This window comes from Natrix helvetica (genome assembly GCF_964273705.1).
Source record: "Natrix helvetica genome assembly, chromosome: 6".
Taxonomy (NCBI): domain Eukaryota; kingdom Metazoa; phylum Chordata; class Lepidosauria; order Squamata; family Natricidae; genus Natrix; species Natrix helvetica.
This window is the reverse complement of record NC_138553.1, coordinates 55291383-55435561: the sequence shown is the minus strand read 5'-3', so window position 1 is coordinate 55435561 and position 144179 is coordinate 55291383.

The following is a 144179-nucleotide window of genomic DNA, read 5'->3' as shown; positions in this document are numbered from 1 at the left end:
ATCTCCTCAGGGAAAGCTCAGATCAGCGAATGGAGTGGTTTTTTAGCTTCCCCGACTCAGGACACCACTAACATATGCATGTGGTTCGAAACTGAGCTCTGGGTCAAAAGTTACGTTTCTGGCTGAATTGGGCTCTTTTTCCAATTCTGATATAAGCTTTGGTGTATCTCCTCAGGGAAAGCTCAGATTAGCGAATGGAGTGGTTTTTTAGCTTCCCCGACTCAGGACACCACTAACATATGCATGTGGTTCGAAACTGAGCTCTGGGTCAAAAGTTACGTTTCTGGCTGAATTGGGATCTTTTGCCAATTCTCATATACACTTTTGTGTATCTCCTCAGGGAAAGCTCAGATCAGCGAATGGAGTTGTTTTTTAGCTTCCCCGACTCAGGACACCACTAACATATGCATGTGGTTCGAAACTGAATTCTGGGTCAAAAGTTACGTTTCTGGCTGAATTGGGCTCTTTTGCCAATTCTGATATAAGCTTTGGTCTAACTCCTCAGGGAAAGCTCAGATCAGCGAATGGAGTGGTTTTTTAGCTTCCCCGACTCAGGACACCACTAACATATCCATGTGGTTCGAAACTGAGCTCTGGGTCAAAAGTTACGTTTCTGGCTGAATTGGGCTCTTTTGCCAATTCTGATATAAGGTTTGGTGTATCTCCTCAGGGAAAGCTCAGATCAGCGAATGGAGTGGTTTTTTAGCTTCCCCGACTCAGGACACCACTAACATATGCATGTGGTTCGAAACAGAACTCTGGGTCAAAAGTTACGTTTCTGGCTGAATTGGGCTCTTTTGCCAATTCTGATATAAGCTTTGGTCTAACTCCTCAGGGAAAGCTCAGATGAGCGAATGGAGTGGTTTTTTAGCTTCCCCGACTCAGGACACCACTAACATATGCATGTGGTTCGAAACTGAGCTGTGGGTCAAAAGTTACGTTTCTGGCTGAATTGGGATCTTTTGCCAATTCTGATTTTATCTTTGGTATATCTCCTCAGGGAAAGCTCAGATCAGCGAATGGAGTGGTTTTTTAGCTTCCCCGACTCAGGACACCACTAATATATGCATGTGGTTTGAAACTGAGCTCTGGGTCAAAAGTTACGTTTCTGGCTGAATTGGGCTCTTTTTCCAATTCTGATATAAGCTTTGGTGTATCTCCTCAGGGAAAGCTGAGATGAGCGAATGGAGTGGTTTTTTAGCTTCCCCGACTTAGGACACCACTAACATATGCATGTGGTTCGAAACTGAGCTCTGGGTCAAAAGTTACGTTTCTGGCTGAATTGGGCTCTTTTGCCAATTCTGATATAAGCTTTGGTCTAACTCCTCAGGGAAAGCTCAGATCAGCGAATGGAGTGGTTTTTTAGCTTCCCCGACTCAGGACACCACTAACATATGCATGTGGTTCGAAACTGAGCTCTGGGTCAAAAGTTAGGTTTCTGGCTGAATTGGGATCTTTTGCCAATTCTGATATAAGCTTTGGTGTATCTCCTCAGGGAAAGCTCAGATCAGCGAATGGAGTTGTTTTTTAGCTTCCCCGACTCAGAACATCACTAACATATGCATGTGGTTCGAAACTGAGCTCTGGGTCAAAAGTTAGGTTTCTGGCTGACTTGGGATCTTTTGCCAATTCTGATATAAGCTTTGGTGTATCTCCTCAGGGAAAGCTCAGATCAGCGAATGGAGTTGTTTTTTAGCTTCCCCGACTCAGAACTTCACTAACATATGCATGTGGTTCGAAACTGAGCTCTGGGTCAAAAGTTACGTTTCTGGCTGAATTGGGCTCTTTTGCCAATTCTGATATAAGCTTTGGTCTAACTCCTCAGGGAAAGCTCAGATCAGCGAATGGAGTGGTTTTTTAGCTTCCCCGACTCAGGACACCACTAACATATGCATGTGGTTCGAAACTGAGCTCTGGGTCAAAAGTTACGTTTCTGGCTGAATTGGGATCTTTTGCCAATTCTGATTTTATCTTTGGTATATCTCCTTAGGGAAAGCTCAGATCAGCGAATGGAGTGGTTTTTTAGCTTCCCCGACTCAGGACACCACTTAGATATGCATGTGGTTCGAAACTGAGCTCTGGGTCAAAAGTTAGGTTTCTGGCTGAATTGGGATCTTTTGCCAATTCTGATATAAGCTTTGGTGTATCTCCTCAGGGAAAGCTCAGATCAGCGAATGGAGTTGTTTTTTAGCTTCCCCGACTCAGAACATCACTAACATATGCATGTGGTTCGAAACTGAGCTCTGGGTCAAAAGTTACGTTTCTGGCTGAATTGGGCTCTTTTGCCAATTCTGATATAAGCTTTGGTCTAACTCCTCAGGGAAAGCTCAGATCAGCGAATGGAGTGATTTTTTAGCTTCCCCGACTCAGGACACCACTAACATATGCATGTGGTTCGAAACTGAGCTCTGGGTCAAAAGTTACGTTTCTGGCTGAATTGGGATCTTTTGCCAATTCTGATTTTATCTTTGGTATATCTCCTTAGGGAAAGCTCAGATCAGCGAATGGAGTGGTTTTTTAGCTTCCCCGACTCAGGACACCACTAACATATGCATGTGGTTCGAAACTGAGCTCTGGGTCAAAAGTTACGTTTCTGGCTGAATTGGGCTCTTTTTCCAATTCTGATATAAGCTTTGGTGTATCTCCTCAGGGAAAGCTCAGATCAGCGAATGGAGTGGTTTTTTAGCTTCCCCGACTCAGGACACCACTAACATATGCATGTGGTTCGAAACTGAGCTCTGGGTCAAAAGTTACGTTTCTGGCTGAATTGGGCTCTTTTTCCAATTCTGATATAAGCTTTGGTGTATCTCCTCAGGGAAAGCTCAGATCAGCGAATGGAGTGGTTTTTTAGCTTCCCCGACTCAGGACACCACTAACATATGCATGTGGTTCGAAACTGAGCTTTGGATGAAAAGTTACGTTTCTGGCTGAATTGGGATCTTTTGCCAATTCTGATATTATCTTTGGTGTTTCTCCTGAGGGAAAGCTCAGAGCAACGAATGGAGTTGTTTTTTAGCTTCCCCGACTCAGGAAACCACTAACATATGCATGTGGTTCGAAACTGAGCTCTGGGTCAAAAGTTACGTTTCTGGCTGAATTGGGATCTTTTGCCAATTCTGATATAAGCTTTGGTCTAACTCCTCAGGGAAAGCTCAGATCAGCGAATGGAGTGGTTTTTTAGCTTCCCCGACTCAGGACACCACTAACATATCCATGTGGTTCGAAACTGAGCTCTGGGTCAAAAGTTACGTTTCTGGCTGAATTGGGCTCTTTTGCCAATTCTGATATAAGGTTTGGTGTATCTCCTCAGGGAAAGCTCAGATCAGCGAATGGAGTGGTTTTTTAGCTTCCCCGACTCAGGACACCACTAACATATGCATGTGGTTCGAAACAGAACTCTGGGTCAAAAGTTACGTTTCTGGCTGAATTGGGCTCTTTTGCCAATTCTGATATAAGCTTTGGTCTAACTCCTCAGGGAAAGCTCAGATGAGCGAATGGAGTGGTTTTTTAGCTTCCCCGACTCAGGACACCACTAACATATGTATGTGGTTCGAAACTGAGCTGTGGGTCAAAAGTTACGTTTCTGGCTGAATTGGGATCTTTTGCCAATTCTGATTTTATCTTTGGTATATCTCCTCAGGGAAAGCTCAGATCAGCGAATGGAGTGGTTTTTTAGCTTCCCCGACTCAGGACACCACTAATATATGCATGTGGTTTGAAACTGAGCTCTGGGTCAAAAGTTACGTTTCTGGCTGAATTGGGCTCTTTTTCCAATTCTGATATAAGCTTTGGTGTATCTCCTCAGGGAAAGCTGAGATGAGCGAATGGAGTGGTTTTTTAGCTTCCCCGACTTAGGACACCACTAACATATGCATGTGGTTCGAAACTGAGCTCTGGGTCAAAAGTTACGTTTCTGGCTGAATTGGGCTCTTTTGCCAATTCTGATATAAGCTTTGGTCTAACTCCTCAGGGAAAGCTCAGATCAGCGAATGGAGTGGTTTTTTAGCTTCCCCGACTCAGGACACCACTAACATATGCATGTGGTTCGAAACTGAGCTCTGGGTCAAAAGTTAGGTTTCTGGCTGAATTGGGATCTTTTGCCAATTCTGATATAAGCTTTGGTGTATCTCCTCAGGGAAAGCTCAGATCAGCGAATGGAGTTGTTTTTTAGCTTCCCCGACTCAGAACATCACTAACATATGCATGTGGTTCGAAACTGAGCTCTGGGTCAAAAGTTAGGTTTCTGGCTGAATTGGGATCTTTTGCCAATTCTGATATAAGCTTTGGTGTATCTCCTCAGGGAAAGCTCAGATCAGCGAATGGAGTTGTTTTTTAGCTTCCCCGACTCAGAACTTCACTAACATATGCATGTGGTTCGAAACTGAGCTCTGGGTCAAAAGTTACGTTTCTGGCTGAATTGGGCTCTTTTGCCAATTCTGATATAAGCTTTGGTCTAACTCCTCAGGGAAAGCTCAGATCAGCGAATGGAGTGGTTTTTTAGCTTCCCCGACTCAGGACTCCACTAACATATGCATGTGGTTCGAAACTGAGCTCTGGGTCAAAAGTTACGTTTCTGGCTGAATTGGGATCTTTTGCCAATTCTGATTTTATCTTTGGTATATCTCCTTAGGGAAAGCTCAGATCAGCGAATGGAGTGGTTTTTTAGCTTCCCCGACTCAGGACACCACTTAGATATGCATGTGGTTCGAAACTGAGCTCTGGGTCAAAAGTTACGTTTCTGGCTGAATTGGGCTCTTTTGCCAATTCTGATATAAGCTTTGGTCTAACTCCTCAGGGAAAGCTCAGATCAGCGAATGGAGTGGTTTTTTAGCTTCCCCGACTCAGGACACCACTAACATATGCATGTGGTTTGAAACTGAGCTCTGGGTCAAAAGTTACGTTTCTGGCTGAATTGGGCTCTTTTTCCAATTCTGATATAAGCTTTGGTGTATCTCCTGAGGGAAAGCTGAGATGAGCGAATGGAGTGGTTTTTTATCTTCCCCGACTTAGGACACCACTAACATATGCATGTGGTTCGAAACTGAGCTCTGGGTCAAAAGTTAGGTTTCTGGCTGAATTGGGATCTTTTGCCAATTCTGATATAAGCTTTGGTGTATCTCCTCAGGGAAAGCTCAGATCAGCGAATGGAGTTGTTTTTTAGCTTCCCCGACTCAGAACATCACTAACATATGCATGTGGTTCGAAACTGAGCTCTGGGTCAAAAGTTACGTTTCTGGCTGAATTGGGCTCTTTTGCCAATTCTGATATAAGCTTTGGTCTAACTCCTCAGGGAAAGCTCAGATCAGCGAATGGAGTGATTTTTTAGCTTCCCCGACTCAGGACACCACTAACATATGCATGTGGTTCGAAACTGAGCTCTGGGTCAAAAGTTACGTTTCTGGCTGAATTGGGATCTTTTGCCAATTCTGATTTTATCTTTGGTATATCTCCTTAGGGAAAGCTCAGATCAGCGAATGGAGTGGTTTTTTAGCTTCCCCGACTCAGGACACCACTAACATATGCATGTGGTTCGAAACTGAGCTCTGGGTCAAAAGTTACGTTTCTGGCTGAATTGGGCTCTTTTTCCAATTCTGATATAAGCTTTGGTGTATCTCCTCAGGGAAAGCTCAGATCAGCGAATGGAGTGGTTTTTTAGCTTCCCCGACTCAGGACACCACTAACATATGCATGTGGTTCGAAACTGAGCTCTGGGTCAAAAGTTACGTTTCTGGCTGAATTGGGCTCTTTTTCCAATTCTGATATAAGCTTTGGTGTATCTCCTCAGGGAAAGCTCAGATCAGCGAATGGAGTGGTTTTTTAGCTTCCCCGACTCAGGACACCACTAACATATGCATGTGGTTCGAAACTGAGCTTTGGATGAAAAGTTACGTTTCTGGCTGAATTGGGATCTTTTGCCAATTCTGATATTATCTTTGGTGTTTCTCCTGAGGGAAAGCTCAGAGCAACGAATGGAGTTGTTTTTTAGCTTCCCCGACTCAGGAAACCACTAACATATGCATGTGGTTCGAAACTGAGCTCTGGGTCAAAAGTTACGTTTCTGGCTGAATTGGGATCTTTTGCCAATTCTGATATTATCTTTGGTGTTTCTCCTGAGGGAAAGCTCAGATCAGCGAATGGAGTGGTTTTTTAGCTTCCCCGACTCAGGACACCACTAACATATGCATGTGGTTCGAAACTGAGCTCTGGGTCAAAAGTTACGTTTCTGGCTGAATTGGGCTCTTTTTCCAATTAGGATATAAGCTTTGGTGTATTTCCACAGGGAAAGCTCAGATTAGCGAATGGAGTGGTTTTTTAGCTTCCCCGACTCAGGACACCACTAACATATGCATGTGGTTCGAAACTGAGCTCTGGGTCAAAAGTTACGTTTCTGGCTGAATTGCGATCTTTTGCCAATTCTCATATAAGCTTTGGTGTATCTCCTCAGGGAAAGCTCAGATCAGCGAATGGAGTTGTTTTTTAGCTTCCCCGACTCAGGACACCACTAACATATGCATGTGGTTCGAAACTGAGCTCTGGGTCAAAAGTTACGTTTCTGGCTGAATTGGGCTCTTTTCCCAATTCTGATATAAGCTTTGGTCTAACTCCTCAGGGAAAGCTCAGATCAGCGAATGGAGTGGTTTTTTAGCTTCCCCGACTCAGGACACCACTAACATATCCATGTGGTTCGAAACTGAGCTCTGGGTCAAAAGTTACGTTTCTGGCTGAATTGGGCTCTTTTGCCAATTCTGATATAAGGTTTGGTGTATCTCCTCAGGGAAAGCTCAGATCAGCGAATGGAGTTGTTTTTTAGCTTCCCCGACTCAGGACACCACTAACATATGCATGTGGTTCGAAACTGAACTCTGGGTCAAAAGTTACGTTTCTGGCTGAATTGGGCTCTTTTTCCAATTCTGATATAAGCTTTGGTCTAACTCCTCAGGGAAAGCTCAGATCAGCGAATGGAGTGGTTTTTTAGCTTCCGCGACTCAGGAAACCACTAACATATGCATGTGGTTCGAAACTGAGCTCTGGGTCAAAAGTTACGTTTCTGGCTGAATTGGGATCTTTTGCCAATTCTGATATTATCTTTGGTGTTTCTCCTGAGGGAAAGCTCAGATCAACGAATGGAGTGGTTTTTTAGCTTCCCCGACTCAGGACACCACTAACATATGCATGTGGTTCGAAACTGAGCTCTGGGTCAAAAGTTACGTTTCTGGCTGAATTGGGCTCTTTTGCCAATTCTGATATAAGCTTTGGTCTAACTCCTCAGGGAAAGCTCAGATCAGCGAATGGAGTGGTTTTTTATCTTCCCCGACTCAGGACACCACTAACATATGCATGTGGTTCGAAACTGAGCTCTGGGTCAAAAGTTACGTTTCTGGCTGAATTGGGCTCTTTTTCCAATTCTGATATAAGCTTTGGTGTATTTCCTCAGGGAAAGCGCAGATTAGCGAATGGAGTGGTTTTTTAGCTTCCCCGACTCAGGACACCACTAACATATGCATGTGGTTCGAAACTGAGCTCTGGGTCAAAAGTTACGTTTCTGGCTGAATTGCGATCTTTTGCCAATTCTCATATAAGCTTTGGTGTATCTCCTCAGGGAAAGCTCAGATCAGCGAATGGAGTTGTTTTTTAGCTTCCCCGACTCAGGACACCACTAACATATGCATGTGGTTCGAAACTGAGCTCTGGGTCAAAAGTTACGTTTCTGGCTGAATTGGGCTCTTTTCCCAATTCTGATATAAGCTTTGGTCTAACTCCTCAGGGAAAGCTCAGATCAGCGAATGGAGTGGTTTTTTAGCTTCCCCGACTCAGGACACCACTAACATATCCATGTGGTTCGAAAGTGAGCTCTGGGTCAAAAGTTACGTTTCTGGCTGAATTGGGCTCTTTTGCCAATTCTGATATAAGGTTTGGTGTATCTCCTCAGGGAAAGCTCAGATCAGCGAATGGAGTTGTTTTTTAGCTTCCCTGACTCAGGACACCACTAACATATGCATGTGGTTCGAAACTGAACTCTGGGTCAAAAGTTACGTTTCTGGCTGAATTGGGCTCTTTTTCCAATTCTGATATAAGCTTTGGTCTAACTCCTCAGGGAAAGCTCAGATCAACGAATGGAGTGGTTTTTTAGCTTCCCCGACTCAGGACACCACTAACATATGCATGTGGTTCGAAACTCAGCTCTGGGTCAAAAGTTACGTTTCTGGCTGAATTGGGATCTTTTGCCAATTCTGATATTATCTTTGGTGTTTCTCCTGAGGGAAAGCTCAGATCAACGAATGGTGTTGTTTTTTAGCTTCCCCGACTCAGGACACCACTAACATATGCATGTGGTTCGAAACTGAGCTCTGGGTCAAAAGTTACGTTTCTGGCTGAATTGGGCTCTTTTTCCAATTCTGATATAAGCTTTGGTCTAACTCCTCAGGGAAAGCTCAGATCAGCGAATGGAGTGGTTTTTTAGCTTCCCCGACTCAGGACACCACTAACATATGCATGTGGTTCGAAACTGAGCTCTGGGTCAAAAGTTACGTTTCTGGCTGAATTGGGATCTTTTGCCAATTCTGATTTTATCTTTGGTATATCTCCTTAGGGAAAGCTCAGATCAGCGAATGGAGTGGTTTTTTAGCTTCCCCGACTCAGGACACCACTAACATATGCATGTGGTTCGAAACTGAGCTCTGGGTCAAAAGTTACGTTTCTGGCTGAATTGGGCTCTTTTTCCAATTCTGATATAAGCTTTGGTGTATCTCCTCAGGGAAAGCTCAGATCAGCGAATGGAGTGGTTTTTTAGCTTCCCCGACTCAGGACACCACTAACATATGCATGTGGTTCGAAACTGAGCTCTGGGTCAAAAGTTACGTTTCTGGCTGAATTTGGCTCTTTTGCCAATTCTGTTATAAGCTTTGGTCTAACTCCTCAGGGAAAGCTCAGATCAGCGAATGGTGTGGTTTTATAGCTTCCCCGACTCAGGACACCACTAACATATGCATGTGGTTCGAAACTGAGCTTTGGATGAAAAGTTACGTTTCTGGCTGAATTGGGATCTTTTGCCAATTCTGATATTATCTTTGGTGTTTCTCCTGAGGGAAAGCTCAGATCAACGAATGGAGTTGTTTTTTAGCTTCCGCGACTCAGGAAACCACTAACATATGCATGTGGTTGGAAACTGAGCTCTGGGTCAAAAGTTACGTTTCTGGCTGAATTGGGATCTTTTGCCAATTCTGATATTATCTTTGGTGTTTCTCCTGAGGGAAAGCTCAGATCAACGAATGGAGTGGTTTTTTAGCTTCCCCGACTCAGGACACCACTAACATATGCATGTGGTTCGAAACTGAGCTCTGGGTCAAAAGTTACGTTTCTGGCTGAATTGGGCTCTTTTGCCAATTCTGATATAAGCTTTGGTCTAACTCCTCAGGGAAAGCTCAGATCAGCGAATGGAGTGGTTTTTTATCTTCCCCGACTCAGGACACCACTAACATATGCATGTGGTTCGAAACTGAGCTCTGGGTCAAAAGTTACGTTTCTGGCTGAATTGGGCTCTTTTTCCAATTCTGATATAAGCTTTGGTGTATTTCCTCAGGGAAAGCTCAGATTAGCGAATGGAGTGGTTTTTTAGCTTCCCCGACTCAGGACACCACTAACATATGCATGTGGTTCGAAACTGAGCTCTGGGTCAAAAGTTACGTTTCTGGCTGAATTGCGATCTTTTGCCAATTCTCATATAAGCTTTGGTGTATCTCCTCAGGGAAAGCTCAGATCAGCGAATGGAGTTGTTTTTTAGCTTCCCCGACTCAGGACACCACTAACATATGCATGTGGTTCGAAACTGAGCTCTGGGTCAAAAGTTACGTTTCTGGCTGAATTGGGCTCTTTTCCCAATTCTGATATAAGCTTTGGTCTAACTCCTCAGGGAAAGCTCAGATCAGCGAATGGAGTGGTTTTTTAGCTTCCCCGACTCAGGACACCACTAACATATCCATGTGGTTCGAAAGTGAGCTCTGGGTCAAAAGTTACGTTTCTGGCTGAATTGGGCTCTTTTGCCAATTCTGATATAAGGTTTGGTGTATCTCCTCAGGGAAAGCTCAGATCAGCGAATGGAGTTGTTTTTTAGCTTCCCTGACTCAGGACACCACTAACATATGCATGTGGTTCGAAACTGAACTCTGGGTCAAAAGTTACGTTTCTGGCTGAATTGGGCTCTTTTTCCAATTCTGATATAAGCTTTGGTCTAACTCCTCAGGGAAAGCTCAGATCAACGAATGGAGTGGTTTTTTAGCTTCCCCGACTCAGGACACCACTAACATATGCATGTGGTTCGAAACTCAGCTCTGGGTCAAAAGTTACGTTTCTGGCTGAATTGGGATCTTTTGCCAATTCTGATATTATCTTTGGTGTTTCTCCTGAGGGAAAGCTCAGATCAACGAATGGTGTTGTTTTTTAGCTTCCCCGACTCAGGACACCACTAACATATGCATGTGGTTCGAAACTGAGCTCTGGGTCAAAAGTTACGTTTCTGGCTGAATTGGGCTCTTTTTCCAATTCTGATATAAGCTTTGGTCTAACTCCTCAGGGAAAGCTCAGATCAGCGAATGGAGTGGTTTTTTAGCTTCCCCGACTCAGGACACCACTAACATATGCATGTGGTTCGAAACTGAGCTCTGGGTCAAAAGTTACGTTTCTGGCTGAATTGGGATCTTTTGCCAATTCTGATTTTATCTTTGGTATATCTCCTTAGGGAAAGCTCAGATCAGCGAATGGAGTGGTTTTTTAGCTTCCCCGACTCAGGACACCACTAACATATGCATGTGGTTCGAAACTGAGCTCTGGGTCAAAAGTTACGTTTCTGGCTGAATTGGGCTCTTTTTCCAATTCTGATATAAGCTTTGGTGTATCTCCTCAGGGAAAGCTCAGATCAGCGAATGGAGTGGTTTTTTAGCTTCCCCGACTCAGGACACCACTAACATATGCATGTGGTTCGAAACTGAGCTCTGGGTCAAAAGTTACGTTTCTGGCTGAATTTGGCTCTTTTGCCAATTCTGTTATAAGCTTTGGTCTAACTCCTCAGGGAAAGCTCAGATCAGCGAATGGTGTGGTTTTATAGCTTCCCCGACTCAGGACACCACTAACATATGCATGTGGTTCGAAACTGAGCTTTGGATGAAAAGTTACGTTTCTGGCTGAATTGGGATCTTTTGCCAATTCTGATATTATCTTTGGTGTTTCTCCTGAGGGAAAGCTCAGATCAACGAATGGAGTTGTTTTTTAGCTTCCGCGACTCAGGAAACCACTAACATATGCATGTGGTTCGAAACTGAGCTCTGGGTCAAAAGTTACGTTTCTGGCTGAATTGGGATCTTTTGCCAATTCTGATATTATCTTTGGTGTTTCTCCTGAGGGAAAGCTCAGATCAACGAATGGAGTGGTTTTTTAGCTTCCCCGACTCAGGACACCACTAACATATGCATGTGGTTCGAAACTGAGCTCTGGGTCAAAAGTTACGTTTCTGGCTGAATTGGGCTCTTTTGCCAATTCTGATATAAGCTTTGGTCTAACTCCTCAGGGAAAGCTCAGATCAGCGAATGGAGTGGTTTTTTATCTTCCCCGACTCAGGACACCACTAACATATGCATGTGGTTCGAAACTGAGCTCTGGGTCAAAAGTTACGTTTCTGGCTGAATTGGGCTCTTTTTCCAATTCTGATATAAGCTTTGGTGTATTTCCTCAGGGAAAGCTCAGATTAGCGAATGGAGTGGTTTTTTAGCTTCCCCGACTCAGGACACCACTAACATATGCATGTGGTTCGAAACTGAGCTCTGGGTCAAAAGTTACGTTTCTGGCTGAATTGCGATCTTTTGCCAATTCTCATATAAGCTTTGGTGTATCTCCTCAGGGAAAGCTCAGATCAGCGAATGGAGTTGTTTTTTAGCTTCCCCGACTCAGGACACCACTAACATATGCATGTGGTTCGAAACTGAGCTCTGGGTCAAAAGTTACGTTTCTGGCTGAATTGGGCTCTTTTCCCAATTCTGATATAAGCTTTGGTCTAACTCCTCAGGGAAAGCTCAGATCAGCGAATGGAGTGGTTTTTTAGCTTCCCCGACTCAGGACACCACTAACATATCCATGTGGTTCGAAAGTGAGCTCTGGGTCAAAAGTTACGTTTCTGGCTGAATTGGGCTCTTTTGCCAATTCTGATATAAGGTTTGGTGTATCTCCTCAGGGAAAGCTCAGATCAGCGAATGGAGTTGTTTTTTAGCTTCCCTGACTCAGGACACCACTAACATATGCATGTGGTTCGAAACTGAACTCTGGGTCAAAAGTTACGTTTCTGGCTGAATTGGGCTCTTTTTCCAATTCTGATATAAGCTTTGGTCTAACTCCTCAGGGAAAGCTCAGATCAACGAATGGAGTGGTTTTTTAGCTTCCCCGACTCAGGACACCACTAACATATGCATGTGGTTCGAAACTCAGCTCTGGGTCAAAAGTTACGTTTCTGGCTGAATTGGGATCTTTTGCCAATTCTGATATTATCTTTGGTGTTTCTCCTGAGGGAAAGCTCAGATCAACGAATGGTGTTGTTTTTTAGCTTCCCCGACTCAGGACACCACTAACATATGCATGTGGTTCGAAACTGAGCTCTGGGTCAAAAGTTACGTTTCTGGCTGAATTGCGATCTTTTGCCAATTCTCATATAAGCTTTGGTGTATCTCCTCAGGGAAAGCTCAGATCAGCGAATGGAGTTGTTTTTTAGCTTCCCCGACTCAGGACACCACTAACATATGCATGTGGTTCGAAACTGAGCTCTGGGTCAAAAGTTACGTTTCTGGCTGAATTGGGCTCTTTTCCCAATTCTGATATAAGCTTTGGTCTAACTCCTCAGGGAAAGCTCAGATCAGCGAATGGAGTGGTTTTTTAGCTTCCCCGACTCAGGACACCACTAACATATGCATGTGGTTCGAAACTGAGCTCTGGGTCAAAAGTTACGTTTCTGGCTGAATTGGGATCTTTTGCCAATTCTGATTTTATCTTTGGTATATCTCCTTAGGGAAAGCTCAGATCAGCGAATGGAGTGGTTTTTTAGCTTCCCCGACTCAGGACACCACTAACATATGCATGTGGTTCGAAACTGAGCTCTGGGTCAAAAGTTACGTTTCTGGCTGAATTGGGCTCTTTTTCCAATTCTGATATAAGCTTTGGTGTATCTCCTCAGGGAAAGCTCAGATCAGCGAATGGAGTGGTTTTTTAGCTTCCCCGACTCAGGACACCACTAACATATGCATGTGGTTCGAAACTGAGCTCTGGGTCAAAAGTTACGTTTCTGGCTGAATTTGGCTCTTTTGCCAATTCTGTTATAAGCTTTGGTCTAACTCCTCAGGGAAAGCTCAGATCAGCGAATGGTGTGGTTTTATAGCTTCCCCGACTCAGGACACCACTAACATATGCATGTGGTTCGAAACTGAGCTTTGGATGAAAAGTTACGTTTCTGGCTGAATTGGGCTCTTTTGCCAATTCTGATATTATCTTTGGTGTTTCTCCTGAGGGAAAGCTCAGATCAACGAATGGAGTTGTTTTTTAGCTTCCGCGACTCAGGAAACCACTAACATATGCATGTGGTTCGAAACTGAGCTCTGGGTCAAAAGTTACGTTTCTGGCTGAATTGGGATCTTTTGCCAATTCTGATATTATCTTTGGTGTTTCTCCTGAGGGAAAGCTCAGATCAACGAATGGAGTGGTTTTTTAGCTTCCCCGACTCAGGACACCACTAACATATGCATGTGGTTCGAAACTGAGCTCTGGGTCAAAAGTTACGTTTCTGGCTGAATTGGGCTCTTTTGCCAATTCTGATATAAGCTTTGGTCTAACTCCTCAGGGAAAGCTCAGATCAGCGAATGGAGTGGTTTTTTATCTTCCCCGACTCAGGACACCACTAACATATGCATGTGGTTCGAAACTGAGCTCTGGGTCAAAAGTTACGTTTCTGGCTGAATTGGGCTCTTTTTCCAATTCTGATATAAGCTTTGGTGTATTTCCTCAGGGAAAGCTCAGATTAGCGAATGGAGTGGTTTTTTAGCTTCCCCGACTCAGGACACCACTAACATATGCATGTGGTTCGAAACTAAGCTCTGGGTCAAAAGTTACGTTTCTGGCTGAATTGCGATCTTTTGCCAATTCTCATATAAGCTTTGGTGTATCTCCTCAGGGAAAGCTCAGATCAGCGAATGGAGTTGTTTTTTAGCTTCCCCGACTCAGGACACCACTAACATATGCATGTGGTTCGAAACTGAGCTCTGGGTCAAAAGTTACGTTTCTGGCTGAATTGGGCTCTTTTCCCAATTCTGATATAAGCTTTGGTCTAACTCCTCAGGGAAAGCTCAGATCAGCGAATGGAGTGGTTTTTTAGCTTCCCCGACTCAGGACACCACTAACATATCCATGTGGTTCGAAAGTGAGCTCTGGGTCAAAAGTTACGTTTCTGGCTGAATTGGGCTCTTTTGCCAATTCTGATATAAGGTTTGGTGTATCTCCTCAGGGAAAGCTCAGATCAGCGAATGGAGTTGTTTTTTAGCTTCCCTGACTCAGGACACCACTAACATATGCATGTGGTTCGAAACTGAACTCTGGGTCAAAAGTTACGTTTCTGGCTGAATTGGGCTCTTTTTCCAATTCTGATATAAGCTTTGGTCTAACTCCTCAGGGAAAGCTCAGATCAACGAATGGAGTGGTTTTTTAGCTTCCCCGACTCAGGACACCACTAACATATGCATGTGGTTCGAAACTGAGCTCTGGGTCAAAAGTTACGTTTCTGGCTGAATTGGGATCTTTTGCCAATTCTGATATTATCTTTGGTGTTTCTCCTGAGGGAAAGCTCAGATCAACGAATGGTGTTGTTTTTTAGCTTCCCCGACTCAGGACACCACTAACATATGCATGTGGTTCGAAACTGAGCTCTGGGTCAAAAGTTACGTTTCTGGCTGAATTGGGCTCTTTTGCCAATTCTGATATAAGCTTTGGTCTAACTCCTCAGGGAAAGCTCAGATCAGCGAATGGAGTGGTTTTTTAGCTTCCCCGACTCAGGACACCACTAACATATGCATGTGGTTCGAAACTGAGCTCTGGGTCAAAAGTTACGTTTCTGGCTGAATTGGGCTCTTTTGCCAATTCTATTATAAGCTTTGGTCTAACTCCTCAGGGAAAGCTCAGATCAGCGAATGGAGTGGTTTTTTAGCTTCCCCGACTCAGGACACCACTAACATATGCATGTGGTTCGAAACTGAGCTCTGGGTCAAAAGTTACGTTTCTGGCTGAATTGGGATCTTTTGCAAATTCTGATATTATCTTTGGTGTTTCTCCTGAGGGAAAGCTCAGATCAACGAATGGAGTTGTTTTTTAGCTTCCCCGACTCAGGAAACCACTAACATATGCATGTGGTTCGAAACTGAGCTCTGGGTCAAAAGTTACGTTTCTGGCTGAATTGGGATCTTTTGCCAATTCTGATATTATCTTTGGTGTTTCTCCTGAGGGAAAGCTCAGATCAACGAATGGAGTGGTTTTTTAGCTTCCCCGACTCAGGACACCACTAACATATTTATGTGGTTTGAAACTGAGCTCTGGGTCAAAAGTTACGTTTCTGGCTGAATTGGGATCTTTTGCCAATTCTCATATAAGCTTTGGTGTATCTCATCAGGGAAAGCTCAGATCAGCGAATGGAGTGGTTTTTTAGCTTCCCCGACTCAGGACACCACTAACATATGCATGTGGTTCGAAACTGAGCTCTGGGTCAAAAGTTACGTTTCTGGCTGAATTGGGCTCTTTTTCCAATTCTGATATAAGCTTTGGTGTATCTCCTCAGGGAAAGCTCAGATTAGCGAATGGAGTGGTTTTTTAGCTTCCCCGACTCAGGACACCACTAACATATGCATGTGGTTCGAAACTGAGCTCTGGGTCAAAAGTTACGTTTCTGGCTGAATTGGGATCTTTTGCCAATTCTCATATACACTTTTGTGTATCTCCTCAGGGAAAGCTCAGATCAGCGAATGGAGTTGTTTTTTAGCTTCCCCGACTCAGGAAACCACTAACATATGCATGTGGTTCGAAACTGAGCTCTGGGTCAAAAGTTACGTTTCTGGCTGAATTGGGCTCTTTTGCCAATTCTGATATAAGCTTTGGTGTATTTCCTCAGGGAAAGCTCAGATTAGCGAATGGAGTGGTTTTTTAGCTTCCCCGACTCAGGACACCACTAACATATGCATGTGGTTCGAAACTGAGCTCTGGGTCAAAAGTTACGTTTCTGGCTGAATTGGGCTCTTTTGCCAATTCTGATATAAGCTTTGGTCTAACTCCTCAGGGAAAGCTCAGATCAGCGAATGGAGTGGTTTTTTAGCTTCCCCGACTCAGGACACCACTAACATATGCATGTGGTTCGAAACTGAGCTCTGGGTCAAAAGTTACGTTTCTGGCTGAATTGGGATCTTTTGCCAATTCTGATTTTATCTTTGGTATATCTCCTTAGGGAAAGCTCAGATCAGCGAATGGAGTGGTTTTTTAGCTTCCCCGACTCAGGACACCACTAACATATGCATGTGGTTCGAAACTCAGCTCTGGGTCAAAAGTTACGTTTCTGGCTGAATTGGGCTCTTTTTCCAATTCTGATATAAGCTTTGGTGTATCTCCTCAGGGAAAGCTCAGATCAGCGAATGGAGTGGTTTTTTAGCTTCCCCGACTCAGGACACCACTAACATATGCATGTGGTTCGAAACTGAGCTCTGGGTCAAAAGTTACGTTTCTGGCTGAATTTGGCTCTTTTGCCAATTCTGTTATAAGCTTTGGTCTAACTCCTCAGGGAAAGCTCAGATCAGCGAATGGTGTGGTTTTATAGCTTCCCCGACTCAGGACACCACTAACATATGCATGTGGTTCGAAACTGAGCTTTGGATGAAAAGTTACGTTTCTGGCTGAATTGGGATCTTTTGCCAATTCTGATATTATCTTTGGTGTTTCTCCTGAGGGAAAGCTCAGATCAAAGAATGGAGTTGTTTTTTAGCTTCCCCGACTCAGGAAACCACTAACATATGCATGTGGTTCGAAACTGAGCTCTGGGTCAAAAGTTACGTTTCTGGCTGAATTGGGATCTTTTGCCAATTCTGATATTATCTTTGGTGTTTCTCCTGAGGGAAAGCTCAGATCAACGAATGGAGTGGTTTTTTAGCTTCCCCGACTCAGGACACCACTAACATATGCATGTGGTTCGAAACTGAGCTCTGGGTCAAAAGTTACGTTTCTGGCTGAATTGGGCTCTTTTGCCAATTCTGATATAAGCTTTGGTCTAACTCCTCAGGGAAAGCTCAGATCAGCGAATGGAGTGGTTTTTTATCTTCCCCGACTCAGGACACCACTAACATATGCATGTGGTTCGAAACTGAGCTCTGGGTCAAAAGTTACGTTTCTGGCTGAATTGGGCTCTTTTTCCAATTCTGATATAAGCTTTGGTGTATTTCCTCAGGGAAAGCTCAGATTAGCGAATGGAGTGGTTTTTTAGCTTCCCCGACTCAGGACACCACTAACATATGCATGTGGTTCGAAACTGAGCTCTGGGTCAAAAGTTACGTTTCTGGCTGAATTGCGATCTTTTGCCAATTCTCATATAAGCTTTGGTGTATCTCCTCAGGGAAAGCTCAGATCAGCGAATGGAGTTGTTTTTTAGCTTCCCCGACTCAGGACACCACTAACATATGCATGTGGTTCGAAACTCAGCTCTGGGTCAAAAGTTACGTTTCTGGCTGAATTGGGCTCTTTTCCCAATTCTGATATAAGCTTTGGTCTAACTCCTCAGGGAAAGCTCAGATCAGCGAATGGAGTGGTTTTTTAGCTTCCCCGACTCAGGACACCACTAACATATGCATGTGGTTCGAAACTGAGCTCTGGGTCAAAAGTTACGTTTCTGGCTGAATTGGGATCTTTTGCCAATTCTGATTTTATCTTTGGTATATCTCCTTAGGGAAAGCTCAGATCAGCGAATGGAGTGGTTTTTTAGCTTCCCCGACTCAGGACACCACTAACATATGCATGTGGTTCGAAACTGAGCTCTGGGTCAAAAGTTACGTTTCTGGCTGAATTGGGCTCTTTTTCCAATTCTGATATAAGCTTTGGTGTATCTCCTCAGGGAAAGCTCAGATCAGCGAATGGAGTGGTTTTTTAGCTTCCCCGACTCAGGACACCACTAACATATGCATGTGGTTCGAAACTGAGCTCTGGGTCAAAAGTTACGTTTCTGGCTGAATTGGGATCTTTTGCCAATTCTGATATTATCTTTGGTGTTTCTCCTGAGGGAAAGCTCAGATCAACGAATGGAGTGGTTTTTTAGCTTCCCCGACTCAGGACACCACTAACATATGCATGTGGTTCGAAACTGAGCTCTGGGTCAAAAGTTACGTTTCTGGCTGAATTGGGCTCTTTTGCCAATTCTGATATAAGCTTTGGTCTAACTCCTCAGGGAAAGCTCAGATCAGCGAATGGAGTGGTTTTTTATCTTCCCCGACTCAGGACACCACTAACATATGCATGTGGTTCGAAACTCAGCTCTGGGTCAAAAGTTACGTTTCTGGCTGAATTGGGCTCTTTTTCCAATTCTGATATAAGCTTTGGTGTATTTCCTCAGGGAAAGCTCAGATTAGCGAATGGAGTGGTTTTTTAGCTTCCCCGACTCAGGACACCACTAACATATGCATGTGGTTCGAAACTGAGCTCTGGGTCAAAAGTTACGTTTCTGGCTGAATTGCGATCTTTTGCCAATTCTCATATAAGCTTTGGTGTATCTCCTCAGGGAAAGCTCAGATCAGCGAATGGAGTTGTTTTTTAGCTTCCCCGACTCAGGACACAACTAACATATGTATGTGGTTCGAAACTGAGCTCTGGGTCAAAAGTTACGTTTCTGGCTGAATTGGGCTCTTTTCCCAATTCTGATATAAGCTTTGGTCTAACTCCTCAGGGAAAGCTCAGATCAGCGAATGGAGTGGTTTTTTAGCTTCCCCGACTCAGGACACCACTAACATATCCATGTGGTTCGAAAGTGAGCTCTGGGTCAAAAGTTACGTTTCTGGCTGAATTGGGCTCTTTTGCCAATTCTGATATAAGGTTTGGTGTATCTCCTCAGGGAAAGCTCAGATCAGCGAATGGAGTTGTTTTTTAGCTTCCCTGACTCAGGACACCACTAACATATGCATGTGGTTCGAAACTGAACTCTGGGTCAAAAGTTACGTTTCTGGCTGAATTGGGCTCTTTTTCCAATTCTGATATAAGCTTTGGTCTAACTCCTCAGGGAAAGCTCAGATCAGCGAATGGAGTGGTTTTTTAGCTTCCCCGACTCAGGACACCACTAACATATGCATGTGGTTCGAAACTCAGCTCTGGGTCAAAAGTTACGTTTCTGGCTGAATTGGGATCTTTTGCCAATTCTGATATTATCTTTGGTGTTTCTCCTGAGGGAAAGCTCAGATCAGCGAATGGAGTGGTTTTTTAGCTTCCCCGACTCAGGACACCACTAACATATGCATGTGGTTCGAAACTGAGCTCTGGGTCAAAAGTTACGTTTCTGGCTGAATTGGGATCTTTTGCCAATTCTGATTTTATCTTTGGTATATCTCCTTAGGGAAAGCTCAGATCAGCGAATGGAGTGGTTTTTTAGCTTCCCCGACTCAGGACACCACTAACATATGCATGTGGTTCGAAACTCAGCTCTGGGTCAAAAGTTACGTTTCTGGCTGAATTGGGCTCTTTTTCCAATTCTGATATAAGCTTTGGTGTATCTCCTCAGGGAAAGCTCAGATCAGCGAATGGAGTGGTTTTTTAGCTTCCCCGACTCAGGACACCACTAACATATGCATGTGGTTCGAAACTGAGCTCTGGGTCAAAAGTTACGTTTCTGGCTGAATTTGGCTCTTTTGCCAATTCTGTTATAAGCTTTGGTCTAACTCCTCAGGGAAAGCTCAGATCAGCGAATGGTGTGGTTTTATAGCTTCCCCGACTCAGGACACCACTAACATATGCATGTGGTTCGAAACTGAGCTTTGGATGAAAAGTTACGTTTCTGGCTGAATTGGGATCTTTTGCCAATTCTGATATTATCTTTGGTGTTTCTCCTGAGGGAAAGCTCAGATCAAAGAATGGAGTGGTTTTTTAGCTTCCCCGACTCAGGACACCACTAACATATGCATGTGGTTCGAAACTGAGCTCTGGGTCAAAAGTTACGTTTCTGGCTGAATTGGGCTCTTTTGCCAATTCTGATATAAGCTTTGGTCTAACTCCTCAGGGAAAGCTCAGATCAGCGAATGGAGTGGTTTTTTATCTTCCCCGACTCAGGACACCACTAACATATGCATGTGGTTCGAAACTGAGCTCTGGGTCAAAAGTTACGTTTCTGGCTGAATTGGGCTCTTTTTCCAATTCTGATATAAGCTTTGGTGTATTTCCTCAGGGAAAGCTCAGATTAGCGAATGGAGTGGTTTTTTAGCTTCCCCGACTCAGGACACCACTAACATATGCATGTGGTTCGAAACTGAGCTCTGGGTCAAAAGTTACGTTTCTGGCTGAATTGCGATCTTTTGCCAATTCTCATATAAGCTTTGGTGTATCTCCTCAGGGAAAGCTCAGATCAGCGAATGGAGTTGTTTTTTAGCTTCCCCGACTCAGGACACCACTAACATATGCATGTGGTTCGAAACTGAGCTCTGGGTCAAAAGTTACGTTTCTGGCTGAATTGGGCTCTTTTCCCAATTCTGATATAAGCTTTGGTCTAACTCCTCAGGGAAAGCTCAGATCAGCGAATGGAGTGGTTTTTTAGCTTCCCCGACTCAGGACACCACTAACATATGCATGTGGTTCGAAACTGAGCTCTGGGTCAAAAGTTACGTTTCTGGCTGAATTGGGATCTTTTGCCAATTCTGATTTTATCTTTGGTATATCTCCTTAGGGAAAGCTCAGATCAGCGAATGGAGTGGTTTTTTAGCTTCCCCGACTCAGGACACCACTAACATATGCATGTGGTTCGAAACTGAGCTCTGGGTCAAAAGTTACGTTTCTGGCTGAATTGGGCTCTTTTTCCAATTCTGATATAAGCTTTGGTGTATCTCCTCAGGGAAAGCTCAGATCAGCGAATGGAGTGGTTTTTTAGCTTCCCCGACTCAGGACACCACTAACATATGCATGTGGTTCGAAACTGAGCTCTGGGTCAAAAGTTACGTTTCTGGCTGAATTTGGCTCTTTTGCCAATTCTGTTATAAGCTTTGGTCTAACTCCTCAGGGAAAGCTCAGATCAGCGAATGGTGTGGTTTTATAGCTTCCCCGACTCAGGACACCACTAACATATGCATGTGGTTCGAAACTGAGCTTTGGATGAAAAGTTACGTTTCTGGCTGAATTGGGATCTTTTGCCAATTCTGATATTATCTTTGGTGTTTCTCCTGAGGGAAAGCTCAGATCAACGAATGGATTTGTTTTTTAGCTTCTGCGACTCAGGAAACCACTAACATATGCATGTGGTTCGAAACTGAGCTCTGGGTCAAAAGTTACGTTTCTGGCTGAATTGGGATCTTTTGCCAATTCTGATATTATCTTTGGTGTTTCTCCTGAGGGAAAGCTCAGATCAACGAATGGAGTGGTTTTTTAGCTTCCCCGACTCAGGACACCACTAACATATGCATGTGGTTCGAAACTGAGCTCTGGGTCAAAAGTTACGTTTCTGGCTGAATTGGGCTCTTTTGCCAATTCTGATATAAGCTTTGGTCTAACTCCTCAGGGAAAGCTCAGATCAGCGAATGGAGTGGTTTTTTATCTTCCCCGACTCAGAACACCACTAACATATGCATGTGGTTCGAAACTCAGCTCTGGGTCAAAAGTTACGTTTCTGGCTGAATTGGGCTCTTTTTCCAATTCTGATATAAGCTTTGGTGTATTTCCTCAGGGAAAGCTCAGATTAGCGAATGGAGTGGTTTTTTAGCTTCCCCGACTCAGGACACCACTAACATATGCATGTGGTTCGAAACTGAGCTCTGGGTCAAAAGTTACGTTTCTGGCTGAATTGCGATCTTTTGCCAATTCTCATATAAGCTTTGGTGTATCTCCTCAGGGAAAGCTCAGATCAGCGAATGGAGTTGTTTTTTAGCTTCCCCGACTCAGGACACCACTAACATATGTATGTGGTTCGAAACTGAGCTCTGGGTCAAAAGTTACGTTTCTGGCTGAATTGGGCTCTTTTCCCAATTCTGATATAAGCTTTGGTCTAACTCCTCAGGGAAAGCTCAGATCAGCGAATGGAGTGGTTTTTTAGCTTCCCCGACTCAGGACACCACTAACATATCCATGTGGTTCGAAAGTGAGCTCTGGGTCAAAAGTTACGTTTCTGGCTGAATTGGGCTCTTTTGCCAATTCTGATATAAGGTTTGGTGTATCTCCTCAGGGAAAGCTCAGATCAGCGAATGGAGTTGTTTTTTAGCTTCCCTGACTCAGGACACCACTAACATATGCATGTGGTTCGAAACTGAACTCTGGGTCAAAAGTTACGTTTCTGGCTGAATTGGGCTCTTTTTCCAATTCTGATATAAGCTTTGGTCTAACTCCTCAGGGAAAGCTCAGATCAGCGAATGGAGTGGTTTTTTAGCTTCCCCGACTCAGGACACCACTAACATATGCATGTGGTTCGAAACTCAGCTCTGGGTCAAAAGTTACGTTTCTGGCTGAATTGGGATCTTTTGCCAATTCTGATATTATCTTTGGTGTTTCTCCTGAGGGAAAGCTCAGATCAACGAATGGTGTTGTTTTTTAGCTTCCCCGACTCAGGACACCACTAACATATGCATGTGGTTCGAAACTGAGCTCTGGGTCAAAAGTTACGTTTCTGGCTGAATTGGGCTCTTTTGCCAATTCTGATATAAGCTTTGGTCTAACTCCTCAGGGAAAGCTCAGATCAGCGAATGGAGTGGTTTTTTAGCTTCCCCGACTCAGGACACCAATAACATATGCATGTGGTTCGAAACTGAGCTCTGGGTCAAAAGTTACGTTTCTGGCTGAATTTGGCTCTTTTGCCAATTCTGTTATAAGCTTTGGTCTAACTCCTCAGGGAAAGCTCAGATCAGCGAATGGTGTGGTTTTATAGCTTCCCCGACTCAGGACACCACTAACATATGCATGTGGTTCGAAACTGAGCTTTGGATGAAAAGTTACGTTTCTGGCTGAATTGGGATCTTTTGCCAATTCTGATATTATCTTTGGTGTTTCTCCTGAGGGAAAGCTCAGATCAACGAATGGAGTTGTTTTTTAGCTTCCCCGACTCAGGAAACCACTAACATATGCATGTGGTTCGAAACTGAGCTCTGGGTCAAAAGTTACGTTTCTGGCTGAATTGGGATCTTTTGCCAATTCTGATATTATCTTTGGTGTTTCTCCTGAGGGAAAGCTCAGATCAACGAATGGAGTGGTTTTTTAGCTTCCCCGACTCAGGACACCACTAACATATGCATGTGGTTCGAAACTGAGCTCTGGGTCAAAAGTTACGTTTCTGGCTGAATTGGGCTCTTTTGCCAATTCTGATATAAGCTTTGGTCTAACTCCTCAGGGAAAGCTCAGATCAGCGAATGGAGTGGTTTTTTAGCTTCCCCGACTCAGGACACCACTAACATATGCATGTGGTTCGAAACTGAGCTCTGGGTCAAAAGTTACGTTTCTGGCTGAATTGGGATCTTTTGCCAATTCTGATTTTATCTTTGGTATATCTCCTTAGGGAAAGCTCAGATCAGCGAATGGAGTGGTTTTTTAGCTTCCCCGACTCAGGACACCACTAACATATGCATGTGGTTCGAAACTGAGCTCTGGGTCAAAAGTTACGTTTCTGGCTGAATTGGGCTCTTTTTCCAATTCTGATATAAGCTTTGGTGTATCTCCTCAGGGAAAGCTCAGATCAGCGAATGGAGTGGTTTTTTAGCTTCCCCGACTAAGGACACCACTAACATATGCATGTGGTTCGAAACTGAGCTCTGGGTCAAAAGTTACGTTTCTGGCTGAATTTGGCTCTTTTGCCAATTCTGTTATAAGCTTTGGTCTAACTCCTCAGGGAAAGCTCAGATCAGCGAATGGTGTGGTTTTATAGCTTCCCCGACTCAGGACACCACTAACATATGCATGTGGTTCGAAACTGAGCTTTGGATGAAAAGTTACGTTTCTGGCTGAATTGGGATCTTTTGCCAATTCTGATATTATCTTTGGTGTTTCTCCTGAGGGAAAGCTCAGATCAACGAATGGAGTTGTTTTTTAGCTTCCGCGACTCAGGAAACCACTAACATATGCATGTGGTTCGAAACTGAGCTCTGGGTCAAAAGTTACGTTTCTGGCTGAATTGGGATCTTTTGCCAATTCTGATATTATCTTTGGTGTTTCTCCTGAGGGAAAGCTCAGATCAACGAATGGAGTGGTTTTTTAGCTTCCCCGACTCAGGACACCACTAACATATGCATGTGGTTCGAAACTGAGCTCTGGGTCAAAAGTTACGTTTCTGGCTGAATTGGGCTCTTTTGCCAATTCTGATATAAGCTTTGGTCTAACTCCTCAGGGAAAGCTCAGATCAGCGAATGGAGTGGTTTTTTATCTTCCCCGACTCAGGACACCACTAACATATGCATGTGGTTCGAAACTGAGCTCTGGGTCAAAAGTTACGTTTCTGGCTGAATTGGGCTCTTTTCCCAATTCTGATATAAGCTTTGGTCTAACTCCTCAGGGAAAGCTCAGATCAGCGAATGGAGTGGTTTTTTAGCTTCCCCGACTCAGGACACCACTAACATATCCATGTGGTTCGAAAGTGAGCTCTGGGTCAAAAGTTACGTTTCTGGCTGAATTGGGCTCTTTTGCCAATTCTGATATAAGGTTTGGTGTATCTCCTCAGGGAAAGCTCAGATCAGCGAATGGAGTTGTTTTTTAGCTTCCCTGACTCAGGACACCACTAACATATGCATGTGGTTCGAAACTGAACTCTGGGTCAAAAGTTACGTTTCTGGCTGAATTGGGCTCTTTTGCCAATTCTGATATTATCTTTGGTGTTTCTCCTGAGGGAAAGCTCAGATCAACGAATGGAGTTGTTTTTTAGCTTCCCCGACTCAGGAAACCACTAACAAATGCATGTGGTTCGAAACTGAGCTCTGGGTCAAAAGTTACGTTTCTGGCTGAATTGGGATCTTTTGCCAATTCTGATATTATCTTTGGTGTTTCTCCTGAGGGAAAGCTCAGATCAACGAATGGAGTGGTTTTTTAGCTTCCCCGACTCAGGACACCACTAACATATGCATGTGGTTCGAAACTGAGCTCTGGGTCAAAAGTTACGTTTCTGGCTGAATTGGGCTCTTTTGCCAATTCTGATATAAGCTTTGGTCTAACTCCTCAGGGAAAGCTCAGATCAGCGAATGGAGTGGTTTTTTATCTTCCCCGACTCAGGACACCACTAACATATGCATGTGGTTCGAAACTGAGCTCTGGGTCAAAAGTTACGTTTCTGGCTGAATTGGGCTCTTTTTCCAATTCTGATATAAGCTTTGGTGTATTTCCTCAGGGAAAGCTCAGATTAGCGAATGGAGTGGTTTTTTAGCTTCCCCGACTCAGGACACCACTAACATATGCATGTGGTTCGAAACTGAGCTCTGGGTCAAAAGTTACGTTTCTGGCTGAATTGCGATCTTTTGCCAATTCTCATATAAGCTTTGGTGTATCTCCTCAGGGAAAGCTCAGATCAGCGAATGGAGTTGTTTTTTAGCTTCCCCGACTCAGGACACCACTAACATATGCATGTGGTTCGAAACTGAGCTCTGGGTCAAAAGTTACGTTTCTGGCTGAATTGGGCTCTTTTCCCAATTCTGATATAAGCTTTGGTCTAACTCCTCAGGGAAAGCTCAGATCAGCGAATGGAGTGGTTTTTTAGCTTCCCCGACTCAGGACACCACTAACATATGCATGTGGTTCGAAACTGAGCTCTGGGTCAAAAGTTACGTTTCTGGCTGAATTGGGATCTTTTGCCAATTCTGATTTTATCTTTGGTATATCTCCTCAGGGAAAGCTCAGATCAGCGAATGGAGTGGTTTTTTAGCTTCCCCGACTCAGGACACCACTAACATATGCATGTGGTTCGAAACTGAGCTCTGGGTCAAAAGTTACATTTCTGGCTGAATTTGGCTCTTTTGCCAATTCTGTTATAAGCTTTGGTCTAACTCCTCAGGGAAAGCTCAGATCAGCGAATGGTGTGGTTTTATAGCTTCCCCGACTCAGGACACCACTAACATATGCATGTGGTTCGAAACTGAGCTTTGGATGAAAAGTTACGTTTCTGGCTGAATTGGGATCTTTTGCCAATTCTGATATTATCTTTGGTGTTTCTCCTGTGGGAAAGCTCAGATCAACGAATGGAGTTGTTTTTTAGCTTCCGCGACTCAGGAAACCACTAACATATGCATGTGGTTCGAAACTGAGCTCTGGGTCAAAAGTTACGTTTCTGGCTGAATTGGGATCTTTTGCCAATTCTGATATTATCTTTGGTGTTTCTCCTGAGGGAAAGCTCAGATCAACGAATGGAGTGGTTTTTTAGCTTCCCCGACTCAGGACACCACTAACATATGCATGTGGTTCGAAACTGAGCTCTGGGTCAAAAGTTACGTTTCTGGCTGAATTGCGATCTTTTGCCAATTCTCATATAAGCTTTGGTGTATCTCCTCAGGGAAAGCTCAGATCAGCGAATGGAGTTGTTTTTTAGCTTCCCCGACTCAGGACACCACTAACATATGCATGTGGTTCGAAACTGAGCTCTGGGTCAAAAGTTACGTTTCTGGCTGAATTGGGCTCTTTTCCCAATTCTGATATAAGCTTTGGTCTAACTCCTCAGGGAAAGCTCAGATCAGCGAATGGAGTGGTTTTTTAGCTTCCCCGACTCAGGACACCACTAACATATGCATGTGGTTCGAAACTGAGCTCTGGGTCAAAAGTTACGTTTCTGGCTGAATTGGGATCTTTTGCCAATTCTGATTTTATCTTTGGTATATCTCCTCAGGGAAAGCTCAGATCAGCGAATGGAGTGGTTTTTTAGCTTCCCCGACTCAGGACACCACTAACATATGCATGTGGTTCGAAACTGAGCTCTGGGTCAAAAGTTACATTTCTGGCTGAATTTGGCTCTTTTGCCAATTCTGTTATAAGCTTTGGTCTAACTCCTCAGGGAAAGCTCAGATCAGCGAATGGTGTGGTTTTATAGCTTCCCCGACTCAGGACACCACTAACATATGCATGTGGTTCGAAACTGAGCTTTGGATGAAAAGTTACGTTTCTGGCTGAATTGGGATCTTTTGCCAATTCTGATATTATCTTTGGTGTTTCTCCTGTGGGAAAGCTCAGATCAACGAATGGAGTTGTTTTTTAGCTTCCGCGACTCAGGAAACCACTAACATATGCATGTGGTTCGAAACTGAGCTCTGGGTCAAAAGTTACGTTTCTGGCTGAATTGGGATCTTTTGCCAATTCTGATATTATCTTTGGTGTTTCTCCTGAGGGAAAGCTCAGATCAACGAATGGAGTGGTTTTTTAGCTTCCCCGACTCAGGACACCACTAACATATGCATGTGGTTCGAAACTGAGCTCTGGGTCAAAAGTTACGTTTCTGGCTGAATTGGGCTCTTTTGCCAATTCTGATATAAGCTTTGGTCTAACTCCTCAGGGAAAGCTCAGATCAGCGAATGGAGTGGTTTTTTATCTTCCCCGACTCAGGACACCACTAACATATGCATGTGGTTCGAAACTGAGCTCTGGGTCAAAAGTTACGTTTCTGGCTGAATTGGGCTCTTTTTCCAATTCTGATATAAGCTTTGGTGTATTTCCTCAGGGAAAGCTCAGATTAGCGAATGGAGTGGTTTTTTAGCTTCCCCGACTCAGGACACCACTAACATATGCATGTGGTTCGAAACTGAGCTCTGGGTCAAAAGTTACGTTTCTGGCTGAATTGCGATCTTTTGCCAATTCTCATATAAGCTTTGGTGTATCTCCTCAGGGAAAGCTCAGATCAGCGAATGGAGTTGTTTTTTAGCTTCCCCGACTCAGGACACCACTAACATATGCATGTGGTTCGAAAGTGAGCTCTGGGTCAAAAGTTACGTTTCTGGCTGAATTGGGCTCTTTTCCCAATTCTGATATAAGCTTTGGTCTAACTCCTCAGGGAAAGCTCAGATCAGCGAATGGAGTGGTTTTTTAGCTTCCCCGACTCAGGACACCACTAACATATCCATGTGGTTCGAAAGTGAGCTCTGGGTCAAAAGTTACGTTTCTGGCTGAATTGGGCTCTTTTGCCAATTCTGATATAAGGTTTGGTGTATCTCCTCAGGGAAAGCTCAGATCAGCGAATGGAGTTGTTTTTTAGCTTCCCTGACTCAGGACACCACTAACATATGCATGTGGTTCGAAACTGAACTCTGGGTCAAAAGTTACGTTTCTGGCTGAATTGGGCTCTTTTTCCAATTCTGATATAAGCTTTGGTCTAACTCCTCAGGGAAAGCTCAGATCAGCGAATGGAGTGGTTTTTTAGCTTCCCCGACTCAGGACACCACTAACATATGCATGTGGTTCGAAACTCAGCTCTGGGTCAAAAGTTACGTTTCTGGCTGAATTGGGATCTTTTGCCAATTCTGATATTATCTTTGGTGTTTCTCCTGAGGGAAAGCTCAGATCAACGAATGGTGTTGTTTTTTAGCTTCCCCGACTCAGGACACCACTAACATATGCATGTGGTTCGAAACTCAGCTCTGGGTCAAAAGTTACGTTTCTGGCTGAATTTGGCTCTTTTGCCAATTCTGATTTTATCTTTGGTATATCTCCTTAGGGAAAGCTCAGATCAGCGAATGGAGTGGTTTTTTAGCTTCCCCGACTCAGGACACCACTAACATATGCATGTGGTTCGAAACTGAGCTCTGGGTCAAAAGTTACGTTTCTGGCTGAATTTGGCTCTTTTGCCAATTCTGTTATAAGCTTTGGTCTAACTCCTCAGGGAAAGCTCAGATCAGCGAATGGTGTGGTTTTATAGCTTCCCCGACTCAGGACACCACTAACATATGCATGTGGTTCGAAACTGAGCTTTGGATGAAAAGTTACGTTTCTGGCTGAATTGGGATCTTTTGCCAATTCTGATATTATCTTTGGTGTTTCTCCTGAGGGAAAGCTCAGATCAACGAATGGAGTTGTTTTTTAGCTTCCCCGACTCAGGAAACCACTAACATATGCATGTGGTTCGAAACTGAGCTCTGGGTCAAAAGTTACGTTTCTGGCTGAATTGGGATCTTTTGCCAATTCTGATATTATCTTTGGTGTTTCTCCTGAGGGAAAGCTCAGATCAACGAATGGAGTGGTTTTTTAGCTTCCCCGACTCAGGACACCACTAACATATGCATGTGGTTCGAAACTGAGCTCTGGGTCAAAAGTTACGTTTCTGGCTGAATTGGGCTCTTTTGCCAATTCTGATATAAGCTTTGGTCTAACTCCTCAGGGAAAGCTCAGATCAGCGAATGGAGTGGTTTTTTAGCTTCCCCGACTCAGGACACCACTAACATATGCATGTGGTTCGAAACTGAGCTCTGGGTCAAAAGTTACGTTTCTGGCTGAATTGGGATCTTTTGCCAATTCTGATTTTATCTTTGGTATATCTCCTTAGGGAAAGCTCAGATCAGCGAATGGAGTGGTTTTTTAGCTTCCCCGACTCAGGACACCACTAACATATGCATGTGGTTCGAAACTGAGCTCTGGGTCAAAAGTTACGTTTCTGGCTGAATTGCGATCTTTTGCCAATTCTCCTATAAGCTTTGGTGTATCTCCTCAGGGAAAGCTCAGATCAGCGAATGGAGTTGTTTTTTAGCTTCCCCGACTCAGGACACCACTAACATATGCATGTGGTTCGAAACTGAGCTCTGGGTCAAAAGTTACGTTTCTGGCTGAATTGGGCTCTTTTCCCAATTCTGATATAAGCTTTGGTCTAACTCCTCAGGGAAAGCTCAGATCAGCGAATGGAGTGGTTTTTTAGCTTCCCCGACTCAGGACACCACTAACATATCCATGTGGTTCGAAAGTGAGCTCTGGGTCAAAAGTTACGTTTCTGGCTGAATTGGGCTCTTTTGCCAATTCTGATATAAGGTTTGGTGTATCTCCTCAGGGAAAGCTCAGATCAGCGAATGGAGTTGTTTTTTAGCTTCCCTGACTCAGGACACCACTAACATATGCATGTGGTTCGAAACTGAACTCTGGGTCAAAAGTTACGTTTCTGGCTGAATTGGGCTCTTTTGCCAATTCTGATATTATCTTTGGTGTTTCTCCTGAGGGAAAGCTCAGATCAACGAATGGAGTTGTTTTTTAGCTTCCCCGACTCAGGAAACCACTAACAAATGCATGTGGTTCGAAACTGAGCTCTGGGTCAAAAGTTACGTTTCTGGCTGAATTGGGATCTTTTGCCAATTCTGATATTATCTTTGGTGTTTCTCCTGAGGGAAAGCTCAGATCAACGAATGGAGTGGTTTTTTAGCTTCCCCGACTCAGGACACCACTAACATATGCATGTGGTTCGAAACTGAGCTCTGGGTCAAAAGTTACGTTTCTGGCTGAATTGGGCTCTTTTGCCAATTCTGATATAAGCTTTGGTCTAACTCCTCAGGGAAAGCTCAGATCAGCGAATGGAGTGGTTTTTTATCTTCCCCGACTCAGGACACCACTAACATATGCATGTGGTTCGAAACTGAGCTCTGGGTCAAAAGTTACGTTTCTGGCTGAATTGGGCTCTTTTTCCAATTCTGATATAAGCTTTGGTGTATTTCCTCAGGGAAAGCTCAGATTAGCGAATGGAGTGGTTTTTTAGCTTCCCCGACTCAGGACACCACTAACATATGCATGTGGTTCGAAACTGAGCTCTGGGTCAAAAGTTACGTTTCTGGCTGAATTGCGATCTTTTGCCAATTCTCATATAAGCTTTGGTGTATCTCCTCAGGGAAAGCTCAGATCAGCGAATGGAGTTGTTTTTTAGCTTCCCCGACTCAGGACACCACTAACATATGCATGTGGTTCGAAACTGAGCTCTGGGTCAAAAGTTACGTTTCTGGCTGAATTGGGCTCTTTTCCCAATTCTGATATAAGCTTTGGTCTAACTCCTCAGGGAAAGCTCAGATCAGCGAATGGAGTGGTTTTTTAGCTTCCCCGACTCAGGACACCACTAACATATGCATGTGGTTCGAAACTGAGCTCTGGGTCAAAAGTTACGTTTCTGGCTGAATTGGGATCTTTTGCCAATTCTGATTTTATCTTTGGTATATCTCCTTAGGGAAAGCTCAGATCAGCGAATGGAGTGGTTTTTTAGCTTCCCCGACTCAGGACACCACTAACATATGCATGTGGTTCGAAACTGAGCTCTGGGTCAAAAGTTACGTTTCTGGCTGAATTGGGCTCTTTTTCCAATTCTGATATAAGCTTTGGTGTATCTCCTCAGGGAAAGCTCAGATCAGCGAATGGAGTGGTTTTTTAGCTTCCCCGACTCAGGACACCACTAACATATGCATGTGGTTCGAAACTGAGCTCTGGGTCAAAAGTTACATTTCTGGCTGAATTTGGCTCTTTTGCCAATTCTGTTATAAGCTTTGGTCTAACTCCTCAGGGAAAGCTCAGATCAGCGAATGGTGTGGTTTTATAGCTTCCCCGACTCAGGACACCACTAACATATGCATGTGGTTCGAAACTGAGCTTTGGATGAAAAGTTACGTTTCTGGCTGAATTGGGATCTTTTGCCAATTCTGATATTATCTTTGGTGTTTCTCCTGAGGGAAAGCTCAGATCAACGAATGGAGTTGTTTTTTAGCTTCCGCGACTCAGGAAACCACTAACATATGCATGTGGTTCGAAACTGAGCTCTGGGTCAAAAGTTACGTTTCTGGCTGAATTGGGATCTTTTGCCAATTCTGATATTATCTTTGGTGTTTCTCCTGAGGGAAAGCTCAGATCAACGAATGGAGTGGTTTTTTAGCTTCCCCGACTCAGGACACCACTAACATATGCATGTGGTTCGAAACTGAGCTCTGGGTCAAAAGTTACGTTTCTGGCTGAATTGGGCTCTTTTGCCAATTCTGATATAAGCTTTGGTCTAACTCCTCAGGGAAAGCTCAGATCAGCGAATGGAGTGGTTTTTTATCTTCCCCGACTCAGGACACCACTAACATATGCATGTGGTTCGAAACTGAGCTCTGGGTCAAAAGTTACGTTTCTGGCTGAATTGGGCTCTTTTTCCAATTCTGATATAAGCTTTGGTGTATTTCCTCAGGGAAAGCTCAGATTAGCGAATGGAGTGGTTTTTTAGCTTCCCCGACTCAGGACACCACTAACATATGCATGTGGTTCGAAACTGAGCTCTGGGTCAAAAGTTACGTTTCTGGCTGAATTGCGATCTTTTGCCAATTCTCATATAAGCTTTGGTGTATCTCCTCAGGGAAAGCTCAGATCAGCGAATGGAGTTGTTTTTTAGCTTCCCCGACTCAGGACACCACTAACATATGCATGTGGTTCGAAACAGAACTCTGGGTCAAAAGTTACGTTTCTGGCTGAATTGGGCTCTTTTCCCAATTCTGATATAAGCTTTGGTCTAACTCCTCAGGGAAAGCTCAGATCAGCGAATGGAGTGGTTTTTTAGCTTCCCCGACTCAGGACACCACTAACATATGCATGTGGTTCGAAACTCAGCTCTGGGTCAAAAGTTACGTTTCTGGCTGAATTGGGATCTTTTGCCAATTCTGATATTATCTTTGGTGTTTCTCCTGAGGGAAAGCTCAGATCAACGAATGGAGTTGTTTTTTAGCTTCCCCGACTCAGGACACCACTAACATATGCATGTGGTTCGAAACTGAGCTCTAGGTCAAAAGTTACGTTTCTGGCTGAATTGGGCTCTTTTGCCAATTCTGATATAAGCTTTGGTCTAACTCCTCAGGGAAAGCTCAGATCAGCGAATGGAGTGGTTTTTTAGCTTCCCCGACTCAGGACACCACTAACATATGCATGTGGTTCGAAACTGAGCTCTGGGTCAAAAGTTACGTTTCTGGCTGAATTGGGCGCTTTTGCCAATTCTGATATAAGCTTTGGTCTAACTCCTCAGGGAAAGCTTAGATTAGCGAATGGAGTGGTTTTTTAGCTTCCCCGACTCAGGACACCACTAACATATGCATGTGGTTCGAAACTGAGCTCTGGGTCAAAAGTTACGTTTCTGGCTGAATTGCGATCTTTTGCCAATTCTCATATAAGCTTTGGTGTATCTCCTCAGGGAAAGCTCAGATCAGCGAATGGAGTTGTTTTTTAGCTTCCCCGACTCAGGACACCACTAACATATGCATGTGGTTCGAAACTGAGCTCTGGGTCAAAAGTTACGTTTCTGGCTGAATTGGGCTCTTTTCCCAATTCTGATATAAGCTTTGGTCTAACTCCTCAGGGAAAGCTCAGATCAGCGAATGGAGTGGTTTTTTAGCTTCCCCGACTCAGGACACCACTAACATATGCATGTGGTTCGAAACTGAGCTCTGGGTCAAAAGTTACGTTTCTGGCTGAATTGGGATCTTTTGCCAATTCTGATTTTATCTTTGGTATATCTCCTTAGGGAAAGCTCAGATCAGCGAATGGAGTGGTTTTTTAGCTTCCCCGACTCAGGACACCACTAACATATGCATGTGGTTCGAAACTGAGCTCTGGGTCAAAAGTTACGTTTCTGGCTGAATTGGGCTCTTTTTCCAATTCTGATATAAGCTTTGGTGTATCTCCTCAGGGAAAGCTCAGATCAGCGAATGGAGTGGTTTTTTAGCTTCCCCGACTCAGGACACCACTAACATATGCATGTGGTTCGAAACTGAGCTCTGGGTCAAAAGTTACATTTCTGGCTGAATTTGGCTCTTTTGCCAATTCTGTTATAAGCTTTGGTCTAACTCCTCAGGGAAAGCTCAGATCAGCGAATGGTGTGGTTTTATAGCTTCCCCGACTCAGGACACCACTAACATATGCATGTGGTTCGAAACTGAGCTTTGGATGAAAAGTTACGTTTCTGGCTGAATTGGGATCTTTTGCCAATTCTGATATTATCTTTGGTGTTTCTCCTGAGGGAAAGCTCAGATCAACGAATGGAGTTGTTTTTTAGCTTCCGCGACTCAGGAAACCACTAACATATGCATGTGGTTCGAAACTGAGCTCTGGGTCAAAAGTTACGTTTCTGGCTGAATTGGGATCTTTTGCCAATTCTGATATTATCTTTGGTGTTTCTCCTGAGGGAAAGCTCAGATCAACGAATGGAGTGGTTTTTTAGCTTCCCCGACTCAGGACACCACTAACATATGCATGTGGTTCGAAACTGAGCTCTGGGTCAAAAGTTACGTTTCTGGCTGAATTGGGCTCTTTTGCCAATTCTGATATAAGCTTTGGTCTAACTCCTCAGGGAAAGCTCAGATCAGCGAATGGAGTGGTTTTTTATCTTCCCCGACTCAGGACACCACTAACATATGCATGTGGTTCGAAACTGAGCTCTGGGTCAAAAGTTACGTTTCTGGCTGAATTGGGCTCTTTTTCCAATTCTGATATAAGCTTTGGTGTATTTCCTCAGGGAAAGCTCAGATTAGCGAATGGAGTGGTTTTTTAGCTTCCCCGACTCAGGACACCACTAACATATGCATGTGGTTCGAAACTGAGCTCTGGGTCAAAAGTTACGTTTCTGGCTGAATTGCGATCTTTTGCCAATTCTCATATAAGCTTTGGTGTATCTCCTCAGGGAAAGCTCAGATCAGCGAATGGAGTTGTTTTTTAGCTTCCCCGACTCAGGACACCACTAACATATGCATGTGGTTCGAAAGTGAGCTCTGGGTCAAAAGTTACGTTTCTGGCTGAATTGGGCTCTTTTCCCAATTCTGATATAAGCTTTGGTCTAACTCCTCAGGGAAAGCTCAGATCAGCGAATGGAGTGGTTTTTTAGCTTCCCCGACTCAGGACACCACTAACATATCCATGTGGTTCGAAAGTGAGCTCTGGGTCAAAAGTTAAGTTTCTGGCTGAATTGGGCTCTTTTGCCAATTCTGATATAAGGTTTGGTGTATCTCCTCAGGGAAAGCTCAGATCAGCGAATGGAGTTGTTTTTTAGCTTCCCTGACTCAGGACACCACTAACATATGCATGTGGTTCGAAACTGAACTCTGGGTCAAAAGTTACGTTTCTGGCTGAATTGGGCTCTTTTTCCAATTCTGATATAAGCTTTGGTCTAACTCCTCAGGGAAAGCTCAGATCAGCGAATGGAGTGGTTTTTTAGCTTCCCCGACTCAGGACACCACTAACATATGCATGTGGTTCGAAACTCAGCTCTGGGTCAAAAGTTACGTTTCTGGCTGAATTGGGATCTTTTGCCAATTCTGATATTATCTTTGGTGTTTCTCCTGAGGGAAAGCTCAGATCAACGAATGGTGTTGTTTTTTAGCTTCCCCGACTCAGGACACCACTAACATATGCATGTGGTTCGAAACTCAGCTCTGGGTCAAAAGTTACGTTTCTGGCTGAATTGGGCTCTTTTGCCAATTCTGATATAAGGTTTGGTGTATCTCCTCAGGGAAAGCTCAGATCAGCGAATGGAGTTGTTTTTTAGCTTCCCTGACTCAGGACACCACTAACATATGCATGTGGTTCGAAACTGAACTCTGGGTCAAAAGTTACGTTTCTGGCTGAATTGGGCTCTTTTTCCAATTCTGATATAAGCTTTGGTCTAACTCCTCAGGGAAAGCTCAGATCAGCGAATGGAGTGGTTTTTTAGCTTCCCCGACTCAGGACACCACTAACATATGCATGTGGTTCGAAACTCAGCTCTGGGTCAAAAGTTACGTTTCTGGCTGAATTGGGATCTTTTGCCAATTCTGATATTATCTTTGGTGTTTCTCCTGAGGGAAAGCTCAGATCAACGAATGGTGTTGTTTTTTAGCTTCCCCGACTCAGGACACCACTAACATATGCATGTGGTTCGAAACTGAGCTCTGGGTCAAAAGTTACGTTTCTGGCTGAATTGGGCTCTTTTGCCAATTCTGATATAAGCTTTGGTCTAACTCCTCAGGGAAAGCTCAGATCAGCGAATGGAGTGGTTTTTTAGCTTCCCCGACTCAGGACACCACTAACATATGCATGTGGTTCGAAACTGAGCTCTGGGTCAAAAGTTACGTTTCTGGCTGAATTGGGCTCTTTTGCCAATTCTATTATAAGCTTTGGTCTAACTCCTCAGGGAAAGCTCAGATCAGCGAATGGAGTGGTTTTTTAGCTTCCCCGACTCAGGACACCACTAACATATGCATGTGGTTCGAAACTGAGCTCTGGGTCAAAAGTTACGTTTCTGGCTGAATTGGGATCTTTTGCCAATTCTGATATTATCTTTGGTGTTTCTCCTGAGGGAAAGCTCAGATCAACGAATGGAGTTGTTTTTTAGCTTCCCCGACTCAGGAAACCACTAACATGTGCATGTGGTTCGAAACTGAGCTCTGGGTCAAAAGTTACATTTCTGGCTGAATTGGGATCTTTTGCCAATTCTGATATTATCTTTGGTGTTTCTCCTGAGGGAAAGCTCAGATCAACGAATGGAGTGGTTTTTTAGCTTCCCCGACTCAGGACACCACTAACATATGTATGTGGTTCGAAACTGAGCTCTGGGTCAAAAGTTACGTTTCTGGCTGAATTGGGATCTTTTGCCAATTCTCATATAAGCTTTGGTGTATCTCCTCAGGGAAAGCTCAGATCAGCGAATGGAGTGGTTTTTTAGCTTCCCCGACTCAGGACACCACTAACATATGCATGTGGTTCGAAACTGAGCTCTGGGTCAAAAGTTACGTTTCTGGCTGAATTGGGCTCTTTTTCCAATTCTGATATAAGCTTTGGTGTATCTCCTCAGGGAAAGCTCAGATTAGCGAATGGAGTGGTTTTTTAGCTTCCCCGACTCAGGACACCACTAACATATGCATGTGGTTCGAAACTGAGCTCTGGGTCAAAAGTTACGTTTCTGGCTGAATTGGGATCTTTTGCCAATTCTCATATACACTTTTGTGTATCTCCTCAGGGAAAGCTCAGATCAGCGAATGGAGTTGTTTTTTAGCTTCCCCGACTCAGGACACCACTAACATATGCATGTGGTTCGAAACTGAGCTCTGGGTCAAAAGTTACGTTTCTGGCTGAATTGGGCTCTTTTGCCAATTCTGATATAAGCTTTGGTGTATTTCCTCAGGGAAAGCTCAGATTAGCGAATGGAGTTGTTTTTTAGCTTCCCCGACTCAGGACACCACTAACATATGCATGTGGTTCGAAACTGAGCTCTGGGTCAAAAGTTACGTTTCTGGCTGAATTGCGATCTTTTGCCAATTCTCATATAAGCTTTGGTGTATCTCCTCAGGGAAAGCTCAGATCAGCGAATGGAGTTGTTTTTTAGCTTCCCCGACTCAGGACACCACTAACATATGAATGTGGTTCGAAACTGAGCTCTGGGTCAAAAGTTACGTTTCTGGCTGAATTGGGCTCTTTTCCCAATTCTGATATAAGCTTTGGTCTAACTCCTCAGGGAAAGCTCAGATCAGCGAATGGAGTGGTTTTTTAGCTTCCCCGACTCAGGACACCACTAACATATCCATGTGGTTCGAAAGTGAGCTCTGGGTCAAAAGTTACGTTTCTGGCTGAATTGGGCTCTTTTGCCAATTCTGATATAAGGTTTGGTGTATCTCCTCAGGGAAAGCTCAGATCAGCGAATGGAGTTGTTTTTTAGCTTCCCTGACTCAGGACACCACTAACATATGCATGTGGTTCGAAACTGAACTCTGGGTCAAAAGTTACGTTTCTGGCTGAATTGGGCTCTTTTTCCAATTCTGATATAAGCTTTGGTCTAACTCCTCAGGGAAAGCTCAGATCAGCGAATGGAGTGGTTTTTTAGCTTCCCCGACTCAGGACACCACTAACATATGCATGTGGTTCGAAACTGAGCTCTGGGTCAAAAGTTACGTTTCTGGCTGAATTGGGATCTTTTGCCAATTCTGATATTATCTTTGGTGTTTCTCCTGAGGGAAAGCTCAGATCAACGAATGGTGTTGTTTTTTAGCTTCCCCGACTCAGGACACCACTAACATATGCATGTGGTTCGAAACTGAGCTCTGGGTCAAAAGTTACGTTTCTGGCTGAATTGGGCTCTTTTGCCAATTCTGATATAAGCTTTGGTCTAACTCCTCAGGGAAAGCTCAGATCAGCGAATGGAGTGGTTTTTTAGCTTCCCCGACTCAGGACACCACTAACATATGCATGTGGTTCGAAACTGAGCTCTGGGTCAAAAGTTACGTTTCTGGCTGAATTGGGCTCTTTTGCCAATTCTATTATAAGCTTTGGTCTAACTCCTCAGGGAAAGCTCAGATCAGCGAATGGAGTTGTTTTTTAGCTTCCCCGACTCAGGACACCACTAACATATGCATGTGGTTCGAAACTGAGCTCTGGGTCAAAAGTTACGTTTCTGGCTGAATTGGGATCTTTTGCCAATTCTGATATTATCTTTGGTGTTTCTCCTGAGGGAAAGCTCAGATCAACGAATGGAGTTGTTTTTTAGCTTCCCCGACTCAGGAAACCACTAACATATGCATGTGGTTCGAAACTGAGCTCTGGGTCAAAAGTTACGTTTCTGGCTGAATTGGGATCTTTTGCCAATTCTGATATTATCTTTGGTGTTTCTCCGGAGGGAAAGCTCAGATCAACGAATGGAGTGGTTTTTTAGCTTCCCCGACTCAGGACACCACTAACATATGTATGTGGTTCGAAACTGAGCTCTGGGTCAAAAGTTACGTTTCTGGCTGAATTGGGATCTTTTGCCAATTCTCATATAAGCTTTGGTGTATCTCCTCAGGGAAAGCTCAGATCAGCGAATGGAGTGGTTTTTTAGCTTCCCCGACTCAGGACACCACTAACATATGCATGTGGTTCGAAACTGAGCTCTGGGTCAAAAGTTACGTTTCTGGCTGAATTGGGCTCTTTTTCCAATTCTGATATAAGCTTTGGTGTATCTCCTCAGGGAAAGCTCAGATTAGCGAATGGAGTGGTTTTTTAGCTTCCCCGACTCAGGACACCACTAACATATGCATGTGGTTCGAAACTGAGCTCTGGGTCAAAAGTTACGTTTCTGGCTGAATTGGGATCTTTTGCCAATTCTCATATACACTTTTGTGTATCTCCTCAGGGAAAGCTCAGATCAGCGAATGGAGTGGTTTTTTAGCTTCCCCGACTCAGGACACCACTAACATATGCATGTGGTTCGAAACTGAGCTCTGGGTCAAAAGTTACGTTTCTGGCTGAATTGGGCTCTTTTGCCAATTCTGATATAAGCTTTGGTCTAACTCCTCAGGGAAAGCTCAGATCAGCGAATGGAGTGGTTTTTTAGCTTCCCCGACTCAGGACACCACTAACATATGCATGTGGTTCGAAACTGAGCTCTGGGTCAAAAGTTACGTTTCTGGCTGAATTGGGCTCTTTTGCCAATTCTGATATAAGGTTTGGTGTATCTCCTCAGGGAAAGCTCAGATCAGCGAATGGAGTTGTTTTTTAGCTTCCCCGACTCAGGACACCACTAACATATGCATGTGGTTCGAAACAGAACTCTGGGTCAAAAGTTACGTTTCTGGCTGAATTGGGCTCTTTTGCCAATTCTGATATAAGCTTTGGTCTAACTCCTCAGGGAAAGCTCAGATCAGCGAATGGAGTGGTTTTTTAGCTTCCCCGACTCAGGACACCACTAACATATGCATGTGGTTCGAAACTCAGCTCTGGGTCAAAAGTTACGTTTCTGGCTGAATTGGGATCTTTTGCCAATTCTGATATTATCTTTGGTGTTTCTCCTGAGGGAAAGCTCAGATCAACGAATGGAGTTGTTTTTTAGCTTCCCCGACTCAGGACACCACTAACATATGCATGTGGTTCGAAACTGAGCTCTAGGTCAAAAGTTACGTTTCTGGCTGAATTGGGCTCTTTTGCCATTTCTGATATAAGCTTTGGTCTAACTCCTCAGGGAAAGCTCAGATCAGCGAATGGAGTGGTTTTTTAGCTTCCCCGACTCAGGACACCACTAACATATGCATGTGGTTCGAAACTGAGCTCTTGGTCAAAAGTTACGTTTCTGGCTGAATTGGGATCTTTTGCCAATTCTGATATTATCTTTGGTGTTTCTCCTGAGGGAAAGCTCAGATCAACGAATGGAGTTGTTTTTTAGCTTCCCCGACTCAGGAAACCACTAACATATGTATGTGGTTCGAAACTGAGCTCTGGGTCAAAAGTTACGTTTCTGGCTGAATTGGGATCTTTTGCCAATTCTCATATAAGCTTTGGTGTATCTCCTCAGGGAAAGCTCAGATCAGCGAATGGAGTGGTTTTTTAGCTTCCCCGACTCAGGACACCACTAACATATGCATGTGGTTCGAAACTGAGCTCTGGGTCAAAAGTTACGTTTCTGGCTGAATTGGGCTCTTTTTCTAATTCTGATATAAGCTTTGGTGTATCTCCTCAGGGAAAGCTCAGATTAGCGAATGGAGTGGTTTTTTAGCTTCCCCGACTCAGGACACCACTAACATATGCATGTGGTTCGAAACTGAGCTCTGGGTCAAAAGTTACGTTTCTGGCTGAATTGGGATCTTTTGCCAATTCTCATATACACTTTTGTGTATCTCCTCAGGGAAAGCTCAGATCAGCGAATGGAGTTGTTTTTTAGCTTCCCCGACTCAGGACACCACTAACATATGCATGTGGTTCGAAACTGAGCTCTGGGTCAAAAGTTACGTTTCTGGCTGAATTGGGCTCTTTTGCCAATTCTGATATAAGCTTTGGTCTAACTCCTCAGGGAAAGCTCAGATCAGCGAATGGAGTGGTTTTTTAGCTTCCCCGACTCAGGACACCACTAACATATGCATGTGGTTCGAAACTGAGCTCTGGGTCAAAAGTTACGTTTCTGGCTGAATTGGGCTCTTTTGCCAATTCTGATATAAGGTTTGGTGTATCTCCTCAGGGAAAGCTCAGATCAGCGAATGGAGTTGTTTTTTAGCTTCCCCGACTCAGGACACCACTAACATATGCATGTGGTTCGAAACAGAACTCTGGGTCAAAAGTTACGTTTCTGGCTGAATTGGGCTCTTTTGCCAATTCTGATATAAGCTTTGGTCTAACTCCTCAGGGAAAGCTCAGATCAGCGAATGGAGTGGTTTTTTAGCTTCCCCGACTCAGGACACCACTAATATATGCATGTGGTTCGAAACTCAGCTCTGGGTCAAAAGTTACGTTTCTGGCTGAATTGGGATCTTTTGCCAATTCTGATATTATCTTTGGTGTTTCTCCTGAGGGAAAGCTCAGATCAACGAATGGAGTTGTTTTTTAGCTTCCCCGACTCAGGAAACCACTAACATATGCATGTGGTTCGAAACTGAGCTCTGGGTCAAAAGTTACGTTTCTGGCTGAATTGGGATCTTTTGCCAATTCTGATATTATCTTTGGTGTTTCTCCTGAGGGAAAGCTCAGATCAACGAATGGAGTGGTTTTTTAGCTTCCCCGACTCAGGACACCACTAACATATGCATGTGGTTCGAAACTGAGCTCTGGGTCAAAAGTTACGTTTCTGGCTGAATTGGGATCTTTTGCCAATTCTCATATACACTTTTGTGTATCTCCTCAGGGAAAGCTCAGATCAGCGAATGGAGTGGTTTTTTAGCTTCCCCGACTCAGGACACCACTAACATATGCATGTGGTTCGAAACTGAGCTCTGGGTCAAAAGTTACGTTTCTGGCTGAATTGGGCTCTTTTGCCAATTCTGATATAAGCTTTGGTCTAACTCCTCAGGGAAAGCTCAGATCAGCGAATGGAGTGGTTTTTTAGCTTCCCCGACTCAGGACACCACTAACATATGCATGTGGTTCGAAACTGAGCTCTGGGTCAAAAGTTACGTTTCTGGCTGAATTGGGCTCTTTTGCCAATTCTGATATAAGGTTTGGTGTATCTCCTCAGGGAAAGCTCAGATCAGCGAATGGAGTTGTTTTTTAGCTTCCCCGACTCAGGACACCACTAACATATGCATGTGGTTCGAAACAGAACTCTGGGTCAAAAGTTACGTTTCTGGCTGAATTGGGCTCTTTTGCCAATTCTGATATAAGCTTTGGTCTAACTCCTCAGGGAAAGCTCAGATCAGCGAATGGAGTTGTTTTTTAGCTTCCCCGACTCAGGACACCACTAACATATGCATGTGGTTCGAAACTCAGCTCTGAGTCAAAAGTTACGTTTCTGGCTGAATTGGGATCTTTTGCCAATTCTGATATTATCTTTGGTGTTTCTCCTGAGGGAAAGCTCAGATCAACGAATGGAGTTGTTTTTTAGCTTCCCCGACTCAGGAAACCACTAACATATGCATGTGGTTCGAAACTGAGCTCTGGGTCAAAAGTTACGTTTCTGGCTGAATTGGGATCTTTTGCCAATTCTGATATTATCTTTGGTGTTTCTCCTGAGGGAAAGCTCAGATCAACGAATGGAGTGGTTTTTTAGCTTCCCCGACTCAGGACACCACTAACATATGTATGTGGTTCGAAACTGAGCTCTGGGTCAAAAGTTACGTTTCTGGCTGAATTGGGATCTTTTGCCAATTCTCATATAAGCTTTGGTGTATCTCCTCAGGGAAAGCTCAGATCAGCGAATGGAGTGGTTTTTTAGCTTCCCCGACTCAGGACACCACTAACATATGCATGTGGTTCGAAACTGAGCTCTGGGTCAAAAGTTACGTTTCTGGCTGAATTGGGCTCTTTTTCCAATTCTGATATAAGCTTTGGTGTATCTCCTCAGGGAAAGCTCAGATTAGCGAATGGAGTGGTTTTTTAGCTTCCCCGACTCAGGACACCACTAACATATGCATGTGGTTCGAAACTGAGCTCTGGGTCAAAAGTTACGTTTCTGGCTGAATTGGGATCTTTTGCCAATTCTCATATACACTTTTGTGTATCTCCTCAGGGAAAGCTCAGATCAGCAAATGGAGTTGTTTTTTAGCTTCCCCGACTCAGGACACCACTAACATATGCATGTGGTTCGAAACTGAGCTCTGGGTCAAAAGTTACGTTTCTGGCTGAATTGTGCTCTTTTGCCAATTCTGATATAAGCTTTGGTCTAACTCCTCAGGGAAAGCTCAGATCAGCGAATGGAGTGGTTTTTTAGCTTCCCCGACTCAGGACACCACTAACATATGCATGTGGTTCGAAACTGAGCTCTGGGTCAAAAGTTACGTTTCTGGCTGAATTGGGCTCTTTTGCCAATTCTGATATAAGGTTTGGTGTATCTCCTCAGGGAAAGCTCAGATCAGCGAATGGAGTTGTTTTTTAGCTTCCCCGACTCAGGACACCACTAACATATGCATGTGGTTCGAAACAGAACTCTGGGTCAAAAGTTACGTTTCTGGCTGAATTGGGCTCTTTTGCCAATTCTGATATAAGCTTTGGTCTAACTCCTCAGGGAAAGCTCAGATCAGCGAATGGAGTGGTTTTTTAGCTTCCCCGACTCAGGACACCACTAACATATGCATGTGGTTCGAAACTCAGCTCTGGGTCAAAAGTTACGTTTCTGGCTGAATTGGGATCTTTTGCCAATTCTGATATTATCTTTGGTGTTTCTCCTGAGGGAAAGCTCAGATCAACGAATGGAGTTGTTTTTTAGCTTCCCCGACTCAGGACACCACTAACATATGCATGTGGTTCGAAACTGAGCTCTAGGTCAAAAGTTACGTTTCTGGCTGAATTGGGCTCTTTTGCCAATTCTGATATAAGCTTTGGTCTAACTCCTCAGGGAAAGCTCAGATCAGCGAATGGAGTGGTTTTTTAGCTTCCCCGACTCAGGACACCACTAACATATGCATGTGGTTCGAAACTGAGCTCTGGGTCAAAAGTTACGTTTCTGGCTGAATTGGGCGCTTTTGCCAATTCTGATATAAGCTTTGGTCTAACTCCTCAGGGAAAGCTTAGATCAGCGAATGGAGTGGTTTTTTAGCTTCCCCGACTCAGAACATCACTAACATATGCATGTGGTTCGAAACTGAGCTCTGGGTCAAAAGTTACGTTTCTGGCTGAATTGGGCTCTTTTGCCAATTCTGATATAAGCTTTGGTCTAACTCCTCAGGGAAAGCTCAGATCAGCGAATGGAGTGGTTTTTTAGCTTCCCCGACTCAGGACACCACTAACATATGCATGTGGTTCGAAACTGAGCTCTGGGTCAAAAGTTACGTTTCTGGCTGAATTGGGATCTTTTGCCAATTCTGATTTTATCTTTGGTATATCTCCTCAGGGAAAGCTCAGATCAGCGAATGGAGTGGTTTTTTAGCTTCCCCGACTCAGGACACCACTAACATATGCATGTGGTTCGAAACTGAGCTCTGGGTCAAAAGTTACGTTTCTGGCTGAATTGGGCTCTTTTTCCAATTCTGATATAAGCTTTGGTGTATCTCCTCAGGGAAAGCTCAGATCAGCGAATGGAGTGGTTTTTTAGCTTCCCCGACTCAGGACACCACTAACATATGCATGTGGTTCGAAACTGAGCTCTGGGTCAAAAGTTACGTTTCTGGCTGAATTGGGATCTTTTGCCAATTCTGATATAAGCTTTTGTGTATCTCCTCAGGGAAAGCTCAGATCAGCGAATAGAGTGGTTTTTTAGCTTTCCCGACTCAGGACACCACTAACATATGCATGTGGTTCGAAACTGAGCTCTGGGTCAAAAGTTACGTTTCTGGCTGAATTGGGATCTTTTGCCAATTCTGATTTTATCTTTGGTATATCTCCTCAGGGAAAGCTCAGATCAGCGAATGGAGTGGTTTTTTAGCTTCCCCGACTCAGGACACCACTAACATATGCATGTGGTTCGAAACTGAGCTCTGGGTCAAAAGTTACGTTTCTGGCTGAATTGGGCTCTTTTTCCAATTCTGATATAAGCTTTGGTGTATCTCCTCAGGGAAGCTCAGATCAGCAAATGGAGTGGTTTTTTAGGTTCCCCGACTCAGGACACCACTAACATATGCATGTGGTTCGAAACTGAGCTCTGGGTCAAAAGTTACGTTTCTGGCTGAATTGGGCTCTTTTGCCAATTCTGATATAAGCTTTGGTCTAACTCCTCAGGGAAAGCTCAGATCAGCGAATGGAGTGGTTTTTTAGCTTCCCCGACTCAGGACACCACTAACATATGCATGTGGTTCGAAACTGAGCTCTGGGTCAAAAGTTAGGTTTCTGGCTGAATTGGCATCTTTTGCCAATTCTGATATAAGCTTTGGTGTATCTCCTCAGGGAAAGCTCAGATCAGCGAATGGAGTTGTTTTTTAGCTTCCCCGACTCAGGACACCACTAACATATGCATGTGGTTCGAAACTGAGCTCTGGGTCAAAAGTTACGTTTCTGGCTGAATTGGGATCTTTTGCCAATTCTGATATAAGCTTTGGTGTATCTCCTCAGGGAAAGCTCAGATCAGCGAATGGAGTGCTTTTTTTAGCTTCCCCGACTCAGGACACCACTAACATATGCATGTGGTTCGAAACTGAGCTCTGGGTCAAAAGTTACGTTTCTGGCTGAATTGGGCTCTTTTGCCAATTCTGATATAAGCTTTGGTCTAACTCCTCAGGGAAAGCTCAGATCAGCGAATGGAGTGGTTTTTTAGCTTCCCCGACTCAGGACACCACTAACATATGCATGTGGTTCGAAACTGAGCTGTGGGTCAAAAGTTACGTTTCTGGCTGAATTGGGATCTTTTGCCAATTCTGATTTTATCTTTGGTATATCTCCTCAGGGAAAGCTCAGATCAGCGAATGGAGTGGTTTTTTAGCTTCCCCGACTCAGGACACCACTAATATATGCATGTGGTTTGAAACTGAGCTCTGGGTCAAAAGTTACGTTTCTGGCTGAATTGGGCTCTTTTTCCAATTCTGATATAAGCTTTGGTGTATCTCCTCAGGGAAAGCTGAGATGAGCGAATGGAGTGGTTTTTTAGCTTCCCCGACTTAGGACACCACTAACATATGCATGTGGTTCGAAACTGAGCTCTGGGTCAAAAGTTACGTTTCTGGCTGAATTGGGCTCTTTTGCCAATTCTGATATAAGCTTTGGTCTAACTCCTCAGGGAAAGCTCAGATCAGCGAATGGAGTGGTTTTTTAGCTTCCCCGACTCAGGACACCACTAACATATGCATGTGGTTCGAAACTGAGCTCTGGGTCAAAAGTTACGTTTCTGGCTGAATTGGGATCTTTTGCCAATTCTGATTTTATCTTTGGTATATCTCCTCAGGGAAAGCTCAGATCAGCGAATGGAGTGGTTTTTTAGCTTCCCCGACTCAGGACACCACTAACATATGCATGTGGTTCGAAACTGAGCTCTGGGTCAAAAGTTACGTTTCTGGCTGAATTGGGCTCTTTTTCCAATTCTGATATAAGCTTTGGTGTATCTCCTCAGGGAAAGCTCAGATCAGCGAATGGAGTGGTTTTTTAGCTTCCCCGACTCAGGACACCACTAACATATGCATGTGGTTCGAAACTGAGCTCTGGGTCAAAAGTTACGTTTCTGGCTGAATTGGGATCTTTTGCCAATTCTGATATAAGCTTTGGTGTATCTCCTCAGGGAAAGCTCAGATCAGCGAATGGAGTGGTTTTTTAGCTTTCCCGACTCAGGACACCACTAACATATGCATGTGGTTCGAAACTGAGCTCTGGGTCAAAAGTTACGTTTCTGGCTGAATTGGGATCTTTTGCCAATTCTGATTTTATCTTTGGTATATCTCCTCAGGGAAAGCTCAGATCAGCGAATGGAGTGGTTTTTTAGCTTCCCCGACTCAGGACACCACTAACATATGCATGTGGTTCGAAACTGAGCTCTGGGTCAAAAGTTACGTTTCTGGCTGAATTGGGCTCTTTTTCCAATTCTGATATAAGCTTTGGTGTATCTCCTCAGGGAAGCTCAGATCAGCAAATGGAGTGGTTTTTTAGGTTCCCCGACTCAGGACACCACTAACATATGCATGTGGTTCGAAACTGAGCTCTGGGTCAAAAGTTACGTTTCTGGCTGAATTGGGCTCTTTTGCCAATTCTGATATAAGCTTTGGTCTAACTCCTCAGGGAAAGCTCAGATCAGCGAATGGAGTGGTTTTTTAGCTTCCCCGACTCAGGACACCACTAACATATGCATGTGGTTCGAAACTGAGCTCTGGGTCAAAAGTTAGGTTTCTGGCTGAATTGGCATCTTTTGCCAATTCTGATATAAGCTTTGGTGTATCTCCTCAGGGAAAGCTCAGATCAGCGAATGGAGTTGTTTTTTAGCTTCCCCGACTCAGGACACCACTAACATATGCATGTGGTTCGAAACTGAGCTCTGGGTCAAAAGTTACGTTTCTGGCTGAATTGGGATCTTTTGCCAATTCTGATATAAGCTTTGGTGTATCTCCTCAGGGAAAGCTCAGATCAGCGAATGGAGTGCTTTTTTTAGCTTCCCCGACTCAGGACACCACTAACATATGCATGTGGTTCGAAACTGAGCTCTGGGTCAAAAGTTACGTTTCTGGCTGAATTGGGCTCTTTTGCCAATTCTGATATAAGCTTTGGTCTAACTCCTCAGGGAAAGCTCAGATCAGCGAATGGAGTGGTTTTTTAGCTTTCCCGACTCAGGACACCACTAACATATGCATGTGGTTCGAAACTGAGCTGTGGGTCAAAAGTTACGTTTCTGGCTGAATTGGGATCTTTTGCCAATTCTGATTTTATCTTTGGTATATCTCCTCAGGGAAAGCTCAGATCAGCGAATGGAGTGGTTTTTTAGCTTCCCCGACTCAGGACACCACTAATATATGCATGTGGTTTGAAACTGAGCTCTGGGTCAAAAGTTACGTTTCTGGCTGAATTGGGCTCTTTTTCCAATTCTGATATAAGCTTTGGTGTATCTCCTCAGGGAAAGCTGAGATGAGCGAATGGAGTGGTTTTTTAGCTTCCCCGACTTAGGACACCACTAACATATGCATGTGGTTCGAAACTGAGCTCTGGGTCAAAAGTTACGTTTCTGGCTGAATTGGGCTCTTTTGCCAATTCTGATATAAGCTTTGGTCTAACTCCTCAGGGAAAGCTCAGATCAGCGAATGGAGTGGTTTTTTAGCTTCCCCGACTCAGGACACCACTAACATATGCATGTGGTTCGAAACTGAGCTCTGGGTCAAAAGTTAGGTTTCTGGCTGAATTGGGATCTTTTGCCAATTCTGATATAAGCTTTGGTGTATCTCCTCAGGGAAAGCTCAGATCAGCGAATGGAGTTGTTTTTTAGCTTCCCCGACTCAGAACATCACTAACATATGCATGTGGTTCGAAACTGAGCTCTGGGTCAAAAGTTAGGTTTCTGGCTGAATTGGGATCTTTTGCCAATTCTGATATAAGCTTTGGTGTATCTCCTCAGGGAAAGCTCAGATCAGCGAATGGAGTTGTTTTTTAGCTTCCCCGACTCAGAACTTCACTAACATATGCATGTGGTTCGAAACTGAGCTCTGGGTCAAAAGTTACGTTTCTGGCTGAATTGGGCTCTTTTGCCAATTCTGATATAAGCTTTGGTCTAACTCCTCAGGGAAAGCTCAGATCAGCGAATGGAGTGGTTTTTTAGCTTCCCCGACTCAGGACACCACTAACATATGCATGTGGTTCGAAACTGAGCTCTGGGTCAAAAGTTACGTTTCTGGCTGAATTGGGATCTTTTGCCAATTCTGATTTTATCTTTGGTATATCTCCTTAGGGAAAGCTCAGATCAGCGAATGGAGTGGTTTTTTAGCTTCCCCGACTCAGGACACCACTTAGATATGCATGTGGTTCGAAACTGAGCTCTGGGTCAAAAGTTACGTTTCTGGCTGAATTGGGCTCTTTTGCCAATTCTGATATAAGCTTTGGTCTAACTCCTCAGGGAAAGCTCAGATCAGCGAATGGAGTGGTTTTTTAGCTTCCCCGACTCAGGACACCACTAACATATGCATGTGGTTCGAAACTGAGCTCTGGGTCAAAAGTTACGTTTCTGGCTGAATTGGGCTCTTTTTCCAATTCTGATATAAGCTTTGGTGTATCTCCTGAGGGAAAGCTGAGATGAGCGAATGGAGTGGTTTTTTAGCTTCCCCGACTTAGGACACCACTAACATATGCATGTGGTTCGAAACTGAGCTCTGGGTCAAAAGTTAGGTTTCTGGCTGAATTGGGATCTTTTGCCAATTCTGATATAAGCTTTGGTGTATCTCCTCAGGGAAAGCTCAGATCAGCGAATGGAGTTGTTTTTTAGCTTCCCCGACTCAGAACATCACTAACATATGCATGTGGTTCGAAACTGAGCTCTGGGTCAAAAGTTACGTTTCTGGCTGAATTGGGCTCTTTTGCCAATTCTGATATAAGCTTTGGTCTAACTCCTCAGGGAAAGCTCAGATCAGCGAATGGAGTGATTTTTTAGCTTCCCCGACTCAGGACACCACTAACATATGCATGTGGTTCGAAACTGAGCTCTGGGTCAAAAGTTACGTTTCTGGCTGAATTGGGATCTTTTGCCAATTCTGATTTTATCTTTGGTATATCTCCTCAGGGAAAGCTCAGATCAGCGAATGGAGTGGTTTTTTAGCTTCCCCGACTCAGGACACCACTAACATATGCATGTGGTTCGAAACTGAGCTCTGGGTCAAAAGTTACGTTTCTGGCTGAATTGGGCTCTTTTTCCAATTCTGATATAAGCTTTGGTGTATCTCCTCAGGGAAAGCTCAGATCAGCGAATGGAGTGGTTTTTTAGCTTCCCCGACTCAGGACACCACTAACATATGCATGTGGTTCGAAACTGAGCTTTGGATGAAAAGTTACGTTTCTGGCTGAATTGGGATCTTTTGCCAATTCTGATATTATCTTTGGTGTTTCTCCTGAGGGAAAGCTCAGAGCAACGAATGGAGTTGTTTTTTAGCTTCCCCGACTCAGGAAACCACTAACATATGCATGTGGTTCGAAACTGAGCTCTGGGTCAAAAGTTACGTTTCTGGCTGAATTGGGATCTTTTGCCAATTCTGATATTATCTTTGGTGTTTCTCCTGAGGGAAAGCTCAGATCAGCGAATGGAGTGGTTTTTTAGCTTCCCCGACTCAGGACACCACTAACATATGCATGTGGTTTGAAACTGAGCTCTGGGTCAAAAGTTACGTTTCTGGCTGAATTGGGCTCTTTTTCCAATTCTGATATAAGCTTTGGTGTATCTCCTGAGGGAAAGCTGAGATGAGCGAATGGAGTGGTTTTTTAGCTTCCCCGACTTAGGACACCACTAACATATGCATGTGGTTCGAAACTGAGCTCTGGGTCAAAAGTTACGTTTCTGGCTGAATTGCGATCTTTTGCCAATTCTCATATAAGCTTTGGTGTATCTCCTCAGGGAAAGCTCAGATCAGCGAATGGAGTGGTTTTTTAGCTTCCCCGACTCAGGACACCACTAACATATGCATGTGGTTCGAATCTGATAATTCTGATATAAGCTTTGGTGTATCTCCTCAGGGAAAGCTCAGATCAGCGAATGGAGTGGTTTTTTAGCTTCCCCGACTCAGGACACCACTAACATATGCATGTGGTTCGAAACTGAACTCTGGGTCAAAAGTTACGTTTCTGGCTGAATTGGGCTCTTTTTCCAATTCTGATATAAGCTTTGGTCTAACTCCTCAGGGAAAGCTCAGATCAGCGAATGGAGTGGTTTTTTAGCTTCCCCGACTCAGGACACCACTAACATATGCATGTGGTTCGAAACTCAGCTCTGGGTCAAAAGTTACGTTTCTGGCTGAATTGGGATCTTTTGCCAATTCTGATATTATCTTTGGTGTTTCTCCTGAGGGAAAGCTCAGATCAACGAATGGAGTTGTTTTTTAGCTTCCCCGACTCAGGACACCACTAACATATGCATGTGGTTCGAAACTGAGCTCTGGGTCAAAAGTTACGTTTCTGGCTGAATTGGGCTCTTTTGCCAATTCTGATATAAGCTTTGGTCTAACTCCTCAGGGAAAGCTCAGATCAGCGAATGGAGTGGTTTTTTAGCTTCCCCGACTCAGGACACCACTAACATATGCATGTGGTTCGAAACTGAGCTCTGGGTCAAAAGTTACGTTTCTGGCTGAATTGGGATCTTTTGCCAATTCTCATATAAGCTTTGGTGTATCTCCTCAGGGAAAGCTCAGATCAGCGAATGGAGTGGTTTTTTAGCTTCCCCGACTCAGGACACCACTAACATATGCATGTGGTTCGAAACTGAGCTCTGGGTCAAAAGTTACGTTTCTGGCTGAATTGGGCTCTTTTTCCAATTCTGATATAAGCTTTGGTGTATCTCCTCAGGGAAAGCTCAGATTAGCGAATGGAGTGGTTTTTTAGCTTCCCCGACTCAGGACACCACTAACATATGCATGTGGTTCGAAACTGAGCTCTGGGTCAAAAGTTACGTTTCTGGCTGAATTGGGCTCTTTTGCCAATTCTGATATAAGCTTTGGTCTAACTCCTCAGGGAAAGCTCAGATCAGCGAATGGAGTGGTTTTTTAGCTTCCCCGACTCAGGACACCACTAACATATGCATGTGGTTCGAAACTGAGCTCTGGGTCAAAAGTTACGTTTCTGGCTGAATTGGGATCTTTTGCCAATTCTCATATAAGCTTTGGTGTATCTCCTCAGGGAAAGCTCAGATCAGCGAATGGAGTGGTTTTTTAGCTTCCCCGACTCAGGACACCACTAACATATGCATGTGGTTCGAAACTGAGCTCTGGGTCAAAAGTTACGTTTCTGGCTGAATTGGGCTCTTTTTCCAATTCTGATATAAGCTTTGGTGTATCTCCTCAGGGAAAGCTCAGATTAGCGAATGGAGTGGTTTTTTAGCTTCCCCGACTCAGGACACCACTAACATATGCATGTGGTTCGAAACTGAGCTCTGGGTCAAAAGTTACGTTTCTGGCTGAATTGGGATCTTTTGCCAATTCTCATATACACTTTTGTGTATCTCCTCAGGGAAAGCTCAGATCAGCGAATGGAGTTGTTTTTTAGCTTCCCCGACTCAGGACACCACTAACATATGCATGTGGTTCGAAACTGAGCTCTGGGTCAAAAGTTACGTTTCTGGCTGAATTGGGCTCTTTTGCCAATTCTGATATAAGCTTTGGTCTAACTCCTCAGGGAAAGCTCAGATCAGCGAATGGAGTGGTTTTTTAGCTTCCCCGACTCAGGACACCACTAACATATCCATGTGGTTCGAAACTGAGCTCTGGGTCAAAAGTTACGTTTCTGGCTGAATTGGGCTCTTTTGCCAATTCTGATATAAGGTTTGGTGTATCTCCTCAGGGAAAGCTCAGATCAGCGAATGGAGTTGTTTTTTAGCTTCCCCGACTCAGGACACCACTAACATATGCATGTGGTTCGAAACAGAACTCTGGGTCAAAAGTTACGTTTCTGGCTGAATTGGGCTCTTTTGCCAATTCTGATATAAGCTTTGGTCTAACTCCTCAGGGAAAGCTCAGATCAGCGAATGGAGTGGTTTTTTAGCTTCCCCGACTCAGGACACCACTAACATATGCATGTGGTTCGAAACTGAGCTCTGGGTCAAAAGTTACGTTTCTGGCTGAATTGGGCTCTTTTGCCAATTCTATTATAAGCTTTGGTCTAACTCCTCAGGGAAAGCTCAAATCAGCGAATGGAGTGGTTTTTTAGCTTCCCCGACTCAGGACACCACTAACATATGCATGTGGTTCGAAACTCAGCTCTGGGTCAAAAGTTACGTTTCTGGCTGAATTGGGATCTTTTGCCAATTCTGATATTATCTTTGGTGTTTCTCCTGAGGGAAAGCTCAGATCAACGAATGGAGTTGTTTTTTAGCTTCCCCGACTCAGGAAACCACTAACATATGCATGTGGTTCGAAACTGAGCTCTGGGTCAAAAGTTACGTTTCTGGCTGAATTGGGATCTTTTGCCAATTCTGATATTATCTTTGGTGTTTCTCCTGAGGGAAAGCTCAGATCAACGAATGGAGTGGTTTTTTAGCTTCCCCGACTCAGGACACCACTAACATATGCATGTGGTTCGAAACTGAGCTCTGGGTCAAAAGTTACGTTTCTGGCTGAATTGGGATCTTTTGCCAATTCTCATATAAGCTTTGGTGTATCTCCTCATGGAAAGCTCAGATCAGCGAATGGAGTGGTTTTTTAGCTTCCCCGACTCAGGACACCACTAACATATGCATGTGGTTCGAAACTGAGCTCTGGGTCAAAAGTTACGTTTCTGGCTGAATTGGGCTCTTTTTCCAATTCTGATATAAGCTTTGGTGTATCTCCTCAGGGAAAGCTCAGATTAGCGAATGGAGTGGTTTTTTAGCTTCCCCGACTCAGGACACCACTAACATATGCATGTGGTTCGAAACTGAGCTCTGGGTCAAAAGTTACGTTTCTGGCTGAATTGGGATCTTTTGCCAATTCTCATATACACTTTTGTGTATCTCCTCAGGGAAAGCTCAGATCAGCGAATGGAGTTGTTTTTTAGCTTCCCCGACTCAGGACACCACTAACATATGCATGTGGTTCGAAACTGAGCTCTGGGTCAAAAGTTACGTTTCTGGCTGAATTGGGCTCTTTTGCCAATTCTGATATAAGCTTTGGTCTAACTCCTCAGGGAAAGCTCAGATCAGCGAATGGAGTGGTTTTTTAGCTTCCCCGACTCAGGAAACCACTAACATATGCATGTGGTTCGAAACTGAGCTCTGGGTCAAAAGTTACGTTTCTGGCTGAATTGGGATCTTTTGCCAATTCTGATATTATCTTTGGTGTTTCTCCTGAGGGAAAGCTCAGATCAACGAATGGAGTGGTTTTTTAGCTTCCCCGACTCAGGACACCACTAACATATGCATGTGGTTCGAAACTGAGCTCTGGGTCAAAAGTTACGTTTCTGGCTGAATTGGGATCTTTTGCCAATTCTCATATAAGCTTTGGTGTATCTCCTCAGGGAAAGCTCAGATCAGCGAATGGAGTGGTTTTTTAGCTTCCCCGACTCAGGACACCACTAACATATGCATGTGGTTCGAAACTGAGCTCTGGGTCAAAAGTTACGTTTCTGGCTGAATTGGGCTCTTTTTCCAATTCTGATATAAGCTTTGGTGTATCTCCTCAGGGAAAGCTCAGATTAGCGAATGGAGTGGTTTTTTAGCTTCCCCGACTCAGGACACCACTAACATATGCATGTGGTTCGAAACTGAGCTCTGGGTCAAAAGTTACGTTTCTGGCTGAATTGGGATCTTTTGCCAATTCTCATATACACTTTTGTGTATCTCCTCAGGGAAAGCTCAGATCAGCGAATGGAGTTGTTTTTTAGCTTCCCCGACTCAGGACACCACTAACATATGCATGTGGTTCGAAACTGAATTCTGGGTCAAAAGTTACGTTTCTGGCTGAATTGGGCTCTTTTGCCAATTCTGATATAAGCTTTGGTCTAACTCCTCAGGGAAAGCTCAGATCAGCGAATGGAGTGGTTTTTTAGCTTCCCCGACTCAGGACACCACTAACATATCCATGTGGTTCGAAACTGAGCTCTGGGTCAAAAGTTACGTTTCTGGCTGAATTGGGCTCTTTTGCCAATTCTGATATAAGGTTTGGTGTATCTCCTCAGGGAAAGCTCAGATCAGCGAATGGAGTGGTTTTTTAGCTTCCCCGACTCAGGACACCACTAACATATGCATGTGGTTCGAAACAGAACTCTGGGTCAAAAGTTACGTTTCTGGCTGAATTGGGCTCTTTTGCCAATTCTGATATAAGCTTTGGTCTAACTCCTCAGGGAAAGCTCAGATGAGCGAATGGAGTGGTTTTTTAGCTTCCCCGACTCAGGACACCACTAACATATGCATGTGGTTCGAAACTGAGCTGTGGGTCAAAAGTTACGTTTCTGGCTGAATTGGGATCTTTTGCCAATTCTGATTTTATCTTTGGTATATCTCCTCAGGGAAAGCTCAGATCAGCGAATGGAGTGGTTTTTTAGCTTCCCCGACTCAGGACACCACTAATATATGCATGTGGTTTGAAACTGAGCTCTGGGTCAAAAGTTACGTTTCTGGCTGAATTGGGCTCTTTTTCCAATTCTGATATAAGCTTTGGTGTATCTCCTCAGGGAAAGCTGAGATGAGCGAATGGAGTGGTTTTTTAGCTTCCCCGACTTAGGACACCACTAACATATGCATGTGGTTCGAAACTGAGCTCTGGGTCAAAAGTTACGTTTCTGGCTGAATTGGGCTCTTTTGCCAATTCTGATATAAGCTTTGGTCTAACTCCTCAGGGAAAGCTCAGATCAGCGAATGGAGTGGTTTTTTAGCTTCCCCGACTCAGGACACCACTAACATATGCATGTGGTTCGAAACTGAGCTCTGGGTCAAAAGTTAGGTTTCTGGCTGAATTGGGATCTTTTGCCAATTCTGATATAAGCTTTGGTGTATCTCCTCAGGGAAAGCTCAGATCAGCGAATGGAGTTGTTTTTTAGCTTCCCCGACTCAGAACATCACTAACATATGCATGTGGTTCGAAACTGAGCTCTGGGTCAAAAGTTAGGTTTCTGGCTGACTTGGGATCTTTTGCCAATTCTGATATAAGCTTTGGTGTATCTCCTCAGGGAAAGCTCAGATCAGCGAATGGAGTTGTTTTTTAGCTTCCCCGACTCAGAACTTCACTAACATATGCATGTGGTTCGAAACTGAGCTCTGGGTCAAAAGTTACGTTTCTGGCTGAATTGGGCTCTTTTGCCAATTCTGATATAAGCTTTGGTCTAACTCCTCAGGGAAAGCTCAGATCAGCGAATGGAGTGGTTTTTTAGCTTCCCCGACTCAGGACACCACTAACATATGCATGTGGTTCGAAACTGAGCTCTGGGTCAAAAGTTACGTTTCTGGCTGAATTGGGATCTTTTGCCAATTCTGATTTTATCTTTGGTATATCTCCTTAGGGAAAGCTCAGATCAGCGAATGGAGTGGTTTTTTAGCTTCCCCGACTCAGGACACCACTTAGATATGCATGTGGTTCGAAACTGAGCTCTGGGTCAAAAGTTAGGTTTCTGGCTGAATTGGGATCTTTTGCCAATTCTGATATAAGCTTTGGTGTATCTCCTCAGGGAAAGCTCAGATCAGCGAATGGAGTTGTTTTTTAGCTTCCCCGACTCAGAACATCACTAACATATGCATGTGGTTCGAAACTGAGCTCTGGGTCAAAAGTTACGTTTCTGGCTGAATTGGGCTCTTTTGCCAATTCTGATATAAGCTTTGGTCTAACTCCTCAGGGAAAGCTCAGATCAGCGAATGGAGTGATTTTTTAGCTTCCCCGACTCAGGACACCACTAACATATGCATGTGGTTCGAAACTGAGCTCTGGGTCAAAAGTTACGTTTCTGGCTGAATTGGGATCTTTTGCCAATTCTGATTTTATCTTTGGTATATCTCCTTAGGGAAAGCTCAGATCAGCGAATGGAGTGGTTTTTTAGCTTCCCCGACTCAGGACACCACTAACATATGCATGTGGTTCGAAACTGAGCTCTGGGTCAAAAGTTACGTTTCTGGCTGAATTGGGCTCTTTTTCCAATTCTGATATAAGCTTTGGTGTATCTCCTCAGGGAAAGCTCAGATCAGCGAATGGAGTGGTTTTTTAGCTTCCCCGACTCAGGACACCACTAACATATGCATGTGGTTCGAAACTGAGCTCTGGGTCAAAAGTTACGTTTCTGGCTGAATTGGGCTCTTTTTCCAATTCTGATATAAGCTTTGGTGTATCTCCTCAGGGAAAGCTCAGATCAGCGAATGGAGTGGTTTTTTAGCTTCCCCGACTCAGGACACCACTAACATATGCATGTGGTTCGAAACTGAGCTTTGGATGAAAAGTTACGTTTCTGGCTGAATTGGGATCTTTTGCCAATTCTGATATTATCTTTGGTGTTTCTCCTGAGGGAAAGCTCAGAGCAACGAATGGAGTTGTTTTTTAGCTTCCCCGACTCAGGAAACCACTAACATATGCATGTGGTTCGAAACTGAGCTCTGGGTCAAAAGTTACGTTTCTGGCTGAATTGGGATCTTTTGCCAATTCTGATATAAGCTTTGGTCTAACTCCTCAGGGAAAGCTCAGATCAGCGAATGGAGTGGTTTTTTAGCTTCCCCGACTCAGGACACCACTAACATATCCATGTGGTTCGAAACTGAGCTCTGGGTCAAAAGTTACGTTTCTGGCTGAATTGGGCTCTTTTGCCAATTCTGATATAAGGTTTGGTGTATCTCCTCAGGGAAAGCTCAGATCAGCGAATGGAGTGGTTTTTTAGCTTCCCCGACTCAGGACACCACTAACATATGCATGTGGTTCGAAACAGAACTCTGGGTCAAAAGTTACGTTTCTGGCTGAATTGGGCTCTTTTGCCAATTCTGATATAAGCTTTGGTCTAACTCCTCAGGGAAAGCTCAGATGAGCGAATGGAGTGGTTTTTTAGCTTCCCCGACTCAGGACACCACTAACATATGTATGTGGTTCGAAACTGAGCTGTGGGTCAAAAGTTACGTTTCTGGCTGAATTGGGATCTTTTGCCAATTCTGATTTTATCTTTGGTATATCTCCTCAGGGAAAGCTCAGATCAGCGAATGGAGTGGTTTTTTAGCTTCCCCGACTCAGGACACCACTAATATATGCATGTGGTTTGAAACTGAGCTCTGGGTCAAAAGTTACGTTTCTGGCTGAATTGGGCTCTTTTTCCAATTCTGATATAAGCTTTGGTGTATCTCCTCAGGGAAAGCTGAGATGAGCGAATGGAGTGGTTTTTTAGCTTCCCCGACTTAGGACACCACTAACATATGCATGTGGTTCGAAACTGAGCTCTGGGTCAAAAGTTACGTTTCTGGCTGAATTGGGCTCTTTTGCCAATTCTGATATAAGCTTTGGTCTAACTCCTCAGGGAAAGCTCAGATCAGCGAATGGAGTGGTTTTTTAGCTTCCCCGACTCAGGACACCACTAACATATGCATGTGGTTCGAAACTGAGCTCTGGGTCAAAAGTTAGGTTTCTGGCTGAATTGGGATCTTTTGCCAATTCTGATATAAGCTTTGGTGTATCTCCTCAGGGAAAGCTCAGATCAGCGAATGGAGTTGTTTTTTAGCTTCCCCGACTCAGAACATCACTAACATATGCATGTGGTTCGAAACTGAGCTCTGGGTCAAAAGTTAGGTTTCTGGCTGAATTGGGATCTTTTGCCAATTCTGATATAAGCTTTGGTGTATCTCCTCAGGGAAAGCTCAGATCAGCGAATGGAGTTGTTTTTTAGCTTCCCCGACTCAGAACTTCACTAACATATGCATGTGGTTCGAAACTGAGCTCTGGGTCAAAAGTTACGTTTCTGGCTGAATTGGGCTCTTTTGCCAATTCTGATATAAGCTTTGGTCTAACTCCTCAGGGAAAGCTCAGATCAGCGAATGGAGTGGTTTTTTAGCTTCCCCGACTCAGGACTCCACTAACATATGCATGTGGTTCGAAACTGAGCTCTGGGTCAAAAGTTACGTTTCTGGCTGAATTGGGATCTTTTGCCAATTCTGATTTTATCTTTGGTATATCTCCTTAGGGAAAGCTCAGATCAGCGAATGGAGTGGTTTTTTAGCTTCCCCGACTCAGGACACCACTTAGATATGCATGTGGTTCGAAACTGAGCTCTGGGTCAAAAGTTACGTTTCTGGCTGAATTGGGCTCTTTTGCCAATTCTGATATAAGCTTTGGTCTAACTCCTCAGGGAAAGCTCAGATCAGCGAATGGAGTGGTTTTTTAGCTTCCCCGACTCAGGACACCACTAACATATGCATGTGGTTTGAAACTGAGCTCTGGGTCAAAAGTTACGTTTCTGGCTGAATTGGGCTCTTTTTCCAATTCTGATATAAGCTTTGGTGTATCTCCTGAGGGAAAGCTGAGATGAGCGAATGGAGTGGTTTTTTATCTTCCCCGACTTAGGACACCACTAACATATGCATGTGGTTCGAAACTGAGCTCTGGGTCAAAAGTTAGGTTTCTGGCTGAATTGGGATCTTTTGCCAATTCTGATATAAGCTTTGGTGTATCTCCTCAGGGAAAGCTCAGATCAGCGAATGGAGTTGTTTTTTAGCTTCCCCGACTCAGAACATCACTAACATATGCATGTGGTTCGAAACTGAGCTCTGGGTCAAAAGTTACGTTTCTGGCTGAATTGGGCTCTTTTGCCAATTCTGATATAAGCTTTGGTCTAACTCCTCAGGGAAAGCTCAGATCAGCGAATGGAGTGATTTTTTAGCTTCCCCGACTCAGGACACCACTAACATATGCATGTGGTTCGAAACTGAGCTCTGGGTCAAAAGTTACGTTTCTGGCTGAATTGGGATCTTTTGCCAATTCTGATTTTATCTTTGGTATATCTCCTTAGGGAAAGCTCAGATCAGCGAATGGAGTGGTTTTTTAGCTTCCCCGACTCAGGACACCACTAACATATGCATGTGGTTCGAAACTGAGCTCTGGGTCAAAAGTTACGTTTCTGGCTGAATTGGGCTCTTTTTCCAATTCTGATATAAGCTTTGGTGTATCTCCTCAGGGAAAGCTCAGATCAGCGAATGGAGTGGTTTTTTAGCTTCCCCGACTCAGGACACCACTAACATATGCATGTGGTTCGAAACTGAGCTCTGGGTCAAAAGTTACGTTTCTGGCTGAATTGGGCTCTTTTTCCAATTCTGATATAAGCTTTGGTGTATCTCCTCAGGGAAAGCTCAGATCAGCGAATGGAGTGGTTTTTTAGCTTCCCCGACTCAGGACACCACTAACATATGCATGTGGTTCGAAACTGAGCTTTGGATGAAAAGTTACGTTTCTGGCTGAATTGGGATCTTTTGCCAATTCTGATATTATCTTTGGTGTTTCTCCTGAGGGAAAGCTCAGAGCAACGAATGGAGTTGTTTTTTAGCTTCCCCGACTCAGGAAACCACTAACATATGCATGTGGTTCGAAACTGAGCTCTGGGTCAAAAGTTACGTTTCTGGCTGAATTGGGATCTTTTGCCAATTCTGATATTATCTTTGGTGTTTCTCCTGAGGGAAAGCTCAGATCAGCGAATGGAGTGGTTTTTTAGCTTCCCCGACTCAGGACACCACTAACATATGCATGTGGTTCGAAACTGAGCTCTGGGTCAAAAGTTACGTTTCTGGCTGAATTGGGCTCTTTTTCCAATTAGGATATAAGCTTTGGTGTATTTCCACAGGGAAAGCTCAGATTAGCGAATGGAGTGGTTTTTTAGCTTCCCCGACTCAGGACACCACTAACATATGCATGTGGTTCGAAACTGAGCTCTGGGTCAAAAGTTACGTTTCTGGCTGAATTGCGATCTTTTGCCAATTCTCATATAAGCTTTGGTGTATCTCCTCAGGGAAAGCTCAGATCAGCGAATGGAGTTGTTTTTTAGCTTCCCCGACTCAGGACACCACTAACATATGCATGTGGTTCGAAACTGAGCTCTGGGTCAAAAGTTACGTTTCTGGCTGAATTGGGCTCTTTTCCCAATTCTGATATAAGCTTTGGTCTAACTCCTCAGGGAAAGCTCAGATCAGCGAATGGAGTGGTTTTTTAGCTTCCCCGACTCAGGACACCACTAACATATCCATGTGGTTCGAAACTGAGCTCTGGGTCAAAAGTTACGTTTCTGGCTGAATTGGGCTCTTTTGCCAATTCTGATATAAGGTTTGGTGTATCTCCTCAGGGAAAGCTCAGATCAGCGAATGGAGTTGTTTTTTAGCTTCCCCGACTCAGGACACCACTAACATATGCATGTGGTTCGAAACTGAACTCTGGGTCAAAAGTTACGTTTCTGGCTGAATTGGGCTCTTTTTCCAATTCTGATATAAGCTTTGGTCTAACTCCTCAGGGAAAGCTCAGATCAGCGAATGGAGTGGTTTTTTAGCTTCCCCGACTCAGGACACCACTAACATATGCATGTGGTTCGAAACTCAGCTCTGGGTCAAAAGTTACGTTTCTGGCTGAATTGGGATCTTTTGCCAATTCTGATATTATCTTTGGTGTTTCTCCTGAGGGAAAGCTCAGATCAACGAATGGAGTTGTTTTTTAGCTTCCCCGACTCAGGACACCACTAACATATGCATGTGGTTCGAAACTGAGCTCTGGGTCAAAAGTTACGTTTCTGGCTGAATTGGGATCTTTTGCCAATTCTCATATAAGCTTTGGTGTATCTCCTCATGGAAAGCTCAGATCAGCGAATGGAGTGGTTTTTTAGCTTCCCCGACTCAGGACACCACTAACATATGCATGTGGTTCGAAACTGAGCTCTGGGTCAAAAGTTACGTTTCTGGCTGAATTGGGCTCTTTTTCCAATTCTGATATAAGCTTTGGTGTATCTCCTCAGGGAAAGCTCAGATTAGCGAATGGAGTGGTTTTTTAGCTTCCCCGACTCAGGACACCACTAACATATGCATGTGGTTCGAAACTGAGCTCTGGGTCAAAAGTTACGTTTCTGGCTGAATTGGGCTCTTTTCCCAATTCTCATATACACTTTTGTGTATCTCCTCAGGGAAAGCTCAGATCAGCGAATGGAGTTGTTTTTTAGCTTCCCCGACTCAGGACACCACTAACATATGCATGTGGTTCGAAACTGAGCTCTGGGTCAAAAGTTACGTTTCTGGCTGAATTGGGCTCTTTTTCCAATTCTGATATAAGCTTTGGTGTATCTCCTCAGGGAAAGCTCAGATTAGCGAATGGAGTGGTTTTTTAGCTTCCCCGACTCAGGACACCACTAACATATGCATGTGGTTCGAAACTGAGCTCTGGGTCAAAAGTTACGTTTCTGGCTGAATTGGGATCTTTTGCCAATTCTCATATACACTTTTGTGTATCTCCTCAGGGAAAGCTCAGATCAGCGAATGGAGTTGTTTTTTAGCTTCCCCGACTCAGGACACCACTAACATATGCATGTGGTTCGAAACTGAGCTCTGGGTCAAAAGTTACGTTTCTGGCTGAATTGGGCTCTTTTGCCAATTCTGATATAAGCTTTGGTCTAACTCCTCAGGGAAAGCTCAGATCAGCGAATGGAGTGGTTTTTTAGCTTCCCCGACTCAGGACACCACTAACATATCCATGTGGTTCGAAACTGAGCTCTGGGTCAAAAGTTACGTTTCTGGCTGAATTGGGCTCTTTTGCCAATTCTGATATAAGGTTTGGTGTATCTCCTCAGGGAAAGCTCAGATCAGCGAATGGAGTTGTTTTTTAGCTTCCCCGACTCAGGACACCACTAACATATGCATGTGGTTCGAAACAGAACTCTGGGTCAAAAGTTACGTTTCTGGCTGAATTGGGCTCTTTTGCCAATTCTGATATAAGCTTTGGTCTAACTCCTCAGGGAAAGCTCAGATCAGCGAATGGAGTGGTTTTTTAGCTTCCCCGACTCAGGACACCACTAACATATGCATGTGGTTCGAAACTGAGCTCTGGGTCAAAAGTTACGTTTCTGGCTGAATTGGGCTCTTTTGCCAATTCTATTATAAGCTTTGGTCTAACTCCTCAGGGAAAGCTCAAATCAGCGAATGGAGTGGTTTTTTAGCTTCCCCGACTCAGGACACCACTAACATATGCATGTGGTTCGAAACTCAGCTCTGGGTCAAAAGTTACGTTTCTGGCTGAATTGGGATCTTTTGCCAATTCTGATATTATCTTTGGTGTTTCTCCTGAGGGAAAGCTCAGATCAACGAATGGAGTTGTTTTTTAGCTTCCCCGACTCAGGAAACCACTAACATATGCATGTGGTTCGAAACTGAGCTCTGGGTCAAAAGTTACGTTTCTGGCTGAATTGGGATCTTTTGCCAATTCTGATATTATCTTTGGTGTTTCTCCTGAGGGAAAGCTCAGATCAACGAATGGAGTGGTTTTTTAGCTTCCCCGACTCAGGACACCACTAACATATCCATGTAGTTCGAAACTGAGCTCTGGGTCAAAAGTTACGTTTCTGGCTGAATTGGGATCTTTTGCCAATTCTCATATACACTTTTGTGTATCTCCTCAGGGAAAGCTCAGATCAGCGAATGGAGTTGTTTTTTAGCTTCCCCGACTCAGGACACCACTAACATATGCATGTGGTTCGAAACTGAGCTCTGGGTCAAAAGTTACGTTTCTGGCTGAATTGGGCTATTTTGCCAATTCTGATATAAGCTTTGGTCTAACTCCTCAGGGAAAGCTCAGATCAGCGAATGGAGTGGTTTTTTAGCTTCCCCGACTCAGGACACCACTAACATATCCATGTGGTTCGAAACTGAGCTCTGGGTCAAAAGTTACGTTTCTGGCTGAATTGGGCTCTTTTGCCAATTCTGATATAAGCTTTGGTCTAACTCCTCAGGGAAAGCTCAGATGAGCGAATGGAGTGGTTTTTTAGCTTCCCCGACTCAGGACACCACTAACATATGCATGTGGTTCGAAACTCAGCTCTGGGTCAAAAGTTACGTTTCTGGCTGAATTGGGATCTTTTGCCAATTCTGATATTATCTTTGGTGTTTCTCCTGAGGGAAAGCTCAGATCAACGAATGGAGTGGTTTTTTAGCTTCCCCGACTCAGGACACCACTAACATATGCATGTGGTTCGAAACTGAGCTCTGGGTCAAAAGTTACGTTTTTGGCTGAATTGGGATCTTTTGCCAATTCTGATATTATCTTTGGTGTTTCTCCTGAGGGAAAGCTCAGATCAACGAATGGAGTTGTTTTTTAGCTTCCCCGACTCAGGACACCACTAACATATGCATGTGGTTCGAAACTGAGCTCTGGGTCAAAAGTTACGTTTCTGGCTGAATTGGGCTCTTTTTCCAATTCTGATATAAGCTTTGGTCTAACTCCTCAGGGAAAGCTCAGATCAGCGAATGGAGTGGTTTTTTAGCTTCCCCGACTCAGGACACCACTAACATATGCATGTGGTTCGAAACTGAGCTCTGGGTCAAAAGTTACGTTTCTGGCTGAATTGGGATCTTTTGCCAATTCTGATATTATCTTTGGTGTTTCTCCTGAGGGAAAGCTCAGATCAACGAATGGAGTGGTTTTTTAGCTTCCCCGACTCAGGACACCACTAACATATGCATGTGGTTCGAAACTGAGCTCTGGGTCAAAAGTTACGTTTCTGGCTGAATTGGGATCTTTTGCCAATTCTCATATAAGCTTTGGTGTATCTCCTCAGGGAAAGCTCAGATCAGAGAATGGAGTGGTTTTTTAGCTTCCCCGACTCAGGACACCACTAACATATGCATGTGGTTCGAAACTGAGCTCTGGGTCAAAAGTTACGTTTCTGGCTGAATTGGGCTCTTTTTCCAATTCTGATATAAGGTTTGGTGTATCTCCTCAGGGAAAGCTCAGATCAGCGAATGGAGTTGTTTTTTAGCTTCCCCGACTCAGGACACCACTAACATATGCATGTGGTTCGAAACTGAACTCTGGGTCAAAAGTTACGTTTCTGGCTGAATTGGGCTCTTTTTCCAATTCTGATATAAGCTTTGGTGTTTCTCCTGAGGGAAAGCTCAGATCAATGAATGGAGTTGTTTTTTAGCTTCCCCGACTCAGGAAACCACTAACATATGCATGTGGTTCGAAACTGAGCTCTGGGTCAAAAGTTACGTTTCTGGCTGAATTGGGATCTTTTGCCAATTCTGGTATTATCTTTGGTGTTTCTCCTGAGGGAAAGCTCAGATCAACGAATGGAGTGGTTTTTTAGCTTCCCCGACTCAGGACACCACTAACATATGCATGTGGTTCGAAACTGAGCTCTGGGTCAAAAGTTACGTTTCTGGCTGAATTGGGATCTTTTGCCAATTCTCATATAAGCTTTGGTGTATCTCCTCAGGGAAAGCTCAGATCAGCGAATGGAGTTGTTTTTTAGCTTCCCCGACTCAGGACACCACTAACATATGCATGTGGTTCGAAACTGAGCTCTGGGTCAAAAGTTACGTTTCTGGCTGAATTGGGCTCTTTTGCCAATTCTGATATAAGCTTTGGTCTAACTCCTCAGGGAAAGCTCAGATCAGCGAATGGAGTGGTTTTTTAGCTTCCCCGACTCAGGACACCACTAACATATGCATGTGGTTCGAAACTGAGCTCTGGGTCAAAAGTTACGTTTCTGGCTGAATTGGGATCTTTTGCCAATTCTCATATAAGCTTTGGTGTATCTCCTCAGGGAAAGCTCAGATCAGAGAATGGAGTGGTTTTTTAGCTTCCCCGACTCAGGACACCACTAACATATGCATGTGGTTCGAAACTGAACTCTGGGTCAAAAGTTACGTTTCTGGCTGAATTGGGCTCTTTTTCCAATTCTGATATAAGCTTTGGTCTAACTCCTCAGGGAAAGCTCAGATCAGCGAATGGAGTGGTTTTTTAGCTTCCCCGACTCAGGACACCACTAACATATGCATGTGGTTCGAAACTGAACTCTGGGTCAAAAGTTACGTTTCTGGCTGAATTGGGCTCTTTTTCCAATTCTGATATAAGCTTTGGTGTTTCTCCTGAGGGAAAGCTCAGATCAATGAATGGAGTTGTTTTTTAGCTTCCCCGACTCAGGAAACCACTAACATATGCATGTGGTTCGAAACTGAGCTCTGGGTCAAAAGTTACGTTTCTGGCTGAATTGGGATCTTTTGCCAATTCTGGTATTATCTTTGGTGTTTCTCCTGAGGGAAAGCTCAGATCAACGAATGGAGTGGTTTTTTAGCTTCCCCGACTCAGGACACCACTAACATATGCATGTGGTTCGAAACTGAGCTCTGGGTCAAAAGTTACGTTTCTGGCTGAATTGGGATCTTTTGCCAATTCTCATATAAGCTTTGGTGTATCTCCTCAGGGAAAGCTCAGATCAGCGAATGGAGTTGTTTTTTAGCTTCCCCGACTCAGGACACCACTAACATATGCATGTGGTTCGAAACTGAGCTCTGGGTCAAAAGTTACGTTTCTGGCTGAATTGGGCTCTTTTGCCAATTCTGATATAAGCTTTGGTCTAACTCCTCAGGGAAAGCTCAGATCAGCGAATGGAGTGGTTTTTTAGCTTCCCCGACTCAGGACACCACTAACATATGCATGTGGTTCGAAACTGAGCTCTGGGTCAAAAGTTACGTTTTTGGCTGAATTGGGATCTTTTGCCAATTCTGATATTATCTTTGGTGTTTCTCCTGAGGGAAAGCTCAGATCAACGAATGGAGTTGTTTTTTAGCTTCCCCGACTCAGGACACCACTAACATATGCATGTGGTTCGAAACTGAGCTCTGGGTCAAAAGTTACGTTTCTGGCTGAATTGGGCTCTTTTGCCAATTCTGATATAAGCTTTGGTCTAACTCCTCAGGGAAAGCTCAGATTAGCGAATGGAGTGGTTTTTTAGCTTCCCCGACTCAGGACACCACTAACATATGCATGTGGTTCGAAACTGAGCTCTGGGTCAAAAGTTACGTTTCTGGCTGAATTGGGATCTTTTGCCAATTCTGATATTATCTTTGGTGTTTCTCCTGAGGGAAAGCTCAGATCAACGAATGGAGTGGTTTTTTAGCTTCCCCGACTCAGGACACCACTAACATATGCATGTGGTTCGAAACTGAGCTCTGGGTCAAAAGTTACGTTTCTGGCTGAATTGGGATCTTTTGCCAATTCTCATATAAGCTTTGGTGTATCTCCTCAGGGAAAGCTCAGATCAGAGAATGGAGTGGTTTTTTAGCTTCCCCGACTCAGGACACCACTAACATATGCATGTGGTTCGAAACTGAACTCTGGGTCAAAAGTTACGTTTCTGGCTGAATTGGGCTCTTTTTCCAATTCTGATATAAGCTTTGGTCTAACTCCTCAGGGAAAGCTCAGATCAGCGAATGGAGTGGTTTTTTAGCTTCCCCGACTCAGGACACCACTAACATATGCATGTGGTTCGAAACTCAGCTCTGGGTCAAAAGTTACGTTTCTGGCTGAATTGGGATCTTTTGCCAATTCTGATATTATCTTTGGTGTTTCTCCTGAGGGAAAGCTCAGATCAACGAATGGAGTTGTTTTTTAGCTTCCCCGACTCAGGACACCACTAACATATGCATGTGGTTCGAAACTGAGCTCTGGGTCAAAAGTTACGTTTCTGGCGGAATTGGGCTCTTTTGCCAATTCTGATATAAGCTTTGGTCTAACTCCTCAGGGAAAGCTCAGATCAGCGAATGGAGTGGTTTTTTAGCTTCCCCGACTCAGGACACCACTAACATATGCATGTGGTTCGAAACTGAGCTCTGGGTCAAAAGTTACGTTTCTGGCTGAATTGGGCTCTTTTGCCAATTCTTATAAGCTTTGGTCTAACTCCTCAGGGAAAGCTCAGATCAGCGAATGGAGTTGTTTTTTAGCTTCCCCGACTCAGGACACCACTAACATATGCATGTGGTTCGAAACTGAACTCTGGGTCAAAAGTTACGTTTCTGGCTGAATTGGGCTCTTTTGCCAATTCTGATATAAGCTTTGGTGTTTCTCCTGAGGGAAAGCTCAGATCAATGAATGGAGTTGTTTTTTAGCTTCCCCGACTCAGGAAACCACTAACATATGCATGTGGTTCGAAACTGAGCTCTGGGTCAAAAGTTACGTTTCTGGCTGAATTGGGATCTTTTGCCAATTCTGGTATTATCTTTGGTGTTTCTCCTGAGGGAAAGCTCAGATCAACGAATGGAGTGGTTTTTTAGCTTCCCCGACTCAGGACACCACTAACATATGCATGTGGTTCGAAACTGAGCTCTGGGTCAAAAGTTACGTTTCTGGCTGAATTGGGATCTTTTGCCAATTCTCATATAAGCTTTGGTGTATCTCCTCAGGGAAAGCTCAGATCAGCGAATGGAGTTGTTTTTTAGCTTCCCCGACTCAGGACACCACTAACATATGCATGTGGTTCGAAACTGAGCTCTGGGTCAAAAGTTACGTTTCTGGCTGAATTGGGCTCTTTTGCCAATTCTGATATAAGCTTTGGTCTAACTCCTCAGGGAAAGCTCAGATCAGCGAATGGAGTGGTTTGTTAGCTTCCCCGACTCAGGACACCACTAACATATGCATGTGGTTCGAAACTGAGCTCTGGGTCAAAAGTTACGTTTTTGGCTGAATTGGGATCTTTTGCCAATTCTGATATTATCTTTGGTGTTTCTCCTGAGGGAAAGCTCAGATCAACGAATGGAGTTGTTTTTTAGCTTCCCCGACTCAGGACACCACTAACATATGCATGTGGTTCGAAACTGAACTCTGGGTCAAAAGTTACGTTTCTGGCTGAATTGGGCTCTTTTTCCAATTCTGATATAAGCTTTGGTCTAACTCCTCAGGGAAAGCTCAGATCAGCGAATGGAGTGGTTTTTTAGCTTCCCCGACTCAGGACACCACTAACATATGCATGTGGTTCGAAACTGAACTCTGGGTCAAAAGTTACGTTTCTGGCTGAATTGGGCTCTTTTTCCAATTCTGATATAAGCTTTGGTGTTTCTCCTGAGGGAAAGCTCAGATCAGCGAATGGAGTGGTTTGTTAGCTTCCCCGACTCAGGACACCACTAACATATGCATGTGGTTCGAAACTGAGCTCTGGGTCAAAAGTTACGTTTCTGGCTGAATTGGGATCTTTTGCCAATTCTCATATAAGCTTTGGTGTATCTCCTCAGGGAAAGCTCAGATCAGAGAATGGAGTGGTTTTTTAGCTTCCCCGACTCAGGACACCACTAACATATGCATGTGGTTCGAAACTGAACTCTGGGTCAAAAGTTACGTTTCTGGCTGAATTGGGCTCTTTTTCCAATTCTGATATAAGCTTTGGTCTAACTCCTCAGGGAAAGCTCAGATCAGCGAATGGAGTGGTTTTTTAGCTTCCCCGACTCAGGACACCACTAACATATGCATGTGGTTCGAAACTGAACTCTGGGTCAAAAGTTACGTTTCTGGCTGAATTGGGCTCTTTTTCCAATTCTGATATAAGCTTTGGTGTTTCTCCTGAGGGAAAGCTCAGATCAATGAATGGAGTTGTTTTTTAGCTTCCCCGACTCAGGAAACCACTAACATATGCATGTGGTTCGAAACTGAGCTCTGGGTCAAAAGTTACGTTTCTGGCTGAATTGGGATCTTTTGCCAATTCTGGTATTATCTTTGGTGTTTCTCCTGAGGGAAAGCTCAGATCAACGAATGGAGTGGTTTTTTAGCTTCCCCGACTCAGGACACCACTAACATATGCATGTGGTTCGAAACTGAGCTCTGGGTCAAAAGTTACGTTTCTGGCTGAATTGGGATCTTTTGCCAATTCTCATATAAGCTTTGGTGTATCTCCTCAGGGAAAGCTCAGATCAGCGAATGGAGTTGTTTTTTAGCTTCCCCGACTCAGGACACCACTAACATATGCATGTGGTTCGAAACTGAGCTCTGGGTCAAAAGTTACGTTTCTGGCTGAATTGGGCTCTTTTGCCAATTCTGATATAAGCTTTGGTCTAACTCCTCAGGGAAAGCTCAGATCAGCGAATGGAGTGGTTTTTTAGCTTCCCCGACTCAGGACACCACTAACATATGCATGTGGTTCGAAACTGAGCTCTGGGTCAAAAGTTACGTTTTTGGCTGAATTGGGATCTTTTGCCAATTCTGATATTATCTTTGGTGTTTCTCCTGAGGGAAAGCTCAGATCAACGAATGGAGTTGTTTTTTAGCTTCCCCGACTCAGGACACCACTAACATATGCATGTGGTTCGAAACTGAGCTCTGGGTCAAAAGTTACGTTTCTGGCTGAATTGGGCTCTTTTGCCAATTCTGATATAAGCTTTGGTCTAACTCCTCAGGGAAAGCTCAGATTAGCGAATGGAGTGGTTTTTTAGCTTCCCCGACTCAGGACACCACTAACATATGCATGTGGTTCGAAACTGAGCTCTGGGTCAAAAGTTACGTTTCTGGCTGAATTGGGATCTTTTGCCAATTCTGATATTATCTTTGGTGTTTCTCCTGAGGGAAAGCTCAGATCAACGAATGGAGTGGTTTTTTAGCTTCCCCGACTCAGGACACCACTAACATATGCATGTGGTTCGAAACTGAGCTCTGGGTCAAAAGTTACGTTTCTGGCTGAATTGGGATCTTTTGCCAATTCTCATATAAGCTTTGGTGTATCTCCTCAGGGAAAGCTCAGATCAGAGAATGGAGTGGTTTTTTAGCTTCCCCGACTCAGGACACCACTAACATATGCATGTGGTTCGAAACTGAGCTCTGGGTCAAAAGTTACGTTTCTGGCGGAATTGGGCTCTTTTGCCAATTCTGATATTATCTTTGGTGTTTCTCCTGAGGGAAAGCTCAGATCAACGAATGGAGTTGTTTTTTAGCTTCCCCGACTCAGGACACCACTAACATATGCATGTGGTTCGAAACTGAGCTCTGGGTCAAAAGTTACGTTTCTGGCGGAATTGGGCTCTTTTGCCAATTCTGATATAAGCTTTGGTCTAACTCCTCAGGGAAAGCTCAGATCAGCGAATGGAGTGGTTTTTTAGCTTCCCCGACTCAGGACACCACTAACATATGCATGTGGTTCGAAACTGAGCTCTGGGTCAAAAGTTACGTTTCTGGCTGAATTGGGCTCTTTTGCCAATTCTTATAAGCTTTGGTCTAACTCCTCAGGGAAAGCTCAGATCAGCGAATGGAGTTGTTTTTTAGCTTCCCCGACTCAGGACACCACTAACATATGCATGTGGTTCGAAACTGAACTCTGGGTCAAAAGTTACGTTTCTGGCTGAATTGGGCTCTTTTGCCAATTCTGATATAAGCTTTGGTGTTTCTCCTGAGGGAAAGCTCAGATCAATGAATGGAGTTGTTTTTTAGCTTCCCCGACTCAGGAAACCACTAACATATGCATGTGGTTCGAAACTGAGCTCTGGGTCAAAAGTTACGTTTCTGGCTGAATTGGGATCTTTTGCCAATTCTGGTATTATCTTTGGTGTTTCTCCTGAGGGAAAGCTCAGATCAACGAATGGAGTGGTTTTTTAGCTTCCCCGACTCAGGACACCACTAACATATGCATGTGGTTCGAAACTGAGCTCTGGGTCAAAAGTTACGTTTCTGGCTGAATTGGGATCTTTTGCCAATTCTCATATAAGCTTTGGTGTATCTCCTCAGGGAAAGCTCAGATCAGCGAATGGAGTTGTTTTTTAGCTTCCCCGACTCAGGACACCACTAACATATGCATGTGGTTCGAAACTGAGCTCTGGGTCAAAAGTTACGTTTCTGGCTGAATTGGGCTCTTTTGCCAATTCTGATATAAGCTTTGGTCTAACTCCTCAGGGAAAGCTCAGATCAGCGAATGGAGTGGTTTGTTAGCTTCCCCGACTCAGGACACCACTAACATATGCATGTGGTTCGAAACTGAGCTCTGGGTCAAAAGTTACGTTTTTGGCTGAATTGGGATCTTTTGCCAATTCTGATATTATCTTTGGTGTTTCTCCTGAGGGAAAGCTCAGATCAACGAATGGAGTTGTTTTTTAGCTTCCCCGACTCAGGACACCACTAACATATGCATGTGGTTCGAAACTGAGCTCTGGGTCAAAAGTTACGTTTCTGGCTGAATTGGGCTCTTTTTCCAATTCTGATATAAGCTTTGGTCTAACTCCTCAGGGAAAGCTCAGATCAGCGAATGGAGTGGTTTTTTAGCTTCCCCGACTCAGGACACCACTAACATATGCATGTGGTTCGAAACTGAGCTCTGGGTCAAAAGTTACGTTTCTGGCTGAATTGGGATCTTTTGCCAATTCTGATATTATCTTTGGTGTTTCTCCTGAGGGAAAGCTCAGATCAACGAATGGAGTGGTTTTTTAGCTTCCCCGACTCAGGACACCACTAACATATGCATGTGGTTCGAAACTGAGCTCTGGGTCAAAAGTTACGTTTCTGGCTGAATTGGGATCTTTTGCCAATTCTCATATAAGCTTTGGTGTATCTCCTCAGGGAAAGCTCAGATCAGAGAATGGAGTGGTTTTTTAGCTTCCCCGACTCAGGACACCACTAACATATGCATGTGGTTCGAAACTGAGCTCTGGGTCAAAAGTTACGTTTCTGGCTGAATTGGGCTCTTTTTCCAATTCTGATATAAGGTTTGGTGTATCTCCTCAGGGAAAGCTCAGATCAGCGAATGGAGTTGTTTTTTAGCTTCCCCGACTCAGGACACCACTAACATATGCATGTGGTTCGAAACTGAACTCTGGGTCAAAAGTTACGTTTCTGGCTGAATTGGGCTCTTTTTCCAATTCTGATATAAGCTTTGGTCTAACTCCTCAGGGGAAGCTCAGATAAGCGAATGGAGTGGTTTTTTAGCTTCCCCGACTCAGGACACCACTAACATATGCATGTGGTTCGAAACTCAGCTCTGGGTCAAAAGTTACGTTTCTGGCTGAATTGGGATCTTTTGCCAATTCTGATATTATCTTTGGTGTTTCTCCTGAGGGAAAGCTCAGATCAACGAATGGAGTTGTTTTTTAGCTTCCCCGACTCAGGACACCACTAACATATGCATGTGGTTCGAAACTGAGCTCTGGGTCAAAAGTTACGTTTCTGGCGGAATTGGGCTCTTTTGCCAATTCCGATATAAGCTTTGGTCTAACTCCTCAGGGAAAGCTCAGATCAGCGAATGGAGTGGTTTTTTAGCTTCCCCGACTCAGGACACCACTAACATATGCATGTGGTTCGAAACTGAGCTCTGGGTCAAAAGTTACGTTTCTGGCTGAATTGGGCTCTTTTGCCAATTCTTATAAGCTTTGGTCTAACTCCTCAGGGAAAGCTCAGATCAGCGAATGGAGTGGTTTTTTAGCTTCCCCGACTCAGGACACCACTAACATATGCATGTGGTTCGAAACTGAGCTCTGGGTCAAAAGTTACGTTTCTGGCTGAATTGGGATCTTTTGCCAATTCTGATATTATCTTTGGTGTTTCTCCTGAGGGAAAGCTCAGATCAACGAATGGAGTTGTTTTTTAGCTTCCCCGACTCAGGAAACCACTAACATATGCATGTGGTTCGAAACTGAGCTCTGGGTCAAAAGTTACGTTTCTGGCTGAATTGGGATCTTTTGCCAATTCTGATATTATCTTTGGTGTTTCTCCTGAGGGAAAGCTCAGATCAACGAATGGAGTGGTTTTTTAGCTTCCCCGACTCAGGACACCACTAACATATGCATGTGGTTCGAAACTGAGCTCTGAGTCAAAAGTTATGTTTCTGGCTGAATTGGGATCTTTTGCCAATTCTCATATAAGCTTTGGTGTATCTCCTCAGGGAAAGCTCAGATCAGCGAATGGAGTGGTTTTTTAGCTTCCCCGACTCAGGACACCACTAACATATGCATGTGGTTCGAAACTGAGCTCTGGGTCAAAAGTTACGTTTCTGGCTGAATTGGGCTCTTTTTCCAATTCTGATATAAGCTTTGGTGTATCTCCTCAGGGAAAGCTCAGATTAGCGAATGGAGTGGTTTTTTAGCTTCCCCGACTCAGGACACCACTAACATATGCATGTGGTTCGAAACTGAGCTCTGGGTCAAAAGTTACGTTTCTGGCTGAATTGGGATCTTTTGCCAATTCTCATATACACTTTTGTGTATCTCCTCAGGGAAAGCTCAGATCAGCGAATGGAGTTGTTTTTTAGCTTCCCCGACTCAGGACACCACTAACATATGCATGTGGTTCGAAACTGAGCTCTGGGTCAAAAGTTACGTTTCTGGCTGAATTGGGCTCTTTTGCCAATTCTGATATAAGCTTTGGTCTATCTCCTCAGGGAAAGCTCAGATCAGCGAATGGAGTTGTTTTTTAGCTTCCCCGACTCAGGACACCACTAACATATCCATGTGGTTCGAAACTGAGCTCTGGGTCAAAAGTTACGTTTCTGGTTGAATTGGGATCTTTTGCCAATTCTGATATTATCTTTGGTGTTTTTCCTGAGGGAAAGCTCAGATCAACGAATGGAGTTGTTTTTTAGCTTCCCCGACTCAGGACACCACTAACATATGCATGTGGTTCGAAACTGAGCTCTGGGTCAAAAGTTACGTTTCTGGCTGAATTGGGCTCTTTTGCCAATTCTGATATAAGCTTTGGTCTAACTCCTCAGGGAAAGCTCAGATCAGCGAATGGAGTGGTTTTTTAGCTTCCCCGACTCAGGACACCACTAACATATGCATGTGGTTCGAAACTGAGCTCTGGGTCAAAAGTTACGTTTCTGGTTGAATTGGGATCTTTTGCCAATTCTGATATTATCTTTGGTGTTTTTCCTGAGGGAAAGCTCAGATCAACGAATGGAGTTGTTTTTTAGCTTCCCCGACTCAGGACACCACTAACATATGCATGTGGTTCGAAACTGAGCTCTGGGTCAAAAGTTACGTTTCTGGCTGAATTGGGATCTTTTACCAATTCTGATATTATCTTTGGTGTTTTTCCTGAGGGAAAGCTCAGATCAACGAATGGAGTTGTTTTTTAGCTTCCCCGACTCAGGACACCACTAACATATGCATGTGGTTCGAAACTGAGCTCTGGGTCAAAAGTTACGTTTCTGGCTGAATTGGGCTCTTTTGCCAATTCTGATATAAGCTTTGGTCTAACTCCTCAGGGAAAGCTCGGATCAGCGAATGGAGTGGTTTTTTAGCTTCCCCGACTCAGGACACCACTAACATATGCATGTGGTTCGAAACTGAGCTCTGGGTCAAAAGTTACGTTTTTGGCTGAATTGGGATCTTTTGCCAATTCTGATATTATCTTTGGTGTTTCTCCTGAGGGAAAGCTCAGATCAACGAATGGAGTGGTTTTTTAGCTTCCCCGACTCAGGACACCAGTAACATATGCATGTGGTTCGAAACTGAGCTCTGGGTCAAAAGTTACGTTTCTGGCTTAATTGGGCTCTTTTTCCAATTCTGATATAAGGTTTGGTGTATCTCCTCAGGGAAAGCTCAGATCAGCGAATGGAGTTGGTTTTTAGCTTCCCCGACTCAGGACACCACTAACATATGCATGTGGTTCGAAACTGAACTCTGGGTCAAAAGTTACGTTTCTGGCTGAATTGGGCTCTTTTTCCAATTCTGATATAAGCTTTGGTCTAACTCCTCAGGGAAAGCTCAGATCAGCGAATGGAGTTGTTTTTTAGCTTCCCCGACTCAGGACACCACTAACATATGCATGTGGTTCGAAACTGAGCTCTGGGTCAAAAGTTACGTTTCTGGCTGAATTGGGATCTTTTGCCAATTCTGATATTATCTTTGGTGTTTTTCCTGAGGGAAAGCTCAGATCAACGAATGGAGTTGTTTTTTTAGCTTCCCCGACTCAGGACACCACTAACATATGCATGTGGTTCGAAACTGAGCTCTGGGTCAAAAGTTACGTTTCTGGCTGAATTGGGCTCTTTTGCCAATTCTGATATAAGCTTTGGTCTAACTCCTCAGGGAAAGCTCAGATCAGCGAATGGAGTGGTTTTTTAGCTTCCCCGACTCAGGACACCACTAACATATGCATGTGGTTCGAAACTGAGCTCTGGGTCAAAAGTTACGTTTCTGGCTGAATTGGGCTCTTTTTCCAATTCTGATATAAGCTTTGGTGTATCTCCTCAGGGAAAGCTCAGATTAGCGAATGGAGTGGTTTTTTAGCTTCCCCGACTCAGGACACCACTAACATATGCATGTGGTTCGAAACTGAGCTCTGGGTCAAAAGTTACGTTTCTGGCTGAATTGGGATCTTTTGCCAATTCTGATATTATCTTTGGTGTTTTTCCTGAGGGAAAGCTCAGATCAACGAATGGAGTTGTTTTTTAGCTTCCCCGACTCAGGACACCACTAACATATGCATGTGGTTCGAAACTGAGCTCTGGGTCAAAAGTTACGTTTCTGGCTGAATTGGGCTCTTTTGCCAATTCTGATATAAGCTTTGGTCTAACTCCTCAGGGAAAGCTCAGATCAGCGAATGGAGTTGTTTTTTAGCTTCCCCGACTCAGGACACCACTAACATATGCATGTGGTTCGAAACTGAGCTCTGGGTCAAAAGTTACGTTTCTGGCTGAATTGGGATCTTTTGCCAATTCTGATATTATCTTTGGTGTTTTTCCTGAGGGAAAGCTCAGATCAACGAATGGAGTTGTTTTTTAGCTTCCCCGACTCAGGACACCACTAACATATGCATGTGGTTCGAAACTGAGCTCTGGGTCAAAAGTTACGTTTCTGGCTGAATTGGGCTCTTTTGCCAATTCTGATATAAGCTTTGGTCTAACTCCTCAGGGAAAGCTCAGATCAGCGAATGGAGTGGTTTTTTAGCTTCCCCGACTCAGGACACCACTAACATATGCATGTGGTTCGAAACTGAGCTCTGGGTCAAAAGTTACGTTTTTGGCTGAATTGGGATCTTTTGCCAATTCTGATATTATCTTTGGTGTTTCTCCTGAGGGAAAGCTCAGATCAACGAATGGAGTTGTTTTTTAGCTTCCCCGACTCAGGACACCACTAACATATGCATGTGGTTCGAAACTGAGCTCTGGGTCAAAAGTTACGTTTCTGGCTGAATTGGGATCTTTTGCCAATTCTGATATTATCTTTGGTGTTTCTCCTGAGGGAAAGCTCAGATCAACGAATGGAGTGGTTTTTTAGCTTCCCCGACTCAGGACACCACTAACATATGCATGTGGTTCGAAACTGAGCTCTGGGTCAAAAGTTACGTTTCTGGCTGAATTGGGATCTTTTGCCAATTCTCATATAAGCTTTGGTGTATCTCCTCAGGGAAAGCTCAGATCAGCGAATGGAGTGGTTTTTTAGCTTCCCCGACTCAGGACACCACTAACATATGCATGTGGTTCGAAACTGAGCTCTGGGTCAAAAGTTACGTTTCTGGCTGAATTGGGCTCTTTTTCCAATTCTGATATAAGGTTTGGTGTATCTCCTCAGGGAAAGCTCAGATCAGCGAATGGAGTTGTTTTTTAGCTTCCCCGACTCAGGACACCACTAACATATGCATGTGGTTCGAAACTGAACTCTGGGTCAAAAGTTACGTTTCTGGCTGAATTGGGCTCTTTTTCCAATTCTGATATAAGCTTTGGTCTAACTCCTCAGGGAAAGCTCAGATCAGCGAATGGAGTTGTTTTTTAGCTTCCCCGACTCAGGACACCACTAACATATGCATGTGGTTCGAAACTGAGCTCTGGGTCAAAAGTTACGTTTCTGGCTGAATTGGGATCTTTTGCCAATTCTGATATTATCTTTGGTGTTTTTCCTGAGGGAAAGCTCAGATCAACGAATGTAGTTGTTTTTTAGCTTCCCCGACTCAGGACACCACTAACATATGCATGTGGTTCGAAACTGAGCTCTGGGTCAAAAGTTACGTTTCTGGCTGAATTGGGCTCTTTTGCCAATTCTGATATAAGCTTTGGTCTAACTCCTCAGGGAAAGCTCAGATCAGCGAATGGAGTGGTTTTTTAGCTTCCCCGACTCAGGACACCACTAACATATGCATGTGGTTCGAAACTGAGCTCTGGGTCAAAAGTTACGTTTTTGGCTGAATTGGGATCTTTTGCCAATTCTGATATTATCTTTGGTGTTTCTCCTGAGGGAAAGCTCAGATCAACGAATGGAGTTGTTTTTTAGCTTCCCCGACTCAGGACACCACTAACATATGCATGTGGTTCGAAACTGAGCTCTGGGTCAAAAGTTACGTTTCTGGCTGAATTGGGATCTTTTGCCAATTCTGATATTATCTTTGGTGTTTCTCCTGAGGGAAAGCTCAGATCAACGAATGGAGTGGTTTTTTAGCTTCCCCGACTCAGGACACCACTAACATATGCATGTGGTTCGAAACTGAGCTCTGGGTCAAAAGTTACGTTTCTGGCTGAATTGGGATCTTTTGCCAATTCTCATATAAGCTTTGGTGTATCTCCTCAGGGAAAGCTCAGATCAGCGAATGGAGTGGTTTTTTAGCTTCCCCGACTCAGGACACCACTAACATATGCATGTGGTTCGAAACTGAGCTCTGGGTCAAAAGTTACGTTTCTGGCTGAATTGGGCTCTTTTGCCAATTCTGATATAAGCTTTGGTCTAACTCCTCAGGGAAAGCTCAGATCAGCGAATGGAGTTGTTTTTTAGCTTCCCCGACTCAGGACACCACTAACATATGCATGTGGTTCGAAACTGAACTCTGGGTCAAAAGTTACGTTTCTGGCTGAATTGGGCTCTTTTTCCAATTCTGATATAAGCTTTGGTCTAACTCCTCAGGGAAAGCTCAGATCAGCGAATGGAGTTGTTTTTTAGCTTCCCCGACTCAGGACACCACTAACATATGCATGTGGTTCGAAACTGAGCTCTGGGTCAAAAGTTACGTTTCTGGCTGAATTGGGATCTTTTGCCAATTCTGATATTATCTTTGGTGTTTTTCCTGAGGGAAAGCTCAGATCAACGAATGTAGTTGTTTTTTAGCTTCCCCGACTCAGGACACCACTAACATATGCATGTGGTTCGAAACTGAGCTCTGGGTCAAAAGTTACGTTTCTGGCTGAATTGGGCTCTTTTGCCAATTCTGATATAAGCTTTGGTCTAACTCCTCAGGGAAAGCTCAGATCAGCGAATGGAGTGGTTTTTTAGCTTCCCCGACTCAGGACACCACTAACATATGCATGTGGTTCGAAACTGAGCTCTGGGTCAAAAGTTACGTTTTTGGCTGAATTGGGATCTTTTGCCAATTCTGATATTATCTTTGGTGTTTCTCCTGAGGGAAAGCTCAGATCAACGAATGGAGTTGTTTTTTAGCTTCCCCGACTCAGGACACCACTAACATATGCATGTGGTTCGAAACTGAGCTCTGGGTCAAAAGTTACGTTTCTGGCTGAATTGGGATCTTTTGCCAATTCTGATATTATCTTTGGTGTTTCTCCTGAGGGAAAGCTCAGATCAACGAATGGAGTGGTTTTTTAGCTTCCCCGACTCAGGACACCACTAACATATGCATGTGGTTCGAAACTGAGCTCTGGGTCAAAAGTTACGTTTCTGGCTGAATTGGGATCTTTTGCCAATTCTCATATAAGCTTTGGTGTATCTCCTCAGGGAAAGCTCAGATCAGCGAATGGAGTGGTTTTTTAGCTTCCCCGACTCAGGACACCACTAACATATGCATGTGGTTCGAAACTGAGCTCTGGGTCAAAAGTTACGTTTCTGGCTGAATTGGGCTCTTTTTCCAATTCTGATATAAGGTTTGGTGTATCTCCTCAGGGAAAGCTCAGATCAGCGAATGGAGTTGTTTTTTAGCTTCCCCGACTCAGGACACCACTAACATATGCATGTGGTTCGAAACTGAACTCTGGGTCAAAAGTTACGTTTCTGGCTGAATTGGGCTCTTTTTCCAATTCTGATATAAGCTTTGGTCTAACTCCTCAGGGAAAGCTCAGATCAGCGAATGGAGTGGTTTTTTAGCTTCCCCGACTCAGGACACCACTAACATATGCATGTGGTTCGAAACTCAGCTCTGGGTCAAAAGTTACGTTTCTGGCTGAATTGGGATCTTTTGCCAATTCTGATATTATCTTTGGTGTTTCTCCTGAGGGAAAGCTCAGATCAGCGAATGGAGTTGTTTTTTAGCTTCCCCGACTCAGGACACCACTAACATATGCATGTGGTTCGAAACTGAGCTCTGGGTCAAAAGTTACGTTTCTGGCTGAATTGGGCTCTTTTGCCAATTCTGATATAAGCTTTGGTCTAACTCCTCAGGGAAAGCTCAGATCAGCGAATGGAGTGGTTTTTTAGCTTCCCCGACTCAGGACACCACTAACATATGCATGTGGTTCGAAACTGAGCTCTGGGTCAAAAGTTACGTTTCTGGCTGAATTGGGCTCTTTTGCCAATTCTATTATAAGCTTTGGTCTAACTCCTCAGGGAAAGCTCAGATCAGCGAATGGAGTGGTTTTTTAGCTTCCCCGACTCAGGACACCACTAACATATGCATGTGGTTCGAAACTGAGCTCTGGGTCAAAAGTTACGTTTCTGGCTGAATTGGGATCTTTTGCCAATTCTGATATTATCTTTGGTGTTTCTCCTGAGGGAAAGCTCAGATCAGCGAATGGAGTGGTTTTTTAGCTTCCCCGACTCAGGACACCACTAACATATGCATGTGGTTCGAAACTCAGCTCTGGGTCAAAAGTTACGTTTCTGGCTGAATTGGGCTCTTTTTCCAATTCTGATATAAGCTTTGGTGTATCTCCTCAGGGAAAGCTCAGATTAGCGAATGGAGTGGTTTTTTAGCTTCCCCGACTCAGGACACCACTAACATATGCATGTGGTTCGAAACTGAGCTCTGGGTCAAAAGTTACGTTTCTGGCTGAATTGGGATCTTTTGCCAATTCTCATATAGACTTTTGTGTATCTCCTCAGGGAAAGCTCAGATCAGCGAATGGAGTTGTTTTTTAGCTTCCCCGACTCAGGACACCACTAACATATGCATGTGGTTCGAAACTGAGCTCTGGGTCAAAAGTTACGTTTCTGGCTGAATTGGGCTCTTTTGCCAATTCTGATATAAGCTTTGGTCTATCTCCTCAGGGAAAGCTCAGATCAGCGAATGGAGTTGTTTTTTAGCTTCCCCGACTCAGGACACCACTAACATATCCATGTGGTTCGAAACTGAGCTCTGGGTCAAAAGTTACGTTTCTGGTTGAATTGGGATCTTTTGCCAATTCTGATATTATCTTTGGTGTTTTTCCTGAGGGAAAGCTCAGATCAACGAATGGAGTTGTTTTTTAGCTTCCCCGACTCAGGACACCACTAACATATGCATGTGGTTCGAAACTGAGCTCTGGGTCAAAAGTTACGTTTCTGGCTGAATTGGGCTCTTTTGCCAATTCTGATATAAGCTTTGGTCTAACTCCTCAGGGAAAGCTCAGATCAGCGAATGGAGTGGTTTTTTAGCTTCCCCGACTCAGGACACCACTAACATATGCATGTGGTTCGAAACTGAGCTCTGGGTCAAAAGTTACGTTTCTGGTTGAATTGGGATCTTTTGCCAATTCTGATATTATCTTTGGTGTTTTTCCTGAGGGAAAGCTCAGATCAACGAATGGAGTTGTTTTTTAGCTTCCCCGACTCAGGACACCACTAACATATGCATGTGGTTCGAAACTGAGCTCTGGGTCAAAAGTTACGTTTCTGGCTGAATTGGGATCTTTTACCAATTCTGATATTATCTTTGGTGTTTTTCCTGAGGGAAAGCTCAGATCAGCGAATGGAGTGGTTTTTTAGCTTCCCCGACTCAGGACACCACTAACATATGCATGTGGTTCGAAACTGAGCTCTGGGTCAAAAGTTACGTTTCTGGCTGAATTGGGCTCTTTTGCCAATTCTATTATAAGCTTTGGTCTAACTCCTCAGGGAAAGCTCAGATCAGCGAATGGAGTGGTTTTTTAGCTTCCCCGACTCAGGACACCACTAACATATGCATGTGGTTCGAAACTGAGCTCTGGGTCAAAAGTTACGTTTCTGGCTGAATTGGGATCTTTTGCCAATTCTGATATTATCTTTGGTGTTTCTCCTGAGGGAAAGCTCAGATCAGCGAATGGAGTGGTTTTTTAGCTTCCCCGACTCAGGACACCACTAACATATGCATGTGGTTCGAAACTCAGCTCTGGGTCAAAAGTTACGTTTCTGGCTGAATTGGGCTCTTTTTCCAATTCTGATATAAGCTTTGGTGTATCTCCTCAGGGAAAGCTCAGATTAGCGAATGGAGTGGTTTTTTAGCTTCCCCGACTCAGGACACCACTAACATATGCATGTGGTTCGAAACTGAGCTCTGGGTCAAAAGTTACGTTTCTGGCTGAATTGGGATCTTTTGCCAATTCTCATATAGACTTTTGTGTATCTCCTCAGGGAAAGCTCAGATCAGCGAATGGAGTTGTTTTTTAGCTTCCCCGACTCAGGACACCACTAACATATGCATGTGGTTCGAAACTGAGCTCTGGGTCAAAAGTTACGTTTCTGGCTGAATTGGGCTCTTTTGCCAATTCTGATATAAGCTTTGGTCTATCTCCTCAGGGAAAGCTCAGATCAGCGAATGGAGTTGTTTTTTAGCTTCCCCGACTCAGGACACCACTAACATATCCATGTGGTTCGAAACTGAGCTCTGGGTCAAAAGTTACGTTTCTGGTTGAATTGGGATCTTTTGCCAATTCTGATATTATCTTTGGTGTTTTTCCTGAGGGAAAGCTCAGATCAACGAATGGAGTTGTTTTTTAGCTTCCCCGACTCAGGACACCACTAACATATGCATGTGGTTCGAAACTAAGGTCTGGGTCAAAAGTTACGTTTCTGGCTGAATTGGGCTCTTTTGCCAATTCTGATATAAGCTTTGGTCTAACTCCTCAGGGAAAGCTCAGATCAGCGAATGGAGTGGTTTTTTAGCTTCCCCGACTCAGGACACCACTAACATATGCATGTGGTTCGAAACTGAGCTCTGGGTCAAAAGTTACGTTTCTGGTTGAATTGGGATCTTTTGCCAATTCTGATATTATCTTTGGTGTTTTTCCTGAGGGAAAGCTCAGATCAACGAATGGAGTTGTTTTTTAGCTTCCCCGACTCAGGACACCACTAACATATGCATGTGGTTCGAAACTGAGCTCTGGGTCAAAAGTTACGTTTCTGGCTGAATTGGGATCTTTTACCAATTCTGATATTATCTTTGGTGTTTTTCCTGAGGGAAAGCTCAGATCAACGAATGGAGTTGTTTTTTAGCTTCCCCGACTCAGGACACCACTAACATATGCATGTGGTTCGAAACTGAGCTCTGGGTCAAAAGTTACGTTTCTGGCTGAATTGGGCTCTTTTGCCAATTCTGATATAAGCTTTGGTCTAACTCCTCAGGGAAAGCTCGGATCAGCGAATGGAGTGGTTTTTTAGCTTCCCCGACTCAGGACACCACTAACATATGCATGTGGTTCGAAACTGAGCTCTGGGTCAAAAGTTACGTTTTTGGCTGAATTGGGATCTTTTGCCAATTCTGATATTATCTTTGGTGTTTCTCCTGAGGGAAAGCTCAGATCAACGAATGGAGTGGTTTTTTAGCTTCCCCGACTCAGGACACCAGTAACATATGCATGTGGTTCGAAACTGAGCTCTGGGTCAAAAGTTACGTTTCTGGCTTAATTGGGCTCTTTTTCCAATTCTGATATAAGGTTTGGTGTATCTCCTCAGGGAAAGCTCAGATCAGCGAATGGAGTTGTTTTTTAGCTTCCCCGACTCAGGACACCACTAACATATGCATGTGGTTCGAAACTGAACTCTGGGTCAAAAGTTACGTTTCTGGCTGAATTGGGCTCTTTTTCCAATTCTGATATAAGCTTTGGTCTAACTCCTCAGGGAAAGCTCAGATCAGCGAATGGAGTTGTTTTTTAGCTTCCCCGACTCAGGACACCACTAACATATGCATGTGGTTCGAAACTGAGCTCTGGGTCAAAAGTTACGTTTTTGGCTGAATTGGGATCTTTTGCCAATTCTGATATTATCTTTGGTGTTTCTCCTGAGGGAAAGCTCAGATCAACGAATGGAGTTGTTTTTTAGCTTCCCCGACTCAGGACACCACTAACATATGCATGTGGTTCGAAACTGAGCTCTGGGTCAAAAGTTACGTTTCTGGCTGAATTGGGATCTTTTGCCAATTCTGATATTATCTTTGGTGTTTCTCCTGAGGGAAAGCTCAGATCAACGAATGGAGTGGTTTTTTAGCTTCCCCGACTCAGGACACCACTAACATATGCATGTGGTTCGAAACTGAGCTCTGGGTCAAAAGTTACGTTTCTGGCTGAATTGGGATCTTTTGCCAATTCTCATATAAGCTTTGGTGTATCTCCTCAGGGAAAGCTCAGATCAGCGAATGGAGTGGTTTTTTAGCTTCCCCGACTCAGGACACCACTAACATATGCATGTGGTTCGAAACTGAGCTCTGGGTCAAAAGTTACGTTTCTGGCTGAATTGGGCTCTTTTTCCAATTCTGATATAAGGTTTGGTGTATCTCCTCAGGGAAAGCTCAGATCAGCGAATGGAGTTGTTTTTTAGCTTCCCCGACTCAGGACACCACTAACATATGCATGTGGTTCGAAACTGAACTCTGGGTCAAAAGTTACGTTTCTGGCTGAATTGGGCTCTTTTTCCAATTCTGATATAAGCTTTGGTCTAACTCCTCAGGGAAAGCTCAGATCAGCGAATGGAGTGGTTTTTTAGCTTCCCCGACTCAGGACACCACTAACATATGCATGTGGTTCGAAACTCAGCTCTGGGTCAAAAGTTACGTTTCTGGCTGAATTGGGATCTTTTGCCAATTCTGATATTATCTTTGGTGTTTCTCCTGAGGGAAAGCTCAGATCAGCGAATGGAGTTGTTTTTTAGCTTCCCCGACTCAGGACACCACTAACATATGCATGTGGTTCGAAACTGAGCTCTGGGTCAAAAGTTACGTTTCTGGCTGAATTGGGCTCTTTTGCCAATTCTGATATAAGCTTTGGTCTAACTCCTCAGGGAAAGCTCAGATCAGCGAATGGAGTGGTTTTTTAGCTTCCCCGACTCAGGACACCACTAACATATGCATGTGGTTCGAAACTGAGCTCTGGGTCAAAAGTTACGTTTCTGGCTGAATTGGGCTCTTTTGCCAATTCTATTATAAGCTTTGGTCTAACTCCTCAGGGAAAGCTCAGATCAGCGAATGGAGTGGTTTTTTAGCTTCCCCGACTCAGGACACCACTAACATATGCATGTGGTTCGAAACTGAGCTCTGGGTCAAAAGTTACGTTTCTGGCTGAATTGGGATCTTTTGCCAATTCTGATATTATCTTTGGTGTTTCTCCTGAGGGAAAGCTCAGATCAGCGAATGGAGTGGTTTTTTAGCTTCCCCGACTCAGGACACCACTAACATATGCATGTGGTTCGAAACTCAGCTCTGGGTCAAAAGTTACGTTTCTGGCTGAATTGGGCTCTTTTTCCAATTCTGATATAAGCTTTGGTGTATCTCCTCAGGGAAAGCTCAGATTAGCGAATGGAGTGGTTTTTTAGCTTCCCCGACTCAGGACACCACTAACATATGCATGTGGTTCGAAACTGAGCTCTGGGTCAAAAGTTACGTTTCTGGCTGAATTGGGATCTTTTGCCAATTCTCATATAGACTTTTGTGTATCTCCTCAGGGAAAGCTCAGATCAGCGAATGGAGTTGTTTTTTAGCTTCCCCGACTCAGGACACCACTAACATATGCATGTGGTTCGAAACTGAGCTCTGGGTCAAAAGTTACGTTTCTGGCTGAATTGGGCTCTTTTGCCAATTCTGATATAAGCTTTGGTCTATCTCCTCAGGGAAAGCTCAGATCAGCGAATGGAGTTGTTTTTTAGCTTCCCCGACTCAGGACACCACTAACATATCCATGTGGTTCGAAACTGAGCTCTGGGTCAAAAGTTACGTTTCTGGTTGAATTGGGATCTTTTGCCAATTCTGATATTATCTTTGGTGTTTTTCCTGAGGGAAAGCTCAGATCAACGAATGGAGCTGTTTTTTAGCTTCCCCGACTCAGGACACCACTAACATATGCATGTGGTTCGAAACTGAGCTCTGGGTCAAAAGTTACGTTTCTGGCTGAATTGGGCTCTTTTGCCAATTCTGATATAAGCTTTGGTCTAACTCCTCAGGGAAAGCTCAGATCAGCGAATGGAGTGGTTTTTTAGCTTCCCCGACTCAGGACACCACTAACATATGCATGTGGTTCGAAACTGAGCTCTGGGTCAAAAGTTACGTTTCTGGTTGAATTGGGATCTTTTGCCAATTCTGATATTATCTTTGGTGTTTTTCCTGAGGGAAAGCTCAGATCAACGAATGGAGTTGTTTTTTAGCTTCCCCGACTCAGGACACCACTAACATATGCATGTGGTTCGAAACTGAGCTCTGGGTCAAAAGTTACGTTTCTGGCTGAATTGGGATCTTTTACCAATTCTGATATTATCTTTGGTGTTTTTCCTGAGGGAAAGCTCAGATCAGCGAATGGAGTGGTTTTTTAGCTTCCCCGACTCAGGACACCACTAACATATGCATGTGGTTCGAAACTGAGCTCTGGGTCAAAAGTTACGTTTCTGGCTGAATTGGGCTCTTTTGCCAATTCTATTATAAGCTTTGGTCTAACTCCTCAGGGAAAGCTCAGATCAGCGAATGGAGTGGTTTTTTAGCTTCCCCGACTCAGGACACCACTAACATATGCATGTGGTTCGAAACTGAGCTCTGGGTCAAAAGTTACGTTTCTGGCTGAATTGGGATCTTTTGCCAATTCTGATATTATCTTTGGTGTTTCTCCTGAGGGAAAGCTCAGATCAGCGAATGGAGTGGTTTTTTAGCTTCCCCGACTCAGGACACCACTAACATATGCATGTGGTTCGAAACTCAGCTCTGGGTCAAAAGTTACGTTTCTGGCTGAATTGGGCTCTTTTTCCAATTCTGATATAAGCTTTGGTGTATCTCCTCAGGGAAAGCTCAGATTAGCGAATGGAGTGGTTTTTTAGCTTCCCCGACTCAGGACACCACTAACATATGCATGTGGTTCGAAACTGAGCTCTGGGTCAAAAGTTACGTTTCTGGCTGAATTGGGATCTTTTGCCAATTCTCATATAGACTTTTGTGTATCTCCTCAGGGAAAGCTCAGATCAGCGAATGGAGTTGTTTTTTAGCTTCCCCGACTCAGGACACCACTAACATATGCATGTGGTTCGAAACTGAGCTCTGGGTCAAAAGTTACGTTTCTGGCTGAATTGGGCTCTTTTGCCAATTCTGATATAAGCTTTGGTCTATCTCCTCAGGGAAAGCTCAGATCAGCGAATGGAGTTGTTTTTTAGCTTCCCCGACTCAGGACACCACTAACATATCCATGTGGTTCGAAACTGAGCTCTGGGTCAAAAGTTACGTTTCTGGTTGAATTGGGATCTTTTGCCAATTCTGATATTATCTTTGGTGTTTTTCCTGAGGGAAAGCTCAGATCAACGAATGGAGTTGTTTTTTAGCTTCCCCGACTCAGGACACCACTAACATATGCATGTGGTTCGAAACTGAGGTCTGGGTCAAAAGTTACGTTTCTGGCTGAATTGGGCTCTTTTGCCAATTCTGATATAAGCTTTGGTCTAACTCCTCAGGGAAAGCTCAGATCAGCGAATGGAGTGGTTTTTTAGCTTCCCCGACTCAGGACACCACTAACATATGCATGTGGTTCGAAACTGAGCTCTGGGTCAAAAGTTACGTTTCTGGTTGAATTCGGATCTTTTGCCAATTCTGATATTATCTTTGGTGTTTTTCCTGAGGGAAAGCTCAGATCAACGAATGGAGTTGTTTTTTAGCTTCCCCGACTCAGGACACCACTAACATATGCATGTGGTTCGAAACTGAGCTCTGGGTCAAAAGTTACGTTTCTGGCTGAATTGGGATCTTTTACCAATTCTGATATTATCTTTGGTGTTTTTCCTGAGGGAAAGCTCAGATCAACGAATGGAGTTGTTTTTTAGCTTCCCCGACTCAGGACACCACTAACATATGCATGTGGTTCGAAACTGAGCTCTGGGTCAAAAGTTACGTTTCTGGCTGAATTGGGCTCTTTTGCCAATTCTGATATAAGCTTTGGTCTAACTCCTCAGGGAAAGCTCGGATCAGCGAATGGAGTGGTTTTTTAGCTTCCCCGACTCAGGACACCACTAACATATGCATGTGGTTCGAAACTGAGCTCTGGGTCAAAAGTTACGTTTTTGGCTGAATTGGGATCTTTTGCCAATTCTGATATTATCTTTGGTGTTTCTCCTGAGGGAAAGCTCAGATCAACGAATGGAGTGGTTTTTTAGCTTCCCCGACTCAGGACACCAGTAACATATGCATGTGGTTCGAAACTGAGCTCTGGGTCAAAAGTTACGTTTCTGGCTTAATTGGGCTCTTTTTCCAATTCTGATATAAGGTTTGGTGTATCTCCTCAGGGAAAGCTCAGATCAGCGAATGGAGTTGTTTTTTAGCTTCCCCGACTCAGGACACCACTAACATATGCATGTGGTTCGAAACTGAACTCTGGGTCAAAAGTTACGTTTCTGGCTGAATTGGGCTCTTTTTCCAATTCTGATATAAGCTTTGGTCTAACTCCTCAGGGAAAGCTCAGATCAGCGAATGGAGTTGTTTTTTAGCTTCCCCGACTCAGGACACCACTAACATATGCATGTGGTTCGAAACTGAGCTCTGGGTCAAAAGTTACGTTTCTGGCTGAATTGGGATCTTTTGCCAATTCTGATATTATCTTTGGTGTTTTTCCTGAGGGAAAGCTCAGATCAACGAATGGAGTTGTTTTTTAGCTTCCCCGACTCAGGACACCACTAACATATGCATGTGGTTCGAAACTGAGCTCTGGGTCAAAAGTTACGTTTCTGGCTGAATTGGGCTCTTTTGCCAATTCTGATATAAGCTTTGGTCTAACTCCTCAGGGAAAGCTCAGATCAGCGAATGGAGTGGTTTTTTAGCTTCCCCGACTCAGGACACCACTAACATATGCATGTGGTTCGAAACTGAGCTCTGGGTCAAAAGTTACGTTTCTGGCTGAATTGGGCTCTTTTTCCAATTCTGATATAAGCTTTGGTGTATCTCCTCAGGGAAAGCTCAGATTAGCGAATGGAGTGGTTTTTTAGCTTCCCCGACTCAGGACACCACTAACATATGCATGTGGTTCGAAACTGAGCTCTGGGTCAAAAGTTACGTTTCTGGCTGAATTGGGATCTTTTGCCAATTCTGATATTATCTTTGGTGTTTTTCCTGAGGGAAAGCTCAGATCAACGAATGGAGTTGTTTTTTAGCTTCCCCGACTCAGGACACCACTAACATATGCATGTGGTTCGAAACTGAGCTCTGGGTCAAAAGTTACGTTTCTGGCTGAATTGGGCTCTTTTGCCAATTCTGATATAAGCTTTGGTCTAACTCCTCAGGGAAAGCTCAGATCAGCGAATGGAGTTGTTTTTTAGCTTCCCCGACTCAGGACACCACTAACATATGCATGTGGTTCGAAACTGAGCTCTGGGTCAAAAGTTACGTTTCTGGCTGAATTGGGATCTTTTGCCAATTCTGATATTATCTTTGGTGTTTTTCCTGAGGGAAAGCTCAGATCAACGAATGGAGTTGTTTTTTAGCTTCCCCGACTCAGGACACCACTAACATATGCATGTGGTTCGAAACTGAGCTCTGGGTCAAAAGTTACGTTTCTGGCTGAATTGGGCTCTTTTGCCAATTCTGATATAAGCTTTGGTCTAACTCCTCAGGGAAAGCTCAGATCAGCGAATGGAGTGGTTTTTTAGCTTCCCCGACTCAGGACACCACTAACATATGCATGTGGTTCGAAACTGAGCTCTGGGTCAAAAGTTACGTTTTTGGCTGAATTGGGATCTTTTGCCAATTCTGATATTATCTTTGGTGTTTCTCCTGAGGGAAAGCTCAGATCAACGAATGGAGTGGTTTTTTAGCTTCCCCGACTCAGGACACCACTAACATATGCATGTGGTTCGAAACTGAGCTCTGGGTCAAAAGTTACGTTTCTGGCTGAATTGGGATCTTTTGCCAATTCTCATATAAGCTTTGGTGTATCTCCTCAGGGAAAGCTCAGATCAGCGAATGGAGTGGTTATTTAGCTTCCCCGACTCAGGACACCACTAACATATGCATGTGGTTCGAAACTGAGCTCTGGGTCAAAAGTTACGTTTCTGGCTGAATTGGGCTCTTTTTCCAATTCTGATATAAGGTTTGGTGTATCTCCTCAGGGAAAGCTCAGATCAGCGAATGGAGTTGTTTTTTAGCTTCCCCGACTCAGGACACCACTAACATATGCATGTGGTTCGAAACTGAACTCTGGGTCAAAAGTTACGTTTCTGGCTGAATTGGGCTCTTTTTCCAATTCTGATATAAGCTTTGGTCTAACTCCTCAGGGAAAGCTCAGATCAGCGAATGGAGTTGTTTTTTAGCTTCCCCGACTCAGGACACCACTAACATATGCATGTGGTTCGAAACTGAGCTCTGGGTCAAAAGTTACGTTTCTGGCTGAATTGGGATCTTTTGCCAATTCTGATATTATCTTTGGTGTTTTTCCTGAGGGAAAGCTCAGATCAACGAATGTAGTTGTTTTTTAGCTTCCCCGACTCAGGACACCACTAACATATGCATGTGGTTCGAAACTGAGCTCTGGGTCAAAAGTTACGTTTCTGGCTGAATTGGGCTCTTTTGCCAATTCTGATATAAGCTTTGGTCTAACTCCTCAGGGAAAGCTCAGATCAGCGAATGGAGTGGTTTTTTAGCTTCCCCGACTCAGGACACCACTAACATATGCATGTGGTTCGAAACTGAGCTCTGGGTCAAAAGTTACGTTTTTGGCTGAATTGGGATCTTTTGCCAATTCTGATATTATCTTTGGTGTTTCTCCTGAGGGAAAGCTCAGATCAACGAATGGAGTTGTTTTTTAGCTTCCCCGACTCAGGACACCACTAACATATGCATGTGGTTCGAAACTGAGCTCTGGGTCAAAAGTTACGTTTCTGGCTGAATTGGGATCTTTTGCCAATTCTGATATTATCTTTGGTGTTTCTCCTGAGGGAAAGCTCAGATCAACGAATGGAGTGGTTTTTTAGCTTCCCCGACTCAGGACACCACTAACATATGCATGTGGTTCGAAACTGAGCTCTGGGTCAAAAGTTACGTTTCTGGCTGAATTGGGATCTTTTGCCAATTCTCATATAAGCTTTGGTGTATCTCCTCAGGGAAAGCTCAGATCAGCGAATGGAGTGGTTATTTAGCTTCCCCGACTCAGGACACCACTAACATATGCATGTGGTTCGAAACTGAGCTCTGGGTCAAAAGTTACGTTTCTGGCTGAATTGGGCTCTTTTTCCAATTCTGATATAAGGTTTGGTGTATCTCCTCAGGGAAAGCTCAGATCAGCGAATGGAGTTGTTTTTTAGCTTCCCCGACTCAGGACACCACTAACATATGCATGTGGTTCGAAACTGAACTCTGGGTCAAAAGTTACGTTTCTGGCTGAATTGGGCTCTTTTTCCAATTCTGATATAAGCTTTGGTCTAACTCCTCAGGGAAAGCTCAGATCAGCGAATGGAGTTGTTTTTTAGCTTCCCCGACTCAGGACACCACTAACATATGCATGTGGTTCGAAACTGAGCTCTGGGTCAAAAGTTACGTTTCTGGCTGAATTGGGATCTTTTGCCAATTCTGATATTATCTTTGGTGTTTTTCCTGAGGGAAAGCTCAGATCAACGAATGTAGTTGTTTTTTAGCTTCCCCGACTCAGGACACCACTAACATATGCATGTGGTTCGAAACTGAGCTCTGGGTCAAAAGTTACGTTTCTGGCTGAATTGGGCTCTTTTGCCAATTCTGATATAAGCTTTGGTCTAACTCCTCAGGGAAAGCTCAGATCAGCGAATGGAGTGGTTTTTTAGCTTCCCCGACTCAGGACACCACTAACATATGCATGTGGTTCGAAACTGAGCTCTGGGTCAAAAGTTACGTTTTTGGCTGAATTGGGATCTTTTGCCAATTCTGATATTATCTTTGGTGTTTCTCCTGAGGGAAAGCTCAGATCAACGAATGGAGTTGTTTTTTAGCTTCCCCGACTCAGGACACCACTAACATATGCATGTGGTTCGAAACTGAGCTCTGGGTCAAAAGTTACGTTTCTGGCTGAATTGGGATCTTTTGCCAATTCTGATATTATCTTTGGTGTTTCTCCTGAGGGAAAGCTCAGATCAACGAATGGAGTGGTTTTTTAGCTTCCCCGACTCAGGACACCACTAACATATGCATGTGGTTCGAAACTGAGCTCTGGGTCAAAAGTTACGTTTCTGGCTGAATTGGGATCTTTTGCCAATTCTCATATAAGCTTTGGTGTATCTCCTCAGGGAAAGCTCAGATCAGCGAATGGAGTGGTTTTTTAGCTTCCCCGACTCAGGACACCACTAACATATGCATGTGGTTCGAAACTGAGCTCTGGGTCAAAAGTTACGTTTCTGGCTGAATTGGGCTCTTTTGCCAATTCTGATATAAGCTTTGGTCTAACTCCTCAGGGAAAGCTCAGATCAGCGAATGGAGTTGTTTTTTAGCTTCCCCGACTCAGGACACCACTAACATATGCATGTGGTTCGAAACTGAACTCTGGGTCAAAAGTTACGTTTCTGGCTGAATTGGGCTCTTTTTCCAATTCTGATATAAGCTTTGGTCTAACTCCTCAGGGAAAGCTCAGATCAGCGAATGGAGTTGTTTTTTAGCTTCCCCGACTCAGGACACCACTAACATATGCATGTGGTTCGAAACTGAGCTCTGGGTCAAAAGTTACGTTTCTGGCTGAATTGGGATCTTTTGCCAATTCTGATATTATCTTTGGTGTTTTTCCTGAGGGAAAGCTCAGATCAACGAATGTAGTTGTTTTTTAGCTTCCCCGACTCAGGACACCACTAACATATGCATGTGGTTCGAAACTGAGCTCTGGGTCAAAAGTTACGTTTCTGGCTGAATTGGGCTCTTTTGCCAATTCTGATATAAGCTTTGGTCTAACTCCTCAGGGAAAGCTCAGATCAGCGAATGGAGTGGTTTTTTAGCTTCCCCGACTCAGGACACCACTAACATATGCATGTGGTTCGAAACTGAGCTCTGGGTCAAAAGTTACGTTTTTGGCTGAATTGGGATCTTTTGCCAATTCTGATATTATCTTTGGTGTTTCTCCTGAGGGAAAGCTCAGATCAACGAATGGAGTTGTTTTTTAGCTTCCCCGACTCAGGACACCACTAACATATGCATGTGGTTCGAAACTGAGCTCTGGGTCAAAAGTTACGTTTCTGGCTGAATTGGGATCTTTTGCCAATTCTGATATTATCTTTGGTGTTTCTCCTGAGGGAAAGCTCAGATCAACGAATGGAGTGGTTTTTTAGCTTCCCCGACTCAGGACACCACTAACATATGCATGTGGTTCGAAACTGAGCTCTGGGTCAAAAGTTACGTTTCTGGCTGAATTGGGATCTTTTGCCAATTCTCATATAAGCTTTGGTGTATCTCCTCAGGGAAAGCTCAGATCAGCGAATGGAGTGGTTTTTTAGCTTCCCCGACTCAGGACACCACTAACATATGCATGTGGTTCGAAACTGAGCTCTGGGTCAAAAGTTACGTTTCTGGCTGAATTGGGCTCTTTTTCCAATTCTGATATAAGGTTTGGTGTATCTCCTCAGGGAAAGCTCAGATCAGCGAATGGAGTTGTTTTTTAGCTTCCCCGACTCAGGACACCACTAACATATGCATGTGGTTCGAAACTGAACTCTGGGTCAAAAGTTACGTTTCTGGCTGAATTGGGCTCTTTTTCCAATTCTGATATAAGCTTTGGTCTAACTCCTCAGGGAAAGCTCAGATCAGCGAATGGAGTGGTTTTTTAGCTTCCCCGACTCAGGACACCACTAACATATGCATGTGGTTCGAAACTCAGCTCTGGGTCAAAAGTTACGTTTCTGGCTGAATTGGGATCTTTTGCCAATTCTGATATTATCTTTGGTGTTTCTCCTGAGGGAAAGCTCAGATCAACGAATGGAGTTGTTTTTTAGCTTCCCCGACTCAGGACACCACTAACATATGCATGTGGTTCGAAACTGAGCTCTGGGTCAAAAGTTACGTTTCTGGCTGAATTGGGCTCTTTTGCCAATTCTGATATAAGCTTTGGTCTAACTCCTCAGGGAAAGCTCAGATCAGCGAATGGAGTGGTTTTTTAGCTTCCCCGACTCAGGACACCACTAACATATGCATGTGGTTCGAAACTGAGCTCTGGGTCAAAAGTTACGTTTCTGGCTGAATTGGGATCTTTTGCCAATTCTCATATAAGCTTTGGTGTATCTCCTCAGGGAAAGCTCAGATCAGCGAATGGAGTGGTTATTTAGCTTCCCCGACTCAGGACACCACTAACATATGCATGTGGTTCGAAACTGAGCTCTGGGTCAAAAGTTACGTTTCTGGCTGAATTGGGCTCTTTTTCCAATTCTGATATAAGGTTTGGTGTATCTCCTCAGGGAAAGCTCAGATCAGCGAATGGAGTTGTTTTTTAGCTTCCCCGACTCAGGACACCACTAACATATGCATGTGGTTCGAAACTGAACTCTGGGTCAAAAGTTACGTTTCTGGCTGAATTGGGATCTTTTGCCAATTCTCATATAAGCTTTGGTGTATCTCCTCAGGGAAAGCTCAGATCAGCGAATGGAGTGGTTATTTAGCTTCCCCGACTCAGGACACCACTAACATATGCATGTGGTTCGAAACTGAGCTCTGGGTCAAAAGTTACGTTTCTGGCTGAATTGGGCTCTTTTTCCAATTCTGATATTATCTTTGGTGTATCTCCTCAGGGAAAGCTCAGATCAGCGAATGGAGTTGTTTTTTAGCTTCCCCGACTCAGGACACCACTAACATATGCATGTGGTTCGAAACTGAACTCTGGGTCAAAAGTTACGTTTCTGGCTGAATTGGGCTCTTTTTCCAATTCTGATATAAGCTTTGGTCTAACTCCTCAGGGAAAGCTCAGATCAGCGAATGGAGTTGTTTTTTAGCTTCCCCGACTCAGGACACCACTAACATATGCATGTGGTTCGAAACTGAGCTCTGGGTCAAAAGTTACGTTTCTGGCTGAATTGGGATCTTTTGCCAATTCTGATATTATCTTTGGTGTTTTTCCTGAGGGAAAGCTCAGATCAACGAATGTAGTTGTTTTTTAGCTTCCCCGACTCAGGACACCACTAACATATGCATGTGGTTCGAAACTGAGCTCTGGGTCAAAAGTTACGTTTCTGGCTGAATTGGGCTCTTTTGCCAATTCTGATATAAGCTTTGGTCTAACTCCTCAGGGAAAGCTCAGATCAGCGAATGGAGTGGTTTTTTAGCTTCCCCGACTCAGGACACCACTAACATATGCATGTGGTTCGAAACTGAGCTCTGGGTCAAAAGTTACGTTTCTGGCTGAATTGGGATCTTTTGCCAATTCTGATATTATCTTTGGTGTTTCTCCTGAGGGAAAGCTCAGATCAACGAATGGAGTGGTTATTTAGCTTCCCCGACTCAGGACACCACTAACATATGCATGTGGTTCGAAACTGAGCTCTGGGTCAAAAGTTACGTTTCTGGCTGAATTGGGCTCTTTTGCCAATTCTGATATAAGCTTTGGTCTAACTCCTCAGGGAAAGCTCAGATCAGCGAATGGAGTTGTTTTTTAGCTTCCCCGACTCAGGACACCACTAACATATGCATGTGGTTCGAAACTGAACTCTGGGTCAAAAGTTACGTTTCTGGCTGAATTGGGCTCTTTTTCCAATTCTGATATAAGCTTTGGTCTAACTCCTCAGGGAAAGCTCAGATCAGCGAATGGAGTTGTTTTTTAGCTTCCCCGACTCAGGACACCACTAACATATGCATGTGGTTCGAAACTGAGCTCTGGGTCAAAAGTTACGTTTCTGGCTGAATTGGGATCTTTTGCCAATTCTGATATTATCTTTGGTGTTTTTCCTGAGGGAAAGCTCAGATCAACGAATGTAGTTGTTTTTTAGCTTCCCCGACTCAGGACACCACTAACATATGCATGTGGTTCGAAACTGAGCTCTGGGTCAAAAGTTACGTTTCTGGCTGAATTGGGCTCTTTTGCCAATTCTGATATAAGCTTTGGTCTAACACCTCAGGGAAAGCTCAGATCAGCGAATGGAGTGGTTATTTAGCTTCCCCGACTCAGGACACCACTAACATATGCATGTGGTTCGAAACTGAGCTCTGGGTCAAAAGTTACGTTTCTGGCTGAATTGGGATCTTTTGCCAATTCTGATATTATCTTTGGTGTTTCTCCTGAGGGAAAGCTCAGATCAACGAATGGAGTGGTTTTTTAGCTTCCCCGACTCAGGACACCACTAACATATGCATGTGGTTCGAAACTGAGCTCTGGGTCAAAAGTTACGTTTCTGGCTGAATTGGGATCTTTTGCCAATTCTCATATAAGCTTTGGTGTATCTCCTCAGGGAAAGCTCAGATCAGCGAATGGAGTGGTTTTTTAGCTTCCCCGACTCAGGACACCACTAACATATGCATGTGGTTCGAAACTGAGCTCTGGGTCAAAAGTTACGTTTCTGGCTGAATTGGGCTCTTTTGCCAATTCTGATATAAGCTTTGGTCTAACTCCTCAGGGAAAGCTCAGATCAGCGAATGGAGTTGTTTTTTAGCTTCCCCGACTCAGGACACCACTAACATATGCATGTGGTTCGAAACTGAACTCTGGGTCAAAAGTTACGTTTCTGGCTGAATTGGGCTCTTTTTCCAATTCTGATATAAGCTTTGGTCTAACTCCTCAGGGAAAGCTCAGATCAGCGAATGGAGTTGTTTTTTAGCTTCCCCGACTCAGGACACCACTAACATATGCATGTGGTTCGAAACTGAGCTCTGGGTCAAAAGTTACGTTTCTGGCTGAATTGGGATCTTTTGCCAATTCTGATATTATCTTTGGTGTTTTTCCTGAGGGAAAGCTCAGATCAACGAATGTAGTTGTTTTTTAGCTTCCCCGACTCAGGACACCACTAACATATGCATGTGGTTCGAAACTGAGCTCTGGGTCAAAAGTTACGTTTCTGGCTGAATTGGGCTCTTTTGCCAATTCTGATATAAGCTTTGGTCTAACACCTCAGGGAAAGCTCAGATCAGCGAATGGAGTGGTTTTTTAGCTTCCCCGACTCAGGACACCACTAACATATGCATGTGGTTCGAAACTGAGCTCTGGGTCAAAAGTTACGTTTCTGGCTGAATTGGGATCTTTTGCCAATTCTGATATTATCTTTGGTGTTTCTCCTGAGGGAAAGCTCAGATCAACGAATGGAGTGGTTTTTTAGCTTCCCCGACTCAGGACACCACTAACATATGCATGTGGTTCGAAACTGAGCTCTGGGTCAAAAGTTACGTTTCTGGCTGAATTGGGATCTTTTGCCAATTCTCATATAAGCTTTGGTGTATCTCCTCAGGGAAAGCTCAGATCAGCGAATGGAGTGGTTTTTTAGCTTCCCCGACTCAGGACACCACTAACATATGCATGTGGTTCGAAACTGAGCTCTGGGTCAAAAGTTACGTTTCTGGCTGAATTGGGCTCTTTTGCCAATTCTGATATAAGCTTTGGTCTAACTCCTCAGGGAAAGCTCAGATCAGCGAATGGAGTTGTTTTTTAGCTTCCCCGACTCAGGACACCACTAACATATGCATGTGGTTCGAAACTGAACTCTGGGTCAAAAGTTACGTTTCTGGCTGAATTGGGCTCTTTTTCCAATTCTGATATAAGCTTTGGTCTAACTCCTCAGGGAAAGCTCAGATCAGCGAATGGAGTTGTTTTTTAGCTTCCCCGACTCAGGACACCACTAACATATGCATGTGGTTCGAAACTGAGCTCTGGGTCAAAAGTTACGTTTCTGGCTGAATTGGGATCTTTTGCCAATTCTGATATTATCTTTGGTGTTTTTCCTGAGGGAAAGCTCAGATCAACGAATGTAGTTGTTTTTTAGCTTCCCCGACTCAGGACACCACTAACATATGCATGTGGTTCGAAACTGAGCTCTGGGTCAAAAGTTACGTTTCTGGCTGAATTGGGCTCTTTTGCCAATTCTGATATAAGCTTTGGTCTAACTCCTCAGGGAAAGCTCAGATCAGCGAATGGAGTGGTTTTTTAGCTTCCCCGACTCAGGACACCACTAACATATGCATGTGGTTCGAAACTGAGCTCTGGGTCAAAAGTTACGTTTTTGGCTGAATTGGGATCTTTTGCCAATTCTGATATTATCTTTGGTGTTTCTCCTGAGGGAAAGCTCAGATCAACGAATGGAGTTGTTTTTTAGCTTCCCCGACTCAGGACACCACTAACATATGCATGTGGTTCGAAACTGAGCTCTGGGTCAAAAGTTACGTTTCTGGCTGAATTGGGATCTTTTGCCAATTCTGATATTATCTTTGGTGTTTCTCCTGAGGGAAAGCTCAGATCAACGAATGGAGTGGTTTTTTAGCTTCCCCGACTCAGGACACCACTAACATATGCATGTGGTTCGAAACTGAGCTCTGGGTCAAAAGTTACGTTTCTGGCTGAATTGGGCTCTTTTTCCAATTCTGATATAAGGTTTGGTGTATCTCCTCAGGGAAAGCTCAGATCAGCGAATGGAGTTGTTTTTTAGCTTCCCCGACTCAGGACACCACTAACATATGCATGTGGTTCGAAACTGAACTCTGGGTCAAAAGTTACGTTTCTGGCTGAATTGGGCTCTTTTTCCAATTCTGATATAAGCTTTGGTCTAACTCCTCAGGGAAAGCTCAGATCAGCGAATGGAGTGGTTTTTTAGCTTCCCCGACTCAGGACACCACTAACATATGCATGTGGTTCGAAACTCAGCTCTAGGTCAAAAGTTACGTTTCTGGCTGAATTGGGATCTTTTGCCAATTCTGATATTATCTTTGGTGTTTCTCCTGAGGGAAAGCTCAGATCAACGAATGGAGTTGTTTTTTAGCTTCCCCGACTCAGGACACCACTAACATATGCATGTGGTTCGAAACTGAGCTCTGGGTCAAAAGTTACGTTTCTGGCTGAATTGGGCTCTTTTGCCAATTCTGATATAAGCTTTGGTCTAACTCCTCAGGGAAAGCTCAGATCAGCGAATGGAGTGGTTTTTTAGCTTCCCCGACTCAGGACACCACTAACATATGCATGTGGTTCGAAACTGAGCTCTGGGTCAAAAGTTACGTTTCTGGCTGAATTGGGCTCTTTTGCCAATTCTATTATAAGCTTTGGTCTAACTCCTCAGGGAAAGCTCAGATCAGCGAATGGAGTTGTTTTTTAGCTTCCCCGACTCAGGACACCACTAACATATGCATGTGGTTCGAAACTGAGCTCTGGGTCAAAAGTTACGTTTCTGGCTGAATTGGGCTCTTTTGCCAATTCTGATATAAGCTTTGGTCTAACTCCTCAGGGAAAGCTCAGATCAGCGAATGGAGTGGTTTTTTAGCTTCCCCGACTCAGGACACCACTAACATATGCATGTGGTTCGAAACTGAGCTCTGGGTCAAAAGTTACGTTTCTGGCTGAATTGGGCTCTTTTGCCAATTCTATTATAAGCTTTGGTCTAACTCCTCAGGGAAAGCTCAGATCAGCGAATGGAGTGGTTTTTTAGCTTCCCCGACTCAGGACACCACTAACATATGCATGTGGTTCGAAACTGAGCTCTGGGTCAAAAGTTACGTTTCTGGCTGAATTGGGATCTTTTGCCAATTCTGATATTATCTTTGGTGTTTCTCCTGAGGGAAAGCTCAGATCAACGAATGGAGTTGTTTTTTAGCTTCCCCGACTCAGGACACCACTAACATATCCATGTGGTTCGAAACTGAGCTCTGGGTCAAAAGTTACGTTTCTGGCTGAATTGGGATCTTTTGCCAATTCTGATATTATCTTTCATGTTTTTCCTGAGGGAATGCTCAGATCAACGAATGGAGTTGTTTTTTAGCTTCCCCGACTCAGGACACCACTAACATATGCATGTGGTTCGAAACTGAGCTCTGGGTCAAAAGTTACGTTTCTGGCTGAATTGGGCTCTTTTGCCAATTCTGATATAAGCTTTGGTCTAACTCCTCAGGGAAAGCTCAGATCAGCGAATGGAGTGGTTTTTTAGCTTCCCCGACTCAGGACACCACTAACATATGCATGTGGTTCGAAACTGAGCTCTGGGTCAAAAGTTACGTTTCTGGCTGAATTGGGATCTTTTGCCAATTCTGATATAAGCTTTGGTCTAACTCCTCAGGGAAAGCTCAGATCAGCGAATGGAGTGGTTTTTTAGCTTCCCCGACTCAGGACACCACTAACATATGCATGTGGTTCGAAACTGAGCTCTGGGTCAAAAGTTACGTTTTTGGCTGAATTGGGATCTTTTGCCAATTCTGATATTATCTTTGGTGTTTCTCCTGAGGGAAAGCTCAGATCAACGAATGGAGTGGTTTTTTAGCTTCCCCGACTCAGGACACCACTAACATATGCATGTGGTTCGAAACTGAGCTCTGGGTCAAAAGTTACGTTTCTGGCTGAATTGGGATCTTTTGCCAATTCTCATATAAGCTTTGGTGTATCTCCTCAGGGAAAGCTCAGATCAGCGAATGGAGTGGTTTTTTAGCTTCCCCGACTCAGGACACCACTAACATATGCATGTGGTTCGAAACTGAGCTCTGGGTCAAAAGTTACGTTTCTGGCTGAATTGGGCTCTTTTGCCAATTCTGATATAAGCTTTGGTCTAACTCCTCAGGGAAAGCTCAGATCAGCGAATGGAGTTGTTTTTTAGCTTCCCCGACTCAGGACACCACTAACATATGCATGTGGTTCGAAACTGAGCTCTGGGTCAAAAGTTACGTTTCTGGCTGAATTGGGATCTTTTGCCAATTCTGATATTATCTTTGGTGTTTTTCCTGAGGGAAAGCTCAGATCAACGAATGTAGTTGTTTTTTAGCTTCCCCGACTCAGGACACCACTAACATATGCATGTGGTTCGAAACTGAGCTCTGGGTCAAAAGTTACGTTTCTGGCTGAATTGGGCTCTTTTGCCAATTCTGATATAAGCTTTGGTCTAACTCCTCAGGGAAAGCTCAGATCAGCGAATGGAGTGGTTTTTTAGCTTCCCCGACTCAGGACACCACTAACATATGCATGTGGTTCGAAACTGAGCTCTGGGTCAAAAGTTACGTTTTTGGCTGAATTGGGATCTTTTGCCAATTCTGATATTATCTTTGGTGTTTCTCCTGAGGGAAAGCTCAGATCAACGAATGGAGTTGTTTTTTAGCTTCCCCGACTCAGGACACCACTAACATATGCATGTGGTTCGAAACTGAGCTCTGGGTCAAAAGTTACGTTTCTGGCTGAATTGGGATCTTTTGCCAATTCTGATATTATCTTTGGTGTTTCTCCTGAGGGAAAGCTCAGATCAACGAATGGAGTGGTTTTTTAGCTTCCCCGACTCAGGACACCACTAACATATGCATGTGGTTCGAAACTGAGCTCTGGGTCAAAAGTTACGTTTCTGGCTGAATTGGGATCTTTTGCCAATTCTCATATAAGCTTTGGTGTATCTCCTCAGGGAAAGCTCAGATCAGCGAATGGAGTGGTTTTTTAGCTTCCCCGACTCAGGACACCACTAACATATGCATGTGGTTCGAAACTGAGCTCTGGGTCAAAAGTTACGTTTCTGGCTGAATTGGGCTCTTTTGCCAATTCTGATATAAGCTTTGGTCTAACTCCTCAGGGAAAGCTCAGATCAGCGAATGGAGTTGTTTTTTAGCTTCCCCGACTCAGGACACCACTAACATATGCATGTGGTTCGAAACTGAACTCTGGGTCAAAAGTTACGTTTCTGGCTGAATTGGGCTCTTTTTCCAATTCTGATATAAGCTTTGGTCTAACTCCTCAGGGAAAGCTCAGATCAGCGAATGGAGTGGTTTTTTAGCTTCCCCGACTCAGGACACCACTAACATATGCATGTGGTTCGGAACTCAGCTCTGGGTCCAAAGTTACGTTTCTGGCTGAATTGGGATCTTTTGCCAATTCTGATATTATCTTTGGTGTTTCTCCTGAGGGAAAGCTCAGATCAACGAATGGAGTTGTTTTTTAGCTTCCCCGACTCAGGACACCACTAACATATGCATGTGGTTCGAAACTGAGCTCTGGGTCAAAAGTTACGTTTCTGGCTGAATTGGGCTCTTTTGCCAATTCTGATATAAGCTTTGGTCTAACTCCTCAGGGAAAGCTCAGATCAGCGAATGGAGTGGTTTTTTAGCTTCCCCGACTCAGGACACCACTAACATATGCATGTGGTTCGAAACTGAGCTCTGGGTCAAAAGTTACGTTTCTGGCTGAATTGGGCTCTTTTGCCAATTCTAAGCTTTGGTCTAACTCCTCAGGGAAAGCTCAGATCAGCGAATGGAGTGGTTTTTTAGCTTCCCCGACTCAGGACACCACTAACATATGCATGTGGTTCGAAACTGAGCTCTGGGTCAAAAGTTACGTTTCTGGCTGAATTGGGATCTTTTGCCAATTCTGATATTATCTTTGGTGTTTCTCCTGAGGGAAAGCTCAGATCAACGAATGGAGTTGTTTTTTAGCTTCCCCGACTCAGGACACCACTAACATATCCATGTGGTTCGAAACTGAGCTCTGGGTCAAAAGTTACGTTTCTGGCTGAATTGGGATCTTTTGCCAATTCTGATATTATCTTTCGTGTTTTTCCTGAGGGAATGCTCAGATCAACGAATGGAGTTGTTTTTTAGCTTCCCCGACTCAGGACACCACTAACATATGCATGTGGTTCGAAACTGAGCTCTGGGTCAAAAGTTACGTTTCTGGCTGAATTGGGCTCTTTTGCCAATTCTGATATAAGCTTTGGTCTAACTCCTCAGGGAAAGCTCAGATCAGCGAATGGAGTGGTTTTTTAGCTTCCCCGACTCAGGACACCACTAACATATGCATGTGGTTCGAAACTGAGCTCTGGGTCAAAAGTTACGTTTCTGGCTGAATTGGGATCTTTTGCCAATTCTGATATAAGCTTTGGTCTAACTCCTCAGGGAAAGCTCAGATCAGCGAATGGAGTGGTTTTTTAGCTTCCCCGACTCAGGACACCACTAACATATGCATGTGGTTCGAAACTGAGCTCTGGGTCAAAAGTTACGTTTCTGGCTGAATTGGGCTCTTTTGCCAATTCTGATATAAGCTTTGGTCTAACTCCTCAGGGAAAGCTCAGATCAGCGAATGGAGTGGTTTTTTAGCTTCCCCGACTCAGGACACCACTAACATATGCATGTGGTTCGAAACTGAGCTCTGGGTCAAAAGTTACGTTTCTGGCTGAATTGGGATCTTTTGCCAATTCTGATATTATCTTTGGTGTTTCTCCTGAGGGAAAGCTCAGATCAACGAATGGAGTTGTTTTTTAGCTTCCCCGACGCAGGACACCACTAACATATGCATGTGGTTCGAAACTGAGCTCTGGGTCAAAAGTTACGTTTCTGGCTGAATTGGGATCTTTTGCCAATTCTGATATTATCTTTGGTGTTTTTCCTGAGGGAAAGCTCAGATCAACGAATGGAGTTGTTTTTTAGCTTCCCCGACTCAGGACACCACTAACATATGCATGTGGTTCGAAACTGAGCTCTGGGTCAAAAGTTACGTTTCTGGCTGAATTGGGCTCTTTTGCCAATTCTGATATAAGCTTTGGTCTAACTCCTCAGGGAAAGCTCAGATCAGCGAATGGAGTGGTTTTTTAGCTTCCCCGACTCAGGACACCACTAACATATGCATGGGGTTCGAAACTGAGCTCTGGGTCAAAAGTTACGTTTTTGGCTGAATTGGGCTCTTTTGCCAATTCTGATATAAGCTTTGGTCTAACTCCTCAGGGAAAGCTCAGATCAGCGAATGGAGTGGTTTTTTAGCTTCCCCGACTCAGGACACCACTAACATATGCATGTGGTTCGAAACTGAGCTCTGGGTCAAAAGTTACGTTTCTGGCTGAATTGGGATCTTTTGCCAATTCTGATATTATCTTTGGTGTTTCTCCTGAGGGAAAGCTCAGATCAACGAATGGAGTTGTTTTTTAGCTTCCCCGACTCAGGACACCACTAACATATGCATGTGGTTCGAAACTGAGCTCTGGGTCAAAAGTTACGTTTCTGGCTGAATTGGGATCTTTTGCCAATTCTGATATTATCTTTCGTGTTTTTCCTGAGGGAATGCTCAGATCAACGAATGGAGTTGTTTTTTAGCTTCCCCGACTCAGGACACCACTAACATATGCATGTGGTTCGAAACTGAGCTCTGGGTCAAAAGTTACGTTTCTGGCTGAATTGGGCTCTTTTGCCAATTCTGATATAAGCTTTGGTCTAACTCCTCAGGGAAAGCTCAGATCAGCGAATGGAGTGGTTTTTTAGCTTCCCCGACTCAGGACACCACTAACATATGCATGTGGTTCGAAACTGAGCTCTGGGTCAAAAGTTCCGTTTCTGGCTGAATTGGGCTCTTTTGCCAATTCTGATATAAGCTTTGGTCTAACTCCTCAGGGAAAGCTCAGATCAGCGAATGGAGTGGTTTTTTAGCTTCCCCGACTCAGGACACCACTAACATATGCATGTGGTTCGAAACTCAGCTCTGGGTCAAAAGTTACGTTTCTGGCTGAATTGGGATCTTTTGCCAATTCTGATATTATCTTTGGTGTTTCTCCTGAGGGGAAGCTCAGATCAACGAATGGAGTTGTTTCTTAGCTTCCCCGACTCAGGACACCACTAACATATGCATGTGGTTCGAAACTGAGCTCTGGGTCAAAAGTTACGTTTCTGGCTGAATTGGGATCTTTTGCCAATTCTGATATAAGCTTTGGTCTAACTCCTCAGGGAAAGCTAGGATCAGCGAATGGAGTTGTTTTTTAGCTTCCCCGACTCAGGACACCACTAACATATGCATGTGGTTCGAAACTGAGCTCTGGGTCAAAAGTTACGTTTCTGGCTGAATTGGGATCTTTTGCCAATTCTGATATTATCTTTGGTGTTTCTCCTGAGGGAAAGCTCAGATCAACGAATGGAGTTGTTTTTTAGCTTCCCCGACGCAGGACACCACTAACATATGCATGTGGTTCGAAACTGAGCTCTGGGTCAAAAGTTACGTTTCTGGCTGAATTGGGATCTTTTGCCAATTCTGATATTATCTTTGGTGTTTTTCCTGAGGGAAAGCTCAGATCAACGAATGGAGTTGTTTTTTAGCTTCCCCGACTCAGGACACCACTAACATATGCATGTGGTTCGAAACTGAGCTCTGGGTCAAAAGTTACGTTTCTGGCTGAATTGGGCTCTTTTGCCAATTCTGATATAAGCTTTGGTCTAACTCCTCAGGGAAAGCTCAGATCAGCGAATGGAGTGGTTTTTTAGCTTCCCCGACTCAGGACACCACTAACATATGCATGGGGTTCGAAACTGAGCTCTGGGTCAAAAGTTACGTTTTTGGCTGAATTGGGATCTTTTGCCAATTCTGATATTATCTTTGGTGTTTCTCCTGAGGGAAAGCTCAGATCAACGAATGGAGTTGTTTTTTAGCTTCCCCGACTCAGGACACCACTAACATATGCATGTGGTTCGAAACTGAGCTCTGGGTCAAAAGTTACGTTTCTGGCTGAATTGGGCTCTTTTGCCAATTCTGATATAAGCTTTGGTCTAACTCCTCAGGGAAAGCTCAGATCAGCGAATGGAGTGGTTTTTTAGCTTCCCCGACTCAGGACACCACTAACATATGCATGTGGTTCGAAACTGAGCTCTGGGTCAAAAGTTACGTTTCTGGCTTTATTGGGCTCTTTTGCCAATTCTGATATAAGCTTTGGTCTAACTCCTCAGGGAAAGCTCAGATCAGCGAATGGAGTGGTGTTTTAGCTTCCCCGACTCAGGACACCACTAACATATGCATGTGGTTCGAAACTGAGCTCTGGGTCAAAAGTTACGTTTCTGGCTGAATTGGGATCTTTTGCCAATTCTGATATTATCTTTGGTGTTTCTCCTGAGGGAAAGCTCAGATCAACGAATGGAGTTGTTTTTTAGCTTCCCCGACTCAGGACACCACTAACATATGCATGTGGTTCGAAACTGAGCTCTGGGTCAAAAGTTACGTTTCTGGCTGAATTGGGATCTTTTGCCAATTCTGATATTATCTTTGGTGTTTTTCCTGAGGGAAAGCTCAGATCAACGAATGTAGTTGTTTTTTAGCTTCCCCGACTCAGGACACCACTAACATATGCATGTGGTTCGAAACTGAGCTCTGGGTCAAAAGTTACGTTTCTGGCTGAATTGGGCTCTTTTGCCAATTCTGATATAAGCTTTGGTCTAACTCCTCAGGGAAAGCTCAGATCAGCGAATGGAGTGGTTTTTTAGCTTCCCCGACTCAGGACACCACTAACATATGCATGTGGTTCGAAACTGAGCTCTGGGTCAAAAGTTACGTTTTTGGCTGAATTGGGATCTTTTGCCAATTCTGATATTATCTTTGGTGTTTCTCCTGAGGGAAAGCTCAGATCAACGAATGGAGTTGTTTTTTAGCTTCCCCGACTCAGGACACCACTAACATATGCATGTGGTTCGAAACTGAGCTCTGGGTCAAAAGTTACGTTTCTGGCTGAATTGGGATCTTTTGCCAATTCTGATATTATCTTTGGTGTTTCTCCTGAGGGAAAGCTCAGATCAACGAATGGAGTGGTTTTTTAGCTTCCCCGACTCAGGACACCACTAACATATGCATGTGGTTCGAAACTGAGCTCTGGGTCAAAAGTTACGTTTCTGGCTGAATTGGGATCTTTTGCCAATTCTCATATAAGCTTTGGTGTATCTCCTCAGGGAAAGCTCAGATCAGCGAATGGAGTGGTTTTTTAGCTTCCCCGACTCAGGACACCACTAACATATGCATGTGGTTCGAAACTGAGCTCTGGGTCAAAAGTTACGTTTCTGGCTGAATTGGGCTCTTTTTCCAATTCTGATATAAGGTTTGGTGTATCTCCTCAGGGAAAGCTCAGATCAGCGAATGGAGTTGTTTTTTAGCTTCCCCGACTCAGGACACCACTAACATATGCATGTGGTTCGAAACTGAACTCTGGGTCAAAAGTTACGTTTCTGGCTGAATTGGGCTCTTTTTCCAATTCTGATATAAGCTTTGGTCTAACTCCTCAGGGAAAGCTCAGATCAGCGAATGGAGTGGTTTTTTAGCTTCCCCGACTCAGGACACCACTAACATATGCATGTGGTTCGAAACTGAGCTCTGGGTCAAAAGTTACGTTTCTGGCTTTATTGGGCTCTTTTGCCAATTCTGATATAAGCTTTGGTCTAACTCCTCAGGGAAAGCTCAGATCAGCGAATGGAGTGGTGTTTTAGCTTCCCCGACTCAGGACACCACTAACATATGCATGTGGTTCGAAACTGAGCTCTGGGTCAAAAGTTACGTTTCTGGCTGAATTGGGATCTTTTGCCAATTCTGATATTATCTTTGGTGTTTCTCCTGAGGGAAAGCTCAGATCAACGAATGGAGTGGTTTTTTAGCTTCCCCGACTCAGGACACCACTAACATATGCATGTGGTTCGAAACTGAGCTCTGGGTCAAAAGTTACGTTTCTGGCTGAATTGGGATCTTTTGCCAATTCTCATATAAGCTTTGGTGTATCTCCTCAGGGAAAGCTCAGATCAGCGAATGGAGTGGTTTTTTAGCTTCCCCGACTCAGGACACCACTAACATATGCATGTGGTTCGAAACTGAGCTCTGGGTCAAAAGTTACGTTTCTGGCTGAATTGGGCTCTTTTTCCAATTCTGATATAAGGTTTGGTGTATCTCCTCAGGGAAAGCTCAGATCAGCGAATGGAGTTGTTTTTTAGCTTCCCCGACTCAGGACACCACTAACATATGCATGTGGTTCGAAACTGAACTCTGGGTCAAAAGTTACGTTTCTGGCTGAATTGGGCTCTTTTTCCAATTCTGATATAAGCTTTGGTCTAACTCCTCAGGGAAAGCTCAGATCAGCGAATGGAGTGGTTTTTTAGCTTCCCCGACTCAGGACACCACTAACATATGCATGTGGTTCGAAACTCAGCTCTGGGTCAAAAGTTACGTTTCTGGCTGAATTGGGATCTTTTGCCAATTCTGATATTATCTTTGGTGTTTCTCCTGAGGGAAAGCTCAGATCAACGAATGGAGTTGTTTTTTAGCTTCCCCGACTCAGGACACCACTAACATATGCATGTGGTTCGAAACTGAGCTCTGGGTCAAAAGTTACGTTTCTGGCTGAATTGGGCTCTTTTGCCAATTCTGATATAAGCTTTGGTCTAACTCCTCAGGGAAAGCTCAGATCAGCGAATGGAGTGGTTTTTTAGCTTCCCCGACTCAGGACACCACTAACATATGCATGTGGTTCGAAACTGAGCTCTGGGTCAAAAGTTACGTTTCTGGCTGAATTGGGCTCTTTTGCCAATTCTATTATAAGCTTTGGTCTAACTCCTCAGGGAAAGCTCAGATCAGCGAATGGAGTGGTTTTTTAGCTTCCCCGACTCAGGACACCACTAACATATGCATGTGGTTCGAAACTGAGCTCTGGGTCAAAAGTTACGTTTCTGGCTGAATTGGGATCTTTTGCCAATTCTGATATTATCTTTGGTGTTTCTCCTGAGGGAAAGCTCAGATCAACGAATGGAGTTGTTTTTTAGCTTCCCCGACTCAGGACACCACTAACATATCCATGTGGTTCGAAACTGAGCTCTGGGTCAAAAGTTACGTTTCTGGCTGAATTGGGATCTTTTGCCAATTCTGATATTATCTTTCGTGTTTTTCCTGAGGGAATGCTCAGATCAACGAATGGAGTTGTTTTTTAGCTTCCCCGACTCAGGACACCACTAACATATGCATGTGGTTCGAAACTGAACTCTGGGTCAAAAGTTACGTTTCTGGCTGAATTGGGCTCTTTTTCCAATTCTGATATAAGCTTTGGTCTAACTCCTCAGGGAAAGCTCAGATCAGCGAATGGAGTGGTTTTTTAGCTTCCCCGACTCAGGACACCACTAACATATGCATGTGGTTCGAAACTCAGCTCTGGGTCAAAAGTTACGTTTCTGGCTGAATTGGGATCTTTTGCCAATTCTGATATTATCTTTGGTGTTTCTCCTGAGGGAAAGCTCAGATCAACGAATGGAGTTGTTTTTTAGCTTCCCCGACGCAGGACACCACTAACATATGCATGTGGTTCGAAACTGAGCTCTGGGTCAAAAGTTACGTTTCTGGCTGAATTGGGATCTTTTGCCAATTCTGATATTATCTTTGGTGTTTTTCCTGAGGGAAAGCTCACATCAACGAATGGAGTTGTTTTTTAGCTTCCCCGACTCAGGACACCACTAACATATGCATGTGGTTCGAAACTGAGCTCTGGGTCAAAAGTTACGTTTCTGGCTGAATTGGGCTCTTTTGCCAATTCTGATATAAGCTTTGGTCTAACTCCTCAGGGAAAGCTCAGATCAGCGAATGGAGTGGTTTTTTAGCTTCCCCGACTCAGGACACCACTAACATATGCATGTGGTTCGAAACTGAGCTCTGGGTCAAAAGTTCCGTTTCTGGCTGAATTGGGCTCTTTTGCCAATTCTGATATAAGCTTTGGTCTAACTCCTCAGGGAAAGCTCAGATCAGCGAATGGAGTGGTTTTTTAGCTTCCCCGACTCAGGACACCACTAACATATGCATGTGGTTCGAAACTCAGCTCTGGGTCAAAAGTTACGTTTCTGGCTGAATTGGGATCTTTTGCCAATTCTGATATAAGCTTTGGTCTAACTCCTCAGGGAAAGCTAGGATCAGCGAATGGAGTTGTTTTTTAGCTTCCCCGACTCAGGACACCACTAACATATGCATGTGGTTCGAAACTGAGCTCTGGGTCAAAAGTTACGTTTCTGGCTGAATTGGGATCTTTTGCCAATTCTGATATTATCTTTGGTGTTTTTCCTGAGGGAAAGCTCAGATCAACGAATGGAGTTGTTTTTTAGCTTCCCCGACTCAGGACACCACTAACATATGCATGTGGTTCGAAACTGAGCTCTGGGTCAAAAGTTACGTTTCTGGCTGAATTGGGCTCTTTTGCCAATTCTGATATAAGCTTTGGTCTAACTCCTCAGGGAAAGCTCAGATCAGCGAATGGAGTGGTTTTTTAGCTTCCCCGACTCAGGACACCACTAACATATGCATGGGGTTCGAAACTGAGCTCTGGGTCAAAAGTTACGTTTTTGGCTGAATTGGGATCTTTTGCCAATTCTGATATTATCTTTGGTGTTTCTCCTGAGGGAAAGCTCAGATCAACGAATGGAGTTGTTTTTTAGCTTCCCCGACTCAGGACACCACTAACATATGCATGTGGTTCGAAACTGAGCTCTGGGTCAAAAGTTACGTTTCTGGCTGAATTGGGCTCTTTTGCCAATTCTGATATTATCTTTCGTGTTTTTCCTGAGGGAATGCTCAGATCAACGAATGGAGTTGTTTTTTAGCTTCCCCGACTCAGGACACCACTAACATATGCATGTGGTTCGAAACTGAGCTCTGGGTCAAAAGTTACGTTTCTGGCTGAATTGGGCTCTTTTGCCAATTCTGATATAAGCTTTGGTCTAACTCCTCAGGGAAAGCTCAGATCAGCGAATGGAGTGGTGTTTTAGCTTCCCCGACTCAGGACACCACTAACATATGCATGTGGTTCGAAACTGAGCTCTGGGTCAAAAGTTCCGTTTCTGGCTGAATTGGGCTCTTTTGCCAATTCTGATATAAGCTTTGGTCTAACTCCTCAGGGAAAGCTCAGATCAGCGAATGGAGTGGTTTTTTAGCTTCCCCGACTCAGGACACCACTAACATATGCATGTGGTTCGAAACTCAGCTCTGGGTCAAAAGTTACGTTTCTGGCTGAATTGGGATCTTTTGCCAATTCTGATATAAGCTTTGGTGTTTCTCCTGAGGGGAAGCTCAGATCAACGAATGGAGTTGTTTCTTAGCTTCCCCGACTCAGGACACCACTAACATATGCATGTGGTTCGAAACTGAGCTCTGGGTCAAAAGTTACGTTTCTGGCTGAATTGGGATCTTTTGCCAATTCTGATATAAGCTTTGGTCTAACTCCTCAGGGAAAGCTAGGATCAGCGAATGGAGTGGTTTTTTAGCTTCCCCGACTCAGGACACCACTAACATATGCATGTGGTTCGAAACTGAGCTCTGGGTCAAAAGTTACGTTTCTGGCTGAATTGGGATCTTTTGCCAATTCTGATATAAGCTTTGGTGTATCTCTCAGGGAAAGCTCAGATCAGCGAATGGAGTTGTTTTTTAGCTTCCCCGACTCAGGACACCACTAACATATGCATGTGATTCGAAACTGAGCTCTGGGTCAAAAGTTACGTTTCTGGCTGAATTGGGATTTTTTGCCAATTCTGATATAAGCTTTGGTGTATCTCCTCAGGGAATGCTCAGATCAGCGAATGGAATTGTTTTTTAGCTTCCCCGACTCAGGACACCACTAACATATGCATGTGGTTCGAAACTGAGCTCTGGGTCAAAAGTTCCGTTTCTGGCTGAATTGGGCTCTTTTGCCAATTCTGATATAAGCTTTGGTCTAACTCCTCAGGGAAAGCTCAGATCAGCGAATGGAGTGGTTTTTTAGCTTCCCCGACTCAGGACACCACTAACATATGCATGTGGTTCGAAACTCAGCTCTGGGTCAAAAGTTACGTTTCTGGCTGAATTGGGATCTTTTGCCAATTCTGATATAAGCTTTGGTGTTTCTCCTGAGGGGAAGCTCAGATCAACGAATGGAGTTGTTTCTTAGCTTCCCCGACTCAGGACACCACTAACATATGCATGTGGTTCGAAACTGAGCTCTGGGTCAAAAGTTACGTTTCTGGCTGAATTGGGATCTTTTGCCAATTCTGATATAAGCTTTGGTCTAACTCCTCAGGGAAAGCTAGGATCAGCGAATGGAGTGGTTTTTTAGCTTCCCCGACTCAGGACACCACTAACATATGCATGTGGTTCGAAACTGAGCTCTGGGTCAAAAGTTACGTTTCTGGCTGAATTGGGATCTTTTGCCAATTCTGATATAAGCTTTGGTGTATCTCCTCAAGGAATGCTCAGATCAGCGAATGGAGTTGTTTTTTAGCTTCCCCGACTCAGGACACCACTAACATATGCATGTGGTTCGAAACTGAGCTCTGGGTCAAAAGTTACGTTTCTGGCTGAATTGGGATCTTTTGCCAATTCTGATATTATCTTTGGTGTTTCTCCTGAGGGAAAGCTCAGATCAACGAATGGAGTTGTTTTTTAGCTTCCCCGACTAAGGACACCACTAACATATGCATGTGGTTCGAAACTGAGCTCTGGGTCAAAAGTTACGTTTCTGGCTGAATTGGGATCTTTTGCCAATTCTGATATAAGCTTTGGTGTATCTCCTCAGGGAAAGCTCAGATCAGCGAATGGAGTTGTTTTTTAGCTTCCCCGACTCAGGACACCACTGACATATGCATGTGGTTCGAAACTGAGCTCTGGGTCAAAAGTTACGTTTCTGGCTGAATTGGGATCTTTTGCCAATTCTGATATAAGCTTTGGTGTATCTCCTCAGGGAAAGCTCAGATCAGCGAATGGAATTGTTTTTTAGCTTCCCCGACTCAGGACACCACTAACATATGCATGTGGTTCGAAACTGAGCTCTGGGTCAAAAGTTACGTTTCTGGCTGAATTGGGATTTTTTGCCAATTCTGATATAAGCTTTGGTGTATCTCCTCAGGGAATGCTCAGATCAGCGAATGGAGTTGTTTTTTAGCTTCCCCGACTCAGGACACCACTAACATATGCATGTGGTTCGAAACTGAGCTCTGGGTCAAAAGTTACGTTTCTGGCTGAATTGGGCTCTTTTGCCAATTCTGATATAAGCTTTGGTCTAACTCCTCAGGGAAAGCTCAGATCAGCGAATGGAGTGGTTTTTTAGCTTCCCCGACTCAGGACACCACTAACATATGCATGTGGTTCGAAATTGAGCTCTGGGTCAAAAGTTACGTTTCTGGCTGAATTGGGATCTTTTGCCAATTCTGATATTATCTTTGGTGTTTCTCCTGAGGGAAAGCTCAGATCAACGAATGGAGTTGTTTTTTAGCTTCCCCGACTCAGGACACCACTAACATATGCATGTGGTTCGAAACTGAGCTCTGGGTCAAAAGTTACGTTTCTGGCTGAATTGGGATCTTTTGCCAATTCTGATATTATCTTTGGTGTTTCTCCTGAGGGAAAGCTCAGATCAACGAATGGAGTTGTTTTTTAGCTTCCCCGACTAAGGACACCACTAACATATGCATGTGGTTCGAAACTGAGCTCTGGGTCAAAAGTTACGTTTCTGGCTGAATTGGGATCTTTTGCCAATTCTGATATAAGCTTTGGTGTATCTCTCAGGGAAAGCTCAGATCAGCGAATGGAGTTGTTTTTTAGCTTCCCCGACTCAGGACACCACTAACATATGCATGTGATTCGAAACTGAGCTCTGGGTCAAAAGTTACGTTTCTGGCTGAATTGGGATTTTTTGCCAATTCTGATATAAGCTTTGGTGTATCTCCTCAGGGAATGCTCAGATCAGCGAATGGAGTTGTTTTTTAGCTTCCCCGACTCAGGACACCACTAACATATGCATGTGGTTCGAAACTGAGCTCTGGGTCAAAAGTTACGTTTCTGGCTGAATTGGGCTCTTTTGCCAATTCTGATATAAGCTTTGGTCTAACTCCTCAGGGAAAGCTCAGATCAGCGAATGGAGTGGTTTTTTAGCTTCCCCGACTCAGGACACCACTAACATATGCACGTGGTTCGAAATTGAGCTCTGGGTCAAAAGTTACGTTTCTGGCTGAATTGGGATCTTTTGCCAATTCTGATATAAGCTTTGGTGTATCTCCTCAAGGAATGCTCAGATCAGCGAATGGAGTTGTTTTTTAGCTTCCCCGACTCAGGACACCACTAACATATGCATGTGGTTCGAAACTGAGCTCTGGGTCAAAAGTTACGTTTCTGGCTGAATTGGGATCTTTTGCCAATTCTGATATTATCTTTGGTGTTTCTCCTGAGGGAAAGCTCAGATCAACGAATGGAGTTGTTTTTTAGCTTCCCCGACGCAGGACACCACTAACATATGCATGTGGTTCGAAACTGAGCTCTGGGTCAAAAGTTACGTTTCTGGCTGAATTGGGATCTTTTGCCAATTCTGATATTATCTTTGGTGTTTTTCCTGAGGGAAAGCTCAGATCAACGAATGGAGTTGTTTTTTAGCTTCCCCGACTCAGGACACCACTAACATATGCATGTGGTTCGAAACTGAGCTCTGGGTCAAAAGTTACGTTTCTGGCTGAATTGGGCTCTTTTGCCAATTCTGATATAAGCTTTGGTCTAACTCCTCAGGGAAAGCTCAGATCAGCGAATGGAGTGGTTTTTTAGCTTCCCCGACTCAGGACACCACTAACATATGCATGGGGTTCGAAACTGAGCTCTGGGTCAAAAGTTACGTTTTTGGCTGAATTGGGATCTTTTGCCAATTCTGATATTATCTTTGGTGTTTCTCCTGAGGGAAAGCTCAGATCAACGAATGGAGTTGTTTTTTAGCTTCCCCGACTCAGGACACCACTAACATATGCATGTGGTTCGAAACTGAGCTCTGGGTCAAAAGTTACGTTTCTGGCTGAATTGGGCTCTTTTGCCAATTCTGATATAAGCTTTGGTCTAACTCCTCAGGGAAAGCTCAGATCAGCGAATGGAGTGGTTTTTTAGCTTCCCCGACTCAGGACACCACTAACATATGCATGTGGTTCGAAACTGAGCTCTGGGTCAAAAGTTACGTTTCTGGCTTTATTGGGATCTTTTGCCAATTCTGATAAAAGCTTTGGTCTAACTCCTCAGGGAAAGCTCAGATCAGCGAATGGAGTGGTGTTTTAGCTTCCCCGACTCAGGACACCACTAACATATGCATGTGGTTCGAAACTGAGCTCTGGGTCAAAAGTTACGTTTCTGGCTGAATTGGGATCTTTTGCCAATTCTGATATTATCTTTGGTGTTTCTCCTGAGGGAAAGCTCAGATCAACGAATGGAGTTGTTTTTTAGCTTCCCCGACTCAGGACACCACTAACATATGCATGTGGTTCGAAACTGAGCTCTCGGTCAAAAGTTACGTTTCTGGCTGAATTGGGATCTTTTGCCAATTCTGATATTATCTTTCGTGTTTTTCCTGAGGGAATGCTCAGATCAACGAATGGAGTTGTTTTTTAGCTTCCCCGACTCAGGACACCACTAACATATGCATGTGGTTCGAAACTGAGCTCTGGGTCAAAAGTTACGTTTCTGGCTGAATTGGGATCTTTTGCCAATTCTGATATAAGCTTTGGTCTAACTCCTCAGGGAAAGCTCAGATCAGCGAATGGAGTGGTTTTTTAGCTTCCCCGACTCAGGACACCACTAACATATGCATGTGGTTCGAAACTGAGCTCTGGGTCAAAAGTTCCGTTTCTGGCTGAATTGGGCTCTTTTGCCAATTCTGATATAAGCTTTGGTCTAACTCCTCAGGGAAAGCTCAGATCAGCGAATGGAGTGGTTTTTTAGCTTCCCCGACTCAGGACACCACTAACATATGCATGTGGTTCGAAACTCAGCTCTGGGTCAAAAGTTACGTTTCTGGCTGAATTGGGATCTTTTGCCAATTCTGATATAAGCTTTGGTGTATCTCCTCAGGGAAAGCTCAGATCAGCGAATGGAGTTGTTTTTTAGCTTCCCCGACTCAGGACACCACTGACATATGCATGTGGTTCGAAACTGAGCTCTGGGTCAAAAGTTACGTTTCTGGCTGAATTGGGATCTTTTGCCAATTCTGATATAAGCTTTGGTGTATCTCCTCAGGGAAAGCTCAGATCAGCGAATGGAATTGTTTTTTAGCTTCCCCGACTCAGGACACCACTAACATATGCATGTGGTTCGAAACTGAGCTCTGGGTCAAAAGTTACGTTTCTGGCTGAATTGGGATTTTTTGCCAATTCTGATATAAGCTTTGGTGTATCTCCTCAGGGAATGCTCAGATCAGCGAATGGAGTTGTTTTTTAGCTTCCCCGACTCAGGACACCACTAACATATGCATGTGGTTCGAAACTGAGCTCTGGGTCAAAAGTTACGTTTCTGGCTGAATTGGGCTCTTTTGCCAATTCTGATATAAGCTTTGGTCTAACTCCTCAGGGAAAGCTCAGATCAGCGAATGGAGTGGTTTTTTAGCTTCCCCGACTCAGGACACCACTAACATATGCACGTGGTTCGAAATTGAGCTCTGGGTCAAAAGTTACGTTTCTGGCTGAATTGGGATCTTTTGCCAATTCTGATATAAGCTTTGGTGTATCTCCTCAAGGAATGCTCAGATCAGCGAATGGAGTTGTTTTTTAGCTTCCCCGACTCAGGACACCACTAACATATGCATGTGGTTCGAAACTGAGCTCTGGGTCAAAAGTTACGTTTCTGGCTGAATTGGGATCTTTTGCCAATTCTGATATTATCTTTGGTGTTTCTCCTGAGGGAAAGCTCAGATCAACGAATGGAGTTGTTTTTTAGCTTCCCCGACGCAGGACACCACTAACATATGCATGTGGTTCGAAACTGAGCTCTGGGTCAAAAGTTACGTTTCTGGCTGAATTGGGATCTTTTGCCAATTCTGATATTATCTTTGGTGTTTTTCCTGAGGGAAAGCTCAGATCAACGAATGGAGTTGTTTTTTAGCTTCCCCGACTCAGGACACCACTAACATATGCATGTGGTTCGAAACTGAGCTCTGGGTCAAAAGTTACGTTTCTGGCTGAATTGGGCTCTTTTGCCAATTCTGATATAAGCTTTGGTCTAACTCCTCAGGGAAAGCTCAGATCAGCGAATGGAGTGGTTTTTTAGCTTCCCCGACTCAGGACACCACTAACATATGCATGGGGTTCGAAACTGAGCTCTGGGTCAAAAGTTACGTTTTTGGCTGAATTGGGATCTTTTGCCAATTCTGATATTATCTTTGGTGTTTCTCCTGAGGGAAAGCTCAGATCAACGAATGGAGTTGTTTTTTAGCTTCCCCGACTCAGGACACCACTAACATATGCATGTGGTTCGAAACTGAGCTCTGGGTCAAAAGTTACGTTTCTGGCTGAATTGGGCTCTTTTGCCAATTCTGATATAAGCTTTGGTCTAACTCCTCAGGGAAAGCTCAGATCAGCGAATGGAGTGGTTTTTTAGCTTCCCCGACTCAGGACACCACTAACATATGCATGTGGTTCGAAACTGAGCTCTGGGTCAAAAGTTACGTTTCTGGCTTTATTGGGATCTTTTGCCAATTCTGATAAAAGCTTTGGTCTAACTCCTCAGGGAAAGCTCAGATCAGCGAATGGAGTGGTGTTTTAGCTTCCCCGACTCAGGACACCACTAACATATGCATGTGGTTCGAAACTGAGCTCTGGGTCAAAAGTTACGTTTCTGGCTGAATTGGGATCTTTTGCCAATTCTGATATTATCTTTGGTGTTTCTCCTGAGGGAAAGCTCAGATCAACGAATGGAGTTGTTTTTTAGCTTCCCCGACTCAGGACACCACTAACATATGCATGTGGTTCGAAACTGAGCTCTCGGTCAAAAGTTACGTTTCTGGCTGAATTGGGATCTTTTGCCAATTCTGATATTATCTTTCGTGTTTTTCCTGAGGGAATGCTCAGATCAACGAATGGAGTTGTTTTTTAGCTTCCCCGACTCAGGACACCACTAACATATGCATGTGGTTCGAAACTGAGCTCTGGGTCAAAAGTTACGTTTCTGGCTGAATTGGGATCTTTTGCCAATTCTGATATAAGCTTTGGTCTAACTCCTCAGGGAAAGCTCAGATCAGCGAATGGAGTGGTTTTTTAGCTTCCCCGACTCAGGACACCACTAACATATGCATGTGGTTCGAAACTGAGCTCTGGGTCAAAAGTTCCGTTTCTGGCTGAATTGGGCTCTTTTGCCAATTCTGATATAAGCTTTGGTCTAACTCCTCAGGGAAAGCTCAGATCAGCGAATGGAGTGGTTTTTTAGCTTCCCCGACTCAGGACACCACTAACATATGCATGTGGTTCGAAACTCAGCTCTGGGTCAAAAGTTACGTTTCTGGCTGAATTGGGATCTTTTGCCAATTCTGATATAAGCTTTGGTGTATCTCCTCAGGGAAAGCTCAGATCAGCGAATGGAGTTGTTTTTTAGCTTCCCCGACTCAGGACACCACTGACATATGCATGTGGTTCGAAACTGAGCTCTGGGTCAAAAGTTACGTTTCTGGCTGAATTGGGATCTTTTGCCAATTCTGATATAAGCTTTGGTGTATCTCCTCAGGGAAAGCTCAGATCAGCGAATGGAATTGTTTTTTAGCTTCCCCGACTCAGGACACCACTAACATATGCATGTGGTTCGAAACTGAGCTCTGGGTCAAAAGTTACGTTTCTGGCTGAATTGGGATTTTTTGCCAATTCTGATATAAGCTTTGGTGTATCTCCTCAGGGAATGCTCAGATCAGCGAATGGAGTTGTTTTTTAGCTTCCCCGACTCAGGACACCACTAACATATGCATGTGGTTCGAAACTGAGCTCTGGGTCAAAAGTTACGTTTCTGGCTGAATTGGGCTCTTTTGCCAATTCTGATATAAGCTTTGGTCTAACTCCTCAGGGAAAGCTCAGATCAGCGAATGGAGTGGTTTTTTAGCTTCCCAGACTCAGGACACCACTAACATATGCACGTGGTTCGAAATTGAGCTCTGGGTCAAAAGTTACGTTTCTGGCTGAATTGGGATCTTTTGCCAATTCTGATATAAGCTTTGGTGTATCTCCTCAAGGAATGCTCAGATCAGCGAATGGAGTTGTTTTTTAGCTTCCCCGACTCAGGACACCACTAACATATGCATGTGGTTCGAAACTGAGCTCTGGGTCAAAAGTTACGTTTCTGGCTGAATTGGGATCTTTTGCCAATTCTGATATTATCTTTGGTGTTTCTCCTGAGGGAAAGCTCAGATCAACGAATGGAGTTGTTTTTTAGCTTCCCCGACGCAGGACACCACTAACATATGCATGTGGTTCGAAACTGAGCTCTGGGTCAAAAGTTACGTTTCTGGCTGAATTGGGATCTTTTGCCAATTCTGATATTATCTTTGGTGTTTTTCCTGAGGGAAAGCTCAGATCAACGAATGGAGTTGTTTTTTAGCTTCCCCGACTCAGGACACCACTAACATATGCATGTGGTTCGAAACTGAGCTCTGGGTCAAAAGTTACGTTTCTGGCTGAATTGGGCTCTTTTGCCAATTCTGATATAAGCTTTGGTCTAACTCCTCAGGGAAAGCTCAGATCAGCGAATGGAGTGGTTTTTTAGCTTCCCCGACTCAGGACACCACTAACATATGCATGGGGTTCGAAACTGAGCTCTGGGTCAAAAGTTACGTTTTTGGCTGAATTGGGATCTTTTGCCAATTCTGATATTATCTTTGGTGTTTCTCCTGAGGGAAAGCTCAGATCAACGAATGGAGTTGTTTTTTAGCTTCCCCGACTCAGGACACCACTAACATATGCATGTGGTTCGAAACTGAGCTCTGGGTCAAAAGTTACGTTTCTGGCTGAATTGGGCTCTTTTGCCAATTCTGATATAAGCTTTGGTCTAACTCCTCAGGGAAAGCTCAGATCAGCGAATGGAGTGGTTTTTTAGCTTCCCCGACTCAGGACACCACTAACATATCCATGTGGTTCGAAACTGAGCTCTAGGTCAAAAGTTACGTTTCTGGCTGAATTGGGATCTTTTGCCAATTCTGATATTATCTTTGGTGTTTCTCCTGAGGGAAAGCTCAGATCAACGAATGGAGTTGTTTTTTAGCTTCCCCGACTCAGGACACCACTAACATATGCATGTGGTTCGAAACTGAGCTCTGGGTCAAAAGTTACGTTTCTGGCTGAATTGGGATCTTTTGCCAATTCTGATATTATCTTTGGTGTATCTCCTCAGGGAATGCTCAGATCAGCGAATGGAGTTGTTTTTTAGCTTCCCCGACTCAGGACACCACTAACATATGCATGTGGTTCGAAACTGAGCTCTGGGTCAAAAGTTACGTTTCTGGCTGAATTGGGATTTTTTGCCAATTCTGATATAAGCTTTGGTGTATCTCCTCAGGGAATGCTCAGATCAGCGAATGGAGTTGTTTTTTAGCTTCCCCGACTCAGGACACCACTAACATATGCATGTGGTTCGAAACTGAGCTCTGGGTCAAAAGTTACGTTTCTGGCTGAATTGGGCTCTTTTGCCAATTCTGATATAAGCTTTGGTCTAACTCCTCAGGGAAAGCTCAGATCAGCGAATGGAGTGGTTTTTTAGCTTCCCCGACTCAGGACACCACTAACATATGCATGTGGTTCGAAACTGAGCTCTGGGTCAAAAGTTACGTTTCTGGCTGAATTGGGATCTTTTGCCAATTCTGATATAAGCTTTGGTGTATCTCTCAGGGAAAGCTCAGATCAGCGAATGGAGTTGTTTTTTAGCTTCCCCGACTCAGGACACCACTAACATATGCATGTGATTCGAAACTGAGCTCTGGGTCAAAAGTTACGTTTCTGGCTGAATTGGGATTTTTTGCCAATTCTGATATAAGCTTTGGTGTATGTCCTCAGGGAATGCTCAGATCAGCGAATGGAGTTGTTTTTTAGCTTCCCCGACTCAGGACACCACTAACATATGCATGTGGTTCGAAACTGAGCTCTGGGTCAAAAGTTACGTTTCTGGCTGAATTGGGCTCTTTTGCCAATTCTGATATAAGCTTTGGTCTAACTCCTCAGGGAAAGCTCAGATCAGCGAATGGAGTGGTTTTTTAGCTTCCCCGACTCAGGACACCACTAACATATCCATGTGGTTCGAAACTGAGCTCTAGGTCAAAAGTTACGTTTCTGGCTGAATTGGGATCTTTTGCCAATTCTGATATTATCTTTGGTGTTTCTCCTGAGGGAAAGCTCAGATCAACGAATGGAGTTGTTTTTTAGCTTCCCCGACTCAGGACACCACTAACATATGCATGTGGTTCGAAACTGAGCTCTGGGTCAAAAGTTACGTTTCTGGCTGAATTGGGATCTTTTGCCAATTCTGATATTATCTTTGGTGTATCTCCTCAGGGAATGCTCAGATCAGCGAATGGAGTTGTTTTTTAGCTTCCCCGACTCAGGACACCACTAACATATGCATGTGGTTCGAAACTGAGCTCTGGGTCAAAAGTTACGTTTCTGGCTGAATTGGGATTTTTTGCCAATTCTGATATAAGCTTTGGTGTATCTCCTCAGGGAATGCTCAGATCAGCGAATGGAGTTGTTTTTTAGCTTCCCCGACTCAGGACACCACTAACATATGCATGTGGTTCGAAACTGAGCTCTGGGTCAAAAGTTACGTTTCTGGCTGAATTGGGATCTTTTGCCAATTCTGATATAAGCTTTGGTCTAACTCCTCAGGGAAAGCTCAGATCAGCGAATGGAGTGGTTTTTTAGCTTCCCCGACTCAGGACACCACTAACATATGCATGTGGTTCGAAACTGAGCTCTGGGTCAAAAGTTACGTTTCTGGCTGAATTGGGATCTTTTGCCAATTCTGATATAAGCTTTGGTGTATCTCTCAGGGAAAGCTCAGATCAGCGAATGGAGTTGTTTTTTAGCTTCCCCGACTCAGGACACCACTAACATATGCATGTGATTCGAAACTGAGCTCTGGGTCAAAAGTTACGTTTCTGGCTGAATTGGGATTTTTTGCCAATTCTGATATAAGCTTTGGTGTATCTCCTCAGGGAATGCTCAGATCAGCGAATGGAGTTGTTTTTTAGCTTCCCCGACTCAGGACACCACTAACATATGCATGTGGTTCGAAACTGAGCTCTGGGTCAAAAGTTACGTTTCTGGCTGAATTGGGCTCTTTTGCCAATTCTGATATAAGCTTTGGTCTAACTCCTCAGGGAAAGCTCAGATCAGCGAATGGAGTGGTTTTTTAGCTTCCCCGACTCAGGACACCACTAACATATCCATGTGGTTCGAAACTGAGCTCTAGGTCAAAAGTTACGTTTCTGGCTGAATTGGGATCTTTTGCCAATTCTGATATTATCTTTGGTGTTTCTCCTGAGGGAAAGCTCAGATCAACGAATGGAGTTGTTTTTTAGCTTCCCCGACTCAGGACACCACTAACATATGCATGTGGTTCGAAACTGAGCTCTGGGTCAAAAGTTACGTTTCTGGCTGAATTGGGATCTTTTGCCAATTCTGATATTATCTTTGGTGTATCTCCTCAGGGAATGCTCAGATCAGCGAATGGAGTTGTTTTTTAGCTTCCCCGACTCAGGACACCACTAACATATGCATGTGGTTCGAAACTGAGCTCTGGGTCAAAAGTTACGTTTCTGGCTGAATTGGGATTTTTTGCCAATTCTGATATAAGCTTTGGTGTATCTCCTCAGGGAATGCTCAGATCAGCGAATGGAGTTGTTTTTTAGCTTCCCCGACTCAGGACACCACTAACATATGCATGTGGTTCGAAACTGAGCTCTGGGTCAAAAGTTACGTTTCTGGCTGAATTGGGCTCTTTTGCCAATTCTGATATAAGCTTTGGTCTAACTCCTCAGGGAAAGCTCAGATCAGCGAATGGAGTGGTTTTTTAGCTTCCCCGACTCAGGACACCACTAACATATGCATGTGGTTCGAAACTGAGCTCTGGGTCAAAAGTTACGTTTCTGGCTGAATTGGGATCTTTTGCCAATTCTGATATTATCTTTGGTGTTTCTCCTGAGGGAAAGCTCAGATCAACGAATGGAGTTGTTTTTTAGCTTCCCCGACTCAGGACACCACTAACATATCCATGTGGTTCGAAACTGAGCTCTAGGTCAAAAGTTACGTTTCTGGCTGAATTGGGATCTTTTGCCAATTCTGATATTATCTTTGGTGTTTCTCCTGAGGGAAAGCTCAGATCAACGAATGGAGTTGTTTTTTAGCTTCCCCGACTAAGGACACCACTAACATATGCATGTGGTTCGAAACTGAGCTCTGGGTCAAAAGTTACGTTTCTGGCTGAATTGGGATCTTTTGCCAATTCTGATATAAGCTTTGGTGTATCTCTCAGGGAAAGCTCAGATCAGCGAATGGAGTTGTTTTTTAGCTTCCCCGACTCAGGACACCACTAACATATGCATGTGATTCGAAACTGAGCTCTGGGTCAAAAGTTACGTTTCTGGCTGAATTGGGATTTTTTGCCAATTCTGATATAAGCTTTGGTGTATCTCCTCAGGGAATGCTCAGATCAGCGAATGGAGTTGTTTTTTAGCTTCCCCGACTCAGGACACCACTAACATATGCATGTGGTTCGAAACTGAGCTCTGGGTCAAAAGTTACGTTTCTGGCTGAATTGGGCTCTTTTGCCAATTCTGATATAAGCTTTGGTCTAACTCCTCAGGGAAAGCTCAGATCAGCGAATGGAGTGGTTTTTTTAGCTTTCCCGACTCAGGACACCACTAACATATGCATGTGGTTCGAAATTGAGCTCTGGGTCAAAAGTTACGTTTCTGGCTGAATTGGGATCTTTTGCCAATTCTGATATTATCTTTGGTGTTTCTCCTGAGGGAAAGCTCAGATCAACGAATGGAGTTGTTTTTTAGCTTCCCTGACTCAGGACACCACTAACATATGCATGTGGTTCGAAACTGAGCTCTGGGTCAAAAGTTACGTTTCTGGCTGAATTGGGATCTTTTGCCAATTCTGATTTTATCTTTGGTATATCTCCTCAGGGGAAGCTCAGATCAACGAATGGAGTTGTTTTTTAGCTTCCCCGACTAAGGACACCACTAACATATGCATGTGGTTCGAAACTGAGCTCTGGGTCAAAAGTTACGTTTCTGGCTGAATTGGGATCTTTTGCCAATTCTGATATAAGCTTTGGTGTATCTCCTCAGGGAAAGCTCAGATCAGCGAATGGAGTGGTTTTTTAGCTTCCCCGACTCAGGACACCACTAACATATGCATGTGGTTCGAAATTGAGCTCTGGGTCAAAAGTTACGTTTCTGGCTGAATTGGGATCTTTTGCCAATTCTGATATTATCTTTGGTGTTTCTCCTGAGGGAAAGCTCAGATCAACGAATGGAGTTGTTTTTTAGCTTCCCCGACTCAGGACACCACTAACATATCCATGTGGTTCGAAACTGAGCTCTAGGTCAAAAGTTACGTTTCTGGCTGAATTGGGATCTTTTGCCAATTCTGATATTATCTTTGGTGTTTTTCCTGAGGGAAAGCTCAGATCAACGAATGGAGTTGTTTTTTAGCTTCCCCGACTCAGGACACCACTAACATATGCATGTGGTTCGAAACTGAGCTCTGGGTCAAAAGTTACGTTTCTGGCTGAATTGGGCTCTTTTGCCAATTCTGATATAAGCTTTGGTCTAACTCCTCAGGGAAAGCTCAGATCAGCGAATGGAGTGGTTTTTTAGCTTCCCCGACTCAGGACACCACTAACATATGCATGGGGTTCGAAACTGAGCTCTGGGTCAAAAGTTACGTTTTTGGCTGAATTGGGATCTTTTGCCAATTCTGATATTATCTTTGGTGTTTCTCCTGAGGGAAAGCTCAGATCAACGAATGGAGTTGTTTTTTAGCTTCCCCGACTCAGGACACCACTAACATATGCATGTGGTTCGAAACTGAGCTCTGGGTCAAAAGTTACGTTTCTGGCTGAATTGGGCTCTTTTGCCAATTCTGATATAAGCTTTGGTCTAACTCCTCAGGGAAAGCTCAGATCAGCGAATGGAGTGGTTTTTTAGCTTCCCCGACTCAGGACACCACTAACATATCCATGTGGTTCGAAACTGAGCTCTAGGTCAAAAGTTACGTTTCTGGCTGAATTGGGATCTTTTGCCAATTCTGATATTATCTTTGGTGTTTCTCCTGAGGGAAAGCTCAGATCAACGAATGGAGTTGTTTTTTAGCTTCCCCGACTCAGGACACCACTAACATATGCATGTGGTTCGAAACTGAGCTCTGGGTCAAAAGTTACGTTTCTGGCTGAATTGGGATCTTTTGCCAATTCTGATATTATCTTTGGTGTATCTCCTCAGGGAATGCTCAGATCAGCGAATGGAGTTGTTTTTTAGCTTCCCCGACTCAGGACACCACTAACATATGCATGTGGTTCGAAACTGAGCTCTGGGTCAAAAGTTACGTTTCTGGCTGAATTGGGATTTTTTGCCAATTCTGATATAAGCTTTGGTGTATCTCCTCAGGGAATGCTCAGATCAGCGAATGGAGTTGTTTTTTAGCTTCCCCGACTCAGGACACCACTAACATATGCATGTGGTTCGAAACTGAGCTCTGGGTCAAAAGTTACGTTTCTGGCTGAATTGGGCTCTTTTGCCAATTCTGATATAAGCTTTGGTCTAACTCCTCAGGGAAAGCTCAGATCAGCGAATGGAGTGGTTTTTTAGCTTCCCCGACTCAGGACACCACTAACATATGCATGTGGTTCGAAACTGAGCTCTGGGTCAAAAGTTACGTTTCTGGCTGAATTGGGATCTTTTGCCAATTCTGATATAAGCTTTGGTGTATCTCTCAGGGAAAGCTCAGATCAGCGAATGGAGTTGTTTTTTAGCTTCCCCGACTCAGGACACCACTAACATATGCATGTGATTCGAAACTGAGCTCTGGGTCAAAAGTTACGTTTCTGGCTGAATTGGGATTTTTTGCCAATTCTGATATAAGCTTTGGTGTATGTCCTCAGGGAATGCTCAGATCAGCGAATGGAGTTGTTTTTTAGCTTCCCCGACTCAGGACACCACTAACATATGCATGTGGTTCGAAACTGAGCTCTGGGTCAAAAGTTACGTTTCTGGCTGAATTGGGCTCTTTTGCCAATTCTGATATAAGCTTTGGTCTAACTCCTCAGGGAAAGCTCAGATCAGCGAATGGAGTGGTTTTTTAGCTTCCCCGACTCAGGACACCACTAACATATCCATGTGGTTCGAAACTGAGCTCTAGGTCAAAAGTTACGTTTCTGGCTGAATTGGGATCTTTTGCCAATTCTGATATTATCTTTGGTGTTTCTCCTGAGGGAAAGCTCAGATCAACGAATGGAGTTGTTTTTTAGCTTCCCCGACTCAGGACACCACTAACATATGCATGTGGTTCGAAACTGAGCTCTGGGTCAAAAGTTACGTTTCTGGCTGAATTGGGATCTTTTGCCAATTCTGATATTATCTTTGGTGTATCTCCTCAGGGAATGCTCAGATCAGCGAATGGAGTTGTTTTTTAGCTTCCCCGACTCAGGACACCACTAACATATGCATGTGGTTCGAAACTGAGCTCTGGGTCAAAAGTTACGTTTCTGGCTGAATTGGGATTTTTTGCCAATTCTGATATAAGCTTTGGTGTATCTCCTCAGGGAATGCTCAGATCAGCGAATGGAGTTGTTTTTTAGCTTCCCCGACTCAGGACACCACTAACATATGCATGTGGTTCGAAACTGAGCTCTGGGTCAAAAGTTACGTTTCTGGCTGAATTGGGATCTTTTGCCAATTCTGATATAAGCTTTGGTCTAACTCCTCAGGGAAAGCTCAGATCAGCGAATGGAGTGGTTTTTTAGCTTCCCCGACTCAGGACACCACTAACATATGCATGTGGTTCGAAACTGAGCTCTGGGTCAAAAGTTACGTTTCTGGCTGAATTGGGATCTTTTGCCAATTCTGATATAAGCTTTGGTGTATCTCTCAGGGAAAGCTCAGATCAGCGAATGGAGTTGTTTTTTAGCTTCCCCGACTCAGGACACCACTAACATATGCATGTGATTCGAAACTGAGCTCTGGGTCAAAAGTTACGTTTCTGGCTGAATTGGGATTTTTTGCCAATTCTGATATAAGCTTTGGTGTATCTCCTCAGGGAATGCTCAGATCAGCGAATGGAGTTGTTTTTTAGCTTCCCCGACTCAGGACACCACTAACATATGCATGTGGTTCGAAACTGAGCTCTGGGTCAAAAGTTACGTTTCTGGCTGAATTGGGCTCTTTTGCCAATTCTGATATAAGCTTTGGTCTAACTCCTCAGGGAAAGCTCAGATCAGCGAATGGAGTGGTTTTTTAGCTTCCCCGACTCAGGACACCACTAACATATCCATGTGGTTCGAAACTGAGCTCTAGGTCAAAAGTTACGTTTCTGGCTGAATTGGGATCTTTTGCCAATTCTGATATTATCTTTGGTGTTTCTCCTGAGGGAAAGCTCAGATCAACGAATGGAGTTGTTTTTTAGCTTCCCCGACTCAGGACACCACTAACATATGCATGTGGTTCGAAACTGAGCTCTGGGTCAAAAGTTACGTTTCTGGCTGAATTGGGATCTTTTGCCAATTCTGATATTATCTTTGGTGTATCTCCTCAGGGAATGCTCAGATCAGCGAATGGAGTTGTTTTTTAGCTTCCCCGACTCAGGACACCACTAACATATGCATGTGGTTCGAAACTGAGCTCTGGGTCAAAAGTTACGTTTCTGGCTGAATTGGGATTTTTTGCCAATTCTGATATAAGCTTTGGTGTATCTCCTCAGGGAATGCTCAGATCAGCGAATGGAGTTGTTTTTTAGCTTCCCCGACTCAGGACACCACTAACATATGCATGTGGTTCGAAACTGAGCTCTGGGTCAAAAGTTACGTTTCTGGCTGAATTGGGCTCTTTTGCCAATTCTGATATAAGCTTTGGTCTAACTCCTCAGGGAAAGCTCAGATCAGCGAATGGAGTGGTTTTTTAGCTTCCCCGACTCAGGACACCACTAACATATGCATGTGGTTCGAAACTGAGCTCTGGGTCAAAAGTTACGTTTCTGGCTGAATTGGGATCTTTTGCCAATTCTGATATTATCTTTGGTGTTTCTCCTGAGGGAAAGCTCAGATCAACGAATGGAGTTGTTTTTTAGCTTCCCCGACTCAGGACACCACTAACATATCCATGTGGTTCGAAACTGAGCTCTAGGTCAAAAGTTACGTTTCTGGCTGAATTGGGATCTTTTGCCAATTCTGATATTATCTTTGGTGTTTCTCCTGAGGGAAAGCTCAGATCAACGAATGGAGTTGTTTTTTAGCTTCCCCGACTAAGGACACCACTAACATATGCATGTGGTTCGAAACTGAGCTCTGGGTCAAAAGTTACGTTTCTGGCTGAATTGGGATCTTTTGCCAATTCTGATATAAGCTTTGGTGTATCTCTCAGGGAAAGCTCAGATCAGCGAATGGAGTTGTTTTTTAGCTTCCCCGACTCAGGACACCACTAACATATGCATGTGATTCGAAACTGAGCTCTGGGTCAAAAGTTACGTTTCTGGCTGAATTGGGATTTTTTGCCAATTCTGATATAAGCTTTGGTGTATCTCCTCAGGGAATGCTCAGATCAGCGAATGGAGTTGTTTTTTAGCTTCCCCGACTCAGGACACCACTAACATATGCATGTGGTTCGAAACTGAGCTCTGGGTCAAAAGTTACGTTTCTGGCTGAATTGGGCTCTTTTGCCAATTCTGATATAAGCTTTGGTCTAACTCCTCAGGGAAAGCTCAGATCAGCGAATGGAGTGGTTTTTTAGCTTCCCCGACTCAGGACACCACTAACATATCCATGTGGTTCGAAACTGAGCTCTAGGTCAAAAGTTACGTTTCTGGCTGAATTGGGATCTTTTGCCAATTCTGATATTATCTTTGGTGTTTCTCCTGAGGGAAAGCTCAGATCAACGAATGGAGTTGTTTTTTAGCTTCCCCGACTAAGGACACCACTAACATATGCATGTGGTTCGAAACTGAGCTCTGGGTCAAAAGTTACGTTTCTGGCTGAATTGGGATCTTTTGCCAATTCTGATATAAGCTTTGGTGTATCTCTCAGGGAAAGCTCAGATCAGCGAATGGAGTTGTTTTTTAGCTTCCCCGACTCAGGACACCACTAACATATGCATGTGATTCGAAACTGAGCTCTGGGTCAAAAGTTACGTTTCTGGCTGAATTGGGATTTTTTGCCAATTCTGATATAAGCTTTGGTGTATCTCCTCAGGGAATGCTCAGATCAGCGAATGGAGTTGTTTTTTAGCTTCCCCGACTCAGGACACCACTAACATATGCATGTGGTTCGAAACTGAGCTCTGGGTCAAAAGTTACGTTTCTGGCTGAATTGGGCTCTTTTGCCAATTCTGATATAAGCTTTGGTCTAACTCCTCAGGGAAAGCTCAGATCAGCGAATGGAGTGGTTTTTTTAGCTTTCCCGACTCAGGACACCACTAACATATGCATGTGGTTCGAAATTGAGCTCTGGGTCAAAAGTTACGTTTCTGGCTGAATTGGGATCTTTTGCCAATTCTGATATTATCTTTGGTGTTTCTCCTGAGGGAAAGCTCAGATCAACGAATGGAGTTGTTTTTTAGCTTCCCTGACTCAGGACACCACTAACATATGCATGTGGTTCGAAACTGAGCTCTGGGTCAAAAGTTACGTTTCTGGCTGAATTGGGATCTTTTGCCAATTCTGATTTTATCTTTGGTATATCTCCTCAGGGGAAGCTCAGATCAACGAATGGAGTTGTTTTTTAGCTTCCCCGACTAAGGACACCACTAACATATGCATGTGGTTCGAAACTGAGCTCTGGGTCAAAAGTTACGTTTCTGGCTGAATTGGGATCTTTTGCCAATTCTGATATAAGCTTTGGTGTATCTCCTCAGGGAAAGCTCAGATCAGCGAATGGAGTGGTTTTTTAGCTTCCCCGACTCAGGACACCACTAACATATCCATGTGGTTCGAAATTGAGCTCTGGGTCAAAAGTTACGTTTCTGGCTGAATTGGGATCTTTTGCCAATTCTGATATTATCTTTGGTGTTTCTCCTGAGGGAAAGCTCAGATCAACGAATGGAGTTGTTTTTTAGCTTCCCCGACTCAGGACACCACTAACATATCCATGTGGTTCGAAACTGAGCTCTAGGTCAAAAGTTACGTTTCTGGCTGAATTGGGATCTTTTGCCAATTCTGATATTATCTTTGGTGTTTCTCCTGAGGGAAAGCTCAGATCAACGAATGGAGTTGTTTTTTAGCTTCCCCGACTAAGGACACCACTAACATATGCATGTGGTTCGAAACTGAGCTCTGGGTCAAAAGTTACGTTTCTGGCTGAATTGGGATCTTTTGCCAATTCTGATATAAGCTTTGGTGTATCTCTCAGGGAAAGCTCAGATCAGCGAATGGAGTTGTTTTTTAGCTTCCCCGACTCAGGACACCACTAACATATGCATGTGATTCGAAACTGAGCTCTGGGTCAAAAGTTACGTTTCTGGCTGAATTGGGATTTTTTGCCAATTCTGATATAAGCTTTGGTGTATCTCCTCAGGGAATGCTCAGATCAGCGAATGGAGTTGTTTTTTAGCTTCCCCGACTCAGGACACCACTAACATATGCATGTGGTTCGAAACTGAGCTCTGGGTCAAAAGTTACGTTTCTGGCTGAATTGGGCTCTTTTGCCAATTCTGATATAAGCTTTGGTCTAACTCCTCAGGGAAAGCTCAGATAAGCGAATGGAGTGGTTTTTTAGCTTTCCCGACTCAGGACACCACTAACATATGCATGTGGTTCGAAATTGAGCTCTGGGTCAAAAGTTACGTTTCTGGCTGAATTGGGATCTTTTGCCAATTCTGATATTATCTTTGGTGTTTCTCCTGAGGGAAAGCTCATATCAACGAATGGAGTTGTTTTTTAGCTTCCCTGACTCAGGACACCACTAACATATGCATGTGGTTCGAAACTGAGCTCTGGGTCAAAAGTTACGTTTCTGGCTGAATTGGGATCTTTTGCCAATTCTGATTTTATCTTTGGTATATCTCCTCAGGGGAAGCTCAGATCAACGAATGGAGTTGTTTTTTAGCTTCCCCGACTAAGGACACCACTAACATATGCATGTGGTTCGAAACTGAGCTCTGGGTCAAAAGTTACGTTTCTGGCTGAATTGGGATCTTTTGCCAATTCTGATATAAGCTTTGGTGTATCTCCTCAGGGAAAGCTCAGATCAGCGAATGGAGTGGTTTTTTAGCTTCCCCGACTCAGGACACCACTAACATATGCATGTGGTTCGAAATTGAGCTCTGGGTCAAAAGTTACGTTTCTGGCTGAATTGGGATCTTTTGCCAATTCTGATATTATCTTTGGTGTTTCTCCTGAGGGAAAGCTCAGATCAACGAATGGAGTTGTTTTTTAGCTTCCCCGACTCAGGACACCACTAACATATGCATGTGGTTCGAAACTGAGCTCTGGGTCAAAAGTTACGTTTCTGGCTGAATTGGGATCTTTTGCCAATTCTGATTTTATCTTTGGTATATCTCCTCAGGGGAAGCTCAGATCAACGAATGGAGTTGTTTTTTAGCTTCCCCGACTAAGGACACCACTAACATATGCATGTGGTTCGAAACTGAGCTCTGGGTCAAAAGTTACGTTTCTGGCTGAATTGGGATCTTTTGCCAATTCTGATATAAGCTTTGGTGTATCTCCTCAGGGAAAGCTCAGATCAGCGAATGGAGTGGTTTTTTAGCTTCCCCGACTCAGGACACCACTAACATATGCATGTGGTTCGAAATTGAGCTCTGGGTCAAAAGTTACGTTTCTGGCTGAATTGGGATCTTTTGCCAATTCTGATATTATCTTTGGTGTTTCTCCGGAGGGAAAGCTCAGATCAACGAATGGAGTTGTTTTTTAGCTTCCCCGACTCAGGACACCACTAACATATGCATGTGGTTCGAAACTGAGCTCTGGGTCAAAAGTTACGTTTCTGGCTGAATTGGGATCTTTTGCCAATTCTGATTTTATCTTTGGTATATCTCCTCAAGGGAAGCTCAGATCAGCGAATGGAGTGGTGTTTTAGCTTCCCCGACTCAGGACACCACTAACATATGCATGTGGTTCGAAACTGAGCTCTGGGTCAAAAGTTACGTTTCTGGCTGAATTGGGCTCTTTTGCCAATTCTGATATAAGCTTTGGTGTATGTCCTCAGGGAAAGCTCAGATCAGCGAATGGAGTGGTTTTTTAGCTTCCCCGACTCAGGACACCACTAACATATGCATGTGGTTCGAAACTGAGCTCTGGGTCAAAAGTTACGTTTCTGGCTGAATTGGGATCTTTTGCCAATTCTGATATTATCTTTGGTGTTTCTCCTGAGGGAAAGCTCAGATCAACGAATGGAGTTGTTTTTTAGCTTCCCCGACTCAGGACACCACTAACATATGCATGTGGTTCGAAACTGAGCTCTGGGTCAAAAGTTACGTTTCTGGCTGAATTGGGATCTTTTGCCAATTCTGATATTATCTTTGGTGTTTCTCCTGAGGGAAAGCTCAGATCAACGAATGGAGTTGTTTTTTAGCTTCCCCGACTCAGGACACCACTAACATATGCATGTGGTTCGAAACTGAGCTCTGGGTCAAAAGTTACGTTTCTGGCTGAATTGGGATCTTTTGCCAATTCTGATTTTATCTTTGGTATATCTCCTCAAGGGAAGCTCAGATCAGCGAATGGAGTGGTGTTTTAGCTTCCCCGACTCAGGACACCACTAACATATGCATGTGGTTCGAAACTGAGCTCTGGGTCAAAAGTTACGTTTCTGGCTGAATTGGGCTCTTTTGCCAATTCTGATATAAGCTTTGGTGTATGTCCTCAGGGAAAGCTCAGATCAGCGAATGGAGTGGTTTTTTAGCTTCCCCGACTCAGGACACCACTAACATATGCATGTGGTTCGAAACTGAGCTCTGGGTCAAAAGTTACGTTTCTGGCTGAATTGGGATCTTTTGCCAATTCTGATATTATCTTTGGTGTTTCTCCTGAGGGAAAGCTCAGATCAACGAATGGAGTTGTTTTTTAGCTTCCCCGACTCAGGACACCACTAACATATGCATGTGGTTCGAAACTGAGCTCTGGGTCAAAAGTTACGTTTCTGGCTGAATTGGGATCTTTTGCCAATTCTGATATTATCTTTGGTGTTTCTCCTGAGGGAAAGCTCAGATCAACGAATGGAGTTGTTTTTTAGCTTCCCCGACTCAGGACACCACTAACATATGCATGTGGTTCGAAACTGAGCTCTGGGTCAAAAGTTACGTTTCTGGCTGAATTGGGCTCTTTTGCCAATTCTGATATAAGCTTTGGTCTAACTCCTCAGGGAAAGCTCAGATCAGCGAATGGAGTGGTTTTTTAGCTTTCCCGACTCAGGACACCACTAACATATGCATGTGGTTCGAAACTGAGCTCTGGGTCAAAAGTTACGTTTCTGGCTGAATTGGGCTCTTTTGCCAATTCTGATATAAGCTTTGGTCTAACTCCTCAGGGAAAGCTCAGATCAGCGAATGGAGTGGTTTTTTAGCTTTCCCGACTCAGGACACCACTAACATATGCATGTGGTTCGAAATTGAGCTCTGGGTCAAAAGTTACGTTTCTGGCTGAATTGGGATCTTTTGCCAATTCTGATATTATCTTTGGTGTTTCTCCTGAGGGAAAGCTCATATCAACGAATGGAGTTGTTTTTTAGCTTCCCTGACTCAGGACACCACTAACATATGCATGTGGTTCGAAACTGAGCTCTGGGTCAAAAGTTACGTTTCTGGCTGAATTGGGATCTTTTGCCAATTCTGATTTTATCTTTGGTATATCTCCTCAGGGGAAGCTCAGATCAACGAATGGAGTTGTTTTTTAGCTTCCCCGACTAAGGACACCACTAACATATGCATGTGGTTCGAAACTGAGCTCTGGGTCAAAAGTTACGTTTCTGGCTGAATTGGGATCTTTTGCCAATTCTGATATAAGCTTTGGTGTATCTCCTCAGGGAAAGCTCAGATCAGCGAATGGAGTGGTTTTTTAGCTTCCCCGACTCAGGACACCACTAACATATGCATGTGGTTCGAAATTGAGCTCTGGGTCAAAAGTTACGTTTCTGGCTGAATTGGGATCTTTTGCCAATTCTGATATTATCTTTGGTGTTTCTCCTGAGGGAAAGCTCAGATCAACGAATGGAGTTGTTTTTTAGCTTCCCCGACTCAGGACACCACTAACATATGCATGTGGTTCGAAACTGAGCTCTGGGTCAAAAGTTACGTTTCTGGCTGAATTGGGATCTTTTGCCAATTCTGATTTTATCTTTGGTATATCTCCTCAGGGGAAGCTCAGATCAACGAATGGAGTTGTTTTTTAGCTTCCCCGACTAAGGACACCACTAACATATGCATGTGGTTCGAAACTGAGCTCTGGGTCAAAAGTTACGTTTCTGGCTGAATTGGGATCTTTTGCCAATTCTGATATAAGCTTTGGTGTATCTCCTCAGGGAAAGCTCAGATCAGCGAATGGAGTGGTTTTTTAGCTTCCCCGACTCAGGACACCACTAACATATGCATGTGGTTCGAAATTGAGCTCTGGGTCAAAAGTTACGTTTCTGGCTGAATTGGGATCTTTTGCCAATTCTGATATTATCTTTGGTGTTTCTCCGGAGGGAAAGCTCAGATCAACGAATGGAGTTGTTTTTTAGCTTCCCCGACTCAGGACACCACTAACATATGCATGTGGTTCGAAACTGAGCTCTGGGTCAAAAGTTACGTTTCTGGCTGAATTGGGATCTTTTGCCAATTCTGATTTTATCTTTGGTATATCTCCTCAAGGGAAGCTCAGATCAGCGAATGGAGTGGTGTTTTAGCTTCCCCGACTCAGGACACCACTAACATATGCATGTGGTTCGAAACTGAGCTCTGGGTCAAAAGTTACGTTTCTGGCTGAATTGGGCTCTTTTGCCAATTCTGATATAAGCTTTGGTGTATGTCCTCAGGGAAAGCTCAGATCAGCGAATGGAGTGGTTTTTTAGCTTCCCCGACTCAGGACACCACTAACATATGCATGTGGTTCGAAACTGAGCTCTGGGTCAAAAGTTACGTTTCTGGCTGAATTGGGATCTTTTGCCAATTCTGATATTATCTTTGGTGTTTCTCCTGAGGGAAAGCTCAGATCAACGAATGGAGTTGTTTTTTAGCTTCCCCGACTCAGGACACCACTAACATATGCATGTGGTTCGAAACTGAGCTCTGGGTCAAAAGTTACGTTTCTGGCTGAATTGGGATCTTTTGCCAATTCTGATATTATCTTTGGTGTTTCTCCTGAGGGAAAGCTCAGATCAACGAATGGAGTTGTTTTTTAGCTTCCCCGACTCAGGACACCACTAACATATGCATGTGGTTCGAAACTGAGCTCTGGGTCAAAAGTTACGTTTCTGGCTGAATTGGGATCTTTTGCCAATTCTGATTTTATCTTTGGTATATCTCCTCAAGGGAAGCTCAGATCAGCGAATGGAGTGGTGTTTTAGCTTCCCCGACTCAGGACACCACTAACATATGCATGTGGTTCGAAACTGAGCTCTGGGTCAAAAGTTACGTTTCTGGCTGAATTGGGCTCTTTTGCCAATTCTGATATAAGCTTTGGTGTATGTCCTCAGGGAAAGCTCAGATCAGCGAATGGAGTGGTTTTTTAGCTTCCCCGACTCAGGACACCACTAACATATGCATGTGGTTCGAAACTGAGCTCTGGGTCAAAAGTTACGTTTCTGGCTGAATTGGGATCTTTTGCCAATTCTGATATTATCTTTGGTGTTTCTCCTGAGGGAAAGCTCAGATCAACGAATGGAGTTGTTTTTTAGCTTCCCCGACTCAGGACACCACTAACATATGCATGTGGTTCGAAACTGAGCTCTGGGTCAAAAGTTACGTTTCTGGCTGAATTGGGATCTTTTGCCAATTCTGATATTATCTTTGGTGTTTCTCCTGAGGGAAAGCTCAGATCAACGAATGGAGTTGTTTTTTAGCTTCCCCGACTCAGGACACCACTAACATATGCATGTGGTTCGAAACTGAGCTCTGGGTCAAAAGTTACGTTTCTGGCTGAATTGGGATCTTTTGCCAATTCTGATATAAGCTTTGGTGTATCTCCTCAGGGAATGCTCAGATCAGCGAATGGAGTTGTTTTTTAGCTTCCCCGACTCAGGACACCACTAACATATGCATGTGGTTCGAAACTGAGCTCTGGGTCAAAAGTTACGTTTCTGGCTGAATTGGGCTCTTTTGCCAATTCTGATATAAGCTTTGGTCTAACTCCTCAGGGAAAGCTCAGATCAGCGAATGGAGTGGTTTTTTAGCTTCCCCGACTCAGGACACCACTAACATATGCATGTGGTTCGAAATTGAGCTCTGGGTCAAAAGTTACGTTTCTGGCTGAATTGGGATCTTTTGCCAATTCTGATATTATCTTTGGTGTTTCTCCTGAGGGAAAGCTCAGATCAACGAATGGAGTTGTTTTTTAGCTTCCCCGACTCAGGACACCACTAACATATGCATGTGGTTCGAAACTGAGCTCTTGGTCAAAAGTTACGTTTCTGGCTGAATTGGGATCTTTTGCCAATTCTGATTTTATCTTTGGTATATCTCCTTAGGGAAAGCTCAGATCAGCGAATGGAGTGGTTTTTTAGCTTCCCCGACTCAGGACACCACTAACATATGCATGTGGTTCGAAACTGAGCTCTGGGTCAAAAGTTACGTTTCTGGCTGAATTGGGCTCTTTTTCCAATTCTGATATAAGGTTTGGTGTATCTCCTCAGGGAAAGCTCAGATCAGCGAATGGAGTTGTTTTTTAGCTTCCCCGACTCAGGACACCACTAACATATGCATGTGGTTCGAAACTGAACTCTGGGTCAAAAGTTACGTTTCTGGCTGAATTGGGCTCTTTTTCCAATTCTGATATAAGCTTTGGTCTAACTCCTCAGGGAAAGCTCAGATCAGCGAATGGAGTGGTTTTTTAGCTTCCCCGACTCAGGACACCACTAACATATGCATGTGGTTCGAAACTGAGCTCTGGGTCAAAAGTTACGTTTCTGGCTGAATTGGGATCTTTTGCCAATTCTGATATTATCTTTGGTGTTTCTCCTGAGGGAAAGCTCAGATCAACGAATGGAGTGGTTTTTTAGCTTCCCCGACTCAGGACACCACTAACATATGCATGTGGTTCGAAACTGAGCTCTGGGTCAAAAGTTACGTTTCTGGCTGAATTGGGCTCTTTTGCCAATTCTGATATAAGCTTTGGTCTAACTCCTCAGGGAAAGCTCAGATGAGCGAATGGAGTTCTTTTTTAGCTTCCCCGACTCAGGACACCACTAACATATGCATGTGGTTCGAAACTGAGCTCTGGGTCAAAAGTTACGTTTCTGGCTGAATTGGGATCTTTTGCCAATTCTGATATTATCTTTGGTGTTTCTCCTGAGGGAAAGCTCAGATCAACGAATGGAGTTGTTTTTTAGCTTCCCCGACTCAGGACACCACTAACATATGCATGTGGTTCGAAACTGAGCTCTGGGTCAAAAGTTACGTTTCTGGCTGAATTGGGCTCTTTTGCCAATTCTGATATAAGCTTTGGTGTATGTCCTCAGGGAAAGCTCAGATCAGCGAATGGAGTGGTTTTTTAGCTTCCCCGACTCAGGACACCACTAACATATGCATGTGGTTCGAAACTGAGCTCTGGGTCAAAAGTTACGTTTCTGGCTGAATTGGGATCTTTTGCCAATTCTGATATTATCTTTGGTGTTTCTCCTGAGGGAAAGCTCAGATCAACGAATGGAGTTGTTTTTTAGCTTCCCCGACTCAGGACACCACTAACATATGCATGTGGTTCGAAACTGAGCTCTGGGTCAAAAGTTACGTTTCTGGCTGAATTGGGATCTTTTGCCAATTCTGATATTATCTTTGGTGTTTCTCCTGAGGGAAAGCTCAGATCAACGAATGGAGTTGTTTTTTAGCTTCCCCGACTCAGGACACCACTAACATATGCATGTGGTTCGAAACTGAGCTCTGGGTCAAAAGTTACGTTTCTGGCTGAATTGGGATCTTTTGCCAATTCTGATATAAGCTTTGGTGTATCTCCTCAGGGAATGCTCAGATCAGCGAATGGAGTTGTTTTTTAGCTTCCCCGACTCAGGACACCACTAACATATGCATGTGGTTCGAAACTGAGCTCTGGGTCAAAAGTTACGTTTCTGGCTGAATTGGGCTCTTTTGCCAATTCTGATATAAGCTTTGGTCTAACTCCTCAGGGAAAGCTCAGATCAGCGAATGGAGTGGTTTTTTAGCTTCCCCGACTCAGGACACCACTAACATATGCATGTGGTTCGAAACTGAGCTCTGGGTCAAAAGTTACGTTTCTGGCTGAATTGGGATCTTTTGCCAATTCTGATATTATCTTTGGTGTTTCTCCTGAGGGAAAGCTCAGATCAACGAATGGAGTTGTTTTTTAGCTTCCCCGACTCAGGACACCACTAACATATGCATGTGGTTCGAAACTGAGCTCTGGGTCAAAAGTTACGTTTCTGGCTGAATTGGGATCTTTTGCCAATTCTGATATAAGCTTTGGTGTATCTCCTCAGGGAATGCTCAGATCAGCGAATGGAGTTGTTTTTTAGCTTCCCCGACTCAGGACACCACTAACATATGCATGTGGTTCGAAACTGAGCTCTGGGTCAAAAGTTACGTTTCTGGCTGAATTGGGCTCTTTTGCCAATTCTGATATAAGCTTTGGTCTAACTCCTCAGGGAAAGCTCAGATCAGCGAATGGAGTGGTTTTTTAGCTTCCCCGACTCAGGACACCACTAACATATGCATGTGGTTCGAAATTGAGCTCTGGGTCAAAAGTTACGTTTCTGGCTGAATTGGGATCTTTTGCCAATTCTGATATTATCTTTGGTATATCTCCTTAGGGAAAGCTCAGATCAGCGAATGGAGTGGTTTTTTAGCTTCCCCGACTCAGGACACCACTAACATATGCATGTGGTTCGAAACTGAGCTCTGGGTCAAAAGTTACGTTTCTGGCTGAATTGGGCTCTTTTTCCAATTCTGATATAAGGTTTGGTGTATCTCCTCAGGGAAAGCTCAGATCAGCGAATGGAGTTGTTTTTTAGCTTCCCCGACTCAGGACACCACTAACATATGCATGTGGTTCGAAACTGAACTCTGGGTCAAAAGTTACGTTTCTGGCTGAATTGGGCTCTTTTTCCAATTCTGATATAAGCTTTGGTCTAACTCCTCAGGGAAAGCTCAGATCAGCGAATGGAGTGGTTTTTTAGCTTCCCCGACTCAGGACACCACTAACATATGCATGTGGTTCGAAACTCAGCTCTGGGTCAAAAGTTACGTTTCTGGCTGAATTGGGATCTTTTGCCAATTCCGATATTATCTTTGGTGTTTCTCCTGAGGGAAAGCTCAGATCAACGAATGGAGTTGTTTTTTAGCTTCCCCGAGTCAGGACACCACTAACATATGCATGTGGTTCGAAACTGAGCTCTGGGTCAAAAGTTACGTTTCTGGCTGAATTGGGATCTTTTGCCAATTCTGATATAAGCTTTGGTCTAACTCCTCAGGGAAAGCTCAGATCAGCGAATGGAGTGGTTTTTTAGCTTCCCCGACTCAGGACACCACTAACATATGCATGTGGTTCGAAACTGAGCTCTGGGTCAAAAGTTACGTTTCTGGCTGAATTGGGCTCTTTTGCCAATTCTATTATAAGCTTTGGTCTAACTCCTCAGGGAAAGCTCAGATCAGCGAATGGAGTGGTTTTTTAGCTTCCCCGACTCAGGACACCACTAACATATGCATGTGGTTCGAAACTGAGCTCTGGGTCAAAAGTTACGTTTCTGGCTGAATTGGGATCTTTTGCCAATTCTGATATTATCTTTGGTGTTTCTCCTGAGGGAAAGCTCAGATCAACGAATGGAGTTGTTTTTTAGCTTCCCCGACTCAGGACACCACTAACATATCCATGTGGTTCGAAACTGAGCTCTGGGTCAAAAGTTACGTTTCTGGCTGAATTGGGATCTTTTGCCAATTCTGATATTATCTTTCGTGTTTTTCCTGAGGGAATGCTCAGATCAACGAATGGAGTTGTTTTTTAGCTTCCCCGACTCAGGACACCACTAACATATGCATGTGGTTCGAAACTGAGCTCTGGGTCAAAAGTTACGTTTCTGGCTGAATTGGGCTCTTTTGCCAATTCTGATATAAGCTTTGGTCTAACTCCTCAGGGAAAGCTCAGATCAGCGAATGGAGTGGTTTTTTAGCTTCCCCGACTCAGGACACCACTAACATATGCATGTGGTTCGAAACTGAGCTCTGGGTCAAAAGTTACGTTTCTGGCTGAATTGGGATCTTTTGCCAATTCTGATATAAGCTTTGGTCTAACTCCTCAGGGAAAGCTCAGATCAGCGAATGGAGTGGTTTTTTAGCTTCCCCGACTCAGGACACCACTAACATATGCATGTGGTTCGAAACTGAGCTCTGGGTCAAAAGTTACGTTTTTGGCTGAATTGGGATCTTTTGCCAATTCTGATATTATCTTTGGTGTTTCTCCTGAGGGAAAGCTCAGATCAACGAATGGAGTTGTTTTTTAGCTTCCCCGACTCAGGACACCACTAACATATGCATGTGGTTCGAAACTGAGCTCTGGGTCAAAAGTTACGTTTCTGGCTGAATTGGGATCTTTTGCCAATTCTGATATTATCTTTGGTGTTTCTCCTGAGGGAAAGCTCAGATCAACGAATGGAGTGGTTTTTTAGCTTCCCCGACTCAGGACACCACTAACATATGCATGTGGTTCGAAACTGAGCTCTGGGTCAAAAGTTACGTTTCTGGCTGAATTGGGATCTTTTGCCAATTCTCATATAAGCTTTGGTGTATCTCCTCAGGGAAAGCTCAGATCAGCGAATGGAGTGGTTTTTTAGCTTCCCCGACTCAGGACACCACTAACATATGCATGTGGTTCGAAACTGAGCTCTGGGTCAAAAGTTACGTTTCTGGCTGAATTGGGATCTTTTGCCAATTCTCATATAAGCTTTGGTGTATCTCCTCAGGGAAAGCTCAGATCAGCGAATGGAGTGGTTTTTTAGCTTCCCCGACTCAGGACACCACTAACATATGCATGTGGTTCGAAACTGAGCTCTGGGTCAAAAGTTACGTTTCTGGCTGAATTGGGCTCTTTTTCCAATTCTGATATAAGGTTTGGTGTATCTCCTCAGGGAAAGCTCAGATCAGCGAATGGAGTTGTTTTTTAGCTTCCCCGACTCAGGACACCACTAACATATGCATGTGGTTCGAAACTGAACTCTGGGTCAAAAGTTACGTTTCTGGCTGAATTGGGCTCTTTTTCCAATTCTGATATAAGCTTTGGTCTAACTCCTCAGGGAAAGCTCAGATCAGCGAATGGAGTGGTTTTTTAGCTTCCCCGACTCAGGACACCACTAACATATGCATGTGGTTCGAAACTCAGCTCTGGGTCAAAAGTTACGTTTCTGGCTGAATTGGGATCTTTTGCCAATTCTGATATTATCTTTGGTGTTTCTCCTGAGGGAAAGCTCAGATCAACGAATGGAGTTGTTTTTTAGCTTCCCCGACTCAGGACACCACTAACATATGCATGTGGTTCGAAACTGAGCTCTGGGTCAAAAGTTACGTTTCTGGCTGAATTGGGCTCTTTTGCCAATTCTGATATAAGCTTTGGTCTAACTCCTCAGGGAAAGCTCAGATCAGCGAATGGAGTGGTTTTTTAGCTTCCCCGACTCAGGACACCACTAACATATGCATGTGGTTCGAAACTGAGCTCTGGGTCAAAAGTTACGTTTCTGGCTGAATTGGGCTCTTTTGCCAATTCTATTATAAGCTTTGGTCTAACTCCTCAGGGAAAGCTCAGATCAGCGAATGGAGTGGTTTTTTAGCTTCCCCGACTCAGGACACCACTAACATATGCATGTGGTTCGAAACTGAGCTCTGGGTCAAAAGTTACGTTTCTGGCTGAATTGGGATCTTTTGCCAATTCTGACATTATCTTTGGTGTTTCTCCTGAGGGAAAGCTCAGATCAACGAATGGAGTTGTTTTTTAGCTTCCCCGACTCAGGACACCACTAACATATCCATGTGGTTCGAAACTGAGCTCTGGGTCAAAAGTTACGTTTCTGGCTGAATTGGGATCTTTTGCCAATTCTGATATTATCTTTCGTGTTTTTCCTGAGGGAATGCTCAGATCAACGAATGGAGTTGTTTTTTAGCTTCCCCGACTCAGGACACCACTAACATATGCATGTGGTTCGAAACTGAGCTCTGGGTCAAAAGTTACGTTTCTGGCTGAATTGGGCTCTTTTGCCAATTCTGATATAAGCTTTGGTCTAACTCCTCAGGGAAAGCTCAGATCAGCGAATGGAGTGGTTTTTTAGCTTCCCCGACTCAGGACACCACTAACATATGCATGTGGTTCGAAACTGAGCTCTGGGTCAAAAGTTACGTTTCTGGCTGAATTGGGATCTTTTGCCAATTCTGATATTATCTTTGGTGTTTTTCCTGAGGGAAAGCTCAGATCAACGAATGTAGTTGTTTTTTAGCTTCCCCGACTCAGGACACCACTAACATATGCATGTGGTTCGAAACTGAGCTCTGGGTCAAAAGTTACGTTTCTGGCTGAATTGGGCTCTTTTGCCAATTCTGATATAAGCTTTGGTCTAACTCCTCAGGGAAAGCTCAGATCAGCGAATGGAGTGGTTTTTTAGCTTCCCCGACTCAGGACACCACTAACATATGCATGTGGTTCGAAACTGAGCTCTGGGTCAAAAGTTACGTTTTTGGCTGAATTGGGATCTTTTGCCAATTCTGATATTATCTTTGGTGTTTCTCCTGAGGGAAAGCTCAGATCAACGAATGGAGTTGTTTTTTAGCTTCCCCGACTCAGGACACCACTAACATATGCATGTGGTTCGAAACTGAGCTCTGGGTCAAAAGTTACGTTTCTGGCTGAATTGGGATCTTTTGCCAATTCTGATATTATCTTTGGTGTTTCTCCTGAGGGAAAGCTCAGATCAACGAATGGAGTGGTTTTTTAGCTTCCCCGACTCAGGACACCACTAACATATGCATGTGGTTCGAAACTGAGCTCTGGGTCAAAAGTTACGTTTCTGGCTGAATTGGGATCTTTTGCCAATTCTCATATAAGCTTTGGTGTATCTCCTCAGGGAAAGCTCAGATCAGCGAATGGAGTGGTTTTTTAGCTTCCCCGACTCAGGACACCACTAACATATGCATGTGGTTCGAAACTGAGCTCTGGGTCAAAAGTTACGTTTCTGGCTGAATTGGGCTCTTTTTCCAATTCTGATATAAGGTTTGGTGTATCTCCTCAGGGAAAGCTCAGATCAGCGAATGGAGTTGTTTTTTAGCTTCCCCGACTCAGGACACCACTAACATATGCATGTGGTTCGAAACTGAACTCTGGGTCAAAAGTTACGTTTCTGGCTGAATTGGGCTCTTTTTCCAATTCTGATATAAGCTTTGGTCTAACTCCTCAGGGAAAGCTCAGATCAGCGAATGGAGTGGTTTTTTAGCTTCCCCGACTCAGGACACCACTAACATATGCATGTGGTTCGAAACTCAGCTCTGGGTCAAAAGTTACGTTTCTGGCTGAATTGGGATCTTTTGCCAATTCTGATATTATCTTTGGTGTTTCTCCTGAGGGAAAGCTCAGATCAACGAATGGAGTTGTTTTTTAGCTTCCCCGACTCAGGACACCACTAACATATGCATGTGGTTCGAAACTGAGCTCTGGGTCAAAAGTTACGTTTCTGGCTGAATTGGGCTCTTTTGCCAATTCTGATATAAGCTTTGGTCTAACTCCTCAGGGAAAGCTCAGATCAGCGAATGGAGTGGTTTTTTAGCTTCCCCGACTCAGGACACCACTAACATATGCATGTGGTTCGAAACTGAGCTCTGGGTCAAAAGTTACGTTTCTGGCTGAATTGGGCTCTTTTGCCAATTCTATTATAAGCTTTGGTCTAACTCCTCAGGGAAAGCTCAGATCAGCGAATGGAGTGGTTTTTTAGCTTCCCCGACTCAGGACACCACTAACATATGCATGTGGTTCGAAACTGAGCTCTGGGTCAAAAGTTACGTTTCTGGCTGAATTGGGATCTTTTGCCAATTCTGATATTATCTTTGGTGTTTCTCCTGAGGGAAAGCTCAGATCAACGAATGGAGTTGTTTTTTAGCTTCCCCGACTCAGGACACCACTAACATATCCATGTGGTTCGAAACTGAGCTCTGGGTCAAAAGTTACGTTTCTGGCTGAATTGGGATCTTTTGCCAATTCTGATATTATCTTTCGTGTTTTTCCTGAGGGAATGCTCAGATCAACGAATGGAGTTGTTTTTTAGCTTCCCCGACTCAGGACACCACTAACATATGCATGTGGTTCGAAACTGAGCTCTGGGTCAAAAGTTACGTTTCTGGCTGAATTGGGCTCTTTTGCCAATTCTGATATAAGCTTTGGTCTAACTCCTCAGGGAAAGCTCAGATCAGCGAATGG